Raw genomic sequence first — 144179 nt, forward strand, 5'->3', positions numbered from 1 at the left:
TTATCATAATTAAATTCCTTGAAATCCAAGATAGTGGTTTCATTGCTATTTAAAGTTCTGACCTCTCCAATCCCACTTTTATCAATTTTTGCATCAAGATCTAAAAACTCCGAATCATTGGGACGCCTTCTAACTAAACTTGACTCATCTCCAGTCCCATCATTATCAAGATTCATATTGCAAAACAAAGATTTAATAGGGGACACATCAATAACTTTTAGATCTTCATCATTATTATCATGGAAACTAGAAGAACACGTTTTCACAAAGCAATCTGTCTTAGCACGCATCCTAGCGGTTCTTTCTTTGCACTCATCAATGGAAATTCTCATAGCTTTGAGAGACTCATTGATATCATGCTTAGGTGGAATAGATCTAAGTTTTAAAGAATGAACATCAAGAGAAATTCTAGCCACGTTCCTAGCCAACTCATCAATCTTAAGCAATTTTTCTTCAATCAAAGCATTGGAACTCTTTTGCAAAGTAATAAATTCTTTAATACTAGATTCAAAATCAGATGGCATCTTATTATAATTTTCATAAGAATTGTTGTAGGAATTACCATAATTATTAGAGGAATTACTAGTAAACGGCCTAGAATTAAAATTACCTCTATACGCATTGTTACTAAAATTGTTCCTACCAACAAAATTCACATCCATAGATTCATTATTATTCTCAGTCAAAGTAGACAAAGGCATATCATTGGGATCAGTAGTACTCTTATTAGCAAACAATTTCATAAGTTCATCCATCTTTCCACTCAAAACATTAATCTCTTCAATTGCATTCACCTTTTTACTAGTAGATCTTTCCGTGTGCCATTGAGAATAATTAACCATAATATTATCTAGGAGTTTGGTAGCTTATCCTAAAGTGATTTCCATAAAAGTGCCTCCCGCGGCCAAATCTAAAAGATTTCTAGAAGCAAAATTCAATCCGGCATAAAATTTTGTATAATCATCCATAAATTCAAACCATGTGTAGGGCAATTACGTATCATTAATTTCATCCTCCCCCAAGATTGTGCAACATGCTCATGATCAAGTTTCTTAAAATTCATAATATCGTTTCTAAGAGAGATAATCTTAGCGGGAGGAAAATACTTAGAGATAAAAGCATCTTTGCACTTATTCCATGAATCAATACTATTTTTAGGCAAAGACGAAAACCAAGCTTTAGCACGATCTCTAAGCGAAAACGGAAATAGCTTAAGTTTAACAATATCATTATCCACATCTTTCTTCTCTTGCATATCACACAAATCAACAAAGTTGTTTAGATGGGTAGCGGCATCTTCACTAGGAAGGCCAGAAAATGGATCTTTCATGACAAGATTCAGCATAGCAGTATTAATCTCACAAGATTCAGCATCGGTAAGAGGAGCAATCGGAGTGCTAATAAAATAATTATTGTTGGTATTGGCAAAGTCACACAATTTAGTATTATCTTGAGCCATCGTGACAAGCAAGCAATCCAACACACAAGCAAACAAGCAAGGAAAAAGCGAACAGAAAAAGAGGGCGAATAAAACGACAAGGGTGAAGTGGGGGAGAGGAAAATGAGAGGCAAATGGCAAATAATGTAGTGCGAAGGATAAGAGTTGTGATGGGTACTTGGTATGTCTTGACTTGGCGTAGATCTCCCCGACAATGGCGCCAGAAATCCTTCTTGCTACCTCTTGAGCATGCGTTGGTTTTCCCTTGAAGAGGAAAGGGTGATGCAGCAAAGCAGCGTAAGTATTTCCCTCAGTTTTTGAGAACCAAGGTATCAATCCAGTAGGAGACCACGCGCGAGTCACCTCGTACCTACACAAACAAATAAGAACCTTGCAACCAACACGATAAAGGGGTTGTCAATCCCTTCTCGGCCACTTGCAAGGGTGAGATCTGATAGAGATAATAATAATAAGATAAATATTTTTGGTATTTTTATGATATAGATTGAAAGTAAAGATTGAAAAATAAAATAGATTGGAAACTTGTATGATGGAAAATAGACCCGGGGGCCATAGGTTTCACTAGTGGCTTCTCTTAAGATAGCATAAGTATTACGGTGGTTGAACAAATTATCGTCGAGAAATTGATAGAAAAGCGAATAATTATGAGAATATCTAGGTATGATCATGTATATAGGCATCACGTCCATGACAAGTAGACCGGCTCCTGCCTGCACCTACTACTATTACTCCACACATCAACCGCTATCCAGCATGCATCTAGAGTATGAAGTTCATAAGAATGGAGTAAGACTTTAAGCAAGATGACATGATGTAGAGGGATAAACTCATGCAATATGATATAAACCCCATCTTTTTATCCTCGATGGAAACAATACAATACGTGTTGTTTCCCCTACTGTCACTGGGATCAAGCACCACAAGGTTGAACCCAAAGCTAAGCACTTCTCCCATTGTAAGAAAGATCAATCTAGTAGGCCAAACCAAACTGATAATTCGAAGAGACTTGCAAATATAACCAATCATACATAAAAGAATTCAGAGAAAATTCAAATATTGTTCATAGATAATCTTGATCATAAACCCACAATTCATCAGATCTCGACAAACACACCGCAAAAGAAGATTACATTGAATAGATCTCCAATAGAATCGAGGAGAACTTTGTATTGAGATCCAAAGAGAGAGAAGAAGCCATCTAGCTAATAACCATGGACCCGAAGGTCTGAGGTAAACTACTCACACATCATCGGAGGGGCCATGGAGTTGATGTAGAGGCCCTCCATGATCAATGCCCCCTCCGGCAGAGCTCCAGAAAAGGCCCCAAGATGGGATCTCTTGGGTACAGAAGGTTGCGGCGGTGGAAGTAGGGTTTCGTGGTGCTCCTGGATGTTTTCAGGGTACGTAGGTATATATAGGAGGAAGAAATAGGTCAGTGGAGCCACGAGGGGCCCACGAAGGTGGAGGGCGCGCCCCCTGCCTCATGGCCTCCTCTTTGGTTGCTTGACATTCACTCCAAGTCCTTTGGATCACGTTTGTTCCAAAAATCACGCTCCCGAAGGTTTCATTCCATTTGGACTCCGTTTGATATTCCTTTTCTGCGAAACACTGAAATAGGCAAAAAACAACAATTTGGGTTGGGCCTCCGGTTAATAGGTTAGTCCCAAAAATAATATAAAAGTGTAAAATAAAGCCCATTAAACATCCAAAACAGAATATATAATAGCATGGAACAATCAAAAATTATAGATACGTTGGAGACGTATCAATGCATAGTACCTCGATATATATTATTCGTATTGACATTACTCCCCTTGTCCTGGAAGGTTTTCTAATTTCTTGTCTCTAGTGCTGCATAAAAATATATGGTGAGTACCCAGCAGAAAATTGTGATACATGTTGATATAGCCATAATTGGTGAAATTAATTCAACATATTGGTGAAAGCACATCAAAACATGTTGTACAATACTGCAGGACACAATTTTTATTCAAAAGTTACATCTCCATAAGTGGTACTACAAAAGATTGTGATGGGAAGGGAGAGTCCATGGAGACGATGGTCATCTGTCATAACCTGGACTTCACGTTGGTAGTGGTAACGATACTTTGCATGGGCACGTAGTTGCTGCAGCCATGAGTAACACCCTGCCAGTATAGAAGGAATGTGTGAACCCGCCTATTCTCCATTGGTCACGCCTCCTGGTGCGTCGCCTGCTTCCTCCAGCGCCTCGCCGCCGTCGGGGATGGTTTATTCTTGGGCGCGACCACTAGTGGTGATTGGCGAGTTGGGGTGTGATATACAATCTGATGTTGAGTAATTTTATTACGGAACAGAACATCATAGACACCAATCGCAAGAGTCACTGAAAGGAATTAAGATTCAAGATTCACCTGTTAAACTGGAACTCCGTCCTAAAGGCAAAAAAACAAAAATACAAATCTAACCTCCCACCTTTTGGAGCTCGGGGCACCTCCCATCTTCCACGCGAGCAATGGAGAGGGGACGACATCGACTTCTCCGGGCAAGGCGTGGCCGCGTGCACAGAATCCGCTCTGCAGCCGTAGGTGGGTAGCATGACGCAGCGGTAGATCATAGGAAACCACTAACCCGACAGCAAGGCACACATGGACAATATGAGGTGAGGGCGGAGTCATATTGCGCCACATGGTAGCCGCCAGCAAGATCAGAAGAGATGAAGATGGAGGGACCAAGAGATGAGTGGGGAATGAAGACAGTTCAGGAAGTGTTGGTGTACTTTTATGGCTCGCCGTGGTGAGGGGCAATGGGCTCAGGCTGGTGCTAGTGGATCTTTATGGCTCGCGAGTGCTAATAACATATGTCTTCAGTGGAAGGCGGAAGGAAGCGACATCTCGCTTCGGTGACCAGTGGATGGCTACTCATGAAAGAGAGAAAATTTGCATTAATTTTTTTTGCATCAATGATTCATTTACTTGTGAGTGGATTACTAACGTGGATAAATTGCCTAGGTGGATAGGATATATGAAGCTTAGTGGGACACTGAGGTGGACACCTTGCATGTTGAGAGAATTGGGACCAACTTCTTAAGAATGTAAGATAGATCTTGTCTACATCATGTCATCGTTCTTATATCATTACTCAGTTTCCCCATGAACTTAATACACTAGATGCATGCTGGATAGCGGTCGATGTGTGGAGTAATAGTAGTAGATGCAGGCAGGAGTCGATCTACTAATCTTGGATGTGATACCTATATAATGATCATTGCCTGGATATCGTCATGATTATTTGAAGTTCTATCAATTGCCAACAGTAATTCGTTTACCCCACCGTTTTCTATTTTCCCCGAGAGAACCCACTAGTGAAACCTACGGCTCTCGGGTCTCTTTCTCATATTATTTGCCTTTGCGATCTATTTTATTTGCCTTTTATTTTCAGATCTATTAAACCCAAAAATACCTTGCTACAATTTATTCTTATTTATTTTATTTGGCATTTGATCTATCAATCTACTACAATTTATTCACGGTCGTTTGCCAATTTCTGGCGCCGCTACCCGAAAGGGATTGACAACCCCTTTAATATGTCGGGTTGTGAGTATTTGTTATTTGTGTGCATGTGTCGTTTACGTGTTGTTTCTTTGTTCTCCTACTGGTTTGATAACCTTGGTTTCATCACTTAGGGAAATACCTACCGTTGTTGTGCTGCATCATCCCTTCCTCTTTGGGGAGATACCGATGTGGCTTCAAGCCGCATCAATGACCCACACCTTTATAAAGAAGGAGTAGATGGTGTTATTAGACATTGTGTACCTGAGCATGAACAGGAACAGATCCTACACAAGTGCCACTCTGAGTCTTACGGAGGACACCACGCTGGAGATAGAACCGCACATAAGGTATTGCAATCCGGTTTCTATTGGCCTACTCTCTTCAAGGATGCTTGTAAGTTTGTTTTGTCTTGTGATCAATGTCAGATAATTGGTAATATTAGTAGACGACAGGAAATGCCTATGAACTATTCACTTGTTATTGAACCATTTGATGTTTGGGGCTTTGATTATATGGGACATTTTCCTTCCTCTAATGGGTATACACATATTTTAGTTGTTGTTGATTATGTTACTAAGTGGGTAGAAGCCATTCCAACTAGTAGTGCTGATCATAACTGTAACGCCCCGTGACCGATGTGCCAGGTGTCGTGCAGTTATTCGCTGTTGTTGCCTTGTCATTGCTTGCGTGTCATGCATTGCATATCATGTCATCATGTGCATTTCATTTGCATACATGTTCGTCTCATGCATCCGAGCATTTTTCCCGTTGTCCGTTTTGCAATCCGGCGCTCCGTTCTCCTCCGGTAGTCATTTCTACCTTTCTTTCGTGTGTGGGGATTAAACATTTCCGGATTGGACCGAGACTTGCCAAGCGGCCTTGGTTTACTACCGGTAGACCGCCTGTCAAGTTTCGTATCATTTGGACTTCGTTTGATACTCCAACGGTTAACCGAGGGACCGAAAAGGCCTCGTGTGTGTTGCAGCCCAACACCCTTTCAATTTGGCCCAAAACCCATCTAAACCTCTTCCATCATCTCGATCGTTCGATCACGATCGCGTGGCCGCAAACCGCACCTCATTTGGACTCTCCTAGCTCCCTCCACCTATATATATGTGTTCCACTCCTAAATTCGCAGTGCAAACCCTAAAAATCCTTCCCCTCGCGCCGCCGGACGCGTCCACGCCGCCCGGACATGTCCGCCGCCCCGCCGCCACGTCGCTCCGTCCAATCAGGACGCGACACGTCACCCCGCCGCCGATCTCCACCAACCATTCGCCGCCACCTCATCGCGCCGGCCCTCCCCTCTCTCCTCCCCGCCGCCAGGCCCGCGGCCGGCCCACGCCCCGCCGCTCCGGGCCGCGCGCTTCCCTCCGCCGCCTCCCGCTCGCGGCCGAGCCTCCCGCCGCCCGGCTGCCATTCACCGGTGCAGCCGCCCGCCGGGAATGCAGGCCGCCGGCGCCCTGCTCCTCTACCGCCGTGGGCCGCCATCTCCGATCTCCGCCGCGTGCTTCACCGCCGAAAGCCGTCCCCGCCACCCGCATCCCGCCGCTCCGGTCGCCGGCCGCCGCCGCTGTCGCCGGAGCTCGCTGGAGAAGACTCTGACCGGATCCACCCGGTGTGGACCAGATCCACTTGCTCGCTCAACCAAACGCCTCCCCTCGTCCCGATCCGCTCCGTCCGGGATATCTTCGTCCCGGTTTGACTTTTTCCGGATGTATATTTTCACTAAGTCCCGAAAATCCCAGATCCAAGTTCCTCTGTTTGTGGCCCCGTAACTTTGCAACTGTAGCTCCGATTCATGCATATAGCATATCAAAATGTTCATCTCAGAGAGTACATCATTTCGTTCCATTGCATCATTTTCATTTGAGTTCATCTTGATGCCCGAAATGCTGTTAGAAGAGGGCTACTTGAGTTAATTGTCAGATCTGCTACTCCGTTTAGGTTTTTGTCATTTTTGCCATGATTAATGTGTGCATGCTATGCCCATGAGTTCTACATGTGTTTTGTTAAGGGTTTTGTCATCTTCCCAGAGGTGCAACCCATGTATTTTTGTGATGTGCGTGATGACTTGTGCAAGCTTGCAAAGTGGTGCACTTGCTAATTCTGTTTTCAGGGACTTAGTAATTTCACTAAGTCCTACAGCTGTTTACCTCATGTTGCCATATGTTCATGTTGTTTCCTAGTGATCCGTGCCTCTTTTGAGGATGATCAGTAAGGATGTTTTGTTAATTTTGTAGTGCTATTTCCATCCATGTCTTTGTTTGCAATTATGGAGCACCCTAGCTTGAGTCAATCGAGCTCTACTTTTGCTACTTTGTGAATCTGGGCAGATCGTCAACTTGTTTGCAATTTTGCCGGTGATGTTGTAGTTGATCCATGCATGCTATGCTATTGTTCTTGCCATGTCTAGATTGCATTTTTGTGCCTTCCTGATGGGTGTATGCTTGTCTTGCCATGACTTGCACCGTAGTGAGTGCATCGAGCTCGTAAACATGCTTACTTGAGTTATATTTCAGCATGTGCCAGTTTTCACTAAGTCTGAAAACTGATTATGTTTTTGCTATGTTCACATGCTTGCAATTGTATTTTCTGATCCCTTTTGGCTCAAGGTCACTAAGGGACTTTTGTTAAGCTCTTTGAGTAGCTCCATGCCATGCTTTACTTTGCCATGTTCAGGTCCTGTAGCATGTAGTTTTGTGGCTCCGAAGAGGGCTACCTGATCTGAAATTCCAGACAAGTGTTGATTTCACTAAGTCTGAGATCTGTTTGCCATATGCATTTTTGCCATGCTTGTTTGAACCTGTTAATGGACGAATTGGCCGTAGCTCAGTGCTAGACTTTTGTTAAGCATATTGTGTGTATCCCTGCCATGTATTTTGTTGTCATGTTTGGGTGCTGTAGCATGTTCATTTCGTTTCATTTAGATGCCTACTTGCTGTAAATCGCAGACCGGTGTCATTTTTGAATCGCTTGCCATTTCCAAACCGTAACTCCGATTCCGGCGTTCTTTATATCGTTTTCAAGCGATTTCATCTCATCTTTCCAGTGGCACACCTGGATTTCCAATTTGAGTCCAGGTTCATGTTTTCCTTGTCAATTCTTGCATATGCATCGCATCTCGCATATCATATCATGTTCATGTGTTGGTTGTTTACTATGTCGTGTGCTTCTTTTCCGGTGTTTGCCTCTTCGGGTTGGTTCCGGTAACGTCGCGTTTGTGAGGACCCGTTCGTCTATGTGCGTTTGTCTTCTTCATGGACTCGTTCTTCTTCCTTGCGGGACTTCAGGCAAGATGATCATACCCTCGAAATCACTTCTATCTATGCTTGCTAGATGCTCGCTCTTTTGCTATGCCTATGCTGCGATACCTACCACTTGCTTATCATGCCTCCTATATTGTTGAACCAAGCCTCTAACCCACCTTGTCCTAGCAAACCATTGATTGGCTATGTTACCGCTTTGCTCAGCCCCTCTTATAGCATTGTTAGTTGCAGGTGAAGATTGAAGTTGTTCCTTGTTGGAACATGGAGATGTTGTTCCTTGTTTGGAACCTGTTTTACTTGTTGGGATATCACTATATATCTTATTTAATTAATGCATCTATATACTTGGTAAAGGGTGGAAGGCTCGGCCTTATGCCTGGTGTTTTGTTCCACTCTTGCCGCCCTAGTTTCCGTCGTATCGGTGTTATGTTCCCGGATTTTGCGTTCCTTACGCGGTTGGGCTATAATGGGAACCCCTTGACAGTTCGCCTTAAGTAAAGCTCTTCCAGCAATGCCCAACATTGGTTTTACCATTTGCACTAACAACCTACCACCTTCCCTTGGGTTCTGCAGACTCAAGGGTCATCTTTATTCTAACCCCCCCCCCCCCCGGGCCAGTGCTCCTCTGAGTTTTGGTCCGAACTAGAGTCCTGTGTAGCGCCCCCTCGGGGAAACTCGAGGTTTGGTTTTAGTTGTATGGAGCGCTCATCTGAGTGTGCCCTGAGAAAGAGATATGTGCAGCTCCTATCAGGATTTGTCGGCACATTCGGGCAGTGTTGCCGGTTTAGTTTTACACCGTCGAAATGTCTTGTTGTACCGGGATACCGAGTCTGATCGGAATGTCTCGGGAGGAGGTCTATTTCTTTGTTGACCGTGAGAGCTTGTGATGGGCTAAGTTGGGACACCCCTGTAGGGATTTGAACTTTCGAAAGCCGTGCCTGCGGTTATGGGCAGATGGGAATTTGTTAATGTCCGGTTGTAGAAAACCTGAACTTGACCTTAATTAAAATGAATCAACAGCGTGTGTAACCGTGATGGTCTCTTTCCGGCAGAGTCCAGGAAGTGAACACGGTTGTTGTAGTTATGCTTGACGTAGGTTAGTTTAGGATCACTTCTTGATCATAGTTTCATCGACCGTGCTTTGCCTTCTCTTATCGCTCTCATTTGCGTATGTTAGCCACCATATATGCTAGTCGCTTGCTGCAGCTCCACCTCATCCCTTTTACCTTACCCATAAGCTTAAATAGTCTTGATCGCGAGGGTGCGAGATTGCTGAGTCCCCGTGGCTCACAGATACTTCCAAAACCAGCTTGCAGGTGCCGATGAGTCCGTGCAGATGACGCAACCAAGCTCAAGAGGAGCTCGTTGATGATCTTGTCCTTTGTGTTGTTCCGTTCTAATTGATCAGTAGTGGAGCCCAGTTGGGGTCGATCGGGGACCTTTGTCGCATTTGGGGTTCTTCTTTTATTTTGGTTCCGTAGTCGGACCTTGAGTGTATTTGGATGATGTAATGCTTTATTCATGTAATTGTGTGAAGTGGCGATTGTAAGCCAACTATGTATCATTTTCCCTTATGTATTACATGGGTTGTGTGAAGATTACCTCTCTTGCGACATTGCTTTCAATGCGGTTATGCCTCTAAGTCGTGCTTCGACACGTGGGAGATATAGCCGCATCGAGGGCGTTACAAGTTGGTAATCAGAGCCTTCCCCGACCTTAGGAGCCCCATTGCTTTATCGTTTTTAGCGGCCGAGTTGTGTCTAGAAAAATGTTTTGAGTCATTTAGGAATTATATATCGGCGAGTTTAGGAATTCTTTTTACTTCCCAGTCTCCTCATCACTCTGGTAAGGCATCCTGACGTAGAGTTTTGACTCTTCTCTTCTCAAATTTCACTAAAAAAATTTAGGATCATGCGGGTATCTTAGAATCGTTCTGATGGTTTTATGATGAGAACATTGTCTTGGTGCCTCCTGTTAGGGGTTTACTGGAATTGTCCCGGGGAGTTGAGCTCTGAGGTATTGTCGTCATAATTTCATCGTTGCAGTTCTAGAATACCTGAGTTTAGTACGCCGACATCAAAAATCTCTTTTATGCAGTTCGTTGGTGAGATAACCTCGACGCCACCCAGTACTGGGGCGGGAGTTCGGGAGTATTGCCATAACTTGTATAACGGAGGCTTTTCGAAGGTTGAGGTAGATGATTTCCGAAGGTTTCTTGGTTATGTGTTGAAGGATGGATACAGCTGGATGTAGGATTTGCTAGTTTTGGGTGAGATATTATGCTTCCCTGTATCCCCAACACCTGATTGCATAACCGGAAAGGTTCGGGAGTTTCATAGGTGGGTTATTCAAGTAGCTCTTAGGATATCTTTCCGACGGATGTATGATATGAAATTGGGGTTCGACGTCTAGTGGTCCGCCTATTCACGGTTGATTTTACAGTGGTCTCGTTGTGTCTTAAAGAGTCCTTGGCTATGCCAACTCGGGGACGCTTCGTATGTCATGTGCACTGCCTTGTACATGATGGTGATGTACGATCGAGCCCGTGTAGGCCCCACCACGAAAACTTCGGACGAAATCTCTATCATATGTTTGTTCCGGCTTATTCCGCAAGCCAATCCTTTGTTTTGTTTTGAGTTGTGGTATTCGAGTTGCTTCAATGTCAAGTGTTGATTCCATACCTTTTATCTAAATGGTGTTCTCATACTCCGATGTGAATACTAATCCTTCTTGATAATCGGGATTGTCATGTCAATCCTTTTTCAACCGGCGTGTTTCTCTTCAAGTGAATCCGTTCGCTTTCAACTTCTGCAAGATCAATTATCAGTTCTTCTCAAACGGTGTTCGTTTCATCCATTCCAAATTGTCTTTGTTTTTCCCGCCCTCCCTCCCTTGTTTTTCTTCAAGGACTCAGATTTCTCAATCAAGTATCATCTCAGTGATGAGAAGTATCTCCATTCTTTTCCGTTAATGTTCTTATCCGGTGATTCTCATGAAGTTTTCTAATGGAGTGTCAAGCTCATCATTCTTTGTTTTTTTCTTCTCTGGTGGATTCAATTCAAACTTTCGGTGTTGATCATATTCTTTTCTGTATTCCAAATGCTTTTATCGTGCCGGTGCACCTCATAATCATTCATTTCTTGCTATTCAATTGTTCCGGAGTGCTAAATATATCCCGAAGATTCGTGCTTACACTCTGCTTTCGTTCAAGCTCTTTCAAGGTTGTTATCTCATTCTAGCTATTTAATTCAACCGGTGCAACCTCTCTTTTAAATCATTTCAACGGTGTTTCTTTTGAGTGGGCCCTAACCCACAGGTCTTTTTCCAGGATCTTACCTGACTCTTCTTATTTTTCCCGGAGCTATCCTAAATTCGTTCCAAAGTTTAACGTAAGAATGAGTTATCATCAGTCAAATTCTTTTCTCCAAGATCTTTCAATTTCTTTCATCGTTGGCTCAACCTTTCCATTCTACATTCTGGAGTGTCTAAATAATTTTTGTTGGTGTTTCTCGTTGTCATTCTCGGATTTTGAAGACGAAGAAGATTTTTCCTCTCAATCTTGGTCCATTCTCTTCAAGATTCGTGATTCTAGCTTGTTGCCATCCTCTCATAATCGTTTTTGGTTGTGAGAATTCTTTTCATCCTATCCGGAGCAATTTAGTATTATGTTCAGTTTGTTCATCCAGAGCCCATCATCTAAAAATTTATTCATTCTCAGCTTTCAGCTCTGTTTCTCTAAATCTTACTGGTGCATCCTTCAAGTGTTCTCTAATCAGTTCGTGATCTCTTCATTCTCTTGTATCTAAATTCCCTCAAGCATCTTCATTCATTTGCTAATTCTTCCCGGTGTTTCTCTATCTTTCCTTTGTTCATTTTTAACTCTTATGGGGGTTCACTCAAAGATCTCTTCCTTGGTTGTCATACTAATTCTTTCGTTGTTTTCTATCCTACCGGTGACTTGTCGAAGAGTTTCTCAAGTTGGCGCTATATCTATCATAATCCTTTCTACGAGAATAAGTAGTATGCCAAATCCGTTGATGGTCATCAATTTAATTGGTGAAGGATAAGCATAATGTAATTCTTATTCTTGTTTCATCGAGTATATTCAATTCCTTATTCCGGAGGCTCATCAAATTCTCGGCTTCAATTGTTTCATCTTCTTTTTTTCCCGGAGTTCCAATCTTTTTCAACTATCTTCAACACAGAGATCCATCTAAATCATTACAAGGTTTAAATTTGTGTTTTCAACTTCTTTTTATTTTCGTTTGATACTCCTTCTCAAAGTGTTCATCGAGATTCTTTTCTAAGGAGCTCAAGCATTCTTCATCTTGCAATCCGGAGTTCAATTCTTTCTACCGTATCATTTGAGGTGGTATTATGTCATTCTTGATGATTTCCCTATGTGGTTCATGATTCACATGTTGTCAAGATTGAGATATCTTAAATCCATCAATCTCGTCATGGGAGTTATCTTGGGTTATATTTCACCTAAAGCCTTCCCTAAGGATTGTTGCTTTAATGGTGCTTATAAATGACCCAAGTTCTTCATTTATCCTCCCGGTGAAATAAGTTTCTCATCTCCTTGTTCATATCAATACAATTCTTTCCCGTGAGTGGCAGGTTGTCACCTCATAATTTGAGATGTATTCCATAAGACCATATCAACCTTATTCTTTTCGTTGGTGTTTTTTTCCAACAACTCCGTTCGACCCTTCTCCTAAAGATGCCTTCTCAAGCTCTTTTGTGGCATAAGATGGCATTTTCTTCTCCATTCTTTTATTTCAATTATCTATCTTCTATTCTTTTCTTCTGGAGGCATTGCGATGTTATTCTTTTCACCTGTCATCTCATTTTGTCAAGATCATGTTCAATTTCTTCCATTTACAGTCGAAATGCTATCCAAATTATATCAGTCTTATCCCTTCTCTATCTTGTTTAACCAGAGTGTCGTGTCCTCTGCTCAAGTTCTTTTCATCGTATCTAGTCTTGCATAACTTCTCAACCAGAGTGCTGCTCGAAGTTGTTCTTCCTTGTCCCCCTTTTCTAACGGAGTGTTTTCAACTTCGTTCATCGCCGTTGTATTCTTTTCTCGAAATGGCTTAACCTTTTCAAGGTTTGTGGTTTCACTCGTTTGTCAAAGAAGCAACTTAGTTTTACCTCTCCTCTTCCTCTTCCGTTTTTCCCTCCGGTGCCATTCTAGATCTCGGGACGAGATCCTCTCGTAGTGATGGAGTGTTGTAACGCCCCGTGACCGATGTGCCAGGTGTCGTGCAGTTATTCGCTGTTGTTGCCTTGTCATTGCTTGCGTGTCATGCATTGCATATCATGTCATCATGTGCATTTCATTTGCATACATGTTCGTCTCATGCATCCGAGCATTTTTCCCGTTGTCCGTTTTGCAATCTGGCGCTCCGTTCTCCTCCGGTGGTCATTTCTACCTTTCTTTCGTGTGTGGGGATTAAACATTTCCGGATTGGACCGAGACTTGCCAAGCGGCCTTGGTTTACTACCGGTAGACCGCCTGTCAAGTTTCGTATCATTTGGACTTCGTTTGATACTCCAACGGTTAACCGAGGGACCGAAAAGGCCTTGTGTGTGTTGCAGCCCAACACCCTTCCAATTTGGCCCAAAACCCACCTAAACCTCCTCCATCATCTTGGTCGTTCCATCACGATCGTGTGGCCGCAAACCGCACCTCATTTGGACTCTCCTAGCTCCCTCCACCTATATATATGTGTTCCACTCCTAAATTCGCGGTGCAAACCCTAAAAATCCTTCCCCTCGCGCCGCCGGACACGTCCACGCCGCCCGGACATGTCCGCCGCCCCACCGCCACGTCGCTCCGTCCAATCAGGACGCGACACGTCACCCCGCCGCCGATCTCCACCAACCATTCGCCGCCACCTCATCACGCCCGCCCTCCCCTCTCTCCTCCCCACCGCCAGGCCCGCGGCCGGCCCACGCCCCGCCGCTCTGGGCCACGCGCTTCCTCCGCCGCCTCCCGCTCGCGGCCGAGCCTCCGCCGCCCGGCTACCATTTGCCGGCGCAGCCGCCCGCCGGGGCTGCAGGCCGCCGGCGCCCTGCTCCTCCACCGCGCGGGCCGCCATCACCGATCTCCGCCGCGTGCTTCACCGCCGGAAGCCGTCCCCGCCACCCGCGCCGCCGCTCCGGTCGCCGGCCGCGCCGCCGTCGCCGGAGCTCCCCGGAGAAGACTCCGGCCGGATCCACCCGGTGTGGACCAGATCCACCCGCTCGCTCAACCAAACGCCTCCCCTCGTCCCGATCCGCTCCGTCCGGGATATCTTCGTCCCGGTTTGACTTTTTCCGGAGGTATATTTTCACTAAGTCCCGAAAATCCCAAATCCAAGTGCCTCTGTTCGTGGCCCCGTAACTTTGCAACCGTAGCTCCGATTCATGCATATAGCATATCAAAATGTTCATCTCAGAGAGTATATCATTTCATTCCATTGTGTCATTTTCATTTGAGTTCATCTTGATGCCCGAAATGCTATTAGAAGAGGGCTACTTGAGTTAATTGTCAGATCTGCTACTCCGTTTAGGTTTTTGTCATTTTTGCCATGATTAATGTGTGCATGCTATGCCCATGAGTTCTACATGTGTTTTGTTAAGGGTTTTGTCATCTTCCCAGAGGTGCAACCCATGTATTTTTGCGATGTGCGTGGTGACTTGTGCAAGCTTGAAAAGTGGTGCACTTGCTAATTCTGTTTTCAGGGACTTAGTAATTTCACTAAGTCCTGCAGCTGTTTACCTCATGTTGCCATATGTTCATGTTGTTTCCTAGTGATCCGTGCCTCTTTTGAGGATGATCAGTAAGGATGTTTTGTTAATTTTGTAGTGTTATTTCCATCCATGTCTTTGTTTGCAATTATGGAGCACCCTAGCTTGAGTCAATCGAGCTCTACTTTTGCTACTTTGTGAATCTGGGCAGATTGTCAACTTGTTTGCAATTTTGCCGGTGATGTTGTAGTTGATCCATGCATGCTATGCTATTGTTCTTGCCATGTCTAGATTGAATTTTTGTGCCTTATTGATGGGTGTATGCTTGTCTTGCCATGACTTGCACCGTAGTGAGTGCATCGAGCTCGTAAACATGCTTACTTGAGTTATATTTCAGCATGTGCCAGTTTTCACTAAGTCTGAAAACTGATTATGTTTTTGCTATGTTCACATGCTTGCAATTGTATTTTCTGATCCCTTTTGGCTCAAGGTCACTAAGGGACTTTTGTTAAGCTCTTTGAGTAGCTCCATGCCATGCTTTACTTTGCCATGTTCAGGTCCTGTAGCATGTAGTTTTGTGGCTTCGAAGAGGGCTACCTGATCTGAAATTCCAAACAAGTGTTGATTTCACTAAGTCTGAGATCTGTTTGCCATATGCATTTTTGCCATGCTTGTTTGAACCTGTTAATGGACGAATTGGCCGTAGCTCAGTGCTAGACTTTTGTTAAGCATATTGTGTGCATCCCTGCCATGTATTTTGTTGTCATGTTTGGGTGCTGTAGCATGTTCATTTCGTTGCATTTAGATGCCTACTTGCTGTAAATCGCAGACCGGTGTCATTTTTGAATCGCTTGCCATTTCCAAACCGTAACTCCGATTCCGGCGTTCTTTATATCGTTTTCAAGCGATTTCATCTCATCTTTCCAGTAGCACACCTGGATTTCCAAGTTGAGGCCAGGTTCATGCTTTCCTTGTCAATTCTTGCATATGCATCGCATCCCGCATCTCGCATATCATATCATGTTCATGTGTTGGTTGTTTACTATGTCGTGTGCTTCTTTTCTGGTGTTTGCTTCTTCGGGTTGGTTCTGGTAACGTGCGTTTGTGAGGACCCGTTCGTCTACGTGCATTTGTCTTCTTCATGGACTCGTTCTTCTTCCTTGCGGGACTTCAGGCAAGATGATCATACCCTCGAAATCACTTCTATCTATGCTTGCTAGATGCTCGCTCTTTTGCTATGCCTATGCTGCGATACCTACCACTTGCTTATCATGCCTCCTATATTGTTGAACCAAGCCTCTAACCCACCTTGTCCTAGCAAACCATTGATTGGCTATGTTACCGCTTTGCTCAGCCCCTCTTATAGCGTTGTTAGTTGCAGGTGAAGATTGAAGTTGTTCCTTGTTGGAACATGGAGATGTTGTTCCTTGTTTGGAACCTGTTTTACTTGTTGGGATATCACTATATATCTTATTTAATTAATGCATCTATATACTTGGTAAAGGGTGGAAGGCTCGGCCTTATGCCTGGTGTTTTGTTCCACTCTTGCCGCCCTAGTTTCCGTCATATCGGTGTTATGTTCCCGGATTTTGCGTTCCTTACGTGGTTGGGCTATAATGGGAACCCCTTGACAGTTCGCCTTAAGTAAAGCTCTTCCAGCAATGCCCAACATTGGTTTTACCATTTGCACTAACAACCTACCACCTTCCCTTGGGTTCTGCAGACTCAAGGGTCATCTTTATTCTAACCCCCCCCCCCGGGCCAGTGCTCCTCTGAGTGTTGGTCCGAACTAGAGTCCTGTGTAGCACCCCCTCGGGGAAACTCGAGGTTTGGTTTTAGTTGTATGGAGCGCTCATCTGAGTGTGCCCTGAGAAAGAGATATGTGCAGCTCCTATCGGGATTTGTCGGCACATTCGGGCGGTGTTGCTGGTTTAGTTTTACACTGTCGAAATGTCTTGTTGTACCGGGATACCGAGTCTGATCGGAATGTCTCGGGAGGAGGTCTATTCCTTCGTTGACCGTGAGAGCTTGTGATGGGCTAAGTTGGGACACCCCTGCAGGGATTTGAACTTTCGAAAGCCGTGCCCGCGGTTATGGGCAGATGGGAATTTGTTATTGTCCGGTTGTAGAAAACCTGAACTTGACCTTAATTAAAATGAATCAACAGCGTGTGTAACCGTGATGGTCTCTTTCCGGCAGAGTCCGGGAAGTGAACATGGTTGTTGGAGTTATGCTTGACGTAGGTTGGTTTAGTTTCACTTCTTGATCATAGTTTCATCGATCGTGCTTTGCCTTCTCTTATCGCTCTCATTTGCGTATGTTAGCCACCATATATGCTAGTCGCTTGCTGCAGCTCCACCTCATCCCTTTAACTTGCCCATAAGCTTAAATAGTCTTGATCGCGAGGGTGCGAGATTGCTGAGTCCCCGTGGCTCACAGATACTTCCAAAACCAGCTTGCAGGTGCCGATGAGTCCGTGCAGATGACGCAACCAAGCTCAGGAGGAGCTCGTTGATGATCTTGTCCTTTGTGTTGTTCCGTTCTAGTTGATCAGTAGTGGAGCCCAGTTGGGGTCGATCGGGGACCTTTGTCGCATTTGGGGTTCTTCTTTTATTTTGGTTCCGTAGTCGGACCTTGAGTGTATTTGGATGATGTAATGCTTTATTCATGTAATTGTGTGAAGTGGCAATTGTAAGCCAACTATGTATCCTTTTCCCTTATGTATTACATGGGTTGTGTGAAGATTACCTCTCTTGCGACATTGCTTTCAATGCAGTTATGCCTCTAAGTCACGCTTCGACACGTGGGAGATATAGCCGCATCGAGGGTGTTACAATAACACTTCTATTAAGATGCTTAAAGAAGTCATTTTTTGAGGTTTGGAGTCCCTACATATTTAATGACTGATGGTGGTTCACATTTTCTTCATGGTGCTTTCCGTAAAATGCTTGCTAAGTATGATGTTAATCATAGAATTGCATCTCCATACCATCCTTAGTCTAGTGGTCAAGTAGAATTGATCAATAGAGAGATCAAATTAATTTTGCAAAAGACTGTTAATAGATCTAGAAAGAATTGGTCTAAAAAACGTGATGATGCATTGTGGGCTTATAGAACTGCTATAAGAATCCCATGGGTATGTCTCCGTATAAAATGGTTTATGGAAAAGCATGTCACTTGCCTCTTGAGCTAGAACATAAGGCATATTGGGCTATTAAAGAGCTCAGTTATGATTTCAAACTTGCCAGTGAGAAGAGGTTATTTGACATTAGCTCACTTGATGAATGGAGAACCCAAGCATATGAGAATGCCAAGTTATTTAAAGAAAAAGTTAAAAGATGGCATGATAAAAGGATACAAAAGCGTGAGTTTAATGTAGGTGATCATGTTTTGCTATACAAATCTCATTTGAGATTTTTTGCAGGAAAGCTTCTCTCTAAATGGGAAGGTCCTTATATTATCGAGGAGGTCTATTGTTCCGATGCCATAAAAATCAACAACGCCTAAGGCACAAATCCGAAGGTGGTAAACGGTCAAAGAATCAAACATTACATCTCAGGTACTCCCATAAATGTTGAGACTAATATAATTAAAATCGTAACACCGGAGGAGTACATAAGGGACATGTAGGATCGAAAGTATGTCTAGAGGGGGGGTGATTAGACTACTTGACCAAATAAAAACTTAACCTTTTCCCAATTTTAGTTCTTGGCAGATTTTAGCTATTGTAGGACAAGTCAAGCAATCATCACACAATTCAAGCAAGCATGCAAAGAGTATATTGGCAGTGGAAAGTAAAGCATGCAACTTGCAAGAATGTAAAGGGAAGGGTTTGGAGAATTCAAACGCAATTGGAGACACGGATGTTTTTCCGTGGTTTGGATAGGTGGTGCTATCCTACATCCACGTTGATGGAGACTTCAACCCACGAAGGGTAACGGTTGCACGAGTCCACGGAGGGCTCCACCCACAAAGGGTAACGGTTGCGTGAGTCCACGGAGGGCTCCACCCACGAAGGGTCCACGAAGAAGCAACCACCCACAAAGGGTCCACGAAGTAGCAACCTTGTCTATCCCACCATGGCCATCGCCCACGAAGGACTTGCCTCACTAGCGGTAGATTTTCACGAAGTAGGCGATCTCCTTGCCCTTACAAACTCCTTGGTTCAACTCCACAATCTTGTTGGAGGCTCCCAAGTGACACCTAGCCAATCTAGGAGACACCACTCTCCAAGAAGTAACAAATGGTGTGTAGGTAATGAACTCCTTGCTCTTGTGCTTCAAATGATAGTCTCCCCAACACTCAACTCTCTCTCGTAGGATTTGGATTTTGTGGAAATAAGATTTGAGTGGAAAGCAACTTGGGGAAGGCTAGAGATCAGGATTCATATGGTAGGAATGGAATATCTTGGTCTCAACACATGAGTAGGTGGTTCTCTCTCAGAACATATGAGTTGGAATTGTGTATGTGTTCTGATAGCTCTCTCCATGAACGAAGAGGAGGTGGAGGGGTATATATAGCCTCCACACAAAATCCAACCGTTACACACAGTTTTCCAATCTCGATGGGACCGAATCAACAAACTCGGTCGGACCGAAAAGGTAAACCTAGTGACCATTAGAGATTTTCGGTGGGACTGACATGCAACTCGGTAGGACCGATATGGTTATGGTTTGGGCATAACGTAATCTCGGTGAGACCGATTTTGGTAATTAGCTAACCAGAGAGTTGGTCAGGCAAACTCGGTGGGACCGATTTGCTCTTTCAGTGAGACCGAAAAGTTACAAAAAGGAAACACTGAATTTACATTGCAATCTCGGTGGGACCGATTCGCTCTTTCGGTGAGACCGAAAAGTTATGAAAGGGAAATAGAGAGTTTGCAATCCCATCTCGGTGAGACCGAGATCCCTATCGGTAGAACCGATTTGCTAGGGTTTGGCAGTGGCTTATGACAAGTGAAACTCGGTGGCGCCAGAGAGAAAGAATCGGTAAGACCGAGTTTGTCTTAGGGTTTAGGTCATATGTGGATATGGGAAAGTAGTTGAGGGTTTTGGAGCATATCACTAAGCACATGAAGCAAGAGGCTCATTAAGCAACACCTCATCCCTCCTTGATAGTATTGGCTTTTCCTAAAGACTCAATGTGATCTTGGATCACTAAAATATAAAATGAAGAGTCTTGAGCTTTTGAGCTTGAGCCAATCCTTTGTCCTTAGCATTTTGAGGGTTCCACTTTCACATCCATGCCATGCCAATCATTGAGCTTTCCTGAAATAGTCATCTTGGAATAGCATTAGCTCAATGAGCTATATGTTGTTATGAATTACCAAAAACACCTAGCGATAGTTGCACTTTCAATCTCCCCCTTTTTGGTAATTGATGACAACATATAGATCAAAGCTTTGACAAATGATAATAAGCATGAAATATATCGTTGATTTGAGAAGTATGTGACAAGTAAGAGCTCCCCCTAAATTTGTGCATATTTAAAATTTGCTTTGGACTGCAAATGCACAAGGAGTTAGAGTCACGGGTTACTCTTCCATGTCACATACATCTTGGTGGAGCGCTTAAAAAAGATAAGAATGAAATACATGCACTCATCACCAAGAATAGTGAATGATCACATAAGATAGATAAGATAATAGCATTCACCAAGCATTAAGTGTAGCTTATGATCAAACACATGATCATCAATGTCTCACAAGCAATGACATAGTATCTCAAGCACTCAAAAGCAAACAAAGTTCGAAAAACCACCAAATAAAGCAAGAGAGAAAAAAGCAACACTCTCTCTCTCGAAGCCTATGATCTATACATTTTTCTTCCCCTTTGGCAACAAGTTACCAAAAAGTTCCTAGAAAATGCATAGTGCTAGATCGACGCTCAGGCTTGATCTTCTGGTGGTGGTGGAGTCCGGAGCACTCCAAGGACGAAGCCTTCTGTAGACGTGGTTGGAGTTGAGGCTGAAGTAGATGCTGGAGCTGGTGGAACTGAGGCTGTAGCTGGTGCAGAAGTGGTGGCTCTGGTGTTAGCAACTGGCACTGCATGTGATCTCTGAGCTCTTGGCACTCTGGCAAATGCATCAGTTGTAGTCTTGCCTCTCCTCTCCTGCATGTCATCCTGAAGTTGTTCCACTGCAGACTGAATCTCTGTTACTTTGACATCCAAGTCGTAGAACTTTTGTTCCATGATCCTCTCTAAGCTCTGCTGATTCTGAGTGAGGGTGGCCAGTCCTTGCTCAATCCTCAGTGTGGATGCAATCAAGTAACCAAGCTGCTCTTGTTTGGTTTTTAAGAAATACTCAGATCCCTCCTCTTGAGTTGGCATCTTGGCAGCTTTCTCCTTCCTTGCCTTCTCCTTCTTTGCTTGTGCTTGTGCAGATGATGGTTCATTCTCATTCATGACAACTTGATTATCTTCAAAATCTGGATGGATGGGCAGGTGTTCCTTGTCCAATAAGTATATGCATGTGCCCATCTTTGAGTTGATGAGCTCCTGAATCTGTGGGGCATATCCACAACTCCTCTTCTAATCAGCTGATGTCCTCTTAATGGTCTCTACCATGAGGCTCATCACCTTGAACTTCTGTGGCACATCAAATATATGAAGCAAATTTATCACATGGCCTCTGATCATCTTGTGATCACATGACTTGGGCAAGAGAGTGTGCCTCAAAATCCAATTAATAGTTGGCAGCCTTGACAGAAGATAATGCACTGAGCCAAATTTGAATGTTTCATGAGCTTCATTTGGAATTTCCTTGTATATATTGGACATAGAGTTGTGGTCCATCTTCTTCTTGGCATAGATATCCACTACATCCTCATGCTCCTCTGGGGCATTGATGAGTTGTGCCCATTCAGCAACTGTAGACTGGTACCTCGTACCCTCTGACATCCATACAATCCTGCCATCTGGATAAAAATGTGTTGTGGATTAGAACTGCATGATAAGCTCCTCATTCCACTTTGTGAGCTTCTGCCCAACAAAGTCTGCTACTCCACATGCATTGAAGCTGTCATACACTCCAGGGTAGTGTTCTTCATTGTCTTTGATGTATTCCCAGTCGACCCATCTCATATCACAGACTAGTGGCTTCTTACCAAGCAGCACTGTCTCATAGAAGTCCTGGTGTTCCTTGGTGTGAAACCTGTAATCCACAGCAGTTCTTCTCCTTGAAGCATACGGGTCTGCTTCTCTCCACTTCCTGAGCCCTGAGTCTCTCCTGAGCTTCATGTCCTCAACCACAGGATGAGCATCGTTGTGGTCTGGGATCTTGGGCTTGAGCTTTCTCAGAACATGCTCTTCATCATCTTCTTCAACAACAGTCTCAGGCACTGGGGCCTTGTTCTTCTCAGTTGCAGGTATGCTCCTTGTATTTCTCTTTGGTGAAGACTTGGGCTTGGAGGCAGCTTTGGGTGCTTCTTTGGGCTTGGATGCAGCAACCCCTGATCTTATAGCATCACCCATAAGCTTAGGTGCCTTAGGTGCTGGTGCAGCAACCTCTTCTTCTTCCTCTTCTTCCATGATGGAAGCCTTTCCAAGCACTTTGGCTACGGTCTTCTTGACTCTTTCCTTCCTTTTCTTTCCTTCAGCAGCAACTGGCTCTTTGGGTGCAGGCTTTTTAGGAATCTGAGTTGAGGCTCTGGCCTTTGGCATAGGCTGCCTACCTGCTGGCCTTTTGATTTTCAATCCTGGCTTTGTGCCCTGTGCTGGCTCAACTCTCTTTGATGTGGCTTCCTCTTCCTCTGCCACATAATCTTCATCCTCAGAATCTGAAGTTCTCTTCTTTCTCTATCTGGTGGCAGCTTTAGGCAGATTGCTAGGAGTACTTCTGCTGCCATCATCTGAAGAACTTGAGGGACTAGTGCCCTCGCTCATCTGCACTTGCTGTTCTGACATGTTCTAGCTGTCACTCTGATCTGACATGATGAACAAGCTGTCTGCTGACCCTGTGAATAGTTTATAGATGAGGTAGAATAGATGAGCATCACAAAATGCAGAGATTTTTGCAAAAGAATGATCCAAAAACTTAGTTTTAGTTTCCCACTGAAATCATCTCGGATCTACCGATTTTTAAACTTGGTGATACCGAAGCAGTTTTGGAACCTAAACTAGTGAACTCGGTCAGACCGAGTCACAGTTCGGTGGCACCGAGACTGCTAGGGTTTCACAAAGTTCCAAAATTGGTCACACCGGTAAGTAATTCTCGGTCAGACCGAGTCTCACTTGTGCAATGGCATAGGCCAAATCGGTGGGACCGAGTTTTTAAACTCGGTGGGTCTGAGATGGTTTCGGCGGAAACCTAACCCTAAAATTTTCGAATCAAAACTAATCTACGAATGCATTGACTGGATAGGAGTGTTTCAATCATGGCAAGAATCATGATGATCACAATGTGCTAAGAATCGGATTGGGGAATAGCACAAAGATCGAGTCCATACCCTAGTTCAGCGGAGACTCGCTACGGCGGCAACGGCAAGGTTGAATTCCATTGACGGCGATGGAGACTAGCGACTGGAGGCGGCTGGCGGCGAGAAGACGATCCGGAGACCATGTTGGCAGAGCAGGCTATCGCGCGGGCGAAGGGGTTCGGAGAAATTTCCAAATTTTGCCCGTGACTATATATAGCCCGACCCTGTTGGTGTGACCGAGTGGAACAACTCGGTGGCACCGAGATGCAAAACTGTAGACAGTTATTGCAACTCGGTGTGACCGAATGGTTCAAATCGGTTGCACCGAGATCGAAAACCTAGATCAACTTAATGATCTCGGTAGGACTGAAAGTAGGGTATCGGTCAGACCGAGAATCATAAAGAGGTTTTGGAAGTTTAAGTCTATGACGAATCGGGGACTCCGAGCGCTCCTCACACAGAGTGGTTCAAATCTGACTTGATCAAATTTTGTGATGTAGCATGAATAGAGTTTGAGATGAGAAAAGCATATATAGCTAGAGGAGGTTCTTAGGCATTCTTGTCCATCCACTTGGCAAAATAAAATAAAACCAAACAATCAAAACAACAAGTGGATGTCCTCGAATGAGTAAAATATGCAACCAGCATGCTCACACAATAAGATGGCAAATGAAATATGTGACAAGGCATGCACAACCAATTCTAGCATCTATCAAGCAATTTGCGATGACAAGGTCATCTATATATGAGTATATTGACTTAGGAGTCAAGTGAGAACACTTGATCATAGGTCATACTCATCGTTTAAGCTCAAGTGGGGTTACCACTTTTACATAAAGCATTGTTGTGTTCACATCTTTAGAGTTGCTTTAGCTCAAGTCTTAGAGTAAAGCTCCCCCTAGATGTGATATCCCCCCTTAGAGGGATGAACTAACCTCGGGTTTTGTCGATGATGACTTCATGTAGATGTTGAAGATGTGGATGCTCAATGTTGATGTAGATCACTTGGAGCTATCCATTTGAGTGAATTGCACTTTCAATACCTACATGGGTTAGTCCCACAAGGAACAAACAAGGATATCCATAGACATAGAGTGATGCACACACAAGATGATGTCCATGAAAACTTTTAGGTTACCTTGTCCCTTGTCTTACCAACAAGAGGGTTTGTGACTCCTTGAACTAGTGCAAGATGTGGAAGTTGATTGCACTTGTTCTTGCCAAAATGATAAGAGTGAAGTATGTTGGCGGAGTCACCCTCAAGAACTCTCTAGTTCTTCTTCTTTTGGATCCACACCATCTTGATGGGAATCCTTGGAGTTGTAGTCGTACTTGATGAAGTGGAACTTGAAGTAGTCTTGGGAATCCACTTGACTAAGGTCTTAGGAGCTTCTTCAAATGCATCAATTTCCTCTTGAAGCTTGTCCTTGCCTTTTTGCTTGTAGTCTTGTGGTGGAAGATCATCTTGAGCTTGTGTCCCCTTGAAAGAAGTATCATACTTCTCTTGTTGAGGAACAAACTTTGTCTTGGGGTATTGATCTTCTTCCCACTCAACTCCATTGGCATTGAACTTTCGTTCAAAACCAACACCTTGATTCTTCCGGTGCATTCCTTGCTTGCGCACAATTTCCTCGAATTGCTTACTCCCGGCAAGGCTTTTGTACACTCCTTTCTCTATAATTCCCTTCAATAAGCTATTTTCTTGCTCAAGTGTAACTTGGCTAAGAGAATCATTAGTGGAATCAAGAGAACTACTAGAAGCAACAATATTGGATTTAGCATGATCATTGTTACTGCTAGAGGAAGAATCTTTCTTGTTCTTGTTACTAGACTTGACTTGAGGCATGTAAGTGGATAAGAGTAAACGCTTGGCAATGTAAGAAGAACTTTTCTTGCGGAGATCATCATTGATTGCTTTTAAGAACTCATGCTCTTGCTCAAGATTGAGCTTTTCAAAGCGTAATTTCTCATGAGCTCTTAAAAGTTCTCGATGATCTTCGAAGATAGTTTCATGAGCTAACTTAAGAGTGTTTAGTTCTTTAGTTAGAGCCTCAATCTTCTCCTTATCATTGTCATTCGTTTTATCTTGATTAGCATGATTAATTGACGTTTCATCATAGTATTCATCACTAGAGTTGTCAACAAGCAAATCATCACCTAACAAGTCATCTTCATCACTATTGAAATCAACATACTCGGGGTGTGTTACCTTAGGACCTTTGGCCATGAAGCATCTTCCAATTCCTTCATTTGGTGAGTCAAATATGTCGTAGGAGTTGGTTGACACAAGTGCTAGACCGGCAACACCTTCATCTTGAGTATCTTCGGAGTCGGAGTGATAACTTCTCTCGGAGTGGCTGTCGGAGTCGGAGCCGGATACCCATTCACCAACATGAGCTTGATGTCTTCGTTTTGTGTAGCTCCTTGATGATTTTTCCTTCCTTTCCGAATCCTTGCTTCTCCGTGAGTATCTTCGTTCATAACGATCATCTCTACTCCTTCTCTCTCTTGGTGGTGATTCTTTGCTTCTTCTTTTTGGAGAATCTTCTCTTCTCTTGTAGGGAGCCGTACACTCATTGGAATAGTGTCCGGGTCTTCCACAACTGTAGCAGTTTCGCTCTCGACTAGAAGATCTTTTGTCATTGTAGGACCTTGACTTGAAGCTTCTATCTTTGCTTCTACTCTTGTAGAACTTGTTGAAGTTCTTCACCATTAAGCTCAATTCTTCATTGAAGTTTTGTTTCTCACTTGATGATGTAGGGGCTTCACATGAGGCTTTGTAGGCACCACTTGATTTGTTGTGAAGTTCCTCTTTATCCTTAAGTGACATCTCATGAGCAACAATTCTTCCAATCACCTCCGTTGGCTTGAGATCTTTGTAATTGGGCATCATTTGGATCAATGTGCACACGGTATCATATTTTCCATCCAAGGCTCTTAGAATCTTCTTGATGATGAATCTATCGGTCATCTCTTCACTTCCTAAGCCGGCAATCTCATTTGTGATGAGAGCAAGCCTAGAGTACATTTCAGCGACACCTTCACCATCCTTCATTTTGAACTTGTCAAGTTGACTTTGAAGCACATCCAACTTGGATTCCTTGACGGAGTCGGTACCTTCGTGCATATCAATCAAAGTGTCCCAAATTTCCTTTGCATTCTCAAGACGGCTGATTTTGTTGAATTCTTCGGGGCACAATCCGTTGAAGAGAATATCACAAGCTTGAGCATTGTATTGCAACATCTTCAACTCATCCGCGGTAGCTTCACGGTTTGGTTCTTTCCCATCAAAGAAGTCACCTTGCAAACCAACACACACAATAGCCCAAACAGCGGGGTTATGTCCAAGAATATGCATTTTCATTTTATGCTTCCAACTAGCAAAATTAGTACCATCAAAGTAAGGACCTCTACGGTGATAATTTCCCTCGCTAGACGCCATACTCTCCTAGGTTGTGAAACCAAGGCTATGACCACCAAAAGCTATGGAGATCAAAGCAAATGGAGACCAAAGCTCTGATACCACTTGTAGGATCGAAAGTATGTCTAGAGGGGGGGTGATTAGACTACTTGACCAAATAAAAACTTAACCTTTTCCCAATTTTAGTTCTTGGCAGATTTTAGCTATTGTAGGACAAGTCAAGCAATCATCACACAATTCAAGCAAGCATGCAAAGAGTATATTGGCAGCGGAAAGTAAAGCATGCAACTTGCAAGAATGTAAAGGGAAGGGTTTGGAGAATTCAAACGCAATTGGAGACACGGATGTTTTTCCCGTGGTTCGGATAGGTGGTGCTATCCTACATCCACGTTGATGGAGACTTCAACCCACGAAGGGTAACGGTTGCGCGAGTCCACGGAGGGCTCCACCCACAAAGGGTAACGGTTGCGCGAGTCCACGGAGGGCTCCACCCACGAAGGGTCCACGAAGAAGCAACCACCCACAAAGGGTCCACGAAGTAGCAACCTTGTCTATCCCACCATGGCCATCGCCCACGAAGGACTTGCCTCACTAGCGGTAGATCTTCACGAAGTAGGCGATCTCCTTGCCCTTACAAACTCCTTGGTTCAACTCCACAATCTTGTCGGAGGCTCCCAAGTGACACCTAGCCAATCTAGGAGACACCACTCTCCAAGAAGTAACAAATGGTGTGTAGGTAATGAACTCCTTGCTCTTGTGCTTCAAATGATAGTCTCCCCAACACTCAACTCTCTCTCATAGGATTTGGATTTTGTGGAAAGAAGATTTGAGTGGAAAGCAACTTGGGGAAGGCTAGAGATCAAGATTCATATGGTAGGAATGGAATATCTTGGTCTCAACACATGAGTAGGTGGTTCTCTCTCAGAACATATGAGTTGGAATTGTGTATGTGTTCTGATGGCTCTCTCCACGAATGAAGAGGAGGTGGAGGGGTATATATAGCCTCCACACAAAATCCAACCGTTACACACAGTTTTCCAATCTCGGTGGGACCGAATCAACAAACTCGGTCGGACCGAAAAGGTAAACCTAGTGACCGTTAGAGATTTTCGGTGGGACTGACATGCAACTCGGTAGGACCGATATGGTTAGGGTTTGGGCATAACGTAATCTCGGTGAGACCGATTACACAAACTCGGTGAGACCGATTTTGGTAATTAGCTAACCAGAGAGTTGGTCAGGCAAACTCGGTGGGACCGATTTGCTCTTTCGGTGAGACCGAAAAGTTACAAAAAGGAAACACTGAATTTACATTGCAATCTCGGTGGGACCGATTCGCTCTTTCGGTGAGACCGAAAAGTTACGAAAGGGAAACAGAGAGTTTGCAATCCCATCTCGGTGAGACCGAGATCCCTATCGGTAGAACCGAATTTGCTAGGGTTTGGCAGTGGCTTATGACAAGTGAAACTCGGTGGCGCCGGATAGAAAGAATCGGTAAGACCGAGTTTGGCTTAGGGTTTAGGTCATATGTGGATATGGGAAAGTAGTTGAGGGTTTTGGAGCATATCACTAAGCACATGAAGCAAGAGGCTCATTAAGCAACACCTCATCCCTCCTTGATAGTATTGGCTTTTCCTAAAGACTCAATGTGATCTTGGATCACTAAAATATAAAATGAAGAGTCTTGAGCTTTTGAGCTTGAGCCAATCCTTTGTCCTTAGCATTTTGAGGGTTCCACTTTCACATCCATGCCATGCCAATCATTGAGCTTTCCTGAAATAGTCATCTTGGAATAGCATTAACCCAATGAGCTATATGTTGTTATGAATTACCAAAACCACCTAGGGATAGTTGCACTTTCAGGACACCTCCCAGAATGTTTCAGGCTACGAAAAGGAATAGGTATGTGGTATGGTAAGTAAACCGACTCCAAAATGTTTCCAATGATAAATTTTCTCCGTTTTGTAATATTTAAAAAAATTAGGAAATTTAAAAATAGTCCGAAAGAGAAACGATGCCACCACAAGGTTGGAGGGCACGCCCCCCGTCCTTGTGGCCACCTCATTTGCCCTCTGGACTCTGTTTTCTTGCGTGATACTTCTTATGATCGGTAAAAATTCATTATATAATCTCCCGAAGTTTCTGACCACCGTACCACGCAAATATCTCCTGGTCTTGTTTTGAGCTATTTTTTTGACAGATCTAGATCACCATGACGTCTCCAAGCGCCCCCAATGACAAGTTTTCCGAGAAGGTCATCAACCCCTACCTTGCGGAGGTGTTGTGACACCCTCAAGCCATTGAGATGCGTGAGGGGGTGCTGCACATCCGCAATGTTGAGGGGTCGAAGAAGACCGGAAGCGTGGAGACAAGACTCGAAGCAATGGAGGAGCAAGTTTTCAAGTGTCAAGGGATGGTGGAGCGTGGACTTAACGCCAATCACATGATGATCACGGAGTTTACCAACAATCACAAGCTGGATGCCAAGAACATTGGGGAGACCATCGTCAAGCTTCACAAGAAAATCGAGCATCTCCAAGCTCAGTTCTATGACCTGCAAAACCAAAACTGTGAGAATGAATACATATTTAATAGGATGAGTTTGGCTGTAGATTTGACGATCCCGGAGACTCTTTCATCTTTCTATGATGGTGAGCCTATGCCTTGGAAGATGGATGACAAGCCTACTTCATCAACAACTCCTTCATCACCACCCCCGAAGAAAGAGATCTAAATACATGGGTATGGGCACTCCCCTTGGCAATTGCCAAGCTTGGGGGAGTGCCCCGGTATCGTGTCACCATCACACCTCTATCTTTATCGTTTTTCTTAGTTCAATCCTTCTGGTTACATCTTGATCTAGTAGAATAAAGTTTTAGTATGATCTAGCTTTGAGTTTTGCTTTATGTTCCCTCTATGTAATCGAGTCCGTGATATATATAATAAAGAGTAGTTTTGAGTTAAGGCCTTTGATTTCTTGCTATGATCTTGAGGGAGTTAAATAAAAGGAATAAATAAAAAGATCATATATTGATCTTATGGAGAGTAATGACTTCACATATAAAGATTATGATGAATAAAAGTTGTTGAGAGTTGACAAACATAGTTTTGGTCATTGTTGCAATTAATAGGAAGTAATAAAGAAAGAGAGGTTTCACATATAAATATACTATCTTGGACATCTTTTGTAATTGTAAGCACTCATTAACATATGACATGCTAAAAAGTTGATGTTGGACAAGGAAGACAATATAATGGGTTACATTTTCTTATATCCGAATAGAAGTTATATTGTCATGGATCATCCAACATGTTGAGCTTTGTCGGGGAAACTGATCCACGAACACCTATGGGGCCGGCGGACCGGGCCCCTTTCGGTTCGGCGGGGGGCGGAGATCACACGAAGAGCAGATCGAGGCGAAGCACACGAGCAGTTTACCCAGCTTCGGAGCTCTCCGGAGAGATAACACTCCTACTGCTGCTTGTTTGATTATCTTGTGTTCTTGCTCCAGAGAGAGAGCGTAGTGTTTTTCTGGGTTACGAATGAGTCGAACCTCGCGAACCCCCCCCCCCCCGAACCTCCTCTACGTTGCGCATGGGCCTCCTTTTATACGCTAAAGGGGTCACCGATAGGTGGCAACGCAAAGAAGGGTACAAATGTAAAAAGTGAGGTGGTTGGTATAGTTACTTGTATAGTGCACCCTACCTAACCCTGACGGCAGGGGACAAGGGCATTAAATGCCCGTCTGAGTCACCCAAACAGTGCAGAAAAGGACCGTTAGGGGCGCCACCGTTCGCCATGATGGCGATCTTGTCAGCTTCGCATGCCATTGCGCACCGCTGGCTGCACAGCCCCCCGCCACGCGCTCCTGGAGAGGCCCCCAGAGCGACACGTTGGTGAATGCACTGGAGCGTGGGCACAGAGTGGCCGCCTGCCACGGCAAGCGCCTTGCCGCTGCTGTTATCTTGTCGGGTCCGGAAGCTTGCCGCTCACCGGGCCTCGAGGTACCTTGGTTGGTCTTCCCGGCAAGATCCTCTTGCCGGGGCCTTGTTGCCTTGCAGGAGCGCGTGGCGCGTCGCGGCAAGTTCCTTGGAGTGCCTTGGTTGGCCTTCCCGGCAAGCTCCTCTTGCTGGGGCCTTGTCTCCTGAGCTTAAATACATTGTTCTTGAATGGCTCCAAGGGAACCACGGAGGATCTTGGCGTTCGCCCGGCAAGCCTTGCCGCGGGGTGCTGCAACTGCCTGTGCACAAGTTCGGGGTACTAGGGTACCCCTATTCTAGTACACCGACAGGAGCCCCCGGGCCTGGGCCAGACACGGTGTCGAGCGCTGTTGGGCCAGGCCCAAGGCAGGGCACGGGCACACGCGGACTGGGCCACGCCGAATCTCGCTCCGTATCCACCGCCCTCTCTCCTAACGGCACGCGTTGAATGCGGCGTCGTGGGAGAGATCGTGGGTGGTTCTTTATTCGGAAGGGCGAAACGTCCGCCCCGTCCCTCTTTATAAGCAGAGGAAACAGGGGCAGTTCGTTCCCCCCGCTGGTTGCTACTACTCCATCTTCACGAACCTCCGCCGCTCCCCCCCTTCTTCTCGAAGTCGAGAGAGCAGCGCTCCGCCCCCCATTGCCACCAGCATCACCAACGCCGTCGACCTCCCCCACAACCTCCGCCATGGCTCCGAAAGCCGACAAGGGAAAGGGCGTGAAGTGGGCCGAGGCGCAGCGGCTCGCGGTGCTGCGGAAGGAGCGGGCGATCTTCTCCCCTCAGCTCGGTGCGAAGGAGTTGAGGGAGTACTTCTACCTCTTTTGGGCGACGGAGACGCGTGCGCATCCGCGCACGAGGGTACTCTCGGCCGCTGCTTCGGGACTGGCTCCAAACGGGTACCCATTCTTCGCGTTGTTCTTCTATTGCGGGCTCTGCCCGCCCTTCTCGGAGTTCTTCTGCGATATCATGAATACCCTCGGCTTCCGCCTCCTTGATTTCACCCCCAACGCCGTTCTGACCATGGCAGTTTTCACACATTTGTACGAAAACTTTGTCGGAGTCCACCCCAATGTTGCCCTTTTCCGCCACTTCTTCATACCTCGGGTAGAGAGAGGAGAGCCGCTTGCCGGAGGGATCGCCTGGATCTCGAGAGTCGGCAAGAAGGAGGCGTACTTGGAGGGTGAGCTCCGCAGCAAGTGGGAGGAGTGGAGAGCGGAGTGGTGCTGGATCGTCGAGGAGAATCCGCAGCCCTTCACCGCCGTGCGCCAAGCTCCAATAGTGCACGGCAATGACTGGAGCAACGTGGCCCCGAAAGACGAGAGGCTGAAGATCGCCATTACTAGGATCCTTCGGCTCAGGCTTGCCGGGCTCATTGTAGGCGTTGTAGGCGCAGATTTCCTCCGCCACCGCATCGCCCCCCTGCAGGAGAGGGAGGCCCGCCTGGGAATTCAAGAACTCGGCGGACATCATGAGGCTGCGGCCGGGCCTCAACTACAACTTCACCGTCATGGAGCTGGATGCAATGCTCCTAGAGTTGTTCAAACGCGATCCCCAGCAACCATTCACGCTAGCGAGGGGCGTTGTTCCATTGTGCAATAATTCTTCGCTTGACCGGACCCGCGCCATGATGCCGTTATGCGATTCACACGGAATCGTTCCAACTTGGCAAGAGACTGCGGATGACGTCGTGCAAGCGTTCTTCGACAACTTGGAAGAAGTGCCGGTCCGCGCTGACGAGCAGAAGAGCCTCACCCGTGACACCACCGATGAGGAGCTGCAGCGCATCGCCACTAGGGCGGAAGAGGTTGAGGCCGCAGCCGCCGCGGGCGCGTTCGGGTTCACTGTGGAGGAGGCGGAGGCGGCAGAGGCGGCAAACCTCGCCGAGCGCGCGGAGTTTATTGGCGAGGAAGAGCCTGCCGGCTCTGAAGCTGAGCCGAGCCAGGCCGGCGAGGAAGAGCCCGAGCCTTCAGAAAGATTGCCGCAGGCGGAGCCCCCGGCCCCGCCAAGAAGGTGTCTTCACAGGGCCGCGGACGTAGCGGGGCGGCAGCCGGGTCAACAGCCGCCGAGCCGTGCGACACGCTCTACCGCGGCAAGCAATGTTGCCACGGGAGTGCCTCACGCAGCAGCGGCAACTGGAGCGGGATCTTCCCGGGCCACCGCCACCGCCCCCGCCAAGCGGGCAAGGGATCCTACTCCTCCGCCTCGCCGCACCGGAGGGGAGCCGGACTTCGATCTTTCCACGCTCAGCTCCGACGAGGAGGAAGAAGAGTAAGTTTCTTTGGTGCTCTTGTAGTTCTTCAATCTTGTTGTTTTTATCTTGTATCTGACTTGCTTCAATCTGGACTCTTTTCTTTTCAGGACGCTGGCCCAGAGAGCGGCGAAGAGGGCCAAGGCCGCGGTGATTGTCATCGAAGATGACCTCACCGTGTCAGCAGGGGGTGGGTCCAAGACCACCTTGACGGACCCGGCAACCACTCCTCAAAGCAGCCCCCAGCGCAGCCCCCAGCGTAAGTTCATAGTTAGCTTTCTGCTGTCAGGCGCGCATGAGTGCTTTTTCCTTTGTTGATATCTTGCTTGTTGATTTGTGTAGGAGCAGAGCAGCCATATCAGGAGCGCCCGGAAGCTGGTCCCAAAGTGCCATCTGCTTCGACTACGCCGCCAAGGGAGGAGTTCCCGGTAAGGGAGCGCTCTCCTGCAAGGGGCAGCACCGTCGATCCTGCGGCGGCCGAAACCGCAACTGCAGATCTTGGCACAGGTAATTCACTTGTCCAAAAACTTTCCCTTGGGTTCTTCTTCTTCTGATTTTCTTCTCTTGGATTTTTGATTGATTTTTCTCCCTTCTTCGTTCTTCAGACCCATCTGCTGCTGAGCCAATGGAGACAGAGGGCGCCGGCGAGGAAGGGGCCGATGCTGATGAGACCGCCGGCGAGGAGGCCGCCAAGGCTGCCACCGCAGAAGCCGGCGAGGGGTCGGGCGATCGCATTGATGACCCTGAGGCCGCAGGAGCGCCAGGTGCTGCACCGACCGCCGATCCCTCTGCCGCTTCTGCGGAGCCGGGCTCCGAGGAGCCCCAGCCCGGCGCCTACTTGAAGGCCGGTGACGATATCTTCATCAAGCTACCCTGGGCGTCGAGCTCCAGGGCGCCGGTCGAGGGGGAAACTTTTGATGAGGAGGTGCTCGCCACTGCTAGACTGTCGTTGGTCGACGCGCCCAGCAGCAGCAGTGGCGAGCCTAAGGAGGAGGAGCTGCTGTCACTTTATCGTGCACGACAAGCCAAGCTGGCTTCCCGAGAAGCACTTGTCGTGAAGGCGGGAGTTGACATGGAGAAGCGCGAGGAGGAGCTCCGGGGCCACAATCAAGAAGCTCTCCGGTCCCTAGCACAGGAGCGGGAGCGACTCGACGAGGAGCGCACGGCCTTCCTTCTCGAGAAGGCCGAAGCTGAGGAGGAACAAAGGCTGGCCGCCGAGAAGCAGTCCGCGCGAGAAGGCGAATTGGTGCAGCAGAAGGCCAAGCTCGACAACTACGAGGAGGAGCTCGCCGAGCGCGAGCAAGCACTTGGCGGGGCGCTCAAGGAGGCAAAGGACGCTGCCGCAATCGCAGAGGCTGCCAAGAAAGAGCTGGAGGAGAAGGTGGCGCAGCTGGAGGCCAACATCGGGAAGAGCGGCGAGGAGCTTGCTGCGCTCAAGCGTGAGCGTGAGAAGGATGCTGCCGCCCACGGTGAGCTGCAAGATCTTCTCGCTGAGAGGGGCAAGGAGCTCAGCGCCGCCAAGGATTCCAATGCAGACCTGAAGTTGAAGCTGGCCACGCTGACGCAGACGCTAGACAACACCAAGGAGCGGGAGAAGACCTTGTCGGAGAAGGTCAAGGCTGACAAGGCGCTGCTGGAGAGCATCGCAGTTACCCAGAACTCATTCGGAGATACTGTGGAGCACTGGACCGAGGGTCTGGTGAATATTGCCGCAGTCATCAACGAGGAGCTGGCGCAGCTGGGAATGGAGGACTTTGGGTATCCCTCCGACGAGAATCTCCAACCCAGCGCCAAGCTCAGCCTGTTCTTCAAGGGCGTGGTGACGGCACTCCAGTGGCTCCGGGAGAGGATCCCAAAGCAGCTGGCCGATGAGTCGCGCAGAATCTGCGCCGGGGTTCTCCAGAAGGTGCTGATGAAGGTGGCCTTCTGCAATCCAGGCCTCAGCTTCACCAACGTCCTCAAGTCCTTGCCGCCAGACGCCGATCGGGATGCACTCAAGGCCCTTGTCGCACCCATTGTGGACAAGGTGAGTGAGATCAAGAGGGTCGAGGGCGATCGCGTAGACTAGGCCGCTCATTTCTTCTTTTCCCTTGTCGCTGCTAATCACATTATGAAAACAGTCTGTTAGAGCTGCGACAAGTTATCTTGTAATATAACTTTATTTCTGTTATCAATTGCTATGTTATTTCCTCTACTAGATTCCTTCCTTTGTATGTTTTTACCCTACGCTTCTAGGGAACTTGTTGGCGTAGGCACCCGAGCCGCGAGCGCTGAGTGCGGAACGTCAGCAGCCTGCTGGTGGCGCTGCTTCCGACAAGAAACCTTGTCGCGACTAGATGCAGCACACTTAAGTTGTTGAGCGGACTCGAAACAAAGTAAGGGCGCAACTAGCCACGAGTTGGCTCCTCCGCACATAGGTTTTCCATACAAAGCAGGGTCGTTCGAGGAAGATAACTCAAAAATTTAAAAACTGATTGCTCAAACTTTGGCAACTTAGCTTTTCTGTCATTTGCTTCCCGGCAAGGCAAAACTTTGCTTGAACGACGCCTGGTCCATACCACAATCTTCTCCTTCCCCCCCGGCAAACTTGTGTGCGAGGGAACCTTCTTTTCCTTTGTTGAAAAGAAGAAAGAAGAGAAAATAATGATATGGAGCCCTTCGGCTCGTTATTTCTTACCGGATGTAGGTGCTGCACAAAGTGTCAGATAAAGCATGCAAGAAAGAAACTAATGCATGAAATGGACAAGTTGTGCGGAGCACATGGGGTTTTACTTATGCACGGGATCTGCGCCCGGCTTTGTACAAAGGATTATATGCAACAGCGGCAAGACTTGTACAAAAGGTGGTTGCCGAAACGGGTTCCGGCAACTGCGCCCTACGGGAAAAACTTACGAAGATGTTCTATGTTCCAGGAGTTGCTCACCAAAATGCCATCTTCGGTCTCAAGGCGGACAGCGCCGGGCCTTGTGACTCGTTTCACCCGATAAGGGTCTTCCCACTTTGGCGTCAACTTGTTGGAATTCTTGGCAGACTGAACGCGCCGAAGAACAAGGTCGCCTTCCTCGAAGCTTCTGGCCTTAACTTTGCGGCTATGGTAGCGGCGCAAAGCTTGCTGGTATCGAGAAGCTCGTACAGCAGCCTGAAGACGATCTTCCTCAAGGAGCAGCGCGTCGTCTTGTCGCAGCTGTTCTTGCTCAAGCTCATCATAAGCGAGCACTCGAGGCGATTCGTATACGAGTTCCGTGGGGAGAACTACCTCTGCTCCATAGACTAGAGCGAAAGGCGTCTGGCCAGTGGCTCGATTTGGCGTCGTTCTGATCGACCAAAGAACCACCGGCAGCTCCTCGATCCAGTTTCTTCCGCACTTGCGCAGCCTGTTGAAAGTTCTGGTCTTGAGCCCGCGCAGCACTTCAGCATTTGCCCTCTCTGCTTGACCGTTGCTTCTTGGATGAGCAACAGAAGCGAAGCAGACCTTGGCGCCAAGGTCTTGGACGTACTGCATGAATGTGCGGCTCGTGAATTGTGTGCCGTTGTCGGTGATGATCCTGTTAGGGATCCCGAAATGGCAAACAACTGACCTAAAGAACTTGACTGCTGACTGTGCTGTCACCTTCCTCACTGGCTGCACTTCCGGCCACTTTGTGAACTTGTCGATTGCGACGTACAAGTACTCAAAGCCCCCGACAGCTCGGGGGAAAGGGCCGAGGATATCGAGCCCCCAGACCGAAAATGGCCAGGATAAAGGGATCGTCTGGAGAGCTTGAGCTGGCTGGTGTATCTGTTTGGAGTGGAACTGGCACGCTTCACACTTGGTTACTTGTGCAGTTGCATCCTGGAGGGCTGTCGGCCAAAAGAAACCTTGCAGGAAAGCTTTGCCGGCAAGTGCTCTTGCGCCAATGTGGTGGCCACATATGCCTCCATGTATCTCTGCCAACAGCTTTTGTCCATCTTCCCGGCAAATACACTTCAATTTCACACTGTTGAGTCTTCTTCTGTACAGTATGCTATCGACAAACTGGTACATACTTGACTGCCGGGCTACTTTTTCCGCTTCTTATTGCTCTTCGGGAAGTTCTCCTGTCTGAAGGAAATGGACAATCTGTTGTGCCCATGCTGGAGCTTGTGGCTCGACAACAAGGACTAAAGGCACATCTGTTGCTGCGGGAACATCCGCTTCTACGGCAAGGACTTGCGGCCCTGCCGGAGCTTGATGTTCCCCGGCAAGCTTGCCGGAGCAAAACTTGTTGGGAGCGTCTGCTTCAACGGAACAAACCATAAGGCTTGCCGGAGCAGACTGCCCCTCAGCATCCTTGGTGTTGATCTTGGGGACTTTCTTAGTGGCGGCTTCGGGGAGCTCTGCTGGAAAGTAGTCACCAGAAACCAACTTCCTCTTCTTGCTTTGTCCAGTTGATGGTGTTACGGATGGTTGAGTCAACTTGAGCACAAAGATCCCTGGTTCCACAGGTAACTTTAGTGCGGCGCACTTTGACAGGCCATCAGCAATGTCATTCTAAGCTCTTGGGATATGCTCCATCTGTAGGCCGTCAAAGTGCTCTTCTAGCTTCCTCACTTCATCAACATATGCTTCCATCAATGGACTCTGGTAATTCTTGTTCACTTGGCGGACGACAAGCTGTGAGTCACCCCTGACAATGAGCTTCTTGATCCCAAGGTCTGCTGCGATTCTGAGACCGGCAAGCAATCCTTCATACTCTGCAGTATTGTTGGTTGCTTGCTCTTTGGGAAAGTGCATCTGGACTACGTACTTGAGGTGCTCTCCGGTGGGCGTGACAAGCAGCACGCCCGCACTGGCGCCTTGCAGCGAGAAGGCACCATCAAAGTATATCAGCCACTCTTTGCTTGCCTCTTTGACGGGGATGCTCGTCTCTGGAATTTCTTCATCTGGTGTTGGCATCCATTCTGCTATGAACTCTGCCAATGCCCTGCTTTGGATAGTTGAAGTGCTCTCAAACTTGAGGCCAAAGCTTGACAGTTCCAGCGCCCACTCGACAATCCCGCCTGTCGCTTCTGGATTTTGCAGTATCCTCTTCAGCGGAAAACGAGTGACGACTGTGATCTCATGTGCTTGGAAGTAATGGCGCAGCTTTCTTGAGGCCATGAGGAGGCCGAAAAGCAACTTCTGCACACCAGAGTACCTTGATCTAGCCCCCTGTAGAAGGGAACTGACAAAGTAAACTGGACGCTGCACCATTCTCTTCTGCATCTTATCATGCTCCTGCGCAGATCCATCTCTGTCGGGACCAGAGCTTGTCGGCGAAGCCCCCTGCTTGTCGCTGGATGCATCTGCCGTGGTTGCTGGCTCATCATCTGCCTCCCTCTCCGCCACTAACGCAGCACTAACCACTTGATTGGTTGCCGCTATATACAGCAGCAACTTCTCTTGCGGCTTAGGTGCGACAAGTGTTGGAGTGGAGGACAGGTATCTCTTCAAGTCCTGCAGCGCAGCCTCCGCCTCCGGAGTCCATTTTATTGGACCTGCCGTTTTCAAAATTTTGAAAAATGGCAGGGCGCACTCAGCAGATCTAGAGATAAACCTGCTGAGAGCAGCCACGCAACCGGCAAGCCTTCGTACATTCTTGACGCGCTTTGGTGCTTCGATCTGCTCAATGGCCTTGATCTTGTCGGGATTGGCTTCAATTCCCCACTGAGACACGAAGAACCCGAGAAGCTTGCCGGAAGGGACTCCAAACATGCACTTCTCGGGGTTAAGCTTGAGGTTGATCTTGCGCAGATTTGCAAATGTCTCGTCTAAATCTTGAATCAGGGTTGCCCTGTTCTTGCTTTTGACCACTATGTCATCCATGTAGGCTTCCACATTTCTGTGCATCTGCGGCTCAAAAGCGTGGTGGACTACCCTTGCGAATGTTGAACCAGCATTCTTCAAACCGAAAGGCATCCGTACGAAGCAGTACGTGCCACACGGGGTGATAAATGCGGTTTTCTCTTCATCCTCTTCTGCCATGAAGATCTGATGGTATCCTGAGTATGCATCAAGAAATGAAAGCAAATCACATTCGGCTGTGGAGTCAACAATCTGGTCAATGCGCGGCAAGGGAAATGGGTCTTTGGGACAAGCTTTATTAACATCAGTGAAGTCAATACAAAGCCTCCATTTCCTGTTAGCCTTGCGCACGACAACAGGATTGGCCAACCACGTGGGACGGAGCACTCCTCTGACAAGGCCTGCTGCTTCCAACTTCTTGATTTCTTCTGCGATGAATTCTTGGCGCTCCACTGCCTGTTTCCTGACTTTCTGCTTGACGGGCCGCGCATGAGGACAGACGGCAAGGTGGTGCTCAATTACTTTCCTGGGAACACCGGGGATATCAGACGGTTGCCACGCAAACACGTCGACATTCGCCCGCAGGAAAGCAACGAGCGCGCTTTCCTATTTGGGGTCAAGAGTGGCGCTGATGGTGAAGGTACCACCAGTGCCGTCCTCCTTGGTGGACACCTTCTTGGTCTCAGGTGGAGCTGTCATTGCCTTCTTACACTTGCCGGTGGAGCTCGATGGTGCGTCCTCGACGGTAGCGCGGCACTCCGAAGAGGTGCGCTTGCCTGGAGTGGGCATCAGAGCTCTTGCCGGACTTGGTCTTATTCTTCCCCCCGGGAGCTTCAGCGGCAAGTGTCTTGCGTTCTGCTGCGGCTGCTGCTTCCCGGTAGATCTTGTTGGCACAGATAAGAGCATCCTTCTTGTCGCCAGGGACAGAGATGACACTTATCGGGCCTGGCATTTTCAGTACGTTGTACGCATAGTGAGAGGCTGCCATGAACTTGGTGAGTGCCGGACGGCCAAGGATTCCATTGTAAGGTAATGGAAAGTCAGCAACATCAAATGTGACCTTCTCAGTCCTGAAGTTCAGCTCGCTGCCAAATGTTACCGGCAACGTGATCTTTCCCTTCGGCTTGCTTCTTCCCGGGTTGATTCCTTGAAATGTACCGGTCTCTTCGAGCTCGCTGTCAGGGATCTGGAGTTTCTGGAGCACCGCGGAGGAGATCAGGTTCAAGTCGGCCCCGCCGTCAACTAGCATCTTAGTGACCTTGAGGTTGCGGATTGTTGGAGACACCAACATCGGCAAGCACCCGACCGCAGTTATGCGATCAGGGTGGTCCTCAATATCAAAGATGATAGGCGTGCTGGACCATTTAAGAGGCTTGCGTGACTCGACGGGTGGTTCTGCTGCATTAACTTCCCGCACCCATTGCTTGAGCTGACGGTGTGAGGTATGCAGAGAAGCACCACCGTCAACGCACAGGACCTCTGTGGCTTTCTGGAACTCCTGCTCATCAGTCTCCTCATCATCCATGTCTTCATCGTCGTCGTCATCTTCATCCTTGTCGCGGCCGCGAGGAGGTCTGTCTCCTTGCCGCTGCTTGGCCTTGCCGCGGCATCCTCCTCAGCCGGAACGTTTCTTGCTGGATCCCCCAGCACCTTCCTGGGCCTTCTCCCTGTCGTGCCGCTCGTATTCAGCTTTCTGCTGCTCAACAAGCTGCTCGACTTTTCTGCAGCTCTGGAGATCATGGCCCTTGGTGCGGTGGATCTTACAATACTGCTTGTTGGTGCCGTCCTGCTTGTCGGCGACCGCCACCTCCGCGGCAACCTCCTTGCCGGAGTCACCAGCTTTGGCTTTCTTGGTGCCACCACCGTTGCCGGACTGCTCAACAACTAGCACCTCTTTGCCTTTCTTCTTCCTGTTGTTCCGCCGCCGGTTTTTCCTTGCCGGGGAAGCATCTTCACTGTCAGATCCTCCCGCTCCTACATTCTCTCCGGGGAGTCTCCTCCCTTCCTCAGCACGTGCACACTTGTCGGCCAGTGCATATAACTCACTGACGTCCCTGATCTTGCACATCGCCATTTCCTCCCGCATCCTGCGGTTTCGCACGTTCTGATGGAATGCGCTGATCACCGCGACAGGGTGGACGTCTGGGATGTTGTGCTGCACACTGCTGAATCTCTGAATGTACTTGCGCAGGGGCTCTCCTTCCTTCTGGGCTAGCAGATGGAGATCACTCTCCTGGCCATGAGGCTTGTGTCCTCCTGTGATGGCGCCGACAAACTGATGGCACAGATCAGCCCAAGAGGATATGGAGTTGTCCGGCAAGTGCATGAGCCAGGATCTGACGTTGGGCTTGAGCACCAGCGGGAAGTAGTTGGCAAGGATCTTGTGATCCCGTCCCCCGGCAGCCTGCACCGCAATGGTGTAGATGCTGAGGAACTCCGACGGATGCGTCTTGCCGTCGTACTTCTCCGGTACGTCTGGCTTGAAGTTCTTCGTGCTAGGCCACTGGACTTGCCGCAGCTCACGAGTGAACGCAGCGCAACCTACCGCGTACGGCAGATCGTCTGGTTCCCCTGGCGCATGCATGTCAACAGAGGGCCCAGCGCGCTTGTCGGATTGACGTCGCGCTTCTCTTTGGCGCTCGATGCGAGTTCGAGCGTCTTCTTGTTGTCGATCATGAAGAACTTGGCGTTGATCGCGACGAGCTCGTGGATCCGACGATGCGGTGGAGTCGCTGTCGATGTGGACCCGGTGAGTCGGCGATCTTGGCCTTCGGGGTGGTGATTGCATGGTAGTTGCACCTCCACCCGTTTCGTCGCCACCGGCTCGCGCCCGGCAACCCTGCCGCAGTGGCGACGCGCTCGGCCGCCGTGGAGTGTCGCCGTTGGCGTAGCCGATGAGACTCTGAATGGTTGCCCTCCATTCGTCGATCTTGTCCAACGTCGGAGGGTAATCTAGGAGCAGTTGAGCTCGCGCCAAAGCTTCTGCTGGAGTGGTGGGTGGCAGTGGCGGACGGCGCGAGGAGCGGGACGTGCTCGGACTTCTAACTATGTTAGAAGGAGCAGTATCCCGTCCAGGCGACCGTGCCCCGCTCGTGCCAGCACGCTGGCGTGCATGCTGGTCTTGAGCGCCCTGAGATCCACCAGCTTGGTCTTGGCCTATCATGTGCATGGCACTGCGAGTGCCATGACGCTGTTGGTCTTGCGCCTCCTGAGAGTGGCGCGGAACATGTACAGTCGCCGAGGTTTGTGCAGCCTTGTCCTTGGACCTGGCAGCATCATAAGCTTCCTCGTCGACGTCCATTCTTCCGCTGGCGTCCATTCCACCACCCGCTTGCTCCAACGGTGGCGGAAGTGACGCGGACGGGGCGGCCGCCGCCGAAGTCTTCTTCTTCGGTGGCATGTTGATGAAGGGAATGAAGATCTAGCTCGTGTGAACGCCGGATCAGGTTCACACAATCTCGACGCCCCCTACCTGGCGTGCCAAAGATGTCGGGGAAACTGATCCACGAACACCTATGGGGCCAGCGGACCGGGCCCCTTTCGGTTCAGCGGGGGGCGGAGATCACACGAAGAGCAGATCAAGGCGAAGCACACGAGCAGTTTACCCAGCTTCGGAGCTCTCCGGAGAGATAACACTCCTACTGCTGCTTGTTTGATTATCTTGTGTTCTTGCTCCAGAGAGAGAGCGTAGTGTTTTTCTGGGTTACGAATGAGTCGAACCTCGCGACCCCCCCCCCCGAACCTCCTCTACGTTGCGCATGGGCCTCCTTTTATACGCTAAAGGGGTCACCGACAGGTGGCAATGCAGAGAAGGGTACAAATGTAAAAAGTGAGGTGGTTGGTATAGTTACTTGTACAGTGCACCATACCTAACCCTGACGGCAGGGGACAAGGGCATTAAATGCCCATCTGAGTCGCCCAAACAGTGCAGAAAAGGACCGTTAGGGGCGCCACCGTTCGCCACGATGGCGATCTTGTCAGCTTCGCATGCCACTGCGCACTGCTGGCTGCACAGCCCCCCACCATGCGCTCCTAGAGAGGCCTCCAGAGCGACACGTTGGTGGATGCGCTAGAGCGTGGGCACAGAGTGGCCGCCTGCCGCGGCAAGCGCCTTGCCGCTGTTGTTATCTTGTCGGGTCCGGAAGCTTGCCGCTCACCGGGCCTCGAGGTACCTTGGTTGGTCTTCCCGGCAAGCTCCTCTTGCCGGGGCCTTGTTGCCTTGCCGGAGCGCGTGGCGCGTCGCGGCAAGTTCCTTGGAGTGCCTTGGTTGGCCTTCCCGGCAAGCTCCTCTTGCCGGGGCCTTGTCTCCTGAGCTTAAATACTTTGTTCTTGAATGGCTCCAAGGGAACCACGGAGGATCTTGGCGTTCGCCCGGCAAGCCTTGCCGCGGGGTGCTGCAACTGCCCGTGCACAAGTTCGGGGTACTAGGGTACCCCTATTCTAGTACACCGACAAGCTTGCTTTTCCATCTCATGCTAGCCAAATTCTTTGCACCAAGTAGAGATACTACTTGTGCTTACAAACATCCCTAAACCAAGTTTTCCCATGAGAGTCCACCATACCTATCTATGGAATGAGTAAGATCCTTCAAGAAAGTTGTCATCGGTGCAAGCAATAAAAATTGCTCCTATAAATATGCATGATCTATTAGCATGAAGAAAATAAGCTTTATACAAACTTGTGATATGGAAGAAATTGATACGTCTCCAACGTATCTATAATTTTTTATTGTTCCATGCTGTTATATTATCAATCTTGGATGTTTTATAATCATTTTATAGTCATTTTATATCATTTTTTGGTACTAACCTATTGACATAGTGCCTAACGAATGTTGTTGTTTTCTGCATGTTTTTTACATCGCAGGAAATTAATACTAAACGGAATCCAAATACAATGAAACTTTACGGAGATTTTTTATGGACCAAAAGACACCCAATGGGGCAAGGCAGTGCCTGGGGGTGCTCTAAGGGGAGCACAACCCACCAGGGCGTGCCAGGAGGCCCAAGCGCGCCCTGGTTGGTTATGCCCACCTAGGGTGATGTAGGATCGAAAGTATGTCTAGATGGGGGGTGATTAGACTACTTGACCAAATAAAATCTAGCCTTTCCCACTTTTAAGTCTTGGTAGATTTTAACAACTTAGCACAAGTCAAGCAATCAACCTACACACGCAAGTCTAAGAGTATAGCAGCGGAATGTAAAACATTTGCATATGAAGGTAAAGCGAGGAGTTTGGAGGGAGCAAACGCAATGTAGACACGGAGATTTTTGGCGTGGTTCCGATAGGTGAAGCTATCGTACATCCACGTTGATGGTGACTTCAACCCACGAAGGGTAATAGTTGCGCGAGTCCACGGAGGGCTCCACCCACGAAGGGTCCACGAAGAAGCAACCTTGTCTATCCCACCATGGCCATCGCCCATGAAGGACTTGCCTCACTAGGGTAGATCTTCACGAAGTAGGATATCTCCTTGACCATACAAACGCCTTGGTTCAACTCCACAATCTTGTCAGAGGCTCCCAAGTGACACCTAACCAATCTAGGAGACACCACTCTCCAAAAGGTAATAGATGGTGTGTTGATGATGAACTCCTTGCTCTTGTGCTTCAAATTATAGTCTCCCCAACACTCAACTCTCTCTCACGGATTTGGATTTGGTGGAAAGATGATTTGAGTGGAAAGCAACTTGGGGAAGGCTAGAGATCAAGATTCATATGGTTGGAATGGAATATCTTGCTCTCAACACATGAGTAGGTGGTTCTCTCTTAGAAAATGTATGTTGGAAGTGTAGGCACGTTCTGATGGCTCTCCTTACTAATGAAGGAAGGGTGGAGGGGTATATATAGCCTCCACACAAAATCTAACCATTACACACAAATCACCAAACTCGATGGGACCGAATCATGAAACTCGGTCAGACCGATTTAGTTCAAAATGTGAATGTTAGGCTTTTCGGTGGGATCGACATGTCAACTCGGTGGGACCGATTTCATTAGGGTTAGAGCATAAGGTAATCTCGGTGAGACCGATTACACAAACTCGGTGGGACCGATTTTTGGTAATAAGCTAACCAGAGAATTGGTCAGGAAAACTCGTTGGGACCAAATCACTCATTTTGGTGAGACCGAAATGTTACGAAGGGGAAGCAGAGAGTTTGCATGGCGAACTTGGTGGGATCGATCGCTCATCTCGGTTGGACCGAAACGTTACGAAGGGAAACAGAGAGTTTGCAATCCCATCTCGGTGAGACCGAGATCCGTATCGGTGAGACCGAAGTGACTAGGGTTTCTGGCAGTGGCTATGTAAAGTAAACTCGGTGGCGTCGGATAGATCAAATCAGTAGGGCCGAGTTTGACTTTTGGTTTGGGACATATGTGGATATGAGAAAGTGGTTGAGGGCTTTTGGAGCATATCACTAAGAATTTTGAGAAAGCAAGCCATTAAGCAACACCTCATCCCCTTTTAATAGTATTGGCTTTCCTATGGACTCAATGTGATCTTGGATCCCTGAAACGAAAATGCAGAGTCTTAAGCTTGAGCCAATATGTGTCCTTAGCATTTTGAGGGGTCCACATTCATAATCCATGCCATGCCAATCATTGAACTTTCCGAAATGATCATCTTTAAATAGCATTAGTTCAATGAGCTATATGTTGTTAGTAATTACCAAAACCACCCAGGGATAGTTGCACTTTCAATCTCCCCCTTTTTGGTAATTGATGGCAACATATAGATCAAAGCTTCGACAAATGATAATAAGATTGAAATACATCATCGTTTTGAGAAGGATGTGACAAGCAATAGCTCCCCCTAAATTTGTGCATTATTTGAGATTTGCGTTTGAATGCAAACGCACAATCGATTAGGATCATGGGTTACTCTTCCATGTCACATACATCTTGGTGGAGCGCTCAAGATGATAGGAATTAAAACATGCACTCATCACCAAGCAAAGTGAATGATCATATATGAGATAGCAAAGATAATATCATCCAAGCAAGCATTAAAGTTGAATATGATCAAGCACGTGATCATACAAGTATCTCACACACAGACAGACATAAAGAGTATCAAACGAGCACACACAAAAGTATCAAACCAAATAGCAAGAGAGAGAAATAAGCACAACACTCTCTCTCGAAGCCTATGATCTATACATTTCTCCCCCTTTGGCAACAAGTTACCAAAAAGTTTGAAAATGCATAGTGCTATGCGTCTCTCTAGGCTTGATCTTTGAGAGGTGGTGTAGAGAGGACTCCAAGGATGAAGGCATCAGTAGACGTTGTTGGAGCTGGTGGAGTGGCAACTGGAGGTGGAACTGAAGCTGTTGCTGCTGGTGCTGAAGTAGTTGCTCTAGTGTCAGGCACTGGCACTGCAGCAAATCTCTGACCTCTGGGCACTCTCCGAAAAGCATCTGTAGTAGCCTACCCTTTCCTCTCCTCTGCTTCCTCTTGGAGCTGCTCAACAGCTGACTACATCTTAGTTACCTTAAGATCAAGATCATAAAATTTGGTCTCTATGATCCTCTCCAAGCTCTCCTGATTCTTGTTCAGGGTGGCCAAGCCCTTCTCAATCCTCAAAGTTGCTTGAATTAGATATGCAAGTTGATCTTGCTTTGACTTCAGAAAAACTTGAGAGGCCTCCTCGACACTTGGCATTTTGCAGCCTTCTCAGCCTTTGCTTTTGCTCTCTTCTCTTGTGCTTGCACTGATGTGGGATCATCCTCATTCATCACAACTGTGTTATCCTCAAATTATGGTCTCAAGGGTAAGTGCTCCTTGTCCAACAAGTAAGTGCCTGTGCCTATCTTGGAGTTGATGAGCACCTGAATGTGTGGAGCATACCCACAAGATCTCTTTTGATCAGCACCTGTCATTTTGATTGTTTCAACAATCAGACTCATGACCTTGAATTTCTGAGGCACATCAAATATCTGCAGCAAGTTGATTGAATGGCCTCTGATCGTCTTGTGATCTCAAGATTTGGGAAACAATGTATCCCTCAATATAGTGTTGATTGTTGCTAGACCAGACAACAAGTAATGTACAGATCCAAGCTTGTGTGTTTCCAAATCTTTGTTTGGGTTCTCTTTGTACATGTTGGCCATAGACTTGTGGTCTTTCTTCTTGTTGGCATACACATCCAAATCATCCTCATGCTCTTTAGGGGCATTTATCAGCTTGGCCCACTCATCAATAGTTGACTGGTACCTTGTACCCTCGGACATCCACACAATCCTACCATCTGGATAAAAATGAGGAGTGGAGTAGAATTGCATGATGAGTTCATCATTCCATTTTGTCAGCTCTTGACCCACAAATTTGTCAACACCACATGATTTGAAGCTCTCATGTACACCGGGAAAATAGTCTTCATTCTCATCAATGAATTCCCAATCAACCCATTTCATATCACACACTATAGGCTTCTTGTCAAGCATAATAGTCTCATAGAAATCTTGTTGTTCTTTGGTGTGGAGCCTATAGTCCACTACGGCCCTCCTTCTCACAGCATAGGGATCAGACTGTCTCCAAAATCTCAGACCTGCATCCTTCCTAATGTTCATATCCTCTGCCACTGGACGAGTGTCATTGTGATCTGGAATCTTTGATTTAAGCTTTCTGAGCACTTGGGCTTCATCATCTTCTTCTTCCATCTCAGGCACTGGGGCCTTGTTTTTCTATTCAGCCAGAATGTTCCTGGTGGTTCTCTTGGGCTTAGAAGTCTTTTGAGCTTGAGCAGCAGCTTTGGGGGCAGTTTTGGGCTTTGAAGTGGCAGCCCCTGACTTAATGGCATCCCCCATAAGCTTCTGGGACTTGGATGCTGGTGCGGCATCCTCTTACTCTTCATCTTCTTCAGCTGGATATCTCATTATAGAGGATCTACCAATGACTCTAGCAGTGGTCTTCTTGACCCTCTCTTTCCTTTTCTTACTCTCTCCAGAAGCCTCTTCAGTTGGCTTAGAGGTTTCAGGAGTTGAGACCCTGGCCTTTGACATAGGAATCCTCTTGGCAGGTGCCTTCTTGTGCATTCCAGGTTTTGTTGCAGCATCAGTACCATATTCCTTCTTTAGTACTTTCTTTTTGGAGCTTACTTCTTCCTCAACAGCCACATAGTCCTCATCCTCAGAACCCGAGGTTTTCTTCTTCCTTGATCTGGTGGCTGCCTTGGGCAAATTGCTTGGAGTGCTCCTACTGCCCTCATCATAGCTGCTTGAGGGACTAGTGCCCTCACTCATGTGCACTTGCTCTTCTGATTTGTTCTGGCTGTCACTCTGGTCAGACATTCTTGTAAGCAAACTGACAATAGACCCTGTGAATAGATATAGATGAGGTAGAGTAGATGAGCATCACAAAGTGCAGAGTTTTTGCAAAACAGATGAGTCAAAACTTAGTTTTAGTTCTCCACAGAAAGCATTTTGGAGCTACCGATTTGTTAAACTCGGTGACACCGAAGCAACTTTTGGAGTCTAAACTAGTGAAATCGATCAGACCGAGTCACGGTTCGGTGGCTCTGAGATTGCTAGGGTTTCATAGAGAGTCGAACTCGGTCGCACAGATTTGCAACTTTCGGTCAGACCGAAAAGTGCAAGTGCAATGGCCTAAGACAAATCGGTGAGACCGATTTCTACAACTGTCAGTCCGAGATGAGTTCGGCGGAAACCTAACCCTAAATTTTCGAATCAAACCTAATCTAAGGAACGTTTTCTTTGGATAGATTGACTTCATATGTGGTAAAGAACATGGCATTGCATTGTGCTAAGAATCGGAGTAAGGAATTAGCACAAAAGATTGAACTCATACCCTAGTTCGGCGATGAGTTCTCTATGGCAGCAACGGTGGGGTTGAATCCCGTTGACAGTGACAGAAACCAGTGGCAGGAGGTCGCTGGAAATGAGGAGATGACCCGGAGACCTGAGATAGCAGAGCAGGACACGCGCGAGATGGAGGGTTTTGAAGAAATTTCTAAAATCTCAACCGTGGGTATATATATCCTGACCCTGTCGGTGTGACCGAGTGGAACAACTCGGTGGCACCGAGATACAGAATCGTAAGCGGTTACTCAACTCTGTGTGACCGAAAAGTACAAATCGGTTGCACCGAGATTGAAAACCTAGATCAACTCAGTGAACTCGGTCAGACCGAAGATGTAACATCCCAAATTTTCAATTTGGAATGTTATACACTAGATCATCATTGCATACCATAATTTTTGCATTTCGGTTGATCCTAGAAATTTCACACAACTCAAGGACCCTCGGAGAGAGTTGGGGATTTCCTTATTTTCATATTTGAGTTGTCTCAAATTTTGAAAATAGGATCATTTGATTTCATTTATTTTATCTTCAAATATTACTATTATAAAAATTATGAGAGAGGGAATAAAAGGACTTTCCCAAAATAAAGAAATGTTGAGGATTTAATAAAAAATCAAATAAGAGTTTATTTGGTTTTATTTGCTATCTTATTTGAATTTAGGAAAAATGCGTGTTTTTCAAAATTGCATTTAGGCCCCCAAATAAATGTTCATCCTATGCGGCTTGATTTTAGAAGCCGGGGAAAATTTATTTCGGGATTTTTGGAGTCGGTTTAGTAGTCCTTATGTCTTTTTCCGGGCGTAAGTATTTAAAAAAAAAGTCCGAACCGACCCTGGGTCGTAACCGGCCAGGACTCCGCCTGGCCGGGGCTTTATAAGCCGCCGCCCCGGGGCCCGAGCCAGCCCAGCCCGCGCCCCAAACCCTAGCCGCGCCCGAGCCGCGCCGCGCCGGCGCCCGCTGCCGCCGCCCGCCGCTGCTGCCGCCGCCGCTGCCGGACCCGCTGACCGAGGTTTACCTCGATCCCGTCCCTGTTTTTATTAGAAAAACCGTTTGGTTTTTCCGTCGGTTTTTTTAGTTTCGTCTTTCTTAGATCGGTTTTTCCCGGTTTAGGCTAATTAGCGAGCGTTCGCTCGTTCGTTCGTTTTAACGAACACGTTCTTCGTTTATATTTAGTTAACGAACGTTCGTTCGTTAAACTGTTCATCGTTTTTCTTTTTCTCGGATTAAATCCGCAATTTTTCTGATCACGATTTCTGATCCGATTTTCGTTTTAGTCTAACTTTTCGCTCGTTTATCGGAATGAGGCGATTCAAGCGCCTAGAGTTTCGTCTCGAAACCCTCTTTCCGTTTAACCAACTCAAACAAATTTTCGCTACTGTAAAATTTGACCTAGTTTCAGATTAGTAAACGAAGCTTCTTTCTTTCGCCGTTTGAGTTTCGTTGCTCTGATTGTTTTGATTCTTTTTGCGAATCGGAGTTCTTAATTTGAACTTTCTGGTCAACCTCTCTTATTTGAGTTTTACTTGTGCATTGTTGCTTGTTACTTATGTATGTTATTGTTTGCTTGCGATAGAATTCCAGGAGTGCGAAGCGTGTTACTACGAGTCTCTAGGATTCGCGGATCGTCAGCAAGGCAAGTAACACTTTGATCATATCCCATTATTACCAAGTTTTTATGCATTAGTTCCAATCCTCAAACATTGCATGATTAGGATGTCATTAACTTGTGGGTTGGGAAGTAGTTGCTGAGGTAGAACCTATTGGCCTGTTACATTCAAACCCTTGGGAGTTACTTCTACGTATTGCTTATTGCTATGCTATGCTCATACACGTGGTTTGGGTTTGAGTGAAATTCATGTCAGATGTGAGATTGTTAATTAATGGTTCAACTTAAGGTGGCAACTTAATCAAACAACTGGGTGGATTGAGGCACCTGGGGAACCCAGTGTTGTCTGTTTTTTTGGAAATCCTGGGGTAACCGTGTGATCTTCTTATGGACCGCCACCCAGGCTCAAAGGGAACTGAGATGATTCATGCTAGAAACTTCCGTGTGCAGCCACAAGCTATTATAGGCTCTAGCGTAGTTGAGTAAGTTACGTGAAGCTCTTGAAGAGGTAGATCAGCAGGTAGTGGGTTTTGTAGGTTTGGTATGGTCTACCCGGAGTAGAGAGTTAACGTTTCTGAAAGACTGTGTCTCGGTCATCCGTTTCTCAAACACCATGTAGTGCGAGGAAATCCAACGGAGGCGATCGAGTCTTGTGGGGAAAAGTGTGCAAACCTCTGCAGAGTGTACAATCTAATCATGGTTAGTCGTGTCCCCGGTTATGGACAATTCTTGAGTATCTAGTACTTGGGTTATCACATGTATCTCACCATGCTTAATTAATACTATTGGGATGTTAATTCACTTTAATTGGGATTGAGTTGGGGATACCTTCTCAATGATGTTTCAACCACCATGATAGTAAATTAAAATCTATTCCGCTGTTGTAGGGAAAAATTGGCTTTACGCAAAACTGTAACCATAGAGCTTTCCACCAGCCAAATATGCATATAGAATAGCTGTTTCATTCCATTACTCTCTATGTGTTACATTGCCAGCATATTCCATGTGCTGACCCGTTTCGGGCTGCAACGTTAATGTTGCAGACTTTTCAGACGATGATTAAGGAGTTTTAGGTCGTGGTTCTATACCCAGTGATGCCGTTGGAGTTGATGGACTCACTTATCTTCCAAGCCTTCTGTTGTTATCGTTATTAGATGGCCTTAAGTCATATTTATTGTAATAAGTTCTCTTTTGAGACACTCAATGTAATAAGTGTGTGATTGCTACTCTGCTATAAATCCTTCAAGTACTGTGTGGTGTCAGCATTACTGATCTAGGGATGACACCAGAGCACAGAGATTGGACCGTTTGAGGTCTGGTCGCTACAAGATGGTATCAGAGCACACGCTGACTGTAGGACACGACCACTAAGCTAAAGACCTAGATCACTACTCACTCTCTTCTCTTCGGACCTCTCATCTTTCTACTCATTTAGGATGGCGGATGCAAGGAACAAGTTCACTCAACTAGATGAAGATACACCCTTTGGACGTCACTTGAAGGAAGTCACTAGATACCTGAACATAGGAGTACCAAGCTTCACCAGAACCTACAACGCCACTCTACCTGAAGAAGAGCGATGGATGATTCAAGTTCAAGTTCCAGGAAGGACGTTCATGCCAGTCACTGAGCCCATAGAGTTTTCTTTCGATGCACCAACTTGGAATCTAGGAAAGAGCATGGTAGCTCACATCGCCATGGGACGAATTGGAGAAGTCTACCGCAATGATCTCAAGGATACTATCTACCAGATTTGTGGGCGCCGAGATGAGCACTGGAAGATGATCAGCACCAGAAAGGATAGATCCATTGTAGCTTTTATCCAAGAGTTAAACCAGCACATTCGACGTCAGGAGAACCAGATGTGTGCCGACATGATAGATCTGAAGAAGGCAAAGACAAGAATCAAGGAACTGGAGGAAGAACTCAAGGCTACACGTGAAGATTTTGAAGAAGAAATTGAAGTACTAGTGGAAAAGAATGATGATCTGATCAAGAAGATTGGAATATTTATGGGAGGCCCTACACCAGTAGAAGAAGACAAAGAACCCAAGGAGATTTGCCCGGAAGACTACATCATCATCGACGACACCGACTCGGATCCAGATGATAGCGATGATGACTATGTTGATGAAGCTGGAGCAGATATCATGGAGTCTGCAACCGAAGAATATTTCTAGTAGACCACCGCAACAGTAGTAGTAGTCCACCATGTAAATATAGTAGTCTGAGCACTTTTGCGATAGTTAGATCGATTGTATGCCCTTGTTTGATTGATTGAATGAAGTGAATTGTTTGCTTTTGCCTCATGTGCATATGGGTAGTGTTTTCTCTTTAGACCCCCCCCCTCTATTCTTAAATCTCATCTTTTCTAAACCCTCAGATGCCTCCTAGACGAGACCCCGGATTTACCTTTCCACCGGAGCTCACCCAGTTGATCAGCAGCAGAAAACATTGATGCAGTTACTAGTCCAGAATCAGAACCAAGGGAACAATAACAACAACAACAACCCACCACCACCACCACTTGTTGATCACTTAGCCTGTTTTCTTAGGCTGAATCCGCCGGTGTTTTCCAGTAGCACCGAGCCGATAGTAGCAGATGATTGGCTCCGCAAGACAGCTAGAGAGTTGACCGCAGCAGGATGCACGGATGCGGAGAAGGTGAAGTTTGCCGCACATCAGCTTGAAGGACCCGTAGCCTCATGGTGGGAAAATTTCACAGCCACTTTCCCTGTCGATACTATCACATGGGAGCAGTTTCAGCAGGCTTTTCGTACTGCCCATGTCTCAGCAGGAGCTATGGCCATGAAGAAGCGAGAGTTTCGCAACTTGCGCCAAGGAGGACGGAAAGTTGGCCAGTATGTGGAGGACTTTAGTAGATTAGCACGTTATGCCCCAGATGACGTTGCTACGGATGCAGCAGAGCAGGAGAAGTTTCTGGAAGGACTGAATGATGAGTTGAGCATGCAGTTGATGGTAGAAACCTTCAACAACTACCAGGAGTTGGTAGATCGTGCTCTTATGATTGAAGGGAAACATCAGGAAATTGAGAATCGCAGGAGGAAGTATGCACAAGGAAAGTACAATTCAGGAGCTCAGCAGAAGCCACGATTTACCCCTAGGCTGGGAGGACACTTTTAGCATACCCATGGAGGAGGAAGCTTGCACAATCACAATGGCCCCAAGAATGGTAATGGGAATGGAGGAAGCAACAGCCAGAACCGCACCAACCCATCAACCCTAGCCAAGAAAGACCTGAGCCAAGTCACTTGTTTTAAGTGCCAGAAGACCGGACATTATGCCAATGAATGTCCTGAATCCCAGAATGGAAATGGAAATGGAAGCTCTGGGAAGAAGTCGAACCATTTCAACAGGGGACAGGTGAACCACGTTAACGTGGAGGAGGTTGAAGAGCAGCCGGATGTAGTAATCAGTAAGTTTTTGGTTAAGTCATTTACTGCACTCGTTCTTTTCGATACTGGTGCATCACATTCATACATATCAAGGGGATTCGTGGATAAGTTTAAACTACCAACCCAAACCCTTAGGACCCCTCTTTTAGTGAGTTCACCCGGAGAAGAGTATATGGCTAGCCGATGGTGTGACCAGATACCCTTAACCATTGGTACACATGTTTTTCCGTCCGACCTAATTATCTTGGAGTCACAAGGATTGGATGTGATATTGGGTATGGACTGGATGTCAAAGTTTGGAGGAAGCATTGACTGTGCTAGTAAGTCGATTTATCTCACCACCCCGGAAGGAAAAAGGATTAAGTATGTATCTAAGCATGTGCCTAGGAGGAGTCAAGTGAATGCCCTTACGGGAGTTGTTCAGGAGGAAATGCCTGTAGTGAATGATTACCCGGATGTTTTCCCAGAGGAGTTACCAGGCATGCCACCGGACAGAGATATTGAGTTTTTGATAGAGCTGTTACCAGGAATAGGACCAATATCCAAGAGACCCTATCGGATGCCTGCAAATGATCTGGAAGAAATTAAGAAACAGATCAAGGAGTTACTGGAGAAAGGATATATCCGAAGAAGTTCATCACCTTGGGGAGCCCCAGTACTTTTGGTTGAGAAGAAGGATAAATCCCTGAGGATGGTTGTTGATTATCGAGCATTGAATGAAGTGACGATTAAGAACAAGTACCCATTGCTGATGATCAACGGTCTATTTGATCAGTTGCAAGGAGCTAAAGTGTTTTCGAAGATCGATTTGCGATCGGGGTATCATCAGTTGAAGATATGAGAGAAGGACATACCAAAGACGGTGTTCACAATGCGATATGGATTATACGAGTACACGGTCATGTCGTTTGGACTGACTAACGCCCCTGAATATTTCATGAGAATGATGAACAAGGTGTTCATGGAGTATTTGGACAAGTTTGTTGTGGTATTAATTGATGATATCATGGTATACTCGAAGAATGAGGAGGAGCACAAAGAGCATTTGTGTTTAGTTCTCGAGAAGCTCAAGGAACACCAGTTGTATGCTAAGTTTAGCAAATGCAAGTTTTCGCTGAACGAAGTCGGATTCCTTGGACATGTTATATCAGGAGAAGGTATAGCAGTAGGCCCCAGCAAGGTTCAGTCAGTCACTGAATGGTTGGCACCCACCTCAGTTAGCGAGATCCGCAGTTTTCTTGGACTCGCAGGATACTACCGGAGATTCATTGAGAATTTTTCCAAGATTGCAAAACCAACGACTGAACTATTGAAGAAGGATACCAAGTTTAAATGGAAAGAAGATTGTGAAGCAAGTTTTCAGGAGTTGAAGAAACGTTTGACTACAGCCCCAGTGCTAGTACTACCAGATATACATAAGGAGTTCCAAGTGTATTGCGACGCCTCTCGCTTAGGACTTGGATGTGTGCTTATGCAGGACGGAAGAGTTGTTTCGTATGCCTCACGACAACTAAAACCTCATGAGTTGAATTATGCAACGCATGATTTGGAGCTAGTAGCCGTAGTGCATGCGTTGAAGACTTGGAGACATTACCTTATTGGAAACCATTGTGATGTGTACACGGATCACAAGAGTTTGAAGTACATCTTCACCCAGAAGGAGCTGAACCTTAGGCAGAGGAGATGGTTGGAGCTTATAAAGGATTATGACATGAAGCTACACTATCATCCAGGTAAGGCCAATGTCGTAGCAGACGCATTGAGTTGGAAGAGTTATGCTAATATCCTTGAAAGTAAAGGACTGCCGAAGGAATTAACAAAGGACATCATGGAACTTCGGTTAGAGATTGTACCTAGAAGGTTCATTGCCACAATGGAGGTTCAGTCGACATTGCTGGACAAGATTCGGGAAGCTCAGAAAGATGATAAAGAGATTGCCGAGATAAAGGAGAAGATGGGCAAAGGAAAGGCCAAAGGTTTTCGTGAGGATGAACACGATACCCTATGGTTTGAGGACTGAGTTTATGTGCCCAACAACCAGGAGATCAGGAAGTTAATACTTCAAGAGGCCCATGACTCACCATACTCGATACACCCCGGAAACACCAAGATGTATTTGGATTTGAAGGAACGTTTCTGGTGGACTGGTATGAAGAAGGATATTGCCGAGTATGTAGCCATATGTGATGTATGTCAGAGAGTTAAGGCAGAACATCAGAAGCCAGCAGGACTGTTACAGCCTATGCCGATACCCGAATGGAAGTGGGATAAACTTGGCATGGACTTTATCACCGGATTACCCAGGACTAAAGTAGGATATGATTCCATATGGGTAGTAGTTGATCGTTTGACCAAAGTAGCTCACTTCATCCCAGTGAAAACCACCTATACAAGTGCAAAGTTGGCCAAGATCTATATGTCCAGGATTGTATGTCTACATGGAGTTCCGAGGACCATCGTATCGGATCGAGGAACACAGTTTACTTAAAAGTTTTGGCATCAGTTACACCAGACTTTGGGAACGAGATTGGAGTTTAGTACAACATTTCACCTGCAGACAGATGGACAGACTGAGAGAGTCAATCAAATTTTGGAGGACATGTTGAGAGCCTATGCGCTAGATTATGGATCCAGTTGGGATGACAATTTGCCGTATGCAGAGTTCTCATACAATAATAGCTACCAAGCCAGCTTGAAGATGGCACCGTTTGAAGCCCTGTATGGACGCACGTGCAGAACACCGTTGATGTGGGATGAGGTAGGAGACTGACAGTTGTTTGGACCAGACTTGATTAAAGAATCTGAGGATAAGGTAAAACTGATCCGAGACCGATTGAAGATTGCTTAGTCCAGGCAGAAGAGTTATGCAGACTCAAAACGCCAGGAGGTAACCTACGAAATTGGAGACAGAGCATATCTGCGAGTATCGCCCTTGCGAGGAGTGAAACATTTTAGAGTTAAAGGAAAGTTAGCCCCGAGATTTGTAGGACCGTATCGCATTTTGGAACGGATGGGAGAAGTCGCCTACAAGTTGGAGTTACCTGAGGGATTGTCAGGAGTCCATGATGTGTTCCACGTTTCACAGCTGAAGAAGTGTCATGCTGAGATGGCGGAAATACCATTAAGAGATACAGTCCCCTTGGAGGCGATTTAGTTGGACAGTGATTTGACTTATGAGGAGAAGCCGGTTAAGATTCTAGAATATGCCAGTCAAGTCACCCGCAGCAAGGTTATCAAGTTTTGCAAGGTTCAGTGGAGCCACCACACGGAGGATGAAGCCACCTGGGAACGAGAGGAAGATTTGCTAAAAGACCACCCTCACCTATTTTCTAGCCAACCCGAATCTCGAGGGCGAGATTCATCTTAAGGGGGGTAGGTTTGTAACATCCCAAATTTTCAATTTGGAATGTTATACACTAAATCATCATTGCATACCATAATTTTTGCATTTCTGTTGATCCTAGAAATTTCACACAACTCAAGGACCCTCAGAGAGAGTTGGGGATTTCATTATTTTCATATTTGAGTTGTCTCAAATTTTGAAAATAGGATCATTTGATTTTATTTATTATATCTTCAATTATTTCTATTATAAAAATTATGAGAGAGGGAATAAAATGACTTTCCCAAAATAAAGAAATATTGGGGATTTAATAAAAAAATCAAATAAGAGTTTATTTGGTTTTATTTGCTATCATATTTGAAGAAGCCGGGGAAAATTTATTTCGGGATTTTTGGAGTCCGTTTAGTAGTCCTTTTGTTTTTTTCCGAGCGTAAGTATTTAAAAAAAGTCCGAACCGACCCTGGGTCGTAACCGGCCAGGATTCCGCCTGGCCGGGGCTTTATAAGCCGCCACCCCGGGGCCCGAGCCATCCCAACCCGCGCCCCAAACCCTAGCCGCGCCCGATCCGCGCCGCCGCCGCCCGATCCGCACCGCGCCGCCACCCGCGCCGCCGCCCGCTGCCGCCGCCGGACCCGCCGCCCGAGGTTTACCTCGATCCCGCCATCGTTTTTATTAGAAAAACCATTCGGTTTTTCCATCGATTTTTTTTAGTTTCATTTTTTTAGATCGGTTTTTTTTCCGGTTTAGGCTAATTAGCGAGCGTTCGCTCGTTCCTTTGTTTTAACGAACGCGTTCTTCATTTAGATTCAGTTAACGAACGTTCGTTCGTTAAACTGTTCGTCGTATTTCTTTTTCTCGGATTAAATCCACGATTTTTCTGATCGCGATTTCTGATCCGATTTTCGTTTTAGTCTAACTTTTCGCTCGTTTATCGGAATCAGGCGATTCAAGCGCCTGGAGTTTCATCTCGAAACCCTCTTTCCGTTAACCAACTCAAACAAGTTTTTGCTACTGTAAAATTTGACCTAGTTTCAGATTAGTAAACGAAGCTTCTTTCTTTCGCCGTTTGAGTTTCATTGCTCCGTTTGTTTTGATTCTTTTTGCGAACCGGAGTTCTTAATTTGAACTTTCTGGTCAACCTCTCTTATTTGAGTTTTGTTTGTGCATCGTTGCTTGTTACTTATGTATGTTATTGTTTGTTTGTGATAGAATTCTCGGAGTGTGAAGTGTGTTACTACGAGTCTCTAGGATTCGTGGATCGTCAGCAAGGCAAGTAACACTTTGATCATATCCCATTATTACCAAGTTTTTATGCATTAGTTCCAATCCTCAAACATTGCATGATTAGGATGTCATTAACTTGTGGGTTGGGAAGTAGTTGCTGAGGTAGAACCTATTGCCATGTTACATTCAAACCCTTGGGAGTTACTTCTACGTATTGCTTATTGCTATGCTACGTGGTTTGGGTTTGAGTGAAATTCATGTCAGATGTGAGATTGTTAATTAATGGTTCAACTTAAGGTGGTAACTTAATCAAACAACTGGGTGGATTGAGGCACCTGGGGAACCCAGTGTTGTCTGTTTTTTTTGGAAATCCCGGGGTAACCGTGTGATCTTCCTATGGACCGCCACCCAGGCTCAAAGGGAACTGAGATGATTCATGCTAGAAACTTCCGTGTGCAGCCACAAGCTATTATGGGCTCTAGCGTAGTTGAGTAAGTTACGTGAAGCTCTTGAAGAGGTAGATCAGTAGGTAGTGGGTTTTGTAGGTTTGGTATGGTCTACCCGGAGTAGAGAGTTAACGTTTCTGAAAGACTGTGTCTCGGTCATCCGTTTCTCAAACACCATGTAGTGCGAGGAAATCCAACGGAGGCGATCGAGTCTTGTGGGGAAAAGTGTGCAAACCTCTGCAGAGTGTACAATCTAATCATGGTTAGTCGTGTCCCTGGTTATGGACAATTCTTGAGTATCTAGTACTTGGGTTATCACATGTATCTCACCATGCTTAATTAATACTGTTGGGATGTTAATTCACTTTAATTGGGATTGAGTTGGGGATACCTTCTCAATGATGTTTCAACCACCATGATAGTAAATTAAAATCTATTTCGTTGTTGTAGGGGAAAATTGGCTTTACGCAAAACTGTAACCATAGAGCTTTCCACCAGCCAAATATGCATATATAATAGCGGTTTCATTCCATTACTCTCTATGTGTTACATTGCCAGCATATTCCATGTGCCGACCCGTTTCGGGATGAAACGTTAATGTTGCAGACTTTTCAGATGATGATTAAGGAGTTTTAGGTCGTGGTTCTATACTCAGTGATGTCGTTGGAGTTGATGGACTCACTTATCTTCCAAGCCTTCTGTTGTTATCGTTATTAGATGGCCTTAAGTCATATTTATTGTAATAAGTTCTCTTTTGAGACACTCAATGTAATAAGTGTGTGATTGCTACTCTACTATAAATCCTTCAAGTACTGTGTGGTGTAAGCATTACTGATCCAGGGATGACACCGGAGCACAGAGATTGGACCGTTTGAGGTCTAGTCGCTACAGAAGAGGATGGATCAGTCAGACCGAAATGCACAAAGAGGTTTTGGAAGTTTAAGTCTATGACAAATCGGGGACTCCGAGTGCTCCTCACACAGAGTTGTTCGAATCTGACTTGATCAAACTTTGTGATGTAGCATGAATAGAGTTTGAGACGAGAAAAGCATAGATAGCTAGAGGAAGTTCTTAGGCATTCTTGTCCATCTAGTTGGCAAAAGAGAAAGAGCCAAACAATCAAAACAACAAGTGGATGTCCTCGAATGAGTAAAATATGCAATCAACATGCTCACACAATAAAATGGCAAATGAAATATGTGGCAAAGCATCCACAAACACTCTAGGATCCATCAAGAAATTTGCGATGACTACGTCATCTATATATGAGTATATTGACTGAAGAGTCAAATGAAAACATTTGATCGTAGGTCATACTCATCGTTTAAGCACAAGTGGGGTTACCACTTTTACATAAAGCATTGTTGTGTTCACACCATTAGAGTTGCTTTAGCTCAATTGATTAGAGTAAAGCTCCCCCTAGATGTGATATCCCCCCTAAGAGGGATGAACTAACCTTGGGTTTTGTCGATGACGACTTCATGTAGATGTTGAAGATGTGGATGCTCAATGTTGATGTAAATCATTTGGAGCAATCCATTGGAGTGAGTACACTTTCAATACCTACACGGGTTAGTCCCACAAGGAACACACAAGAATATCCATAGACATAGAGTGATGTACACATAGATGATGTCCACGAAAGCATTAGGTGACCTTGTCTCTTGTCTTACCAACAAGAGGGTTTGTGACTCCTTGAACTAGTGCAAGATGTGGAAGTTGTTTGCACTTGTCCTTGCCAAGATGATATGAGTGTAGTATGTTGGCGGAGTCACCCTCAAGAACTCTCTAGTTCTTCTTCTTCGGGATCCACATCATCTTGATGGGAATCCTTGGAGTTGTAGTCGTACTTGATGAAGTAGAACTTGATGTAGTCTTGGTAACCCACTTGACCAAGGCCTTAGGAGCTTCTTCAACTGCATCAATCTCCTCTTGAAGCTTGTCCTTGCCCTTTTGCTTTTGGTCTTGTGGTGGAAGATCATCTTGAGCCTGTGTCCCTTGGAAAGAAGTAGGATCATACTTCTCTTGTTGAGGAACAAACTTCGTCTTGGGGTATTAATCTTCATCCCACTCAACTCCATTGGCATTGAACTTTCGTTCGAAACCAACACCTTGATTCTTCCGGTGTCTTCCTTGCTTGCGTACAATTTCCTCAAATTGCTTACTCCCAGCAAGGCTCTTGTAAACACCTTTCTCTATAATTCCCTTCAATAAGCTATTTTCTTTCTCAAGTGTAACTTGGCTATGAGAACCATTAGTGGAATCAAGAGAACTACTAGAAGCAACAACATTGGATTTGACATGATTATTTTTACTACGAGAAGAAGAATCTTTCTTACTATTGTTGCTAGATTTTACTTGTGGCATGTAAGTAGACAAGAGTAAACGCTTGGCAATGTAAGAAGAACTTTTCTTGCGAAGATCATCATTGATTGATTTTAAGAACCAATGCTCTTGCTCAAGGTTGAGCTTTTCAAAATGTAACTTCTCATGAGTCTTTAAAAGCTCTCGATGATTTTCCAAGGTAGTTTAATGATCTAACTTAAGAGTGTTTAGTTCTTTAGTTAGACGCACAATCTCCTTCTTATCACCATCATAGTTTTCATCACTAGAGTTGTCAACAAGTAAATCATCATCACCTAGCAAATCATCTTCATCACTATTGAAATCAACATACTCGGGGTGTGATACCTTTGGGCCTTTAGCCATGAAGCATCTTCCAATTCCTTCATTTGGTGAGTCAAATATGTCGTAGGAGTTGGTTGACACAAGTGCTAGACCGGTAACACCTTCATCTTGAGTATATTCGGAGTCGGAGTGATAACTTCTGTCGAAGTGGTTGTCGGAGTCGGAGCCGGATACCCATTCACCAACATGAGCTTGATGTCTTTGTTTTGTGTAGCTCCTTGATGACTTGCCCCTCCTTTCCGAATCCTTACTTCTCTGTGATGTTCTTCGTTCATAACGATCATCTCTACTCCTTCTTTCTCTTGGTGGTGAGTCTTCTCTTCTACTTCTCTTTTTGGGTGAATCTTATCTTCGTTTGTAGGGAGTCATACACTCATTGGAGTAGTGTCCAGGTCTTCCACAATTGTAGCAATTACTTTCACAACTCGAAGATCTTTTATCATTGCAGGACCTTGACTTGGAACTTCTTTCCTTGCTTCTATTTCTTGTAGAACTTGTTGAAGTTCTTCACCATTAGGCTCAATTCTTCATTGAAGGCTTGCTTCTCACTTGATGATATAGGAGCATCACATGAGGCTTTGTAAGCACCACTAGACTTGTTGTGAAGCTCTTCCTTATCCTTTAGTGACATCTCATGAGCAACAATTCTTCCAATGACTTTTGTTGGCTTGAGATCTTTGTAATTGGGCATCATTAATTTGGATCAATGTGCACATGGTATCATATTTTCCATCCAAGGCTCTTAGGATCTTCTTGATGATGAATCTATCGGTCATCTCCTCACTTCCTAAGCCAACAATCTCATTTGCGATGAGAGCAAGCCTAGAGTATATTTCAGCGACACCTTCACCATCCTTCATTTTGAACTTGTCAAGTTGACTTTAAAGCACATCCAATTTGGATTCCTTGACGGAGTCGGTACCCTCGTGCATATCAATCAAAGCATCCCAAATTTCCTTTGCATTCTCAAGACGGCTAATTTTGTTGAATTCTTCGGGGCACAATCTATTGAAGAGAATATCGCAAGCTTGAGCATTGTATTGCAGCATCTTCAACTCTTCCGCGCTAGCTTCACGGTTCGGTACTCTCCCATCAAAGAATTCACCTTGCAAGCCAATACACACAATAGCCCAAACAGCGGGGTTATGTCCAAGAATATGCATTTTCATCTTATGCTTCCATATAGCAAAATTAGTACCATCAAAGTAAGGACCTCTACGATGGTAATTTCCCTTGCTAGATGCCATACTCTCCTAGGTTCTGAAACCAAGGCTATGATCACCAAAAGCTATGGAAATCAAGGCAAGTGGAGACCAAAGCTCTGATACCACTTGTAGGATCGAAAGTATGTCTAGGGGGTGATTAGACTACTTGACCAAATAAAATCTATCCTTTTCCCAATTTTAAGTCTTGGCAGATTTTAACAACTTAGCACAAGTCAAGCAATCAACCTACACATGCAAGTCTAAGAGTATAGCAGCGGAATGTAAAACATTTGCATATGAAGGTAAAGGGGGAGTTTGGAGGGAGCAAACGCAATGTAGACACGGAGATTTTTTGGCATGGTTCCGATAGGTGGTGCTATCGTACATCCACATTGATAAGACTTCAAGCCACGAAGGGTAACGGTTGTGCGAGTCCACGGAGGGCTCCACCCATGAAGGGTCCACGGAGAAGTTACCTAGTCTATCCTACCATGGCCATCGCCCACGAAGGACTTGCCTCACTAGGGTAGATCTTCATGAAGTAGGCAATCTCCTTGCCCGTACAAACTCCTTGGTTCAACTCCACAATCTTGTCGGAGGCTCCCAAGTGACACCTAACCAATCTAGGAGACACCACTCTCCAAAAGGTAATAGATGGTGTGTTGATGATGAACTCCTTGCTCTTGTGCTTCAAATGATAGTCTCCCCAACACTCAATTCTCTCTCATGGATATGGATTTGGTGGAAAGATGATTTGAGTGGAAAGCAACTTGGGGAAGGCTAGAGATCAAGATTCATATGGTTGGAATGGAATATCTTGCTCTCAACACATGAGTAGGTGGTTCTCTCTCAGAAAATGTATGTTGGAAGTGTAGGCACGTTCTGATGGCTCTCCTTACTAATGAAGGAAGGGTGGAGGGGTATATATAGCCTCCACACAAAATCTAACCGTTACACACAAATCACCAAACTTGATGGGACCGAATCATGAAACTCGGTTAGACCGATTTAGTTCAAAATGTGAACGTTAGGCTTTTCGGTGGGACCGATTTCATTAGGGTTAGGGCATAGCGTAATCTCAGTGAGACTGGTTACACAAACTCGGCAGGACCGATTTTGGTAACAAGCTAACCAGAGAGTTGATCAGGCAAACTCGGTGGGACCGAATCGCTCATTTCGGTGAGACCGAAACGTTATGAAGGGGAAACAGAGAGTTTGCATTGCGAACTCGGTGGGACCGATCGCTCATCTTTATTGGACCAAAACATTACGAAGGGAAACAGAGAGTTTGCAATCCCATCTTGGTGAGACCGAGATCCCTATCGGTGAGACCGAAGTGAGTAGGGTTTCTGGAAGTGGCTATGTCAAGTGAACTCGGTGGTGTCGGATAGATCAAATCGGTAGGGACGAGTTTGACTTTTGGTTTGGGACATATGTGGATATGAGAAAGTGGTTGGGGGCTTTTGGAGCATATCACTAAGCATTTTGAGCAAGCAAGCCATTAAGCAACACCTCATCCCCTTTTAATAGTATTGGCTTTCCTATGGACTCAATGCGATCTTGGATCACTGAAACAAAAATGCAAAATCTTGAGCTTGAGCCAATATGTGTCCTTAGCATTTTGAGGGGTCCACATTCCTAATCCATGCCATGCCAATCATTGAACTTTCTGAAATGATCATCTTGAAATAGCATTAGTTCAATGAGCTACATGTTGTTAGTAATTACCAAAACCACCCAGGGATAGTTGCATTTTCAGGTGCCCCCCGGACCGCCACTTTGCTCTATAAATACCCCTATATTCCAGAAATCCTAGGGGAGCCGACAAAAATCAATTACAGCCATCGTAGAGTCCAGAACCACCAGATCCAATCTAGACACCATCACGGAGGGGTTCACCACTTCCATTGGTGCCTCTTCGATGATGTGTGAGTAGTTCTTTGCAGGCCTTCGGGTCCGTAGTTGGTAGCTAGATGGCTTCCTCTCTCTCATTTGATTCTCAACACAATGGTCTCTTGGAGATCCATATGATGTAACTCTTTTGTGGTGTGTTTGTTGGGATCCGATGAACTTTGAGTTTATGATCAGATCTATCTCCTTTTAACCATGGAAGTTATTTGAGTTTCTTTGATCTCTTATATGCATGATTGCTTATAGCCTCGTATTTCTTCTCCAATATTTGGGTTTTGTTTGGCCAACTTGATATATTTATCTTGCAATGGGAAGAGGTGCTTTGTAGTGGGTTCGATCTTACGGTGCTTGATCCGAGTGACAGAAGGGGAACCGACATGTATGTATCATTGCTACTAAGGATAAAATGACGGGGTCTATCTCTACATATATAGATCTTGTCTACATCATGTCTTCGTTCTTATTGCATTACTCCATTTCCCCATGAACTTAATACACTAGATGCATGCTGGATAGCGGTCGATGTGTGGAGTAATAGTAGTAGATGCAGGCAGGAGTCGGTCTAGTAATCTTGGACTCGATGCCTATGTAATGATCATTGCCAGGATATCATAATGATTATTTGAAGTTCTAACAATTTCCCAACAGTAATTTGTTTACCCACCGTTTGCTATTTTTCTCGAGAGAAGCCACTAGTGAAACCTACGGCCCCGGGTGTCTTTCTCATATTATTTGCCTTTACAATCTGTTTTATTTGCCTTTTATCTTCAGATCTATTAAATCAAAAATACTTTGCTGCATTTTATTCTTATTTATTTTATTTGGTGTTCGATCTATCAATCTACTACAATTTATTTCATGTTTGTTTGCCTATCTTGGGGTGCCGCTACCCGAAAGGGATTGATAACCCCTTTTACACGCCGGGTTGCGAGTATTTCTTATTTGTGTGCAGGGGTTGTTTACATTGTGTTGCTTGGTCATCCTACTAGTTCTATAACATTGGTTTCATATCTGAGGGAAATACCTACCACTGATGTGCTGAATCATCCCTTCCTCTTTGGGGAAATACTGGCGTTGCTTCAAGCCGCATCAAAAGGAATTTCTAGCACCGTTACCGGGGAGGATCTTCAACACATACCAGGTTCCTAATCACAAATCTCATCTCCTCGCAATTTACATTATTTTCCATTTTCCTCTCATTTTCCTCTCCCCCACTTCACAAAAATTTGCCGTTTTCATTCGCCCTCCTTTTCATTCGCCGTCTTCTTGCCGGATCTATTTTTGAGTGCAATCTTGTTGCATAGTCATCATGACTCAAGAGAACACCAAGTTGTGTGATTTCTCAAATACCAACAACAATGATTTTATTGGAACTCCGATTTCTCCTCCTGCCACTAGTGTGGAGTCTTGTGATATTAATACTGCTTTGCTGAATCTTCTTATGAAAGATCAATTCTACGGTACTCCTAATGATGATGTCGCGTCCCATCTTAATACCTTCGTGGAATTATGCGATATGCAAAATAAAAAATATGTGGACAATGATGTTGTGAAGATGAAATTATTTCCGTTTTTTGCGTGATTATGAAAAAAAATTGGTTTTCTTCTTTGCCTCGCAATAGTATCGATTCTTCGAATAAGTGCAAAGATGCTTTTATCACTAAGTATTTTCCGCCCGCAAAAATTATTTCCCTTAGAACCCAGATCATGAATTTCAAGCAACTTGAATATGAGCATGTTGCACAATCTTGGGAAAGGATGAAAATGATGCTAAGGAATTGCCCAACTCATGGGTTAAATCTTTGGATGCGCATACAAATTTTTATGCGGGATTGAATTTTGTTTCTCATAACCTTTTCGATTCCGCCACGGGTGGTACTTTTATGGAAATTACTTTGGGTGAAGCCACCAAATTTCATGATAATATCATGGCAAATTATGCATAATGGCATACCGAAAGAGCTCCCACTAGATAAACAAGTTAATTCGGTTGAAGAAATTTCTTCTTTGAGTGAAAATGTTGATGCTCTTAAATTGGTTGCTAGTAAAAGTGCTCCTATTGATTTTAATGGTATGCCTTTGTCTACTTTAATTGAGCAAACTAGTGATGTCTTAGATGTGAATTTTATCTCTCGAAATAATTTCAGCAACAATGCTTATAGAGGTAATTTTAATCATAGGCCTTTTCCTAGTAATTCCTCTAATAATTATGGTAATTCCTATGGAAATCCTTCTTATAATAATAATAGTAACACCTCTGATCTTGAGAATAATATTAAAGAATTTATCAACACGCAAAAACTTTTCAACACTACCATAGAAGAAAAGTTGAATAAGATTGATGATTTGTCTAGAAGTGTTGATAGAATTGCTCATGATGTAGAAAATATCAAAATGAAATTTTTTGTTCCTAAATTTTAGGAATCTATTAAAGCTCTCTATGTTTCTATGGATGAAAATAAAAAAAGAACAGCTATACTTAGAGCTAAAAGAGAATTTTCAGAAAAGGCATTTTCTAGTGATTACTTTCGCAAAAGTGATGAAGAGCTTAAAATGATTGGTGTTTCTTTTATTGATTCCTTGTTTAGTAAAATTAAGATTGATGAAAAAGGGACTGGAGAAGATTCAACTTTAGTTAGAAGGCATCCCTATAATTTGGAGGGTGAAAATCTTGTTGAGAAAATTGATAAAAGTGGGTTTGAAGAGGTCAAAACTTTTAACTAGTGATGTGCCCACTCTTTTGGATTACAAAGACTTCAATTATGATAGTTGCTCTTTGATTGATTGTATTTCTTCGTTGCAATCCATGATAAATTCACCCCATGCTTATGAACAAAATAAAGCTTTTACTAAACATATTGTGTGATGCTATGATGATAGCTTTAGAAGAAAAGTTGGAATGAGAAGTTTCAATTCCTAGAAAATTGCATGATGAATGGGAACCTACTATCAAAGTCAATATTAAAAGTTATGTGTGTTTTGCTTTGTGTGACTTGGGTGCTAGTGTTTCTACAATTCCGAAATCTTTATGTGATGTGCTTGGTCTTATCGATATTAAAGAATGCTCTTTAAATTTGCACTTGGCGGATTCTACTATTAAAAGCCTACGGGAAGAATTAATTATGTTCTTATTCTTGCAAATAGGAATTATGTTCCCATAGATTTTATTGTTCTTGATATTGATTGCAATCCGTCTTGTCCAATTATTCTTGGTAGACCATTTTTACGCACTATCGGTGTCGTGATTGATATGAAAGAAGGCAATATTAAGTTCCAATTTCCTTTGAGGAAGGGTACGGAACACTTCCCTAGAACAAGAATTAGGCCACCATATGAATCAATCATGAGGGCATCTTATGGATCTCGAAACAAAGATGGCAAAACTAAGATCCTTGCTTTATGCCTAGCTAAGGGCGTAAAACTATAGCGCTTGTTGGGAGACAACCCAATGAATAAAATTTATTTTTGCCTTTTGCTTTCTGTTCTTGAGTGTTAGCACAATTATGCTACTGTTATGATTGTGTTTTTTGTGTTTTAATTAGTGTTTGTGCCAAGTAAAGCCTTTAGGATCTTCTTGGGTGATAGTTGTTTGATCTTGCTGAAAAACAGAAACTTATGCACTCACAAAAATAATTTTCATTTTTAACCAGAGAACGATAAAATAAAAATTCCTTTTGCAGTAGATTAATATACAAATTTCCCAGGTCGTAATAATTTTTCAAAGTTTTTGGAGTTACATAAGTATTCGAAATATCCATATTGCTACAGACTGTTCTGTTTTTTGACAGATTCTGTTTTCTTTGCGTTGTGTGCTTGTTTTGATGGCTCTATGGTTTTATTTCATGAGTTTTTGCCATAGAAAAGTTGGAATATAGTATATATAATGCAAGAACAAAATATGAATTGCTTTGCTATAGTACTTATAGTAGTGATATGTTTTCTTATACTAACGGATCTCACGAAGGCTTTTGTTGAGTTTTGTGTGATTGAAGTTTTCAAGTTTTGGGTTATCTTACGATGGATGAAGGAATAAGGAGTAAGAAGAAACTAATCTTGGGGATGCCCCGACATGCCAAGCTATTATCCAAAAGAGAGCAAGCAACTAAGCTTGGGGATGCCCCCGAGTGGCATCCCCTATTTCTTCTAACGACCATCGGTATTTTACTCGAAGCTATATTTTTATTCGTCACATACTATGTGTTTTTCTTGGAGCGTCTTGTATGATATGAGTCTTTTATTGTTTTATTTTGTGTTTTAAGTCTTGATCCCTTGCTGGACACACCTATTTGAGAGAGCCAAAATTATGCCATGACTTTTTAGAATTCCTCTCTATGCTTCACTTAAATTTTTATGAGCTATGGATTTGCTCTAGTGCTTCACTTATATCTTTTTGAGCACGGCGTGCTTTAGTATTTTTGAAGAAATGCTCTCTTGCTTCACTTAGATTTATTTGAGAGTTAGTAAAATTTTCAAGAAATTCTCTCTTGCTTCACTTAAATTAATTCGAGAGAAGAAATATTATGCTCATGATCTTCACTTATATTTGTTTGAGCTTATCAAAAGCAACACATGAAAATTAGTCCCAAAGTGATAGATATCCAAGAATGATATAATAAAAACTTGCATGAAGATCATTGGACAAAATAAACTTGTTTCTTAGTAATAGTTTTGAGATATGATGATGTGATATGTGAGTCGTCTTGATGAGTAATTATGCTTTAGTAAGAATATTGCTGTTAAGGTTTGTGATTCCCTATGCAAGTACGAAAGTCAATAGTCATGCAATGAAATTATGTCCTACTTGTGGTGCATTATTCGGTGTTAATTATGCTTAATGCTTGCTTATGAGATTATTCGTTTCTTGGTTGGTCGCTTCTCAATCTTTTGCTAGTCTTCATTTTGCACTAAGTATGATCACTACTTGTGCATCCAAAAACCTTTAAACCAGTTTTGCCACATGAGTCCACTACACCTACCTATATGCGGTATTCTTTTACCGTTCTAAGCAAATTTGTATGTGCCATCTCTAATATTCAAAATAAATTTTTCTTTTGTGTGCTCGTACCGCTAACAAGGCGGTGAGGGGTGGCTAATACTTTCCATGCTAGATGTGTTATTCGCACGATGAGTGTTTATTCACTTGCCATTGCACGAGAGTAAGGCAAAGGTATTAGGGATGCCTAGTCCTGAAATGAAAAATGAATTTACTTTATGTTGTCAAATAATAAATTCCTTGGAAAGTGTTGGTATGGAAGTCACCCGTGGATACGGTTAGCCATGGAAAACAAAAGTATGGTGGAAAAAGGAATAAACTTTAATTTCTATTTGGGAACCGCCTGTGATATATCTAGCATGGAAAGTGTTGGGAACTCTAAGTCGTTTTCGTTGGTGGGAAAGGCACACCTCCCAAAATGTTTTTACCTCGAAGTTTTTCGCTTTGAGCTCTGGCACCTCTACAAATCCCTACTTCCCTCTGCGAAGAGCCTTTCTTTTACTTTATGCAATTTTCATTTTTGAATTTGAGTCTCCATCTTCTCTTATAAAGAACCAACTAGGAGGCACTATGACCGTACTTGAGTATTGGGTGTAGTTAATATGCGAGTGTGTTTCATGAATGGATCAATGATTGAGAATAATGGGCTAGGGATAGCTTGTTTTAGCGTTGATATTTTGAAAGACATGGTTGCTTATTGATATGCTTGAGAGCTTTGAACAATATAAAAGTCCAAATGTCTATGCTATAAAGAAAAGAATATGATATGACATGTTAGGCAGCATTCCACATCAAAAATTCTATTTTTATCACTCACCTACTCGAGGACGAGCAGGAGTTAAGCTTGGGGATGCTGATACGTCTCCAACGTATCTATAATTTTTTATTGTTCCATGTTGTTATATTATCAATCTTGGATGTTTTATAATCATTTTATAGTCGTTTTATATCATTTTTTGGTACTAACCTATCGACATAGTGCCAAGTGCCAGTTGTTGTTCTCTGCATGTTTTTCTACATCGCACGAAATCAATACCAAATGGAGTCCAAATACAATGAAACTTTACGGAGATTTATTATGGACCAGAAGATACCCAACGGGCCAAGCCAGCGCCTAGAAGGTGCTCCGAGGGGACCACAACCCACCAGGGCATGCCAGGAGGCCCAGGCATGCCCTGGTGGGTTGTGCCCACCTCAGGTGCCCCCCGGACCGCCTCTTTTCTCTATAAATACCCCAATATTCTAGAAACCCTAGGGGAGTCAACGAAAATCAATTCCAGCCGCCACAGAGTCTAGAACCACTAGATCCAATCTAGACACCATCACGAAGGGGTTCACCACTTCCATTGGTGCCTCTCCGATGATGCGTGAGTAGTTCTTTGTAGACCTTCGGGTCCATAGTTAGTAGCTATATGGCTTTCTCTCTCTCGTTTGATTCTTAAAACAATGGTCTCGTGGAGATCCATATGATGTAACTCTTTTGCGGTGTGTTTGTTGGGATCCGATGAACTTTGAGTTTATGATCAGATCTATCTCTTTTTATCCATGAAAGTTATTTGAGTTTCTTTGATCTCTTATATGCATGATTGCTTATAGCCTCATATTTATTCTTCGATATTTGGATTTTGTTTGGCCAACTTGGTCTATTTATCTTGCAATGGGAAGAGGTGCTTTGTAGCGAGTTTGATCTTACGGTGCTTGATCCTAGTGACAGAAGGGGAACCGACACGTATGTATCGTTGCTACTAAGGATAAAACGATGGGGTCTATCTCTACATAGATAGATCTTGTCTACATCATGTCTTCATTCTTATTGCATTACTCTGTTTCCCCGTGAACTTAATACACTAGATGCATGCTGGATAGCGATTGATGTGTGGAGTAATAGTAGTAGATGCAGGCAGGAGTCGGTCTACTAATCTTGGACGTGATGCAAATGTAATGATCATTTTATGGATATCGTCATGATTATTTGAAGTTCTATCAACTGCCCAACAGTAATTTGTTTACCCCACTGTTTGCTATTTTTCTCGAGAGAAGCCACTAGTGAAACCTACGTCCCCCAGGTCTCTTTCTCATATTATTTGCCTTTGTGATCTATTTTATTTGCCTTTTATCTTCAGATATATTAAACCAAAAATACAAAAATATTTTGCTGCGTTTTATTCTTATTTATTTTATTTGGCATTCGATATATCAATCTACTACAATTTATTTCATGCATGTTTGCCTATCTTGGGTCGCCGCTACCCGAAAGGGATTGACAACCCCTTTTACACATTGGGTTGCGAGTATTTGTTATTTACGTGCATGGTCTGTTTATGTTGTGTTGCTTGGTCCTACTACTGGTTCGATAACCTTGGTTTCATATCTGAGGGAAATACCTACCGCTGATGTGCTGCATCATCCCTTCCTCTTTGGGGAAATATCAACGTAGCTTCAAGCCGGATCAGCAATAAAGCGACGGACTGCACAATAAAGGTTTTTATCACAAGCGGCAATATAAAGTGACGTTCTTTCACATTAGGATTTTGTGCATCCAACCATAAAAGTGCATGACAACCTCTGCTTTCTTCTGCGAAGGTCCTATCTTTTACTTTTATCTCCTACCCTTTGTAACGCCCTCGATGCGGCTATATCTCCCACGTGTCGAAGCACGACTTAGAGGCATAACCGCATTGAAAGCAATGTCGCAAGTGAGGTAATCTTCACACAACCCAAGTAATACAATAGGGGAAAAAGATACATAGTTGGCTTACAATCGCCACTTCACACAATTACATGAATAAAACATTACATCATCCAAATACACTCATGGTCCGACTACGGAACCAAAATAAAAGAAGAACCCCAAAATCGACAAAGGTCCCCGATCGACCCCAACTGGGATCCACTACTGATCAACTAGAACGAAACATCACAAAGGACAAGATCTTCATCGAGCTCCTCCTTGAGCTTGGTTGCGTCACCTGCTCTGTAACATCGGCACCTGCAAACTGGTTTTGGAAGTATCTGTGAGCCACAGGGACTCAGCAATCTCGCACCCTCGCGATCAAGACTATTTAAGCTTATGGGTAAGGTAAAAGGTATGAGGTGGAGCTGCAGCAAGCGACTAGCATATATGGTGGCTAACATACGTAAAAGAGAGCGAGAAGAGAAGGCAAGGCACGATCGATAAACTATGATCAAGAAGTGATCCTATAACAACCTACGTCAAGCATAACTCCAACACCGTGTTCACTTCCCGGACTCCGCCGGAAAGAGACCATCACGGTAACACACGCGGTTGATGTATTTTAATTAAGGTCAACTTCAGGTTTTCTACAACCGGACATTAACAAATTCCCATCTGCCCATAACCGCGGGCACGGCTTTTGAAAGTTCAAATCCCTGCAGGGGTGTCCCAACTTAGCCCATCACAAGCTCTCACGGTCAACGAAGGAGTAGACCTCCTCCCGAGACATTCCGATCAGACTCGGTATCCCGGTTCTACAAGGCATTTCGACAGGGTAAAACTAAACCCACAACACCGCCCGAATGTGCCGACAAATCCCGATAGGAGCTGCACATATCTCTTTCTCAGGGCACACTCAGATTGTCCTAGGTACGGGTAGGCCAGCCCAGAGTTGCCCCTGGTGGTCACCGGCAGCTGACAGGTTGGACCAACACTCAGAGGAGCACTGGCCCGGGGGGTTAAAATAATGATGACCCTCAGGAGCGCGACTCCCAAGGGAAAAGAAAAGGCTAGGTGGAAAATGGTAAAATCAATGTTGGGCATTGCTGGAGGAGTTTTACTCAAGGCGAACTGTCAAGGGGTTCCCATAATAGCCCAACCGCGTAAGGAACGCAAAATCCGGGAACATAACACCGATATGACGGAAACTAGGGCGGCAAGAGTGGAACAAAACACCAGGCATAAGGCCGAGCCTTCCACCCTTTACCAAGTATATAGATGCATTAATTAAAATAAGATATATTGTGATATCCCAACAAGTAAACATGTTCCAACAAGGAACAACATCTCCATGTTCCAACAAGGAACAAACTTCAATCTTCACCTGCAACTAACAACGCTATAAGAGGGGCTGAGCAAAGCGGTAACATAGCCAATCAACAGTTTGCTAGGACATGGTGGGTTAGAGGTTTGACATGGCAATTTGGGAGGCTTGAAAGCAAGTGGTAGGCATCGTAGCATAGGCATAGCAAAATAGCGAGCATCTAGCAAAGCAAAGATAGTAGTGATTTCGAGGGTATGATCATCTTGCCTGCAAAGTTGTCAGAGTTGACTGGATCCTCGAAAGCAAACTCAACGGGCTCCTCGTTAGCGAACTCATCTCCCGGCTCTACCCAAAAAAGACAAACAAGCAAACGGAACACAATCAACCACGTGCAAAGCTCAAACAATATGATGCAAAGATGATATGCTATGCGGGATGCGATGCGGGATGCATATGCAAGATGTGACGAGGAATGCATGAACCTGGCCTCAACTTGGAAAACCAAGTGTGCCACTGGAAAGATGAGATGAAATCGCTTGAAAACGATATAAAGAACGCCAGAATCGGAGTTACGGTTTGGAAATGGCAAGCAATTCAAATATGACACTGGTCTGCGATTTACAGCAAGTAGCCATCTAAATGCAAAGAGATGAACAAGCTACAGCACCCAAACATGACAACAAAATACATAGCAGGGATGGATTCATGATGCTTAACAAAAGTCTAGCACTGAGCTATGGCCAATTCTTCCATTAACAGGTTCAAACAAGCATGGCAAAAATGCATATGGTAAACAGATTTCAGACTTAGTGAAATTAACACTTGTCTGGAATCTCAGATCAGGTAGCACTCTTCGGAGCATGAAAACTATATGCTACAGGACCTGAACATGCCAAAGTAAAGCATGGCATGGAGCTACTCAAAGCGATTAACAAAAGTCCCTTAGTGACCTTGAGTCAAAAGGGATCAGAAAACACAATTGCAAGCATGTGAACATAGCAAAAACATAATCAGTTCTCAGACTTAGTGAAAACTGGAGCATGCTGAAAACAGATATCAAGTAGGCATGTTTACGAGCTTGATGCACTCACTACGGAGCAAGTCATGACAATATAAGCATACACCCATCAAGAATACACAAAATGCAAGCTATACATGGCAAGAACAATAGCATAGCATGCACGGATCAACTACAACATCATCGGCAAAATCGCTAACAAGTAGACAATCTGCCCAGATTCACGAAATGACAAAAGTAGAGCTCGATTGACTCAAGCTAGGGTGCTCCATAATTACAACAAAGACATGGATGGATAGACCACTACAAGATTAACAAAACATACTTACTGATCATCCTCAAAAGAGGCACGGATCACTAGGAAACAACATGAACATATGGCCATATGAGATAGACAGCTCAAGGACTTAGTGGAAATGCTAAGTCCCTGAAATCAGCATTACCAAGTGCCTCACTTTGCAAGCTTGTGCTAGTCACCACACACATCACAAAAATACATGGGTTGCACCTCTGGAAAGATGGCAAAACCCTTAACAAAACATATGTAGAGCTCATGGGCATATCATGCACACAATAATCATGGCAAAAATGACAAATATCTAAATGGAGCAACAGATCTGACAATTATCTCAAGTAGCACTCTTCTAACAGCATTTCGGGCATCAAGATGAACTCAAATGAAAATGATGCAATGAGATGAAATGATGTACTCTCTGAGACGAACATTTTGATATGCTATATGCTCAAATCAGAGTTACGGATGGTGAGTTATGGCATGATGAACAGGAGCATCTGAATCAGGAAATTTGGGACTTGGTGGAAATATCACCTCCAGATCTAGATCTAGGGTTCCGAGGTCGACGATGATGCCGGTGGCCTCTCCGGCGATGGGGCGGCGGGACGGCGCCGGAGGATGGCCGGGCGCTCGGGGACGGCCGGATCCGGTCCGGCCTGACCGGATCCGCGGCAAGGGCGGCGGTGGCGCGCGCTCCGGCGAGGCGCGCGGGGCCGGTGAGGCGAGGCGAGGCGACGTGGCGCGGGGTGGTCCGGCGACCGAGGCGGCGGGTCAGGACGCCAGCGAGCATGGCGGCGGCGGTGAGGCATACAACGACGAGCAGCGGCGTCGGGCGCGGCCCGGCGATGAGGACCGGCGCGGCCTGGGCGCGCAAGAGCGGCAGCGGGCGCCTCCGGGCCCGGGCGGGCCTGACTCGGGCTCCACGGGCCGCGACAGAGGAGAGAGAGAGGCACGGGCGAGGTGGCGGTGGCGGCGGTGACGTGGCGGCTCCCCATTGGTCGGAGTGAGGTGGCCGGGCAGGGTGGACATGTCCGGCCACCGGGCGGACGTGTCCGGCGTCGCAAGGAGGACGAAGGTTAGGGTTTGTACCGCGAATATTTCGGAGGGGATCACATATTTATAGGTAGAGGGAGCTAGGAGAGTCCAAATGGGGTGCGGTTTTCGGCCACGCGATCGTGATCGAACGACCAAGATGATGGAGAAGGTTTAGGTGGGGTTTGGGCCACTTTGGAGGGGTGTTGGGCTGCAACACACACGAGGCCTTTTCGGTCCCTCGGTTAACCGTTGGAGTATCAAACGAAGTCCAAATGGTACGAAACTTGACAGGCGGTCTACCGGTAGTACACCAAGGCCGCTTGGCAAGTCTCGGTCCAATACGGAAATGTTTAATCCCCACACATGAGAAGAAGGTAGAAATGACCACCGGAGGAGAACGGAGCGCCGGAATGCAAAACGGACAACGGGGAAAAGGCTCGGGTGCATGAGACGAACATGTATGCAAATGAAATGCACATGATGACATGATATGCAATGCATGACACGCGAGCAATGACAAGGCACAATAGCGAATAACTGGAGGACACCTGGCACATCGGTCTCGGGGCGTTACAACACTCCACCACTACGAGAGGATCTCGTCCCGAGATCTAGAATGGCACCGGAGGGACAACGGAAGAGAAAAAGAAGAGGTGAAACTAAGTTGCTTCTTTGACAAACGAATGAAACCAAAGAACCTTGAGAGGTTGAACAAATTGAAAGAAAGAATACAACAAAGATGAACGAGGTTGAAAACACTCCATTAGAAAAGAGGAACGAGGAAGAACAACTTCGGGCAGCACTCCGATTAAAAGAAAGGAATTGAATGAGAACTTGATAAGGTGATAGAACTTGAAAAGAGGGCACAACACTCCGGTTAAATGGATAATCATGAAAAGAACCTAACCTTTGACGAATGGGATGATGGGTTGAGAAGAGCAACATCACCAAGCTTCCGGAACGAAAGAAATAGAAGATAGATAATTGAAATAGGAGAATGGAGAAGAAAATGCCAACATCTACCACAAAAGAGCTTGAAAAGGCATCTTTAGGAGAAGGGTCGAGCGGAGTTGTTGGAAAACCAACAATGAAAGGAAAAGCTTGATATGGACTTATAGAAGACATCTCAAAATTATGAGGTGACAACTCGCCACTAACGGGAACAAGATTGAATAAGAACAAAGAGAGGAGAAACTATTTCACCGGGAGGATAAAGAAGAACTTGGGTCCTTTATAAGCACCATAATTAGCAACAATCCTTAGGGTAGGCTTTAGGTTAAAAATAACCCAAGATACCTCCGATGAAGAGGTTGATGGATTTAAAATATCTCATTCTTAACAACATTTGAATCATGAAACCAAAACTCAAATTATCAAGAATGACATAACACCACCTCGAATGATACGGTTGAAAGAATTGCAGTTTAAAATGCAAGATAAAGCATACTTGAGCTCCTTTGAAAAGAATCTCAATGAACACTTGAAGAAAGGAATTATTTCCTTGATGAACCATCATGTAGCACCTTGATGAAGTACTCCGGTAAACAAAAGGATAACGAAAAGAAAGAGAAGTTGGAAACACAATGTGAAACCTTGTAATGATTTATATGGATCTCCGGATAACAAACTGAGAAGACTCTTGAATTGCTCCGGATAGGTGAAAATAATTTACACAATCAAAACAATTAAGAGAGGATGGCCTCGAACTAGAACCACAAATCTCTGAGAGAACGGATAAGATATGGAGGTAAAATTCTTATTCGGTCTTCAAACGCAGAGAATGACGATGAGAAACACCACCATGAATTGTTTAGACACTCCGGAAGAATCAAAACAAAGAGGTTGAGCCAATGATGAAAAGAATTTGGAAGATCTAGGAGAAAGACATTTGACTGATGATAACTCATTCGTACGTCAAACTTGGAAAAGAATTTGAGAGTAACGCCGGGAAAAGAAGAAGAGTCACGTAAGATACTCGGAAAAGACCTGTGGGTTATGGGCCCACTCAAAAGATACACCATAGAACAATTTAAAAGAGAGAATGCACCGTTTGAATTAAATGGCTAGAATGAGATAACAACCTTGAAATAGGTTAAATGGACCTTGAATGACAAGACGAGCCTTTTGAGAAAGCTTGAACACGCCGGAATAGATAAATAGTGAGAAGTGAATTATTATGAGGTGCACCGGTATGAGAAGGCATTGAAACAAGGAGAAAGATATGATCAATAACGCTTGAATTTAAACCATCGGAGAAGAAAAATGAGTGAAGGTTGACGAACTTGAAGCTCCGTTAGTATCTTCATGAGCATCACCGGATAAGAAGATTGACGGAAAAGAATGGAGAGACTTCCCATCAATAACATGATAGTTGAATAAGAAATCTGAATCCTTGAAGAAAAAAGGGTGGGTGGGAGGGAAAAACAAAGGCAACTTGGAGACGGATGAAACAAACACCGTTGAGAAAGCTGAGATTGGATCTTGCGGATGTTGAAATGTTCGGATCCACTAGAAGAGAAGCACACCGGTTGAAAAGAATTGACATGACAAACTTGATGATCGAGAAGGACTAGTATTCACATAGGAATATGAGAACACCATTTGGGGAAGGTATGGAATCAACACTTGACATTGAAGCAACTCGAATACCACAACTCAACACAAAAACAAAGGGTTGGCTTGCAGAATAAGCCAGAACAAACATATGATAGAGATTTTGTCCGAAGTTTTCGTGGTGGGGCCTACACGGGCTCGATCGTACAGCACCATAATGTACAAGGCAGTGCACATGACATATGAAGCGTCCCCGAGTCGACATAGCCAAGGACTCTTTAAGACACAACGAGAGCACTGTAAAACTGACCGTGAATAGGCGGACCACTAGACATCGAACCCCAATTTCAAATCATACATCTGTCGGAAAGATATCCTAAGATCTACTTGAATTCCCACTTATAAACTCACAAAATTTTCAGGTTATGCAATCAGGTGTCGGGGATACAGGGGAAGCATAATATCTCACCCAAATCTAGCCAATCCTACATCCAGCTGTATCCATCCTTCAACACATAACCAAGAAACCTTCGGAAATCATCTACCTCAACCTTCGAAAAGCATATGTTATACAAGTTATGGCGATACTCCCGAACTCCCGCCCCAGTACTGGGTGGCGTCGAGGTTATCTCACCAACGAACTGCATAAAAGAGATTTTCGATGTCGGCGTACTAAACTCAGGTATTCCAAAACTACAACGATAAAATTATGACGACAACACCTCAGAGCTCAACTCCCCGGGAGACTTCCACAAAACCCCTGATAGGAGGCACCAAGACAATGTTCTCGTCATAAAACCATCGGAATGATTCCAAGATACCCGCGTGATCCTAAATTTTTTTTAGTGAAATTTGAGAAGAGAAGAGTCAAAACTCTACGTCAGGATGCCTTACCAGAGCGATGAGGAGAGTGGGAAGTAAAAAGAATTCCTAAACTCTCCGATATATAATTCCTAAAAGACTCAAAACATTTCTCTAGACACAACTCGGCCGCTAATAACGATCAAGCAATGGGGCTCCTAAGGTCGGGGAGGGCTCTGATTACCAACTTGTAACGCCCTCGATGCGGCTATATCTCCCACGTGTTGAAGCACGACTTAGAGGCATAACCGCATTGAAAGCAATGTCGCAAGTGAGGTAATCTTCACACAACCCAAGTAATACAATAGGGGAAAAAGATACATAGTTGGCTTACAATCGCCACTTCACACAATTACATGAATAAAACATTACATCATCCAAATACACTCATGGTCCGACTACGGAACCAAAATAAAAGAAGAACCCCAAAAGCGACAAAGGTCCCTGATCGACACCAACTGGGCTCCACTACTGATCAACTAGAACGAAACATCACAAAGGACAAGATCTTCATAGAGCTCCTCCTTGAGCTTGGTTGCGTCACCTGCTCTGTAACATCGGCACCTGCAAACTGGTTTTGGAAGTATCTGTGAGCCACAGGGACTCAGCAATCTCGCACCCTCGCGATCAAGACTATTTAAGCTTATGGGTAAGGTAAAAGGTATGAGGTGGAGCTGCAGCAAGCGACTAGCATATATGGTGGCTAACATACGTAAAAGAGAGCGAGAAGAGAAGGCAAGGCACGATCGATAAACTATGATCAAGAAGTGATCCTAGAACAACCTACGTCAAGCATAACTCCAACACCGTGTTCACTTCCCGGACTCCGCCGGAAAGAGACCATCACAGTAACACACGCGGTTGATGTATTTTAATTAAGGTCAACTTCAGGTTTTCTACAACCGGACATTAACAAATTCCCATCTGCCCATAACTGCGGGCACGGCTTTCGAAAGTTCAAATCCCTGCAGGGGTGTCCCAACTTAGCCCATCACAAGCTCTCACGGTCAACTAATGAGTAGACCTCCTCCCGAGACATTCCGATCAGACTCGGTATCCCAGTTCTACAAGGCATTTCGACAGGGTAAAACTAAACCCACAACACCGCACGAATGTGCCGACAAATCCCGATAGGAGCTGCACATATCTCTTTCTCAGGGCACACTCAGATTGTCCTAGGTACGGGTAGGCCAGCCCAGAGTTGCCCCTGGTGGTCACCGGCAGCTGACAGGTTGGACCAACACTCAGAGGAGCACTGGCCCCGGGGGTTAAAATAATGATGACCCTCAGGAGCGCGACTCCCAAGGGAAAAGAAAAGGCTAGGTGGAAAATGGTAAAATCAATGTTGGGCATTGCTGGAGGAGTTTTACTCAAGGCGAACTGTCAAGGGGTTCCCATAATAGCCCAACCGCATAAGGAACGCAAAATCCGGGAACATAACACCGATATGACGGAAACTAGGGCGGCAAGAGTGGAACAAAACACCAGGCATAAGGCCGAGCCTTCCACCCTTTACCAAGTATATAGATGCATTAATTAAAATAAGATATATTGTGATATCCCAACAAATAAACATGTTCCAACAAGGAACAACATATCCATGTTCCAACAAGGAACAAACTTCAATCTTCACCTGCAACTAACAACGCTATAAGAGGGGCTGAGCAAAGCGGTAACATAGCCAATCAACAGTTTGCTAGGACATGGTGGGTTAGAGGTTTGACATGGCAATTTGGGAGGCTTGAAAGCAAGTGGTAGGCATCGTAGCATAGGCATAGCAAAATAGCGAGCATCTAGCAAAGCAAAGATAGTAGTGATTTCGAGGGTATGATCATCTTGCCTGCAAAGTTGTCAGAGTTGACTGGATCCTCGAAAGCAAACTCAACGGGCTCCTCGTTAGCGAACTCATCTCCTGGCTCTACCCAAAAAAGACAAACAAGCAAACGGAACACAATCAACCACGTGCAAAGCTCAAACAATATGGTGCAAAGATGATATGCTATGCGGGATGCGATGCGGGATGCATATGCAAGATGTGACGAGGAATGCATGAACCTGGCCTCAACTTGGAAAACCAAGTGTGCCACTAGAAAGATGAGATGAAATCGCTTGAAAACGATATAAAGAACGCCAGAATCGGAGTTGCGGTTTGGAAATGGCAAGCAATTCAAATATGACACCGGTCTGCGATTTACAGCAAGTAGCCATCTAAATGCAAAGAGATGAACAAGCTACAACACCCAAACATGACAAAAAAATACATGGCAGGGATGCATTCATGATGCTTAACAAAAGTCTAGCACGGAGTTACGGCCAATTCATCCATTAACAGGTTCAAACAAGCATGGCAAAAATGCATATGGTAAACAAATTTCAGACTCAGTGAAATTAACACTTGTCTGGAATCTCAGATCAGGTAGCACTCTTCGGAGCATGAAAACTATATGCTACAGGACCTGAACATGGCAAAGTAAAGCATGGCATGGAGCTACTCAAAGAGCTTAACAAAAGTCCCTTAGTGACCTTGAGTCAAAAGGGATCAGAAAACACAATTGCAAGCATGTGAACATAGCAAAAACATAATTAGTTCTCAGACTTAGTGAAAACTGGAGCATGCTGAAAACAGATATCAAGTAGGCATGTTTACGAGCTCGATGCACTCACTACGGAGCAAGTCATGACAATATAATCATACACCCATCAAGAATACACAAAATGCAAGCTAGACATGGCAAGAACGATAGCATAGCATGCACGGATCAACTACAACATCATCGGCAAAATCGCTAACAAGTAGACAATCTGCCCAGATTCACGAAATGACAAAAGTAGAGCTTGATTGACTCAAGCTAGGGTGCTCCATAATTACAAACAAAGACATGGATGGATAGACCACTACAAGATTAACAAAACATCCTTACTGATCATCCTTAAAAGAGGCACGGATCACTAGGAAACAACATGAACATATGGCCATATGAGATAGACAGCTCAAGGACTTAGTGGAAATGCTAAGTCCCTGAAATCAGCATTACCAAGTGCCTCACTTTGCAAGCTTGTGCTATTCACCACACACATCACAAAAATACACGGGTTGCACCTCTGGAAAGACGGCAAAACCCTTAACAAAACATATGTAGAGCTCATGGGCATATCATGCACACAATAATCATGGCAAAAATGACAAATATCTGAATGGAGCAACAAATCTGACAATTATCTCAAGTAGCACTCTTCTAACAGTATTTCGGGCATCAAGATGAACTCAAATAAAAATGATGCAATGAGATGAAATGATGTACTCTCTGAGGCGAACATTTTGATATGCTATATGCTCAAATCGGAGTTACGGATGATGAGTTATGGGATGATGAAAAAAAGCATCTAAATCAGGAAATTTGGGACTTGGTGGAAATATCACCTCCACATCTAGATCTAGGGTTCCGAGGTCAACGACGATGCCGGTGGCCTCTCCGGCGATGGGGCGGCGGGACGGCGCCGGAGGATGGCCGGGGCGCTCGGGGACGGCCGGATCCGGTCCGGCCCGACCGGATCCGCGGCAAGGGCGGCGGTGGCGCGCGCTCCGTCGAGGCGCGAGGGGCCGGCGAGGCGAGGCGAGGCGACGTGGCGCGGGGTGGTCCGGCGACCGAGGCGGCGGGGTAGGACGCCGGCAAGCATGGCGGCGGCGGCGAGGCATACAGCGGCGAGCAGCGGCGTCAGGCGTGGCCCGGCGATGAGGTCCGGCACGGCCTGGGCGCGCAAGAGCGGCGGCGGGCGCCTCTGGGCCCGGGCGGGCCTGACTCGGGCCCCACGGGCCGCGACGGAGGAGAGAGAGGCGCGGGCGAGGTGGCGGCGTCCGATTGGGTGAGGGCGGTGGCGGCGGTGATGTGGCGGCTCCCCATTGGTCGGAGTGAGGTGGCCGGGCGGGGTGGACATGTCCGGCCGCCGGACGGACGTGTCCGGCGGCGCAAGGAGGACGAAGGTTAGGGTTTGTACCGCGAATATTTCGGAGTGGATCACATATTTATAGGTAGAGGGAGCTAGGAGAGTCCAAATGGGGTGCGGTTTTCTGCCACGCGATCATGACCGAATGACCGAGATGATGGAGAAGGTTTAGGTAGGTTTTGGGCCACTTTGGAGGGGTGTTGGGCTGCAACACACACGAGGCCTTTTCGGTCCCTCGGTTAACCGTTGGAGTATCAAACGAAGTCCAAATGGTACAAAACTTGACAGCCGGTCTACCGGTAGTACACCAAGGCCGCTTGGCAAGTCTCGGTCCAATCCGGAAATGTTTAATCCCCACACACGAGAAGAAGGTAGAAATGACCACCGGAGGAGAACGGAGCGCCGGAATGCAAAACAGACAACGGGGAAAAGGCTCGGATGCATGAGACGAACATGTATGCAAATGAAATGCACATGATGACATGATATGCAATGCATGACACGCAAGCAATGACAAGGCACAATAGCGAATAACTGGAGGACACCTGGCACATCGGTCTCAGGGCGTTACACCCTTATACAAGAGTCATGGTGATCATCACCTTTCCTTTTTACACTTTTTCCTTTGGCAAGCTCTATGTGTTGGAGAGATCCGGATATATATTTTTCAAAACGGATTTGAACAAAATGGTTTTTTTAAAACTACTCTTAAACCATGATGATTTTGCAAAAAAAGTTCTATATTATTGTAATCTTGATGTCAAGAGCTTTCCAATTATATATTACACGCCCTGTTCTGACAAAAAAAATCGAGGAGGACAAGTTCGACGCCTCAATTTTCATCAGTACAGCCACCTGAAACTGTCAGTTCAAGTTGCGAAACAGAATAATATTCTGTTACGTGAAACAAAATAATATATATACACTTGGATGTAAGTTTTCATAAAGTATTATTGTTGACATTACCCTTGAGGTAAAAGGTTGGAGGCAAAACTATAAGCCCCTATCTTTCTCTGTGTCCGATTGAAACTTTGAACCTATAAGTATCGCATGAGTGTAAGCAATTGTGAAACATTATATGATACTTGAGTATGTGGACTTGCTGAAAAGATCTTTAATTAACTCTATCCGATGTTATGATAAATTGCAATTGCTTCAATGACTGAGATCATAGTTTGTATGTTTTCAATAAAGTTTCTGATTCATACTTTGCTTTGTAAACGAATTGCTACTTTAACATAAGGAATTATATGCAATATATATGTTGCTATTCTAAAGATGATCATGATGCCCTCATGTCCGTATTTTATTTTATCGACACCTCTATCTCTAAACATGTGGACATATTTATCAATGTCAGCTTTCGCTTGAGGACAAGCGAGGTCTAAGCTTGGGGGAGTTGATACGTCCATTTTGCATCATGCTTTTATATTGATATTTATTGCATTATGGGATGTTATTACACATTATATCACAATACTTATGCCTATTCTCTCCTATTTTATAAGGTTTACCTGAAGTGGGAGAATGCCAGCAGCTGGAATTCTGGACTGGAAAAGGAGCAAATATTAGAGACCTATTCTGCACAACTCCAAAAGTCCTGAAACTTCACGGAGCTTATTTTTGGAATATATAAAAAATATTGGCGAAGAAAATACCAGAGGGGGGCCACCAGCCAGCCACAAGGGTGGAGGGCGCGCCCCCGACCTTGTGGGTCCCCTAGCAGGCCTCTGGGGCCCATCTTTGGCTATATGGTGTGTTTTGCCCTAGAAAAAATCAGAGGGAAGCTTTCGGGATGAAGCGTCACCGTCTCAAGGCGGAACCTGGGCATTACCAATCTAGGGCTCCGACGAAGCTGTTCGGCCGGGGAAACATCCCCGGGGAGGGGGAAATCATCTCCATCGTCATCACCATCGATCCTCTCATTGAGAGGGGGTCAATATCCATCAACATCTTCACCAGCACCATCTCCTCTCAAACCCTACTTCATCTCTTGTATTCGATCTTGGTCCCAAAACCTCCGATTGGTACCTATGGGTTGCTAGTAGTGTTGGTTACTCCTTATAGTTGATGCTAGTTGGTTTATCCGGTGGAAGATTATATTTTCAGATCCTTAATGATAATTAATACTCCTCTGATCTTGATTATGAATATGCTTTGTGAGTAGTTACATTTGTTACTGAGGACATGGGAGAAGTCATGTTATAAGTAATCATGTGAATTTGGTATTCGTTCGATATTTTGATGAGATGTATGTTGTCTCTCCTCTAGTGGTGTTATGTGAACGTAGACTACATGAGACTTCACCATTATTTGGGCCTAGGGGAAGGCATTGGGAAGTAATAAGTAGATGATGGGTTGCTAGAGTGACAGAAGCTTAAACCCTAGTTTATGCGTTGCTTCGCAAGGGGCTGATTTGGATCCATATGTTTCATGATATGGTTAGGTTTACCATAATTCTTCTTTCGTAGTTGCAGATGCTTGCGAGAGGGGTTAATCATAAGTGGGAGGCTTGTCCAAGGAAGGGCAACACCCAAGCACCGGTCCACCCACATATCAAATTATCAAAGTAACGAACGCGAATCATATGAGCACGATGAAAACTAACTTGACAATAATTACCATGTGTCCTCGGGAGCGCTTTGCTTTATATAAGAGTTCGTCCAGGCTTGTCCTTTGCTACGAAAAGGATTGGGCCACCTTGCTACACCTTAGTTACTTTATTTACTTGTTACCCGTTATGAATTATCTTATCACAAAACTATCTGTTACCGATAATTTCAATGCTTGCAGAGAATACCTTGCTGAAAACCACTTATCATTTCCTTCTGCTCCTCGTTGGGTTCGACACTCTTACTTATCAAAAGGACTATTATAGATCCCCTATACTTGTGGGCCATCACACACGCGTAGATCGAGCGACCCAGTCACACCGACAACTGTGTTCGTCAACGGAGGGGAGCCATCGGAGGAGGAAGGCGGCGGAAGAACTCTCCTGGCGGCGTGGCTAGGTTTCTTGTCACATGTGCCCGAGAGAAAAATGACTCGCCTTGTGTCCTGTGCGTCTCACAGCGGCGCAACTACATTTCTAGTCGCCTATATCCGATAGAAAAATGACTCGCTTCGTGTCCTATGTGTCTCACAGTGGTGCATCTAGGTTTCTAGTTGCATGTGCCTGAGAAAAAATGACTCACCTCATGTCTTGTGCGTCTCATAGTGACGTACGTCTCATGTCTTTTTTAGCCACTCTCTCTATTGCGGTTTTCAATGCTAGAGCATGACCCGAGATTGATCCCTAAACCTCGGCCACTGCCTAGCAATGTGATCATTGTCGATCAAAGCCGCAACCATAAGCCCCTCATCATCCGACGAGGAATCGTCTGATGAACAAATGAAATTATTGAAAAAATACTCATCCCGACTATCCATTGTATCTTGCGGGAAAAGCCTCGAACACCTTGCGGTCTTGACAGAGATGCGGACGGTGAAGAGTCATCGGAGTGCGAGGCGGCATGCAGTAGGCAAGGCAAAGTGGAGACGAGGACGGCAGGCGACCGTGGAGCGTGAGGCTGGTGGTACTGCAGGAGATGGGCGGTTTCGACGTCCATGGTTTCCTCGTGGACTGGCGACGGCGAGAAGAGGCCATGAATGACAATAATAATTGCCTTAGACGCGGTAAGGTGGGGGAGTGTGTGGTTGCGGGCGGCGGCCTGGGGCGGTGCCAAAGCGACCAGAAATTGGGTGGCGGCGGTGAGGGCAGCTAGGGACGGAGAGGTGTCGAGCATGGAGGGGGAGGAGAATAGCCCACGAGGGACCAATGGGCGAACCAGGGGGATACGGAGAGCGTCGCGTGAGCCCAATCTGTGTTCGCGTGGATGCATACCGTGCCCAAATTTGGGCCTGAAATAGGTCGCGGCGGGACAAAAAATGGACGCCCGACTGTTTAGGTCATCGCGTTGGGCCATGATTTTTGTCTGTCTCGACCCAAACAAACACGCTGAACCAGATAGGGTCATGTGTTGGAGTTACCCTTAGTCCATGTCCTTAGTTCAAAGCACCATTGAACATAAACTCTCTCGAATTTAGCTCATCGGTTGAGCTGATCTCACATGTTTGCAACAATGAGGAAAAAACTGGGTTGTCGCATTTATCAGTTGGAGCTATGAGACATAAAAGCAACTTGTAATGTTCTAAAGTATCATGCAAATTACAAACTTCTACACCAAGTGAGCTTGCCAAAACATGCTTTGGGATGAAAGAATATAGAATAACTAAACCAGTAAACGCATACTTTCTCTGCCCCAAAATAAGTGTCGCTAATTTAGTACATGTACGTGACACAGCTCAAGAGAGATCACTCGCACATGGTAACGCCCAACTGACACATAGGTTGGGCATCTCTTCACAGTGTTTCGGGAGGCCCTGGAGGCCCAGGAAGCATCCTAGTGATCCCCCGGGGGGTCCAGTGACATGCCCATGACATGTCACCATGGTAACATGCCGTTGGATCAGAAACCAAGAACCTAGAGATCTTCTACTGTAGCAGAAAACATTATAGAAGTGCACTGTTGGCATGTACTGTTCTTTGGTCCTTGTAGACAAATACTATAGCATGTGTACTATTCATATTAATCCATCCGTTGATTCTTGATCTAATAGTGCAGAGAGGGGTGAATGCTACCGTTACTATCCATTGGTAACATGCTCTAGGCATGTAACATGATCTCAATATTGTCCCTAGAGTGTCCATGATATAGAAACTTGGTAATGCCCGCTCACCTGATCGTCCTCTTTGATCCTACCAATAAGAATGGCCAACATATCTGCCACTACGTTGAACAATATAGGAGATATCGGGTCCCCTTGTCTTAGGCCCTTTTGCATCTGGAAAAGTGACATGTCTTATCAATTACCTTGATCCAACGCTGCCTTTTTGGATGAAGAATTCGACCCGCTTCCTACAGGAATCATCAAAACCCTCCATACGTAAGGTCTATTGTAGGTGAAGGAAATATGCCCTAGATGCAATAATAAAATTGTTATTTATATCTCCTTATATCATGATAAATGCTTATTATTCGTGCTAGAATTGTATCAACCGGAAACTTAGTAAATGTGTGAATACATAGACAAATAGAGTGCCCCTAGTATGCCTCTAGTTGACTAGCTCGTTAGTCAAAGATGGTTAAGTTTCCTAACCATAGACATGTATTGTCATTTGATGAACGGGATCACATCATTAGAGAATGATGTGATGGACAAGACCCATCCTTAGCTTAGCATAATGATCGTTTAGTTTTATTGCTATTGCTTTCATCATGACTTATACATGTTCCTCTGAATATGAGATTATGCAACTCCTGAATACCGAGGAACACCTTGTGTGCTATCAAACGTCACAACATAATTGTGTGATTAGAAAGATGCTCTACAGGTGTCTCTGATGGTGTTTGTTGAGTTGGCATAGATCAAGAATAGGATTTGTCACTCCGTATATCGGAGAGGTATCTTTGGGCCCTCTCAGTAATGCACATCACTATGAGCCTTGCAAGCAATGTGACTAATGAGTTAGTTGCGGGATGTTGCATTACGGAACGAGTAAAGAGACTTGCCGGTGACGAGATTGAACTAGGTATGATGGTACCAACGATCGAATCTCGGGCAAGTAACATACCGATGACAAAGGGAATGACTTATGTTGTTATGCGGTTTGACCGATAAAGATCTTCGTAGAATATGTCGGAGCCAATATGAGCATCCAGGTTTTGCTATTGGTTATTGACCGGAGATTTGTCTCGGTCATGTAGCGCCCAAGATGTGATTCTATCCCAATCACGTGATGAATTCATGATCGGGGCATAATCGCATTTCGAGCGCATAGCAAGGTGGATATCATTACAACATACCATGTATTGAATAGATGAGAATACAAGATAATGGCTTACTCTTGCCACAAGTTACAACATCAATACAAAAGTTCATCAATACATAGCAATAATCATACAGAATAGTAGGATCCGACTACGGATGAAATAAAACGAAAAAGAAGAACGACATCCACCCTGCTAATCCCAGGCTCCCCGACCTAGAACCTATCCCTCGATCGAAGAAGAAGAACTCCAAAAGCAAGCAAGCATCGCTCTCATATCATGATCATCACATTACCTGTACCTGCAGCTGTTGTTGTAGTAAACTGTGAGCCATGAGGACTCAGCAATCCCATTACCATGGGTATCAAGACTAGCGAAGCTTAATGGGTATGGAATGGATAAGTGGCGAGGTTGCAGCAAGCGACTAAGCATTCTATGGTGGCTAACTTACGAGTAAAAGAATAAGATGAGAAACTACACAACGGTCGCAAACTAGTAGTGATCAAGAAGTGATCCTGAGCTACTTACGTTCAAACATAACCCAACCGTTTTCTCTTCTCGAACGCACCCGAAAAGAGACAGTCATGGTTACGCACACGGTTGGTGTATTTTAGTTGACTTTAGTTCAAGTCCACTACAACCATATATTAACAAATTCCCATCTGCCACATAACCGCGGGCACAGCTCTTGAAAGTTTAAACCCTGCAGGGGTGTCCCAACTTATCCCATGACAAGCTCACGATCCGCGGAGACAATCCTGCATCTCGGGACATCCGACCAGACTCGTGATCCCAGTGCACAAGACATTTCGACAATGGTAAAACAAACCAGCAAGACCTCCTGATGCACCGACCTAGTTTGATAGGAGTCGCACGTATCTTGTTCTCAGGGTACACCGGATGGGCCAAGTGTCGGGTTGGCTGAAACCCTGGTTGCCCAGGGGGCGTCGGACATTGCCAGGTTTGGACCAACACTCATGAGAAGCATTGGCCCGGGGGTTGATTAAGAGTCCTCGGGGGCCGGCAGGTCCCTATGCAAGTTTTAGTTGTTATTAGGAAAATGGTAAAACAAATGTTGGGTCTTGCTGGAAGAGTTTTATTCAAAGTGAACTGTCAAGAGGGGCCCATAAACCCTCATCGTGTTAGGGACGCAAAATCAAGGAACATAACACCGGTATGACAGAAACTAAGGCAACAAGAGTGGAACAAAACACCGGGCAAAAGGCCAAGCCTTCCACCCTTTACCAAGTGTATAGATGCATTAATTAAATAAGAGATATTGTGATACCCCAAGATATCCATGATATCGATGTCCCAACATGGAACAACCTGCAACTGCACCTGCAACTAGAAATGCTATAAGAGGGGCTGAGCAAAGCGGTAACATAGCCAAACAACGGTTTGCTGGGATGATGTAAAATGTTAGAGGTTGTTCCATGACATATTGGGAGGCTTGATAAACAACTGGTGGGTAGCGCGACATAGCGATAGCATCGAGACAACTAGCATAACAAAGATAGTAGTGATATCCAAGGTGACGGTCATCTTGCCTAACATCCTGTTAGGAAGAAGACTGAATCCATGAAGAAGACGAACGAACATAGTCGAACGAATCCTCACAATCGCAATGTAACCGGAACTATCAAGGCGAAGCGCAACCAGAAAGAAGCAAACGACATGGTAAACAACCATCATATAAACATGGCATGATGCGCAACCAAGTATGATGCATGTCCAGTTTAATGATTCATGGCATGGTAAAGTGCAACAAACAATACTACAAATTAAGTGGATCTCAATATGCAATGAGTTGCATATTGACGAAACACCACATTCAATTACTTAGTTCACTCTTGTTTATTTACCCAACAATATTAAATGTTGGTTAACATGGCAAGAGGCGAAGCATAATAAAACTACCTATCTAGGCAAGTTTAAATGAGGCCGGAAACAACAAACAACAATTTCGAAAAATCCTCATATGCATATTGCAAATTTGGTACTGTTCTGCATAAAACCATATTTTAGAGTTGTTAAATAGCAAAAGTAAGTGCACCATGTTAAGCTATGCATTTTTCTACCCCATTTACATATAAATTTTATTTAACTAGTAAGCATGTACGTGTAACTCACGTCTCGACTATGAAACATAAATATTTCTATCATAATTCAAATTTAAATAGATGCAAAGTGCGTAGAATTCATAATTCTGAGTCATAAAGACGTGTTGATTGTTTCATGAACCAATGTGCCCCTTATCCAAATAGGGTGATCGTAGTCAGCGATCGGAATGTGCACGCCATTGGATTTACCTGACTACCCTTGCTTCGGTACTCCACAACACCACTTGTTGTGCCACTCCACATGTTGTCACCAGTCCTAATTCCTACACTCACATAATCACTTGTTATTCAGGGCATAAAGTTGTCATTGTATCCACGCTTGAATTAAATTTGAGGTATAATATTTCCATTCAAGAAAATACATCTTCAATCTTATTGTCAATGGGCACCGAAAATGTTAACACTGTTGTACCCTGCAGTACATAGCTTCATGTAGCAAGACGTAAAATGTTGACATTATTCTCGATGGATTTGCTAATAAAATTTAACATTCAAGTAGGTATAAGCGTGTAAGCCACGTGGAACCATTCTTTGAGGCAATCAACATTGCTTCAAAGCAAAAGAAATTGACAAATGAAAGAACACATCAATGTAGAACCATGACAGGTTACCTCTGCATAATAATACTGACAAACTTCGTAAACACGTAAGAAAAAAGTACAGTCATGAACCATGGTGCATATATATAGCAATGTCTGAATTAAGATGATGAGCATTACAATAGGGGGAGATCATTGACCTTAAATCTCTTACATATGAACATGTCTTCTCTAAATGTAGGCCATGGTTGAGAAGCAAGCCGGATCCGGATATTCAGTAACTAAAGCCAGAAACTTATCCACCTCTTCATATTTAAACAACATATTTCTTCCAAATGTAGGCCATGGCTGAGAAGCAAGCCGGATCTGGATATTCAGTAACTAAACCCAGAAACTTATCCACCTCTTCATATTTAAACAACATATTCCTATAAGATTATATGAAAGAAATTGATGAGAACAATAGTGCATTTCCTCTTACTGCAAATCAACACCCAACCAATATACAACAGCACATGCACATATAAGAGATCCAAATCTTGATGATAGGTTCATGCATAAAGCAAGAAAATTTGTAGAATATAGCAGAATCTTATCAAGTGATCCTAATTCCATGTGAAGTTGCCTAGGAAAAACATCAGCAAAGGATCAAGGTATACAACAAACAACAGTAATATATATAGTGCTTGATGGTAAAAATAATAAATGAATCCTAGTGGGTACAAGTATTTTGAATAATGAAGAATATTAAGAACTAACCATACACATGGTATGAAAGAAATTGATGAGAACAATAGTACATTTCCTCTTACTACAAATCAACACCAACAAATCTACAGCAGCAAAGGCACATATAAGAGATCCAAATCTTGATGATAGGTTCATGCATAAAGCAAGAAAATTTGAGAATATACCAGAATCTTATTAACTGATCCTAATTCCATGTGAAGTTGCATAGGAAAAATATCAGCGAAGGATCAAGGTGGACAACAAACAACAGTAATATATACTGCTTGAAGGTAAATAATAAAAAATGAAATCCTAGTGGGTACACATGTTTGGAATAATGAAGAAAATTAAGAACTAACCATATAAGAAATGTACAGCGACACCATAGTAATCATATTCGTAACACAGGGAAGAACTACCCTCCTAAAAACATGAAAGCACTGCGGTGTATCATACGACGAAAGCCGTTCAGGTTTAGCTCAAAATATAGTACACATGGTAGAAACTGCTTAAGTCTGTAGCTTCAGTAAAAATAGTTATTTTGGATCCCATGGCAACATCACACAGTTATCCTGAGAACGGCGGATACAGAATTGAAACCGATAGATAAAGGAAACAAAATCAATATTTATCAAAAAAACACCTGCACAACTGGACTGGTTGAGAGTAGAGGCTTGAGAAGCTAGAACATAGGAGTATTTTGCAGAGGAGTGGAAGAAAGTAATACTAAAAAAATCAAAATATTGAGGCCAAATCAAGCTGCATCTTAGCAATGTAGTGGCACTTGTTTTGTGGACATTATCCTGTTTGTGCATAATTATTGTCTGTCAATCTAGGTGATATAGTCATTTCGTAAATTGCTCTAAGGATGGAGCTGACAATAATACTATCAATTAGAAGCACAAATTAAAATACCATTATCCCCAGGATTACTCTTACTCTTTGTTCCCCTGTAAGTGGAATAGGGGGAGTAAAATAACAGCAAAACTTTACCAGGATAACAAAGGCGAGGGTCTTCCTGGACCTTGTCTTGGACACGTGAGGGACATCACACCCTCAGAGCGCGTGGGGGCAGGGCAGCACACTGAATCTTGCTTATCTTCGTGTACGTCTTGGTTATCTACGACAGCGGCAACTCGTTGAACCGCGTGGATGCACCGCAGCTCTTGCGCTTACCCGTACGTCAGTGGCGGAGGACTCCGAGTGGGGAGGGGACTTGGTTATGGAAGGGGCTCTCCAGGATCGATCCAGGGAACTTTTTCCTCTTCAACTTGAAAGGAAGCGAAATGTCCTCCGAGGGCGCTAAAGGGATCATAGGGATGAACACTCTCTTTCCAGCATGTTGTCCACTAATGAAACCATGAAGTGTGTTAGAAGATAAGGCCGAAATATGCTACAATCAACAACACTTGGAATGAACTGGCCATATGTTATTTTACTAAATCATGTAACTGAAGAAAACAAATTGCTTCAGAACACAAGTTATAAAGAACTGAAAAATTGATGATCGTAAATTTAGCTGCATGTTCCTACTCCATTTTGTAGAAGTATACATATTTATGAAATCACACTGGTCGACTATGCTGGTTTGTAGATTACATACCTGCTTTGTTTGGTGGCAACACAAAAAGTTAACAAGTCTATTTTTGATGTCAATTTCAGTTCCATGCCCTCAACAACATTTTATAGGAAAATCACAACAACTTAAAGCCTAGGTGTATATGCACCACACTGAGACCAACAAGATTATCAACTAGAACAAAGGAAGATATTTTTAAACACTAACAACATGAACAAAGATCATCCAGATCAAAAGGGAAGAACTGAGAGGGGGCGAGAAGAGGCTCACCACCAAGTTACGTCACTGGCAGAGGCAGCGAGGATAGCGGGAACAACTTGTCAGTGAAGCGTGCTTCTCCTCCGCGCACACGAGCCTCCGCGCACACAAGCTGCACGCCAGCCTCCACCTCTGAAATTGTCTAACTCCCAAGAATCAAAACACTAACGTAGAAGAAAAATAATACTTCAGAAGCAGAATACTCTTAATGATAGCCACAGCCATGTATTCATAGGACACACCGTATTGTGTAAATATCAACAACTTGTGCACGAAACTTAACAAAATGCATCCATGATAATACATAAAACAATATCTTATCTAGAAACAATATTGTAGTTAAAATTGAATGGCAAACATGAAAAATATAGTCATGTCAACCAGATGCACACATGGACAATTACCAGTGTAGTTACTTGTGAGGGAAGAGGAATTTGAGTCACTTTTGCAGCTCGTATTTTGGTATTCTACTCCTTGACTCTATAGGTTGTTTGCGCTTGGAATAGTAAGAAGAAAAAGAGATAATTTAGCACTTCAGCCACATACAATGGGAGGCTTGAATTTCAGAATTTAACACCATTATAACATTACGTAGTATGTACAACAACATTAGCAACAACAACTACATAAATCAGTACAAAGGCCGTTGGATGTCTTCAGAAAACTTAGAATATAAGACAGAAGAAAGCAGTCTAACCATATGAGTATTATACAGCTGAATACATTTTAGTTTGTCTAATTCACATCTAGATGTTTTTAAGGATGTCACATCTAAGCTCCCACAAGTATATAATGTAGCAACAAGAAACAAAAAAATTAGGACAAAAAATAGATCACAAACAGAGTGGACATCAGCTTAGATGTGACATAACTATGTCACATCCAGATGTGTCCTAGACAGACCCAGCTCTTCTGGAAAAAGAGAAGTGCTACCAACTTACTTTCTCCTAACATTTCATTTGATAATGGAGCTGGATTTGGCCGAAGCAAACAGCCACGCCTTACTTTACCAGTTACAGCTAATGAAAATCATGGTCATTCAAGAAAAAGAAACACAGTGGTCATAGTCGCCTGAGTTTCAGCATCGATAAGAAACATCATGGGAACTATAGGGATTGAACCGGAGAGAGACGACATGGTCGCTACTTACCGATGGATGGAGCAGAACATTGCCGCGGAGATAGGGCGGAGGACGGAGCTGGTAGCAGGAAGGACGATGACGACACGGAGGGGACCGGTCGTGATCTCGAACCGGAAGGGAACTGGCGGCGGAGGGCTCTGCGCCGCCGCGCCGCAGGCTCAGGCGCGGCCTCGTACGCCGGTTGTTGGCCCACGCGCGTCCACGTCCCTGGCGGCGGCGGCTCCTGCGTGCCTCTCGCCGCCGAGGGTGAGGGGTGGCGAAGGGCGCGGCAGGGCGGCTGGGAAGGCTCCCGGCGACCCGCGGCCGCTTCCCGTGGCTCCGGTGGCGCGAGGAGGCGGTGAAGGGCGCGGCTGCGGGAGGCGAACGGCGCGGGAGGAGGAGGAGGTCATGCGGGAGAAGGAGGAGGTCGTGCGGGCGGGCGGTTTTCTTTATTTTTTACTGCGGGGCAGATTAGCTGTCGATCGACTGTGGCTTATGGCGTGGTTGGTAGCGTTAAATACATAATGATTAAAGGCCATTAGATTTTAATGATGGATGGATGTAATTGTTTGGATCTGCCCCTCTCTTTCTTGTTAAAATTTATATGTAAATGGGGTAGAAATTCGGAGCTACAATGATTTAGTTATGAAATAAAGCATTTTAACAAGTCATTTAGCAAATTAAATGCAAACAACATTTTAGACATTTTGAACCTGGATTAAAGCAGCATATTATGAAACTAGATGAAATTCTAAGCATTTTACATATATAAAACATTTTAATCCGATGTACGGTTTGTGAGATACTAAATGCATGAAGTATGAGGGTTTTTCTGCAAATCTGTAAAACCCTGGATAATGTCCAAATTCGCAAGAGAGAAAAAAAGACACGGGCCGAATCTTCACAGACTGGGCCAACAGAGAGGAGGGGCTACGGGGAGCTCACCCATGGGCCAAGGCCCGATAGGTGAAGGCGACTAGGGAGTCAACGGGGGCTTGACCCGTTGCGTTGGCGCTGGTCTCACTCGATGCAGAGGAAGCAGACAGAGGAGGCGAGACACGGGGCGGCCTTCAGGCGGTGCAGGGAAGCGGCGGCACGCACAGGAGGTTGGGGATGGACGGGTTCATGGCGGAGGCGGCGAGATCCAGCGGCCCCTGGTTGGATCTGGCGCGGAACGACGGCTAGGACCTGCGTGGGAGCTCCACAGAGGCACTGGCAACTGATGTTACCTGCAAAAAGGAGGGAGAGAGAGATTTAGAGAGGGAACAAGGGAAGGAAGCAGAGAGAGATGGCATAATAGGGGCTTCCTACCGGCATCATGGAGGAACACCGGTGAGGCTTGACGTGCTGCGGGTACTGCTCACCGGCAGAGGGGACGGAGAGGACGGATTAAGGCGGCGGCAGAGCATCTGGACGCAGGAACGCGACCCCTCTCAACGGCCATGGCAGAGAGCTCCTGAAGAGATCATCCATGGTTTGTTACGGTATATCTCTCTCAAGGTAGTTTTGGTGATTGATGACAACATGTTTGCGGACTAATTTTGTGCGTGGAATTATTCACAGATTCTCCCCTGGCACAAGACGTTTTCTTCCCCTCGGAGTGTATTTCAAGATGGTGTAGCTCTTTCGTTTCTTTCTCGGTGGACTAGTTGCGTAGAGGGCACCGTACTATCAAGAGGGGGTCCGCTGGGGTTTTGCATGGGTGGAATCATCACATACACATCAGCTTCTCACCCTCCGAGCTTTTCCTGTCCATTGAAGAGATCTCTCCTTTCCTTCTTGTTCTGTCTGGGTCTATGCGGCAGTACCGCGTACCCAGCGGTAGTACCGCTTAGAAGCCACAAGCGGCAGTACCGCTTCACAGCGGTAGTACCGTTGTGGCTCCACAACAATAGTACCGCTGGGGGCCTGGCACATCCACCTTGTCCTCAGCATTTTTGAGAGATCCCTTCTCTCTCGCGCGTGCCCTAGCGGTAGTACCGCACTGCCTGCGGTACTACGGCCGAAGGGTCACAAGCGGCAGTACCGCTCCACAGCGGTACTATCGCCCTTGACCCCACTGCCGTAGTACCGCTGGGTAGTCTGGCTCCTACCGCCTCGATTCGAGAGGTCTTTTTCTCGTGTCTGGTTTTGCGGCACTAGTCATAGTTGTAGTGGCGGTAGTACCGTTCCAGGAGAGATCACATTAGGCGAGGAGAGATCGAGCTCAACTATGTCAACACTCATGACAACCTTGCAGATATCTTCACAAAGCCCTTGGATGAAGCAAGATTTCACGAGTTAAGGCATGAGCTAAATATCATTGATTCGAGCAATGTTGCTTGAACCCGCGCACACCCTATCACGCTCAACTTGTTGTCTAGTTTAGGTGTAGGCATGGACATAGGGGGAGTGTTGTTCTGTCAATGAACTCTCCCTCCCCCATTATGCATAAATTGATCAAGTCTTTCACTTTAGCCATTGTTGATGGCACTTGTGCTTAAAACACGAGTTTTGGTCATGGGCCCAAGGTTAAAATCTTCGCGGTGCCATACCTTTTGACTCAAACATAGGTGGCCTCGGCCACCGCCCTCTTGTGAAGAGGTGTGACTTGGTCGTTTGCTGGTGTGTTTGCCGTTTTTTGTTGTCGTTTCGTCGAGCTAAAGTCGTGTCTGTTTAGTTGTCGTGGCGTGCTGGGCGGTACTACCACTGGTGGTGCGCGGTACTACCGCTTATAAGCGGTACTACCGCCCCCCAGAGTGGTACTACCACTGAGGCACGGGACCAGGGGGTTAAGTCGGGGCAGGGGGATGTTTCTTCTCCCTCATACCCATTCACTTCGCCCCTCTTGTCTCTTCCTCTCTCCAGCCTCCTCTCGCCGCGGGAGGGCTCCAGCGGATCTCCTTCTCCGGGGCATCCCTCTCCATTTCCCTTGGTGGAGTCGATCCCCACCTCGTCCTCTTGCCATGGATGCCGGTATTGCCCCCGTTATTTCTTTCATTTTGTTTCCTTTTTAGTTCTTGTTTCTTAGGGGCAATGGTGGTTGCATCTCTAGATTTTTGGCTAAATCTAGGCTTGAGTTGGTTGGATAAAGCAACTAGACTATCTCAATTAGAGTTTGGTAGGATTATTTTTGAATTTGGTAGGCCGGTAGTGCCGGATCTGACCACGGTAGTAGGAACCCGCTGTTTCACTGCTTCGTGCTAAGAAACTGCTGTTTCTCCGCCTCAAGCGGTGCTACCACTCTCTTGGAGCGGTACTACCGCTTGACCTAGAGCGGTACTACTGCTCCCTCTGGGGCGGTACTACCGCTTTGGGCGGTACTACCGCGGGCAGGTCACGGTACTACCGCTGCCTGCCAATTTCCATCATTTTCCTGCCTTACCTTGATCTTTTGTTGAGTTTGTTGGCTTATGCTTGTTCTTTCTGGTTGTTTCGCGTTGTTCTTGTGTTTGGCTCCAGGTGATGACCGTTCCGAGCAGCAAGGTCGCCGTATCAACCCCGGGCGTGCCACATCAAAACGCTACCGCACCTCAGAGCCTGCCGGTGGTTCCCCGAGCACCCAACCGCCTCCAGCAAGTGCTTCTGCCAGTGGTCCTCCACCTCCTCAGCAATCAAAGCGAGCCGCCAACAAGCCAAAAGGGAAGACTGTGATTGAGATGACCAACAAGGAGTTTTGGGAGAAGCGTCGCCGCAACCCCTATGCGGTGGACCAAGAACCCACTTTGGTCAACCGCCCGTTCTGGAACCGTTTTCAGGTTGCCATCTACTTTGATGTGATCAACGACAAGAAGAATCTCTTTGTTGATGTTCGCTCCATTGACACTGATGCTATGGAGAAGGATCCGAAGTACTTTGGCGAAGCTCTTCAGATGTGCACTCAGCTAAACATTCTCAGGATCATGCAATTCAATAAGGATTTCGATGCGGATTTGGTGGCTCAATTCTATGCCACCGTCCACCTTGGGACGGATGTCGACAGGACTCTGACATGGATGACCAATGGCAAGCTGCTTTCTGTCAAGTGGAAGGCTTTCATGGAGTTACTTGATGTGGTGGATACTGGGCTTGAGACTCCTGTCGGTTTTCGTCCTCACCGCAATGCTACATCCACCCACAAGCAAGCCCTTTGGCCCTACTGCACTGTGAAGATTCACCTAGTAACTGAGAAGAAGACCTATGAGTTGTCTCTGTATCTGGACATTCTTCATCGCATATTCCGTGAGACTCTCTTCCCTCGGATCGGGAATCTGGATATGGTCCACTCTTACCTCGTGGACATGCTCCTTTTCTGTCAGCATGAGAAGGAAGCAAGCACTGGAGAGAGCCTGGATATCTCTCATGTCATGTGGTTTGAACTTCTATCTACCGTGTCTGAGCGCAAGTGTCCTATCTATGGTCCATTCATCATGAGGCTCATTGAGAGGGCTTGGGCACAGACTTATCCCAGAGTGCTGCTAGAGACTGGAGACTTGGTGTCTCACGAGATCAAGCGTCTGAGGAAGAAGGACAACTGGACAGCGCCTCACACAGGGGGTCCATCTGCTACTGCTACCACAGGGGGTCCGTCTACTGATGTTGCTGCTGCTGCCATGGGGACCGAGGGTGAGGCTGCTACTGATGATCATGAGGAGAACTTTGGCCCCTCTAGTGCAGAACCGTCATGGACACAGAAGCTTAAGCGCAAGATGAAGAAGCTTTTCTGCATGGAGTCTCATGGTCAGTACATGACTCATGTGGCGGAGAAGCATGTCAGGACATGCCACAAGGAGCTCATGCATCAGATGGGAGCAACTGTTGTCAGTGGGTCTGAGGGTCAGATCACTGAAGAGGAGGACTGGATTCATCAGAATTGCCACTGGACCGACTCCGATGCCGAGCAGTTTTCGACCCATGATGAAGATGCAGAGATGTGATGTTCGACCTCTTCCTCCTCCCATCACCTGGAGTCGTAGTGTCACTCTATGCCCTTTTTGGTGTCTTGCTGCCAAAGGGGGAGAGAGTGTAGGGATTTGCTTCTTGTGTCGTGCTTTGAGTCGTCTTGTGTGTTCCTTCTTTGGTTTGGTTTGGTGTGAGACCTAAGTCCTAGTCATATGGTGCAAGACATATGCTCCCTATCGCTACCTTATTACTTATGTCATTTCAGAGTACTGTAGTTTATTGTGAGATGCATGCTTGTCATGTTTACTCTCTTCTCTCATATATTTTGTGCTTAGTATTGTTGGACTATAAAATATAGGGGGAGTGTCGATCCGAATGTGTGTGTCGTGCCTTCTCTAGGTGCACACATTCTAGGGGAGCCCGTCTATATTTTGTAGTTCTTAGTTTTCTTCGTTTCATCTCTTTTCCTTGCGCAAATCCCTAGTTGTCATCAATCCACCAAAAAGGGGGAGATTGTTATGGCATATATCTCTCAAGGTAGTTTTGGTGATTGATGACAACATGTTTGCGGACTAATCTTGTGCGTTAAATTATTCACAGATTCTCCCCTGGCACGAGACGCTTTCTTCCCCTCGGAGTGTATTTCAAGACGGTGTAGCTCTTTCGTTTCTTTCTCGGTGGACTAGTTGCGTAGAGGCACCGTACTATCAAGAGGGGGCCCGCTGGGGTTTTGCCTGGGTGGAATCATCACGTACACATCAGCTTCTCACCCTCTGAGCTTTTCCTGTCCATTGAAGAGATCTCTCCTCTCCTTCTTGTTCTGTCTGGGTCTATGCGGTAGTACCGCGTACCCAGCGGTAGTACCGCTGAGAAGCCACAAGCGGCAGTACCGCTGTGGCTCCACAACAGTAGTACCGCTGGGGGCCTGGCACATCCGCCGTGTCCTCAACATTTTTGAGAGATCCCTTCTCTCTCGCGCGTGCCCCAGCGGTAGTACCGCACTGCCTGTGGTACTACGGCCGAAGGGTCACAAGCGGCAGTACCGCTCCACAGCGGTACTACCGCCCTTGACCCCACTGCCGTAGTACCGCTGGGTAGTCTGGCTCCTACCGCCTCGATTCGAGAGGTCTTTTTCTCGTGTCGGGTTTTGCGGCACTAGTCACGGTTGTAGTGGCGGTAGTACCGTTCCAGGAGCGGTAGTACCGCCCTACCACCGCGGTAGTACCACATTTGGGTCCGTTCCCTACTAAGTCTCCTCAGCGCGGCAGTACCGCTGGTTGGCGTGGCAGTACCGTCGCCTGGCGGTAGTACCGCCCACCGCCCCCTCTCAACGGTAGTACCGCCCTGTGCGGGGCTGGTTGGTGGGGGGCAACGGGATTGTTGCCCCCACTATAAAAGGGAGTCCCCTTCTTCCTTCTCACTTACCTCTTCCTCCCCCAAGCTCCATTTATTGCTCAAGCTCCATTAAATACTCCAAGCTTCATTTCCGCCCGATCTATCTCTCTAGCCAATCAAATTTGTTGATTTGCTCGGGAGTGATTGAGAAGGCCCCGATCTACACTTCCACCAAGGGATTTTCGATTCCCCCACTCATCCCTAGCGGATCTTGTTACTCTTGGGTGTTTGAGCACCCTAGACGGTTGAGGTCACCTCGGAGCCATATTCCATTGTGGTGAAGCTTCGTGGTCTTGTTGGGAGCCTCCGATTAAGTTGTGGAGATTGCCCCAACCTTGTTTGTAAAGGTTCGGTCGCCGCCTTCAAGGGCACCAATAGTGGAATCACGGCATCTCGCATTGTGTGAGGGCGTGAGGAGAATATGGTGGCCCTAGTGGCCTCTTGGGGAGCATTGTGCCTCCACACCGCTCCAACGGAGACGTACTTCCCCTCAAAAGGAAGGAACTTCGGTAACACATCCTCGTCTCCACCGGATCCTCTCTTGGTTATCTCTTACCTTTACTTGTGCAAGCTCTTTATTGTTTCTACCCTTGCTTGCTTGTACGCTTGTTGTTATTGCATCATAGAGGTTGCTCACCTAGTTGCACATCTAGACAACCTACTTTGATGCAAAGTTTAATTTGGTAAAGAAAAGCTAAAAATTGGTAGTTGCCTATTCACCCCCCTCTAGTCAACCATATCGATCCTTTTAGTGGGGCTGGTATAGGAGCAGCCACGTAAAACTTGCAACAACAAAGTAGAGGATGTCTAACTTGTTTTTGCAGGGCATGTTGTGATGTGATATGGTCAAGACCTGATGAGATATAAATTGTTGTATGAGATGATCATGTTTTGTAAAAGTTATCGGCCACTGGCAGGAGCCTTATGGTTGTCGCTTTATTTTATGAAATGCAATCACCATGTAATTGCTTTACTTTATCACTAAGTGGTAGCGATAGTCGTAGAAGAAATAGTTGGCGAGACGACAACGATGCTACGATGGAGATCAAGGTTGATAACCCACAAGTATAGGGGATCGCAACAGTTTTCGAGGGTAGAGTATTCAACCCAAATTTATTGATTCGACACAAGGGGAGCCAAAGAATATTCTCAAGTATTAGCAGTTGAGTTTTCAATTCAACCACACCTGGAAACTTAATATCCACAGCAAAGTGTTTAGTAGCAAAGTAATATGATAGTAGTGGTAACGGTGGCAAAAGTAACAATAGCAAAAGTAATTTTTTTGGGTTTTGTAGTGATTGTGACAGTAGCAATGGAAAAGTAAATAAGCGAAAAACAATATATGAAAAGCTCGTAGGCATTGGATCGGTGATGGAGAATTATGACGGATGCGATTATTCATGCAACAGTTATAACATAGGGTGACACAGAACTAGCTCCAATTCATCAATGTAATGTAGGCAAGTATTTCCGAATATAGTCATACATGCTTATGGAAAAGAACTTGCATGACATCTTTTTTCCTACCCTCCCGTGGCAGCGGGGTCCTATTGGAAACTAAGGGATATTAAGGTCCCCTTTTAATAGAGTATCAGACCAAAGCATTAACACATAGTGAATACATGAACTCCTCAAACTACGGTCATCACCGGGAGTGGCCAGATTATTGTTACTTTGGGGTTGCCGGATCATAACACATAGTAGGTGACTATAGACTTGCAAGATAGGTTCAAGAACTCACATATATTCATGAAAACATAATAGGTTCAGATCTGAAATCATGGCACTCGGGCCCTAGTGACAAGCATTAAGCATAGCAAAGTCATAGCAACATCAATCTGAGAACATAGTGGATACTAGGGATCAAACCCTAACAAAACTAACTCGATTACATGATAAATCTCATCCAACCCATCACCGTCCAGCAAGCCTACGATGGAATTACTCACGCACAGCGGTGAGCATCATGAAATTGGTGATGGAGGAAGGTTGATGATGACGATGGCGACGGATTCCCCTCTCCGGAGCCCCGAACGGACTCCAGATCAGCCCTCCCAAGAGAGTTTAGGGCTTGGTGGCAGCTCCGTATCGTAAAATGCGATGAATCCTTCTCCCTGATTTTTTTCTCACCGAAAGTGAATATATGGAGTCAAGGTTGAGGTCGATGGAGCGTCAAGGGGCCCATGAGGCAGGGGGGCGCCCAGGGGGGTAGGGCACGCCCCCACCCTCATGGACAGGGTGTGGGCCCCCTGACGTGGATCTTTCTTCCAGTATTTTTTGTATATTCCAAAATAATTCTCCGTTGATTTTTAGGTCATTCCGAAAACTTTTATTTCTGCACAAAAATAACACCATGGCAATTCTGCTAAAAACATCGTCAGTCCGGGTTAGTTCCATTCAAATCATGCAAGTTAGAGTCCAAAACAAGGGCAAAAGTGTTTGGAAAAGTAGATACAACGGAGACGTATCAACTCCCCCAAGCTTAAACCTTTGCTTGTCCTCAAGCAATTTAGTTGATAAACTGAAAGTGATAAAGAAAAACTTTTACAAACTCTGTTTGCTCTTGTTATTGTAAATATGTAAAGCCCGCATTCAGGTTTTCAGCAAAGATTATGAACTAACCATATTCACAATAACACTTAGGTCTCATGTTTACTCATATCAATGACATAATCAACTAGCGAGCAATAATAATAAATCTTGGATGACAACACTTTCTCAAAACAATCACGATATGATATGACAAGATGGTATCTCGCTATCCCTTTCCGAGACCGCAAAACATAAATGCAGAGCACCTTTAAAGATCAAGGAGTGACTAGACATTGTAATTCATGGTAAAAGAGACCCAGTCAAGTCATACTCAATGGAAACTAACAATAATGGATGCAAATGACAGCGGTGCTCTCCAACTGGTGCTTTTTAATAAGAGGATGATGACTCAACATAAAAGTAAATGGATAGGCCCTTCACAGAGGGAAGCAGGGATTTGTAGAGGTGCCAGAGCTCGATTTTGAAATGGATATGAATATATTTTGAGTGGTATACTTTCATTGTCAACATAACAACCGAGAGATCTCGATATCTTCCATGCTACACACATTATAGGCGGTTCCCAAATAGAATGCTAAAGTTTATACTCCCCCACCACCAACAAGCATCAATCCATGGTTGCCCGAAACAATGGGTGCCTCCAACTAACAACAATCCTGGGGGAGTTTTGTTTGCAATTATTTTGATTTGATTTGCTTAAAGCATGGGACTGGGAAACCTAGTGACCAGCCATTTTCTCGTGAGTGAGGAGCGGAGTACACTCCTCTTGAGAATAACCCGCCTAGCATGGAGGATACAGACAGCCCTAGTTGATACATGAGCTATTCGAGCATACAAAACAAAATGTTTATTTGAAGGTTTAGAGTTTGGCACATACAAATTTACTTGGAATGGCAGGTAGATACCGTATATAGGTAGGTATGGTGGACTCATATGGAACAACTTTGGGGTTTATGGAGTTGGATGCACAAGCAGTATTCCCGCTTAGTACAAGTGAAGGCTAGAAAAAGACTGGGAAGCGACCAGCCAGAGAGCGACAATAGTCATGAACATGCATTAAAATTAATCAACACCAAATGCAAGCATGAGTAGGATATAATGCACCATGAACATAAATAGCGTAGAGGCTATGTTGATTTTGTTTCAACTACATGCGTGAACATGAGCCAAGTCAAGCCACTCGAATCGTTCAAAGGAGTATACCACCCTATCATACCACATCACAATCATTTTAATAGCATGTTGGCACACAAGGTAAACCATTATAAACTCCTAGATAATTAAGCATGGCATAAGCAACTACAATCTCTAATTGTCATTGCAAATATGTTTCTTTCATAATAGGCTGAATCAGGAATGATGAACTAATCATATTTACAAAAACAAGAGAGGTCGAGTTCATACCAGCTTTCCTCATCTCAATAAGTTCATCACATAATCATCATTATTGCCTTTCACTTGCACGACCGAATAATGTGGATAATAATAATAGTACACATGCATTGGACTAAGCTATAATCTGCAAGCATTCAATTCAAGAGAGAAGACAAGGTAATATGGGCTCTTTGTTAGATCAACAATAATGCATATGAGAGCCACTCAATATTTTCATTATGGTCTTATCCTGTCGACCCCCAAAGAAAAGAAACAAAACTATTTACACGGGAAATCTCCCAACAAGCAAAAGAAGAACGAGAAATCTTTTTGGGTTTTCTTTTTAATTACTACTACTACAGACATGGAAAGTAAACTAGCTAAAAGCTACAACTAATTTTTTTGGTTTTCCTTAAGGTTTATTAAGGCACACAAGAAGAAAGCTAAAAAGGGAATAAAGTATCTTGGATGATACGGTGAAAAAGTATGAGCTCTGACAACTAGCATGAGTGTGTGAACATGAATGTAATGTCGGTGAGAAATACATACTCCCCCAAGCTTAGGCTTTTGGCCTAAGTTGGTCTATGCCCATGGATGGCCTGGTGGATATCCGAAGTTGAAGCTGGGGTCATACTAAGATGCATCAGCTATTGCCTGACGAGCCGCAGCTTGGAGGCGAGCTGCCTCCGTCCTCCTGTCGTACTCGGTCGCCTCCTCCATGGTTATAACATATCTCCCTTTTGCCTTCTCACAAAGGAATCGGTGAGGTAGTGGTACTGACGGCACTTATCTGCCACGAAGCTCTCAAGACCGGCGTTACGCACATATGCGTCAAATTCCTCCTTGATTCCTTCTTGGACCATGAAATCTTATGACGGCCATTCACAAGGCCGCACTTGCGCGTCCCTCGGTGGTTCATCGTCCAGCTCACGCATTGCGGGCCTGGGTCCTTGCTTCTTGAAGAACCACCTTGGTACATTTTCCTAAACATATCTTCCTCTGAAAAATTTCTGAAATTTTTAGTAACTTAAAATAAAAGTGAGCCAAACTCAACAAAATTGATAGCAACTACTCCTACAAGTGCCTAGAGGCCACATCATGCATTAAAACTATTTTTGACCACATAAATTTGACATGCAAGCTCAAGAACAGGGTCACCTAAGCAGCAAAAATTTGCAATGAATAAAGCACTAGAACAAAAACTAATTGGACCATTGGAGGAGTGACATACCAAAGAAAAATCCCCCAAAGCAGTTTTGTGAATGGAGCTTTGAGCTAGGACATCAAAAATGGCAGGAAGATGAGCTAGAACTCGTGCTTGAGCTGGTTGGTGATTTTTTTGGGAGGAAGAAGGAGTGTGTGGTGTCTGGAATAAGTGGAGGGGGCCACCAGGGGCCCATGAGGCAGGGGGCGCGCCCTGGACCCTCGTGGCCAGGTGTTGGCTCCCCCTGATGTGTTCTCAGTGCCAGATATTCTCAAATATTCCAGAAAAAATCATATTCAAATTTCAGGGCATTTGGAGAACTTTTTTTCTGGGTATTTTTTATTGCATAGATAATTCGGAAAACTGACAGAAATTGCTATTTTTGCTTTATTTAATATAAATAACAGAAAGTTAAAAGAGGGTACAGAGAGTTGCGTTTTCTAAATTCACCCATCTCATGCTCATCAAAAGGAATCCACTAACAAGGTTGATCAGGTCTTGTTAACAAACTCATTCCGAATAACATGAAACCGAAGAATTTTCGAATAACACTAGGTTACCTCAACGGGGATATGCATGTCCCTAACAAGAAGAATATCATATTTCTTCTTGACAGTAGGAAGAGGGAATTCAAAACCTCCAATAGTGATTGTTGAAAATTTTCCAATAGAATTGATACTGTGGACTTGAGGTTGTTTCCTCGGAAAGTGTACCGTATGCTCATTACCATTAACATGAAAAGTGACATTGCCTTTGGTGCAATCAATAACAGCCCCTGTAGTATTCAAAAAGGGTCTTCCAAGAATAATAAACATACTATCGTCCTCGGGAATATCAAGAAAAACAAAGTCCGTAAAAATAGTAATGTTTGCAACCACAACAAGCACATCCTCACAAATACCGACAGGTATAGCAGTTGATTTATCAGCCATTTGCAAAGATATTTCAGTAGGTGTCAACTTATTCAAATCAAGTCTACGGTATAAAGAGAGAGGCATAACACTAACACCGGCTCCAAGATCACATAAAGTAGTTTTAACATAATTTCTTTTAATGGAGCATGGTATAGTTTGTACTCCTGGATCTCCAAGTTTCTTTGGTATTCCACCCTTAAAATTATAATTAGCAAGCATGGTGGAAATTTCAGCCTCCGGTATCTTTCTCTTATTTGTAACAATATCTTTCATATACTTAGCATAATGATTCATTTTTCAGCATATCAGTCAAACGCATACACAAAAAGATAGGTCTAATCATTTCAGCAAAGCGCTCAAAATCCTCATCATCCTTTTTCTTGGATGGTTTAGGAGGAAAAGGCATGGGTTTCTGAACCCATGGTTCTCTTTCTTTACCGTGCTTCCTAGAAAAAAAGTCTCTCTTATCATAATGTTGATTCTTTGATTGTGGGTCATCAAGATCAACAGCAGGTTCAATTTCTACATCATTATTATTGCTAGGTTGAGCATCAACATGAACATCATCATTAACATTATCACTAGGTTCATGTTCATTACCAGAATGTGTTTGAGCATCAGAGATAGAAATATCATTAGGATTCTCAGGTGTGTCTACAACAGGTTCACTAGAAGCATGCAAAGTCCTATCATTTTTCTTTTTCTTCCTCTTAGAAGGACTAGGTGCATCAATGTTATTTCTCTGAGAATCCTGCTCAATTCTCTTAGGGTGGCCCTCAGGATACAAAGGTTCCTGAGTTACTTTACCTCCTCTAGTTGCAACTCTAACAACAAAGTCATTATTCTTACTATTCAATTCATTGAGCAAATCATTCTGAGCTTTAAGTACTTGTTCTACTTGAGTGGTAACCATAGAAGCATGTTTACTAACAAGTTTAAGTTCACCTTTAACTCTAGACATATAATCACCCAAGTGTTCAATCATATAAGCATTGTGTTTCAGTTGTCTACCAAAATAAGCATTAAAATCTTCTTGCTTAACCATAAAGTTATCAAATTCATCCAAACATTGGCTAGCAAACTTAGCAGGAGGGATTTCAGCTTTATCATATCTATATAGAGAGTTTACCTTTACTACCTGTGTCGGGTTATCGAGATCATGTGTTTCTTCAATAGGTGATGAATTAAGACCATATATTTCTTCAACAGGAGGTAAATTCTTAACATCTTCAGCTTTTATACTTTTTTCTTTCATAGATTTCTTTGCCTCTTGCATATCTTCAGGACTGAGAAATAGAATACCCCTTTTCTTCAGAGTTGGCTTAGGAGTTGGTTCAGGAAGTGTCCAATTATTTTCATTGGTCAACATATTATTCAATAGAATTTCAGCTTGATCAACTGTTCTTTCCCTGAAAACACAACCAGCACAACTATCCAGGTGGTCTCTGGAAGCATCGGTTAGTCCATTATAAATGATATCAAGTATTTCATTTTTCTTGAAAGGATGATCAGGCAAAGCATTAAGTAATTGGAGAAGCCTCCCCCAAGCTTGTGGGAGACTCTCTTCTTCAATTTGCACAAAATTATATATTTCCCTTAAAGCAGCTTGTTTCTTATGAGCGGGGAAATATTTAGCAGAGAAGTAGTAAATCATATCCTGGGACTACGCACACAACCAGGATCAAGAGAATTAAACCATATCTTAGCATCACCCTTTAATGAGAACGGAAATAATTTAAGGATATAATAGTAGCGAGTTTTCTCATCATTAGTGAACAGGGTAGCTATATCATTTAATTTAGTAAGATGTGCCACAACAGTTTCAGATTAATAGCCATAGAAAGGATCAGATTCAACCAAAGTAATTATATCAGGATCAACTGAGAAATCATAATCCTTATCAGTAATAAACATAGGTGAAGTAGCATAAGCAGGATCATATTTCATTCTAGCATTCAGAGATTTTTCTTTCAGCTTAGCTAATAGTTTCTTAAGATCACTTCTATCATTGCAGGCAAGAAAGTCTCTAGCAGTTTCTTCATCCATAACATAACCCTCGGGAACAACAAGAAATTCATATCTAGGGGGAGAATCTTCATCATCACTTTCATCAATATTATCAGTTTCATTCTCTCTAGCCCTAGCAAGTTGTTCATCAAGAAATTCACCAAGTGGCACAGTAGTATTAAGCATAGAAGTATTTTCATCATAAGTATCATGCAAAGCAGAAGTGGCATCATTAATAACATGCGACCTATCAGAATCAATAACATGTGTAGGTGTCGCAAGTTTACTCATAACAGAAGGTGAATCAAGTGCAGAGCTAGATGGTAGTTCCTTACCTCCCCTCGTAGTTGAGGGAAAAATCTTGGTTCTTTGATCTTTATAGTTCTTCCTAATGATAAGCAGACATAAATCCCAAGTGACTTAAAGAATAGAGCTATGCTCCCCGGTAACGGCGCCAGAAAATGTTCTTGATAACCCACAAGTATAGGGGATCACAACAGTTTTCGAGGGTAGAGTATTCAACCCAAATTTATTGATTCGACACAAGGGGAGCCAAAGAATATTCTCAAGTATTAGCAGTTGAGTTGTCAATTCAACCACACCTGGATAACTTAATATCTGCAACAAAGTATTTAGTAGCAAAATAATATGATAGTAGTGGTAACGGTAGCAAAAGTAACGATAGCAAACGTGATATTTTTGGTGTTTTATAGTGGTGATAACAATAGCAACGGAAAAGTAAATAAGCGAAGAACAATATATGAAAAGCTCATAGGCATTAGATCGGTGATGGAGAATTATGCCGGATGCGATTATTCATGCAATAGTTATAACATAGGGTGACATAGAACTAGCTCCAATTCATTAATGTAATGTAGGCATGTATTCCGAATATAGTCATACGTGCTTATGGAAAAGAACTTGCATGACATCTTTTATCCTATCCTCCCGTGGCAGCGGGGTCCTATTGGAAACTAAGGGATATTAAGGCCTCCTTTTAATAGAGTACCGGACCAAAGCATTAACACATAGTGAATACATGAACTCCTCAAACTACAGTCATCACCGGGAGTGGTCCCGATTATTGTCACTTCGGGGTTGCCGGATCATAACAAATAGTAGGTGACTATAGACTTGCAAGATAGGATCAAGAACTCACATATATTCATGAAAACATAATAGGTTCAGATCTGAAATCATGGCACTCGGGCCCTAGTGACAAGCATTAAGCATAGCAAAGTCATAGCAACATCAATCTCAGAACATAGTGGATACTAGGGATCAAACCCTAACAAAACTAACTCGATTACATGATAAATCTCATCCAACCCATCACCATCCAGCAAGCCTACGATGGAATTACTCACGCACGGCGGTGAGCACCATGAAATTGGTGATGGAGGAAGGTTGATGATGACGATGGCGACGGATTCCCCTCTCCGGAGCCCCGAACGGACTCAAGATCAGCGCTCCTGAGAGAGTTTAGGGCTTGGCGGCGGCTTCGTATTGTAAACGCGATGAATCCTTCTCTCTGATTTTTTTCTCCCCGAACACAAATATATGGAGTTGGAGTTGAGGTCAGTGGAGCGTCAGCGGGCCCACGAGGCATGGGGGCGCGCCCCCTACCCTCGTGGGTAGGGTGTGGGCCCCCTGGCGTGGGTTCTTCTTCCAATATTTTTTATATATTCCAAAAATAATCTCCATTGATTTTCAGGTCATTCCGAGAACTTTTATTTCTGTACAAAAATAACACATGGCAATTCTGCTGAAAACAGCGTTAGTCCGGGTTAGTTCCATTCAAATCATGCAAGTTAGAGTCCAAAACAAGGGCAAAAGTGTTTGGAAAAGTAGATACGACGGAGACGTATCAAAGGTGTCAAGCCGGTGATGATGGAGATCATGATGGTGCTTTGGAGATGGAGATCAAAGGCACAACATGATGATGGCCATATCATGTCACATATTTTGATTGCATGTGATGTTTATCCTTTATGCATCTTATTTTGCTTAGTATTGCGGTAGCATTATAAGATGATCCCTCACTAAATTTCAAGGTACAAGTGTTCTCCCTGAGTGAAGTGGAAAATCATCGTAACAAGAAAATAAAGTTTCTATGATCTGATCATGGAGGTGAATATTTGAGTTATGAGTTTGGTCTTCATATGAAACAATGTGGAATAGTTTCGCAACTCACGCCACCTGGAACACCATAGCGTAATGGTGTGTTCGAACGTCGTAACCGTACTTTATTAGATATGGTGCAATCTATGACGTCTCTTACTGATATACCGCTATCGTTTTGGGGTTATGCTTTAGAGACGGCTGCATTCACGTTAAATAGGGAACCATCTAAATCCGTTGAGACGACACCATATGAACTATGGTCTGGAAAGAAACCAAAGCTGTCATTTCTTAAAGTTTGGGGCTGCGATGCTTATGTGAAAAATCTTCAACCTGATAAGCTCGAACCCAAATCGGAGAAATGTGTCTTCATAGGATACCAAAGGAGACTGTTGGGTACACCTTCTATCACAGATCCGAAGGCAAGATATTTGTTGCTAAGAATGGATCCTTTCTAGAGAAGGAGTTTCTCTCGAAAGAAGTGAGTGGGAGGAAAGTAGAACTTGATGAGGTAAGTGTACCTTCTAAATTTGAAAGTAGTTCACCACAGAAATTAGTTCCAGTGATTCCTACACCGATCAATGAGGAAGCTAATGATGATGATCATGAAACTTCAGATCAAGTTACTACCGAACCTCGTAGGTCAACCAAAGTACGATCCGCACCAGAGTGGTACGGTAATCTTGTTCTGGAGGTCATGTTACTTGACCATGACGAACCTATGAACTATGAGGAAGCGATGATGAGCCCAGATTCCGCAAAATGGCTTGAGGCCATGAAATCTAAGATGGGATCCATTTATGAAAACAAAGTATGGACTTTGGTTGACTTGCCCGATGATCAGCAAGCAATAGAGAATAAATGGATCTTCAAGAAGAAGACTGGCGCTGTCGGATTTCAGGTTCGGCAAAACCCTTGAGGTTCGAACACTGGGGTGCACACGAAGATCTCCCCCCTCTCTAGCTCGCACGCTCAACAATCTCACGACCTAGCTTGACGGACCCAAAGAATACGAGACACAAGATTTATACTGGTTCGGGCCACCGTTGTGGTGTAATACCCTACTCCAGTGTGGTGTGGTGGATTGCCTCTTAGGCTGAGGAAGAATAGTTACACTGGAAGAACAGCCTCCTGAGGCGAGGTGTTCTTGTGCTTGGTCAACTTGTGTGGTTCGGGGTCCTCCCTCTAGCTATGGTGGTGGCTAATCCTATTTATAGAGGCCCTGGTCCTCTTCCCAAATATTGAGCAGGAAGGGATCCCACAACGGCCAATTTTGAAGGGGGCATCTAGTACAAGCTATCCTGACAAAAGTAGTCTTCGCCTGTCAAAGGCTCTCGTGGTGACGCTGTCTTGGGCTCCATGGTGATCTCCGTCCTACCGTCCTGCTGGTCTTGGTCTTGTTGCACCGATATGGAAGCCTTTGCCTGATGCCTTGGAACTCCTTCATGCGCTTGCCTCCTTAACACCAAAGAGGGAACGAGGACATTGTGCTCGCTGGCGCCCTCCTGGCGCCCGCCTGGTCTTGATCTTCATGGCTAACGTCATTAGAACCTCGCGAGGTTCGCCTTGCCTTGATCTCTCCGCCCCTCGCGAGCCAGCCTGGTGAGGCCGCCCCTGAGGAGGTCTTGCGTCATCCGCCTCGCGAGGCTTGGACCCTCCCGAGGGTCTTGAATGTTAGCTGGTGAAGATGGGCCGTACGGGGCCGCTGGAGGAGCCACGCTGCGGGCCACTGGCAGGCAAGTCTGGGGACCCCCATTTCCAGAACGCCGATAGTAGCCCCCGGGCCCAAGGCGCTCTCGGGCTTGGCTTCAAGGGGAAGCCAAAGGGCAAGTGCGGAGCACCGCAGGCTCCAACAGCCTGCGGCCTTGGGCAACATGTGGCGACGGATTGGACGTGGGCGTCTCCGCTTCCCCATGTTGCCTCGACAACTGCCCGCCTGACAAAAGGCTGGCGCGGGCTATGCTCGCCTTCATTGCTTTCCCCCGCCTTGCTCCAGATCCCCTTTCTCGCCCCTTGCTTCCGAAACCTCCAGATATGCTCCGATCTCCTTCCAAGCTTCCGTCCAATGGCACCCCGAAAGACCAAGGTTGACTCGCCGCCCGCCTGGTACGAGTCGGGCCTGGAGGCGCCCAATATCTCGGCGAAAAACCTTGCCGTCACGTAGCTGCTGATGGTGGTGGAGAACAACGAGAAGGGGGAGACTGCGCTCCGGGCTGGCTCCGCCATGCCTGAAGCTCCGAAGAGCTCCTTCTACCCCTTCTTCATGAGAAGCATCGCTGCCGGCCTCGTTCCCCCTTCTCTGACTTCTTCTGCGCGGTCTCTGGCACTATGGGTTACAAGCCCTTCATCTCCATCCCAACTCCGTTCTTCTCTTGTCCATCTTCGCCTTCTACTGCGAGGCGTACATCAGGGTGATGCCGTCCGTGGCCTTGGTGCGCCACCTCTTCTACCTCTGGATCAACGAAGGCCACACCATGGGGTGCGTCAACTTCATTGCAGTCGGCAAGGCCAACACGATTTCGAAGACCGGGAAGAAGGCTGATGGCTTCAGGAGCAAGTGGGTTATGATGGATGCCAAGTGTGTCCATCCACGGCTGAAGCTGCCGACGGGGATGCCCCGGCCTGATGAGGGGTGGTCCTGCGCGAAGCATACTGACGAGCGGGCTAAGCTGGTGTTGGAGAAGATGAACGCTGACCTGAGTCCGGGCAGCGCGAAGGCGGGGGCCATGCTCCTGAAGGAATTCTTGGAGAAGCGGGTGGCTCCTCTCCAGGCGCGCACGCGCCCCTTGTGGACGCTTGTGGATGGGGAAGACAAGCTCCGCCTGAGCTCGAAGGCCTTGTCCGACGAGGAGCTGGCCGTGGCCCTCCGTCTCCTGGTCGGAGACAACCAAGAGTATCCGCTGAATCCCCACGCTCCCTTGTTCCTCCGGAAGGACGGGGCGCAGGTCGTGGCCGCCATGCCCACCTTTGACGGGCACGGCCTGGTGCCGCCGGCGCCTCCTGAGGTCCCTATGGCGACGGCGATGGTGGACGTATCTTTTGGTGAATCCCGCAGGGACGGAGAGGAGGAGAGGGGAGGACGAGGAGTGTGACCTAGAGGTAGCCCCCGAGGAGATGGGGGAGACCTCCCCTTTGCGCAAGGCCGACATCCTCTGCCTCCTGCCCGACGACGATGGCGAGGACGATAACCTCTCGGAGAAGGGGGATCCGCCCATGGTTTCGACGAAGAACAGGTCGGCGCTGATCTCGCGAGATGCTGCTGTTGTTCCAGCACCACCTAGAGCCACGTCCGGCCCATCTGCTACTCCTTCTTCTACTCTCGGAGCCCGTGCGCCCACGCCCCAAGCTGTGAGGCTCTCGGGCTTCTAGCTTACCAAGAGGAAGGTGGACTATGCCGTGATGGACCAGTAAGTGTTCATGCTCCATCTTGTTTTCGATTATGCTATTGATCTTTGACGTTCGTCGTTGGTTGGCTAGGCCGCCGTCTATGGCAAAGAAGAGGAAGGAGGACACGGTGACACCGCCCGGGGCCGATCCGCCCGTGGCGGCCACAGCTCCCTCCACAGGGAAGGGGAGCGATGGTGCTCGCGCCTCCCCAGCCCGGTCATCTCCATGAGGCCCGGAAGGGTGTCCTCGTGAGGAGTCAGCCCCCGTGACCCTGCTAGCTCCGGAGGCGCTGATGTCCGGCGCGGCTGCTGAGGTCCCCAGAGTTCAGGAGCCTCCGGCCTCTCAGGCCATGGTGACGTTGCCGCCTCTTCCTCCTCCAGTTGTGTAGCTGGTTCCAGGTTCTTCCGCCACCCCTGATGTCTTGGAGCATGCCCTTTCTGAGATGACCCGGTTGTGAGAAGATCTTCAGGGGGTCAAACCCCTCCTGTCGGCTGGCACCTAGAGTTGGTGTCTGGCTAGCTTCATTCTGACGTGTCCGTTCAGGCGACGCTGAGCCGGGCTGCAGTGACCTCCGAGGGGGAGAAGCGAGCCGCTGCTCGGGCAGCAGTTGCTCGCGAGGCGGCGCTAAAAGACGTCGAGGCTGCCCAAGGTCGCTGTCGGGTGCTGGAGGCCGAGCTGAAGACCCTGCGTGAAGAGCATGCAGAAGATGCTCGTGGCCATAAGGCGGAGGAAGAGAGGATGAAGGCCCTGGAGGATGCCATCAAGGGTCGCGACGCCGAGCTGGAGCAATTGGCGCAGGCGCAGGCCGCTGAACATGGCCGACTGGTGGAGCTGGAGCGAAAGGTGCAGGCAGAGAAAGCCGAACTTGACGCCAAGGCGAAGGTTCTGGCCGAGGACCGCACGTCCTTCGCGCTCCTCAAGAAGACGTCTCACGAGGCTCTAAAGACACTTTATGAGAAGGGCCTGGAGAAGCCGCTAGCCAACGATGAGGACGGCCCCACCCAGTTGCTTCCCTACTTGGTCGAGGCGCTTGAGGAAGTCGTGAGCGGCATCGGCCCCATGGTAGAGGAAGAGGCTCTGGTCCTTTCTTCAGCCGTGCTAACGCACGTCTTCAGCCACCTACATCTTCGCGATCCTGCTGCCCGCCTTGACGAGCTGCTGGAGCCTGTGGACGACGAGCGCTACGCAGTTGCCGCCGCAGCCGTGAAGGGTCAAGTGGAGGCCCTGATGCAGAAGTTCCGCGCCTTCGGCCGGCGGTACAGGTGAAGGCGACGCCACCAAGGAGGGGGTGCCTCTTGTGGGTGCCGGCAGTGTCCAGGGATGACTGGCTTGCGGCTCCTTTCCTGTTCAAACTCCTGCAACATGTAGCATGCCTTGTGGAGGCGTTTAAACTTGTGTTTGATACTCGAAGAACAATATGTCTTGTAATATTTGCTTTGAGATTTCGCGATTTCCTTCCCATTTGCTTTACGTTCTACGTCGGCAGAGCCCGACCCCGCGCATTCCTCAGCCGCCGTTGGGCCGACCGGATCACCAGGACGGACCAAGGAGTGAGGGGCCACGTGGTCAGTTAGGCTCCTGAGTCGCGATGCTCAGGAGTCCCCCTTGACGCACAAACATCTTGTGGAAAGGAGATGCAAGGGTAGGTCTAGTGTTCTACGTCGGCAGGGCCCGACCCCGCGCATACCTCAGCCGCCATTGGGCCGACCGGATCACCGAGACGGACCAAGGAGTGAGGGGCTACATGGTCAGTTAGGCTCCTGAGTCGCGATGCTCAGGAGTCCTCCTTGACATTCAAGCGACCTTCGTACCATAGCTCCGCTTGGGAGGGTGCGCAACGACCAGGTCCGGGGGACCTGGCGGGGTGGCGTACTCTTGGGTGTGACCCTCGCGCAGCCCCCATGCCCAGCTGTAACGCCCCGAGACCGATGTGCCAGGTGTCGTCCAGTTATTCACTATTGTTGCCTTGTCTTTGCTTGTGTGTCATGCATTGCATATCATGTCATCATGTGCATTTATTTTGCATACATGTTCATCTCAGAGAGTACATCATTTCATCTCATTGCATCATTTTCATTTGAGCTCATCTTAATGCCCGAAATGCTGTTGGAAGAGAGCTATTTGAGATATTTGTCAGATCTGCTGCACCAAATAGCTATTTGTCATTTTTGCCATAATTAATGTGTGCATGATATGCTCCTGAGCTCTACATGAGTTTTGTTATATGCCATGCCATCTTTCCTGAGGTGCTATCCATGTATTTTTGTGATGTGTGTGGTGACTAGCACAAGCTTGCAAAGTAGTGCATTCGTTAATGCTGATTTCAGGGACTTAGTAATTTCACTAAGTCCTTGATCTGTTTTTATCATTATGCCATATGTTCATGTTGTTTCCTAGTGATCCGTGCCTCTTTTGAGGATGATCAGTAAGGATGTTTTGTTTATATTATGGTGCTCTATCCATCCATGTCCTTGTTTGCATTTGTGGAGCACCATAGCTTGAGTCAATCGAGCTTTACTTTCGCTATTTCGTAATTCCTGGCAGATTGTCTACTTGTTAGCGATTTTGCCGAGGATGTTGTTGTTGATCTGTGCATGCTATGTTGTTGTTCTTGCCATGTCTAGCTTATATAACATGTATTCTTGATGGATGTATACTTAGATTGTCATGCCTTGCTCTGTAGTGAGTGCATCGACCTCGCAAACATGACTACTAGTTAACAGATTTGCATGCTCCAGTTTTTCACTAAGTCTGTGATCTGATTATGTTTTTGCCATGTTCACATGCTTGCAATTGTATTTTCTGATCCCTTTTGGCTCAAGGTAACTAAGGGACTTTTGTTAAGCTCTTTGAGTAGCTCCATGCCATGCTTTACTTTGCCATGTTCAGGCACTGTAGCATATAGTTTTCATGCTCCAAAGTGTGCTACCTGATCTGAAATTCCAGACAAGTGTTAATTTCACTAAGTCTGAAATCTGTTTATCAATTTGCACTTTTGCCATGCTTGTTTGAACCTGTTAATGGATGAATTGGTCGTAGCTCAGTGTTCATCCTTTGTTAAGCATCATGAATGGATCCCTGCCATGTATTTTGTTGCCATGTTTGAGTGCTGTAGCATGTTTGTCTTGTTGCATTTAGATGGCTACTTGTTGTATATCGCAGACCGTTGTCATTTGAATTGCTTGCCATTTCCAAACCGTGCATCCGATTCCGGAGTTCTTTATATCTATTTCAACAAAATCACCTCACCTTTCCAGTGGCACACTTGGATTTCCAAGTTGAGGCCAGGTTCATTCATTCCTTGCCAAACCTTGCATATGCATCACATTTCGCATCCCGCATAGCATACCATGTTTGCATCATGTTGTCGAGTTTTGCACGTGGTTGATTGTGTTCCTCTTGCTTGTTTGTCTTGTTTGGGTAGAGCCGGGAGACGAGTTCGCTAATGAGGATCCCGTTGAGTTTGCCTTCGAGGATCCAGTCAACTCTGACAACTTTGCAGGCAAGATGATCATACCCTCGAAATCACTTCTATCTTTGCTTTGCTAGATGCTCGCTCTTTTGCTATGCCTATGCTACGATGCCTACCACTTGCTTATCATGCCTCCCAAATTGCCATGTCAAACCTCTAACCCACCATGTCCTAGCAAACCGTTGATTGGCTATGTTACCGCTTTGCTCAGCCCCTCTTATAGCGTTGCTAGTTGCAGGTGAAGATTGGAGACCGTTCCTTGTTGGAACATTATTTACTTGTTGGGATATCACTATATTATCTTGTTATCTTAATGCATCTATATACTTGGTAAAGGGTGGAAGGCTCAGCCTTCTAGCCTAGTGTTTTTTCCACTCTTGCCGCCCTAGTTTCCGTCATATCGGTGTTATGTTCCCGGATTTTGCGTTCCTTACGCGGTTGGGTGATAATGGGAACCCCTTGACAGTTCGCCTTGAATAAAGCTCTTCCAGCAATGCCCAACCTTGGTTTTACCATTTGCCACCTAGCCTCTTTTTCCCTTGGGTTTCCGGAGCCCAAGGGTCATCTTATTTAAACCCCCCCGGGCCAGTGCTCCTCTGAGTGTTGGTCCAACCTAGAGCCCCTTGCAGCGCCACCTCAGGGAAACTCGAGGGCTGGTTTTAGTTGTACGGATTGCTTATCCGAGTGTGCCCTGAGAACGAGATATGTGCATCTTCTATCAGGATTTGTTGGCACATTCGGGTGGTGTTGCTGGATTTGTTTTAACTTGTCGAAGTGTCTTGTAGAACCGGATACCGAGTCTGATCGGAATGTCTCGGGAGAAGGTATATCCTTCATTGACCGTGAGATCTTTTCATGGGCTAAGTTGGGACTCCCCTGCAGGGATTTAAACATTCGAAAGCCATGCCCACGGTTATGGGCAGATGGGAATTTGTTAATGTCCGGTTGTAGATAACTTGAACCTTAACTTAATTAAAATGAATCAACTGAGCGTGTTACCGTGATGGTCTCTTCTCGGCGGAGTCCGGGAAGTGAACACGGTGTTGGAGTAATGTTTGCGCTGGTTGTTCTCTAGTTATTCGTTCGTGCATTGCCTTCTCTTCTCGCTCTTATTTGCGAACAGGTTAGCCACCATACATGCTAGTCGCTTGCTGCAGCTCCACATATTTACCTTGCCTTACCTATAAGCTTAAATAGTCTTGATCGCGAGGGTGTGAGATTGCTGAGTCCCCGTGACTCACAGATACTTCCTAAACCAGCTTGCAGGTGCCGTTGAACCATGCAGATGACGCAACCAAGCTCGAGGAGGAGCTCGATGAAGATCTTGTCCTTTGTGTTGTTTCGTTATAGTTGATCAGTAGTGGAGCCCAGTTGGGGTCGATCGAGGACCGTGTCGCTTTTGGGGTAGTCTTCTTTTATTTTGGCTCCATAGTCGGGCCCTGATTGTATTTGGATGATGTAATGCTTTATTCATGTATTGTGTGAAGTGGCGATTGTAAGCCAACTATGTATCTCTTTCCCTTATGTATTACATGGGTTGTGTGAAGATTACCTCACTTGTGACATTGCTTTCAATGCGGTTATGCCTCTAAGTCGTGCTTCGACACGTGGGAGATATAGCCGCATCGAGGGCGTTATAAGTTGGTAATCAGAGCCTTCCCCGACCTTAGGAGCCCCCACTGCTTGATCGTTTTTAGCAGCCGAGTTGAGTTTAGAAAAAAAATGTTTTGAGTCATTTAGGAATTATATATCGGAGAGTTTAGGAATTCTTTTTACTCCCCAGTCCCTTCATCGCTCTGGTAAGGCATCCTGACGTAGAGTTTTGACTCTTCTCTTCTCAAATTTCACTAAAAAAATTTAGGATCACACGGGTATCTTGGAATCGTTCCGATGGATTTGTGACGAGAACATTGTTCTTGGTGCCTCCTATCATTTAGGGGTTGTGGCAGTGTCTCGGGGAGTTGAGCTCCGAGGTGTTGTCGTCACAATTTTATCGTTGCAGTTCTGGGATACCCGAGTTTAGTTTCGCCAACATCGAAAATCTCTTTTATGCAGTTGTTGGTGAGATAACCTCGACGCCACCCAGTACTGGGGCGGGAGTTCGGGAGTATTGCCATAATTCATATAACGGATGCTTTTCGAAGGTTGAGGTAGATGATTTTCGAAGGTTTCTTGGTTATGTGTTGAAGGATGGATACAGCTGGATGTAGGATGTGCTAGTTTTGGGTGAGATATTATGCTTCCCCTGTATCCCCAACACCTGATTGCATAACTGGGAAAATTTCGGGAGTTTATAAGTGGGAATTCAAGTAGCTCTTAGGATATCTTTCCGACAGATGTATGATATGAAATTGGGGTTCGACGTCTAGTGGTCCGCCTATTGACGGTTGGTTTTACAGTGGTCTCGTTGTGTCTTAAAGAGTCATTGGCTATGCCGACTCGGGGACGCTTCGTATGTCATGTGCACTGCCTTGTACATGATGGTGCTGTACGATCGAGCCCGTGTAGGCCCCACCACGAAAACTTCGGACGAAATCTCTATCATATGTTTGTTCCGGCTTACTCTGGAAGCCAATCCTTTGTTTTGTTTTGAGTTGTGATATTCGAGTTGCTTCAAAGTCAAATGTTGATTCCATACCTTGTCTAAACAGTGTTCTCATACTCCGACGTGAATACCAATCCTTCATGATAATCGAGATTGTCATGTTAATTCTTTTCAACCGGCGTGTTTTCTCTTCAAGTGGATCCGAATATTTCAACATCCGAAAGATAAAGTATCAGTTCTTCTCAACGGTGTTTGTTTCATCCGTTCCAAGTTGTCTTTGTTTTCCTGCCCACCCACCCTTTTTCTTCGACGACTCAGATTTCTTAATCTAGTATCATCTTATTGATGAGAAGCCTCTCCATTCTTTTTCCGTCAATGTTCTTATCCGGCTATTCTCATGAAGATTCTAATGGAGCTTCAAGTTCGTCATTCTTCATTCTTTTCTTCTCCGGTGGATTCAATTCAAGCTTTGTCAATCATATCTTTTCCTCGTTTCAATGCTTTTCTTATGCCGGTGCACCTCATAATAATTCACTTCTCGCTATTCATTTGTTCCGGAGTGCTAAAGATATCTCGAAGATTCGTGTATCCACTCTTCTTTCATTCAAGCTATTTAGAGGATGTTATATCATTCAAGCCTTTTATTCAACCGGTGCATTCTCCTTTTCAAGTAATCTTTTCAATGGTGTTTCTTTTGAGTGGGCCCTAACCCACATGTCTTTTCCCAGGATCTTACCTGACTCTTCTTATTTTCCCGGAGCTATCCTCAAATTTCTTTTCGAAGTTTGACGTAAGAATGAATTATCATCAGTCTCATGTTTTTCTCCAAGACCTGTCGAATTCTTTTCATTGTTGGTTCAACCTTTCTATTATCATTTCGGAGTATCTCAACAATTCACGGTGGTGTTTCTCGTCGTCATTCTCAGATTTTGAAGACTGAAGAAGAGTTTTTCCTCCATATCTTATCCGTTCTCTCAAAGATTCGTCATTCTAGCTTGTTGCCATCCTCTCATAGTTGTTTTTGGATTGTGAGAAATTTTATTCACCTATCCAGAGCAATTCAAGATTCTTTTCAATTTGTTTATTCGGAGTCCATCATTTCAGAAGAATTATTCATTCTCAGCTTTCAGCTCTCGTTCTCCAATCTTACTGGTGCTTCGTTCAAGTGATCTCTAATCAGTTCGTGATCCCTTCGTTCTCATGTATCTAGTTTTCTCTCAAGCATCTTCATTCATTTGCAAATTCTTCCCGGTGATTTGTTATCTTTTATTCGTTCTTTTTTTCAATTCTTACGGTGGTTCTTCCAAGATTCTTCTTCCTTCATTTATCATATCAATGTATTCGTTGTTTCCTATCCTACCGGTGAATTGTTGAAGACTTTCTCAAGTTGGTGCGACATCTATCTTAATCTTTTCTACAAGAATAAGTAGTGGACCAAATCCGTTGCTTGTCATCAATTTAAATTGGTGAAGATTACGCATAATGTAATTCTTATTCTTGTTTCATTGAATGAATTCAATCCTTTATTCCGGAGGTTCATCAAATTCCTGATTTCAATTGTTTCATCTTCTATTTTTCCCGGAGTTCCAACCTATTTCAATTATATCACCATGGAGATTCATCTAGATCGTTACAAGGATTCACTTTGTGTTTTCAACTTCTCTTTCTTTTCGTTATTCTTTTGTTACCGGAGTTCTTCATGGAGGTTCTATATGATGGTTCATCAAGGATTTAATTCCTTCTCGAGGTGTTCATCGAGATTTTTGCAGAGGAGCTCAAGCATTCTTCATCTTGCATCTCAAAGTCCAATTCGCTCTATCTTATCTTTTGAGGTGGTATTATGTCATTTTTGACAATTTCCGTGTGTTTCATGATTCACATGTTGTCAAGAATGAGATATTTTAAATCTACCAATCTCTTCGTTGGAGTTATCTTGTATCATGTTTCTCCTAAAGCCTTCTCTAAGGATTGTTGCTATTTATGGTGCTTATAAGTGACCCAAGTTCTTCATTTATCCTCCCGGCGAAATAGTCTCGTCTCTTTGTTTATATCAATCTAATCTATTGTTTCTAGTAGTGGCAGAATTTCACCTCATAATTTCGAGATGTTTCCATAAGTCCACTACAACCTTGTTCTTTTCGTTGTTGATAATCCAACAACTCCATTTTAGCCTTTGTTGTAAGCGTGCTCAGCCAAGATCTTGTTTTCTACTTCGTTCATTCCATTCCATTCTCTCTTTTCTTCCGGAGGCATTATGATGTTGCTCTCTTCTACCCTTCTTCTCGTTCTTGTCAGGACCTTGTCCTTTTCATGCTTATCCATTTAACCGGAGTGGTGTACCCTTTTGCTCAAGTTCTTTTCATCTTATCAAGTCTTGCTTAACTTCTTAACAGGAGTGGTTTCAATATATATCTTGCCCTTCAACCTCAAGGTTTTTTGCAATGTTCTTTGTTCCTCTTTTCTAACAGAGTGTTTTCGACTTTGTTCACCTTCATTGTATTCTTTTCTCGAAATGGCTTAACCTTTTCAAGGTTCTTTGGTTTCACTCGTTTGTCAAAGGAGCAACTTAGCTTTACCTCTTCTCTTTCTCTTCCGTTTTTTCCTCCGGTGCCATTCTAGATCTCGGGACGAGATCCTCTCATAGTGGTGGAGTATTGTGACGCCCCGAGGCCGATGTGCCAGGTGTTGTCCAGTTATTCGCTGTTGTTGCCTTGTCTTTGCTTGCGTGTCATGCATTGCATATCATGTCATCATGTGCATTTCTTTTGCATACATGTTCGTCTCAGAGAGTACATCATTTCATCTCATTGCATCATTTTCATTTGAGCTCATCTTAATGCCCGAAATGCTGTTGGAAGAGAGCTATTTGAGATATTTGTCAGATCTGCTGCACCAAATAGCTATTTGTCATTTTTGCCATAATTAATGTGTGCATGATATGCTCCTAAGCTCTACATGAGTTTTGTTATATGCCATGCCATATTTCCAGAGGTGCTATCCATGTATTTTTGTGATGTGTGTGGTGACTAGCACAAGCTTGCAAAATAGTGCATTCGTTAATGCTGATTTCAGGGACTTAGTAATTTCACCAAGTCCTTGATCTGTTTTTATCATTATGCCATATGTTCATGTTGTTTCCTAGTGATCCGTGCCTCTTTTGAGGATGATCAGTAAGGATGTTTTGTTTATATTGTGGTGCTCTATCCACCCATGTCCTTGTTTGCATTTGTGGAGCAACCTAGCTTGAGTCAATCGAGCTCTACTTTCGCTATTTCGTAATTCCTGGCAGATTGTCTACTTGTTAGCGATTTTGCCAAGGATGTTGGTGTTGATCCGTGCATGCTATGTTGTTGTTCTTGCCATGTCTAGCTTATATAACATGTATTCTTGATGGATGTATGCTTAGATTGTCATGCCTTGCTCTGTAGTGAGTGCATCGAGCTCGCAAACATGCCTACTAGTTAACAGATTTGCATGCTCCAGTTTTTCACTAAGTCTGTGATCTGATTATGTTTTTGCCATGTTCACATGCTTGCAATTGTATTTTCTGATCCCTTTTGGCTCAAGGTAACTAAGGGACTTTTGTTAAGATCTTTGAGTAGCTCCATGCCATGCTTTACTTTGCCATGTTCAGGCCTTGTAGCATATAGTTTTCATGCTCCATAGTGTGCTACATGATCTGAAATTCCAGACAAGTGTTAATTTCACCAAGTCTGAAATCTGTTTACCAATTTGCACTTTTGCCATGCTTGTTTGAACCTGTTAATGGATGAATTGGCCGTAGCTCAGTGTTCATATTTTGTTAAGCATCATGAATAGATCCCTGCCATGTATTTTGTTGCCATGTTTGAGTGTTGTAGCATGTTTGTCTTGTTGCATTTAGATGGCTACTTGCTGTATATCGCAGACCGTTGTCACATTTGAATTGCTTGCCATTTCCAAACCATGCATCCGATTCCGGAGTTCTTTATATCGATTTCAACCGAAATCACCTCACCTTTCCAGTGGCACACTTGGATTTCCATGTTGAGGCCAGGTTCATCCATTCCTTTCCAAACCTTGCATATGCATCACATTTCGCATCCCGCATAGCATGCCATGTTTGCATCATGTTGTCGAGTTTTGCACGTGGTTGATTGTGTTCCTCTTGCTTGTTTGTCTTGTTTGGGTAGAGCCGGGAGACGAGTTCGCTAACGAGGAGCCCGTTGAGTTTGCTTTCGAGGATCCAGTCAACTCTGACAACTTTGCAGGCAAGATGATCATACCCTTGAAATCACTTCTATCTTTGCTTTGCTAGATACTCGCTCTTTTGCTATGCCTATGCTACGATGCCTACCACTTGCTTATCATGCCTCCCAAATTGCCATGTCAAACCTCTAACCCACCATGTCCTAGCAAACCGTTGATTGACTATGTTACCGCTTTGCTCAGCCCCTCTTATAGCGTTGCTAGTTGCAGGTGAAGATTGGAGACCGTTCCTTGTTAGAACATTATTTACTTGTTGGGATATCACTATATTATCTTGTTATCTTAATGCATCTATATACTTGGTAAAGGGTGGAAGGCTCGGCCTTCTAGCCTAGTGTTTTTTTCCACTCTTGCCGCCCTAGTTTCCGTCATATCGGTGTTATGTTCCCGGATTTTGTGTTCCTTACGCGGTTGGGTGACAATGGGAACCCCTTGACAGTTCGCCTTGAATAAAGCTCTTCCAGCAATGCCCAACCTTGGTTTTACCATTTGCCACCTAGCCTCTTTTTCCCTTGGGTTTCTGGAGCCCAAGGGTCATCTTATTTAACCCCCCCCCCCGGGCCAGTGCTCCTCTGAGTGTTGGTCCAACCTAGAGCCCCTTGCAGTGCCACCTCGGGGAAACTCGAGGGCTGGTTTTAGTTGTACGGATTGCTTATCCGAGTGTGCCCTGAGAACGAGATATGTGCAGCTCCTATCAGGATTTGTCGGCACATTCAGGCGGTGTTGCTGCATTTGTCTTAACTTGTCGAAGTGTCTTGTAGAACCGGGATACCGAGTCTGATCGAAATGTCTCGGGAGAAGGTATGTCCTTCGTTGACCGTGAGAGCTTATCGTGGGCTAAGTTGGGACTCCCCTGCAGGGATTTGAACATTTGAAAGCCGTGCCCACGGTTATGGGCGGATGGGAATTTGTTAATGTCTGGTTGTAGATAACTTGAACCTTAACTTAATTAAAATGAATCAACTGAGTGTGTTACCGTGATGGTCTCTTCTCGGCGGAGTCTGGGAAGTGAACACGGTGTTGGAGTAATGTTTGTGCAGGTTGTTCTCTAGTTATTCGTTCGTGCATTGCCTTCTCTTCTCGCTCTTATTCGCGAACAGGTTAGCCACCATACATGCTAGTCGCTTGCTGCAGCTCCACATATTTACCTTGCCTTACCTATAAGCTTAAATAGTCTTGATCGCGAGGGTGTGAGATTGCTGAGTCCCCGTGACTCACAGATACTTCCTAAACCAGCTTGCAGGTGCCGTTGAACCGTGCAGATGATGCAACCAAGCTCAAGGAGGAGCTCGATGAAGATCTTGTCTTTTGTGTTGTTTCGTTATAGTTGATCAGTAGTGGAGCCTAGTTGGGGTCGATCAGGGACCGTGTCGCTTTTGGGGTAGTCTTCTTTTATCTTGGCTCTGTAGTCGGGCCCTGATTGTATTTGGATGATGTAATGCTTTATTGATGTATTGTGTGAAGTGGCGATTGTAAGCCAACTATGTATCTCTTTCCCTTATGTATTACATGGGTTGTGTGAAGATTACCTCACTTGCGACATTGCTTTCAATGCGGTTATGCCTCTAAGTCGTGCTTCCACACGTGGGAGATATAGCCGCATCGAGGGTGTTATACCAGCCCCCTCGCGCGACTCTCCCGAGGGTAGGTGTTGCGATGAGGCCAGACACCGAGCCCGGAGGCTCCCTGAGGTTGGTACGGCCGTGAGGCCGCCCTCAGTTGTTTATCACGAGGACGAACCATAGCGCTTCGGCACTTGCACGGGCATAGCTGCTCCTCGGCAGTGTCGACTGCCAGCGCGGAGCATGGTGCTTCCACTGGTATGTGGTAGGGGACCCTACTGCGGAGAGCCCCCGGGGCGTGTACAGCCCCGCCCTGACACGTGGCTTGCACGATAGGGCTTGAGGAGGTGTATCTGGGCACTCATGAGCCAGCGCGGGACTCACGAGGCCCTACCTCAAGGCGTGTTGCGCCTGGTCTTGGTTCTTGATAGCTGTGGCGGTCCTGCGAGATGGTTAGACAACCCGCGCCGAGTGGATTTCCTGAGGCTATCACACGAGAAGTCCAAGCACCAACAACCCCAGGAGGTAACATGAACGGGGTCGGCCCGCCAGACAGAGCTCAACCATTGGATTTATCGATGCTGCAGGGACGGGCCCGAGCACAGACGTCGTGCCTAGCCTTCTAATGCAAAGGATCCTGAAGAAATACAATTGGCGTGCGGCTCCCATGGTAGGTGACAATAAAGAAGGTGATAACCATAGATAGATTATGCATGAGAAGCAAACTGGCTCAGATAAATGCAAGAACGATACATGCCACTGGGTCGGACCCGAGCAGCCTGGGAATGATGTTGCCCGAGGGGCGCTCCCAGCTGAGTGAAGTGAAGATGCAAGCAGACACATGCCGCAGGGACGGACCCACGCGGCCTGCGAATGATGCATCCTAGGGGGCGCTCCTAGCTAAATGAACTTGGAAACATGTCACCTGGTTTGGTTGCCGAAGGGGTGTTGGGGTAGCTGAAGACGCGTAGCGAAGGAGTCGCCCCTCACGAGCCGCCAGGGCCCTGAGCCTCGGGAGACTCTGGAGGCTCGGGCGGCCTCTGGAGGACCGTCTCCATCTCCGCCAGGACTGCGTGATGCCTGTCCTCCTGACCTGTCATGACGCTCTGCAGGTTGCGCTAGAAGGCAGCAGCCACGCTCGTTAGGCTGAACGACATGCGAACGTAGCTGTGAGGTGGACCCTCGTAGCGTCCAACACGCGAAGGCCAGAAGCGCTCCCAAGATGCGGCCCGGTTGAGCCCTGGGATGTCGATGCAGACGCGCAGCTCACCCCCCTCGCCTGGGTGGGGAGCAACGCCGGATGGGCGGTGGTCACCGCGTATTGCCCTTTCTTCCTGAAGCTCCTAAGATGCCTTGTCGACGAACTCCTGAGCGCTAGGCGCTCTTCGCCTGGCGCCCTCCTGAGGGAAACGTGCCGCGAAGCACGCCTCCACATGGTGCCCGAGCGCCTCCCTCGCGATGCTAGCCAGGTCTGAGGCCCTCCAGAAGAGAGCCCCCGAGCCCTACCCAAGGATGGCACCGGGCGCGCCTCCCTATGCGAGGGAGAGAGGCGCCCCGGGCGCGAGCGTAGATCCTGAAGTGGTGCTGCCGGAGGTGCCGCTCCCTTGAGGCCCAGTGTGGAGCAGCTGCTTCTTCTTCTTGGGGTTGGCCTCAGGAGGATACTGCGATGCGTTGCTGTTGGGGTCTTCGAGTGATGTAGCTTAGAAGGCGTGCTCGAGGGAGCACACCGCGTCTCTTTCTTCGCAGGTGATGGTGATGATTCCGCCGCTTCCGGGCATCTTGAGGACGTTGTAGCCATGGTGGGCGACTGCCATGAATTTGACCAGTGCTGGGTACCCGAGGATGGCATTGTACAGTAGACGGATGTGGGCGACGTCGAAGTCGATGAGCTTGGTGTGGTAGTTGTCGCATTGACCGAAGGTGACAGGGAAATGAACTTGCCCTATCAAGGTGGTAGAGCTGTCGGTCACAGCTGATCGTATGGCACTTGAAGGCTGCCGAAGGTCTCGACGAACAGGACATTGAGCCCTGCGCCGCCATCCATGAGGGTCTTGGTGACTTGGACATTGCTGATGACGGGTGAACAGAGCATCGGGAGAACACCGACCGTTGTCGCGCACTTGAGCTGGTCCGCCGAGCTAAAGGTGATGACGTACTTAGACCATCTGAGCGGGCGTGTGGCCTCGAGCCAGGGGAGGACTGCATTCACCTCACGAGCAAACTACTTGAAGACTCGTTGAGAGGCTGGGGTTTGAGCTCCGCCCAGATGCAGGCGACAGCTCGCGGCTCTTGGAAGCCCCCAGCCCCCTCGTCCTATTGATGGTCGTCATTCCTTCTTGGCGGAGGCAGCGGAGGGAGACCAGGGTTTCCCTGAGGACGGTCCTCACGAGGCTGGTCCCTCTAGGCACCCTCACGAGGATGGTCTTGCCAACGGTCCTCGCGAGGTTGGTCGCGCCACTCTTGGCGGGGCCCACGGTCGTCCCAGCGTCCTCCACCATGTCCACCTCCTCGGCCGTAGCCCCGGTCATTGCGCTTGGGGCGTTGACCGAAGCATCCATCTCGAATGTCCCTGAGCTCTTGGCAGTCATTAGTGTTGTGTGTGCGCATGTTGTGGAAGGCGCAGGACGTGCGATTGCCTTTGGACGACTTGGGAAGATCTCGGTCGCGCTTGGTGTCTGGTTCCGCCGTGAGCATGGCCACTCCTTTGCGCTTCACATCCTTGGCCTTCTTCTCCTCTGGATCCGCAGTAGGGAGCTCGAGGAGGAAGAGACGCCCCTCCTCATCTCTTGCACACTTGGTCGCAATGTTGAACAGCTCCAAGGTCATGCACAACTCTTCATGGATGGCGAGCTCCTCCTTCATCTTGATGTCGCGGACGCTGTCGGAGAACGCTGAGATGATGGCCTCGTCTGTTACCTTAGGGATTTTGATTCACGCGCTATTGAAGCACTGGATGTACTTCTGCAGGGTTTCTCCTGGTCGTTGCTTGATGCGGTGTAGGTCACCCGCGACTGGGGGGCGGTCGCGAGTGCCCTGGAAGTTGGTGATGAAGCGGCTGCGCATCTTGTCCCAGGAGGAAATCGAGCATGGGGGCAGGTTCAGGAGCCATGAGCGGGCGTCGTCCTTGAGAGCCATGGGAAACTAGTTCACCATGACCTTTTCATCGCCATTGGTCGCTTCAATGCTTAGCTCGTAGAGCTGCAGAAACTCCGCAGGATCGGGGGTGCCGTCGTAGCAAAGAGGCAGATCTGGCTTGAACTTGCCCGGCCAGACGACGCTGCGCAACTCAGGAGTGAAGGCGCGACAGCCCGCCGTGGGCACCGGGGCCCTTCTTGAAGGCAGAGCTTGGTCATGGTGCCCCTGCGCCGCCACGGCACGTGGCGCATGGCCCTGTCGCAGCAAGCAATCCTGGTACAGCGGAGCTGGGAGTGGCGGAGTGTTTCCTTGTGGACAGGGAATCTCTTGGCAGCTTCTTTCTTCGTGCGTGGGCATGTGGCGCGGTGGGTCGCGTCGCCGGGCCGCACACCTTGGAGCAAGGGCCCCATCCTGTCGTGGGGGAGGCGGAGGCGCTCCATGAGACACATCGCCCGTAGCTGGGGGGACGAGGCAGCGAGAGGGATGGTGCAGGAGAGACTCCCTTGGTGCTGACGAGCTCGACGATGCGGTCCAGCCAGTCCTCCTAGAGGTCGTCGACTGGACGGTAGCGCAGGAGCTCGCGTGCCATGAGTAGCGTAGCCTGCGCATCCATGGGTGCGCGGAGAGCGTGAGATGACGAGCCGGTTGGAGTCAACGATGGAGTAGTGGTGTGGCCGTCACGGCGCTCGGAGAGATGCAGTGAAGAGGTTTGCTGCTTGTTTGCCACTGGACCGGTGGCGGCGTTGGCGGCGGGTGACGGAGAGCGAAGGGGAGGCCCACCTACCGGGGTCGTCTGAGCGACACGGGCGGCGAGAGCAGCCCAGCGCTCCGCGCGAGTCCGGCGAGCGTCAGCCATGAGCTTGGTGGACGAAGCGTGGATCGACGAAGAAGAAAGCTTCGGCGCACCCCTACCTGGCGCGCCAAATGTCGGATTTTGGGTTCCGGCAAAAGCCTTGAGGTTCGAACACTGGGGTGCGCACGAAGATCTCCCCCCTCTCTAGCTCGCACGCTCAACAATCTCACGGCCTAGCTTGATGGACCCAAAGAACATGAGACACAAGATTTATACTGGTTCAGGCCACCGTTGTGGTGTAATACCCTACTCCAGTGTGGTGTGGTGGATTGCCTCTTGGGCTGAGGATGAACAGTTACAATGGAAGAACAGCCTCCTGAGGCGAGGTGTTCTTGTGCTTGGTCAACTTGTGTGGTTCGGGGTCCTCCCTCTAGCTATGGTGGTGGCTAATCCTATTTATAGAGGCCCTGGTCCTCTTCCCAAATATTGAGCGGGAAGGGATCCCACAACGGCCAATTTTGAAGGGAGACAACTAGCACAAGTTATCCTGACAAAAGTAGTCTTCGCCAGCCAAAGGCTCTGGTGGTGACGTCGTCTTGGGCTCCATGGTGACCTCCGTCCTGCTGTCGTGCTGGTCTTGGTCTTGTTGCACCGATATGGAAACCTTTGCCTGATGCCTTGGAACTCCTCGCCTGCGCTTGGCTCCTTAACACCAAAGAGGGAACGAGGACATTGTGCTCGTTGGCGCCCGCCTGGCACCCACCTAGTCTTGATCGTCATGGCTTACGTCATTGGAACCTCGTGAGGTTCGCCTTGCCTTGATCTCTCCGCCCCTCGCGAGCCAGCCTGGTGAGGCTGCCCCTAAGGAGGTCTTGCGGCATCCGCCTCGTGAGGCTTGGCCCCTCGCGAGGGTCTTGAATGTTTGCTGGTGAAGATGGGCCGTACGGGGCCGCTGAAGGAGCCATGTTGCGGGCCACACGCAGGCAAGTATGGGGACCCCCATTTCCAGAACACTGACAGACGCTGACGGTAATGTTACTATCTACAAAGCTCGACTTGTTGCGGAAGGTTTTCGACAAGTTCAAGGAGTTGACTACGGTGAGACCTCATCTGTAGCGATGCTTAAGTCTGTCTGAATCATGTTAGCAATTGCCACATTTTATGATTATGAAATTTGGCAAATGGATGTCAAAACTGCATTCCTTAATGGATATCTTAAAGAAGAGTTGTATATGATGCAACCAGAAGGTTTTGTCGATTCAAAAGGTGCTAACAAAGTGTGCAAACTCTAGCGATCCATTTATGGACTAGTGCAAGCCTCTCGGAGTTGGAATATACGCTTTGATAGTGTGATCAAAGCATATGGTTTTATAAAAACTTTTGGGGAAGCCTGTATTTACAAGAAAGTGAGTGGGAGCTCTGTAGCATTTCTAATATTATATGTGGATGACATATTGTTAATTGGAAATAATACAGAATTTCTGGATAGCATAAAAGGATACTTGGATAAGAATTTTTCAATGAAAGACCTCGGTGAAGTTGCTTATATATTGGGCATCAAGATCTATAGAGATAGGTCAAGACGCTTAATTGGACTTTCACAAAGCACATGCCTTGATAAAGTTTTGAAGAAGTTCAAAATGGATCAGTCAAAGAAAGGGTTCTTGCCTATGTTACAAGGTGTGAAGTTGACTAAGACTCAATGCCCGACCACTGCAGAAGATAGAGAGAAAATGAAAGTCATTCCCTATGCCTTAGCCATAGGTTCTATCATGTATGCAATGATGTGTACCAGACCTGATGTGTGCCTTGCTATAAGTTTAGCAGGGAGGTACCAAAGTAATCCAGGAGTGGATCACTGGACAACGGTCAAGAGCATCCTAAAATACCTGAAAAGGACTAAGGATATGTTTCTCGTTTATGGGGGTGACAAAGAGCTTGTCGTAAATGGTTACGTCGATGCAAGCTTTGACACTGATCCAGATGACTCTAAGTCACAAACGGGTACGTATTTATATTGAATGGTGGAGCTGTCAGTTGGTGCAGTTCCAAGCAGAGTGTCGTGGCGGGATCTACGTGTGAAGCGGAGTACATAGCTGCTTCGGAAGCAGCAAATGAAGGAGTCTGGATAAACGAGTTCATACCGATCTAGGTGTAATACCTAGTGCATCGGGTCCAATGAAAATATTTTGTGACAATACTGGAGCGATTGCCTTGGCGAAGGAATCCGGATTTCACAAGAGAACCAAACACATCAAGAGACGCTTCAATTCCATCCAAGATCAAGTCGAGGAGGGAGACATAGAGATTTGCAAGATACATACGGATCTGAATGTTGCAGACCCGTTGACTAAGCCTCTCTCACGAGCAAAACATGATGAGCACCAAGACTCCATGGTTGTTAGAATCATTACTATGCAATCTAGATTATTGACTCTAGTGCAAGTGGGAGACTAAAGAAAATATGCCCTAGAGGCAATAATAAAGTTGTTATTTATATTTCCTTATATCATGATAAATGTTTATTATTCATGCTAGAATTGTATTAACCGGAAACTTAGTACATGTGTGAATACCTAGACAAATAGAGTGTCCCTAGTATGCCTCTACTTGACTAGCTCGTTAATCAAAGATGGTTAAGTTTCCTAACCATATACATGTGTTGTCATTTGATGAACGGGATCACATCATTAGAGAATGATGTGATGGACAAGACCCATCCGTTAGCTTAGCATAATGATCGTTTAGTTTTATTGCTATTGCTTTCATCATGACTTATACATGTTCTCTGACTATGAGATTATGCAACTCCTGAATACCGGAGGAACACCTTGTGTGCTATCAAACGTCACAACGTAACTGGGTGATTATAGAGATGCTCTACAGGTGTCTCTGATGGTGTTTGTTGAGTTGACATAGATCAAGATTACGATTTGTCACTCCGTATATCGGAGAGGTATCTCTGGGCCCTCTCGTAATGCACGTCACTATGAGCCTTGCAAGCAATGTGACTAATGAGTTAGTTGTGGGATGTTGCATTATGGAATGAGTAAAGAGACTTTCCGATTATGAGATTGAACTAGGTATGATGATACCGACGATCTAATCTCGGGCAAGTAACATGTCGATGACAAAGAGAATGACATATGTTGTTATGCGGTTTGACCGATAAAGATCTTCGTAGAATATGTAGGAGCCAATATGAGCATCTAGGTTCCGCTATTGGTTATTAACCAAAGATGTGTTTCAGTCATGTCTACATAGTTCTCAAACCCGTAGGGTCCGCACGCTTAACGCTCGATGACGATTTGTATTATGAGTTATGTGATTTGATGACCGAAGTTTGTTTGGAGTCCCGGATTAGACCACGGACATGACGAGGAGTCTCGAAATGGTCGAGACGTAAAGATCAATATATTGGAAGGTTATATTCGGACGCCGGAATGGTTCCGAAGTGATTCGGGTATTTTTCAGAGTACTGGGAGGTTACCGGAACCCCCCCCCCCACCCCGGGGGAAGTAATGGGCCTTAATGGGCTTTAGTGGAAAGGAGAGAAGGGCCACAAGGGGTGCCCCCCCATGGCAAGTCTGAATTGGACTTGGGAGGGGGCGGCGCCCCCCTCTTTCCTTCTCCCTCTCTTCCTCCTTCCCTCTCTCCCCCTCTTGGAAAAGGAAGGGGACTCCAACTAGAATTGGGAATCCTAGTTGGACTCCCCTATGCCCCCCTTGGCCGGCCTCCTCCTCCCCCTCCTTTATATACGTGGGCAGGGGCACCCCAAAGCACAACAGACAATCTCTTAGCCGTGTGCGGTGCCCCCCTCCACAGTTCAACACCTCAGTCGTATAGTCGTAGTGCTTAGGTGAAGCCCTACGCCGGTAACTTCATCATCACCGTTGTCACGCCGTCGTGCTGACGGAACTCTCCCTTGTCCTCAACTGGATCAAGAGCTCGAGGGACTTCATCATGCTGAACGTGTGCTGAACACGGAGGTGCCGTACGTTTGGTACTTGGATCGGTTGGATCGTGAAGACATTCGACTACATCAACCGCGTTACTAAACGCTTCCACTTTCGGTCTACGAGGGTACATGGACACACTCTCCCCGTCTCGTTTCTATGCATCTTCTAGATAGATCTTGCATGTTTGTAGGAATTTTTTTGAAATACCGCATTCCCCAACAGTAGGAACGACCATTTAACCTTATCATACGCCTTCTCGAAGTCCACTTTGAAGACCACTCCATCCAGTTTCTTCAAGTGGATTTCATGTAAGGTTTCATGTAGGACAACCACACCCTCTAGTATGTGCTGAGTCGGTTATACCACACTGTGTGTAATCCACATCAGACGATTCATATCAACTTCTGTAGAAAAATGAATCTCACATTAAGCAGACAAATCGGTCTAAACTGGTCAATACGAACCGCCTCCTCCTTTGGCAACAACGTTATCGTTCCAAAGTTTAGGTGGATAAGTAAAGTTGTCCATTAAACAGATCATGGAATATGGGCATAAGGTCTCCCTTTATAATATTCCATCATCTTTTATAAAACTCCGTTGGGAAACCATTCGGTCCCGGTGGCCTCTTATTCTTCATTTATGTTATCGCCTCAAACACCTCTTTCTGTGTGAAGAGCATGGACAGAATCTCATTCTCGTCAGTCTCAAGTTGAGGTAGATCCCCGACCACATGCTCATCGATCGACACAAAATTCTCCTCTGACACTCCAAAAAGGTTTTCATAGATGTTAGATATATACAATTTTAGGTTCTCGTGTCCTACAATTTTACCCTCATCATGTTCGAACTGAATAATTTTCTTCTTTCTGTCTTTTTCATTCGCAATCATATGGAAAAACTGTGTGTTGTTATCACCCTCAACTACCTGCCGCACTTTAGCTCTAAGTGTCCATTTCATCTCTTCTTCTTGAGAAGGATTCATAGCTTCTCCTCGGCTTCTGTCTTAGAAGCCCAACCATTTGCATCTATTAAGTTAGATTCGGCCTTCAAGTCTAACTCATTTATAAGTTGGAGAAGCCTTTCTTTTTTCATTTTATAATTCCCGCTTCCATTTTTTGCCCAACCCCTAGAAACTGATGTAAATGTCTAATCTTGTATTGCCATGTTTATATGTTCGAATGTCCTCTGGTCTACTTAACCCATTCTCGAACTAAAGGGTCTATGAAGCTCTCTCTCTCTCTCTCTCACCATGATAGTTAAAAAGAGAAGATATTCTTGTTGCCTACACTACTAGGGAAAACCCTGTACACAGAATCTTAGCAGTAGTGCGGCTCAAAAAGGAGCGCTGCTGCTAATTAGCAGTAGCGCGGGTGTGGAAAACCCGCTACTGACAAGTGCTTAGCAGTAGCGCGCTCGGCGTAACCCGCGCTGCTACAAATATGGACCGACAGTGCCCACCCAACTCCATTTAGCAGCAGCGTGGTGCCGCGAGCCGCGCTACTGCTATAGCTGTAGCAGTAGCGCGGTTTTTTTTGAGGTTGCTGCTGCTAATTTTCAAATCGGGCACACTATTGGTCCCGGTTAGCAGTAGCGCTTGTACCGAAAGCACGCTGCTGCTACGATCTTAGTAGCAGTGCATTTTACGTCCCGCGCTACTGCTAATCCGCACCCACCACCTTTCCCCACCCGCCCTCCCCCTCCCCCTCCTCTCCCTTTCCCTACCTCTCCCACTCTCACTCTTCTTCTTCCTCAATACTTCTCCCCCATTACTCTCCCTCTTTGCCTATCTTTCTCTCTCTTCATTACTCCTACCTAACTACACCACCTCCATTAATGCATCTCCTTTCTCTTTTTCCTTCTCCCTCCACTAGTTGAAGTTGTCTCCTCCCAAATTAGGTAGCTAGGTAGATGTAGTATTTAGTTAAGTGACCTATTTGCCCCCAAACTAGATCTATCTTTGTCAAGAAGAGCTTTGTGCACTTTTGATCTCCCTACATCATCATCTCCACCGTGTGCTCGATCTCGAGATATAGGTGATTAAAATTTCATGCTTTTGCAAAATGGAAATATGTTTATGTGTGTGTGATATGTTTATGGAAATTGTGTGTGTGGCATGAGTTGATGCCAAATTGTGGTTTTGAGTTGCCTATGTTTTGCCGAAATGTCGATTTATTTCTGTTTCGGCGAATTCCGGGCAAACTCTAGATCTATATATGTCCTATTTTTAAGGAAGGTCATACCGAATTTTTGTATGACTTTGATGCATGCACGCATTTTTATAATCAATTTGTTTATTATTACCGTGCAGAGTTGACGATGGTCAGTGGAACGATGGTGGACAGGTGGTTGCGGTCAGCGGTGCAGGACATGAAAGAAAATAACCGGACAGAGGTTTTATGTCGTGTCAAAAATGCAAAGGAATAGTTTGGCTTGACCCCCATGACGATGGTCGTGTCGAAGCGCACCTGCTCATGACTGGTTTCATGGATGGCTATACTTGGTGGATAATTGAAGATGAGGATGACGATGTTGAGGATGCTGACGGGGCAGGCAATGATGACACGGGGCAAGACGAAGAGATGATCGATAATGGCGGTGGGGAAGAGGCCGGACATGGCGGCGGAGAAGGGGCCGGACATGACATGGCGGTGGAGAAGGGGCCGGACATGGTGACAGAGAGAACGACATGGACTCCACGCAGCAGAGTTCGTCGGTACTAAGTTCAATCGTGCGGGACCCTCATGTTCAAGCATTGCTTCGCAAGGAGACGAGTACTAAGAGAGCTGCTTCTAGAGAGGAGGCTAAGCTGGAGCAACTGGTGGTAGACTCGAACACTCCATTGTATGATGGTTGCAATCCTAAGGTGACCCGCTTGAGTTTCACACTCCAACTCCTGAAGACGAAGGCTAAAAACAAATGGACCAACACTAGCCTCGATGAGCATCTCAAGTACCTAAAGGATGTTCTTCCCGCGGGTAATCTATGTCCTAGTAGTGTTGATGAGGCCAAGAAGATCGTGTGCCCTCTTGATCTGCCACACGTTAGATACCATGCATGCATCAACGATTGCATAATTTATCGGAAGGAGCACGCGGAAAAAACAAGTTGTCCGGTGTGCAATGCTTCTCGATACAAGAAGGCCGGGAAGAAATGTCCCCAGAAAGTGGTATGGTACTTACCGATCACTCCCCGTCTCCAGAGGTATTTTGTAGATCCCAAGGAAGCAAAGCTAATGCGCTGGCACGCGGAGAGGAAGAAGCTCGACGATGGAGATGATCTGAAGCTGAGACACATCAAGGATGGAAGCCAGTGGAGAGCGTTGAACAACTTCTATCGGTATTTTGAATGTGATGCAAGGAACATCGTGCTCGGTGCGTGTACCGATGGCATGAACCCGTTTGGCAACCAGAACACCAACCATAGCACATGGCCCGTGTTTGTATGGATGTACAACCTCCCCCTGGTTGTGCATGAAATCAAAGTACATTCACATGAGCATGCTTATACAAGGGCCGAAACAACCAGGGAATAATATTAATTTGTATCTGGGGCTACTTCAAGAGGAGTTAGACACGTTATGGAAAACACCGGCCAAGACATGGGACGCCAGCAAAGGCGAGTATTTCAACATGAGAGTCGCGCTGATCACGACAGTGCAGGACTATCTCGGTTACGGATATGTGGCAGGCTAGGTGTGCCATGGATATTGCGGATGCACGCGGTGCATGGATGATACGACGTCTCAGCAGCTAACGTCAAGGAAAGATGGCGGGTGTCGGAAAATCATGTACATGGGGCATCGAAGATGGCTCGAACAAGACGACCCATGGAGAAACCGTGGAGATCTATTCAATGGTCACGTTGAGCATCGAGGACCTCCATGTAAGCGGAGCGGTGCCGAAATCGATGAGCTGTTGAAAAACTGGAAGGAGTGCCCCGCGCTGGGAAAGACAATGAGAAAGGCGCCGGGGCCGCTGCTGAAGGTATGGAAGACGAGGTCTGTGTTCTGCAACTTGGAGTACTGGCACTAACTCGATACACCTCATTGCCTTGATCAAATGCATATCTGTAAGAATGTCCTTGAGAGCTTGCTCGCAACACTGATGAACATGCCGGATAAGACCAAGGATGGGCCGAAGGCAAGAAAAGACTTGCAAGATTTGAAAATCAGGGAAGATCTGCACATGCCGCCCGTAAAATGTCAGACGAGACAGAGACGGAGACAGAGGCACGGGAGAAGAAGGGCAAGAAAATAAAGAAATAGGATTATTGCCCCCCTTCTTGCTTCACCTTAAGTCAGGCTGAGATCGATCAATTCTTTAAGTGCCTTACCAGAGTCAAAGTTAGTTCCGGTTATTGTGGCAAGATAAACAGATATCTAGACATGGACAAGAAAAGGTTCAGCAGGATGAAGTCCCATGACTGTCATGTGATGATGATGCAGATACTACCTGTTGCCCTTAGAGGGATAATGGACAAGCACGTCCGTGACACGCTTATTGGTCTCTGCAACTTTTTCGACGTCATCTCTCGAAAGTCGATCAGTGTGAAGCAGCTCCGAAGGCTACAGGAAGAGATCGTTGTGATACTGAATGAGCTTGAGATGTACTTCCCGCCCGCGTTCTTTGACGTGATGGTGCATCTGTGTGTCCATATTGTGGATGACATAATAGACCCGGGGCCGTCATTCCTGCACAACATGATGCCATTTGAGAGGATGAATGGGATCATCAAAGGATTCGTTCGTAACACGTCTCGTCCGGATGGAAGCATCGTCCAGGGCTATGTGACACAAGAGTGCATCTCTTTCTGTGAGAATTTTCTATATGGCGCAGACCAGCCGCCTGGTGTTAGTGTTGGTTTGCCCGTTAACAAGCACGATGGGAGGCTCGAAGGAGAAGGTCACTGCAACGGTCGCAGGGAACTGCACGTGGCATACTCAGATCGACGCAGCGACTTTGACAGAGCAAACTTGGTAGTGCTACAACACCTAGACGAGGTAGATCCTTTCATGGCACTGCACAAAGAAATTATCAAAAAGAAGTATCGTGACCGGGGGGTATGCAGGATGGACGCCAAAGTTACTAGAGAGCACAACTCCACTTTCCTGCATTGGTTCAAAGAGCATATTATTGCTAATCCCCCATAGGAGGGCTCTAAGGATGGATTGCTCATATACGCCTTAGCACATGGCCCCTCGCCCAACCTCGTAACCTATCAGGCATATGATATCAACGGATACACGTTCTACACGGAGGCCAAAGATATGGACAGTGATGATCAAAACTTAGGGTGACGATGGAATGCATGACTGGCAGTGACAACGGCGCAACTGAACGATTTTATGGAAGGGTCGAGGAGATCTGGGAGCTTGACTACTCTGGACTACACAACACGACGATGTTCCGTGTCAGATGGGCTACAGCTAGTGAAGGTAGTAGCAGCGCGTTTTATCTAAACCGCTACAGCTAGTAAAGGTAGTAGCAGCGCGTTTTGTCTAAACGCGCTACTGCTATGTCCACTTAACCCAAAATTCTCACTCTCCCTGCTTCATCCCGCCTCTTTCCCCCCCAAATCCCCACTCTCTCTTCCCCCATCGCACCGCCGCGCCCCGGCGCTCGCCCCCGACCCCGGCGCACTCACCCCCGACCCGTCGGCCCTCACCTCCCTCCTCTGCTTCCTCCCCTCCCAACCTCGGCCGTCGTCGGGCCTGCCTCCTCGCCCCTGCACCCTCTGTAAACCCCCCCCCCATCTCTCTCTGCTAGCTACGGTTCTTCGGTTAATTTGCTTAGGTTTTAGTTAGGGAGTAGGTTAATTAGGTTATCTATTTAGTTATGAATTTAGCTAGGTTTTAAAATAGGACAGAAATTTAGGGTTAAGCAATTGTAGTTAAAAGAAAAGGCAGCATTTAAGCAATTGTCCAAATCAACATCCCTTGTTAAATCAAATTTAGGTAGGGTAAATTTATATGCAAATTTGAACTGGACATGTGATATGTGGATATGTCATGTTTTGGACATGTCATGTTTGGAATTTGAACATGTCATTTGGACATGTGATGTTTTAGTTTAATTTTGGTAAATGATCCGAGTGGCCTATGTTACGCCGGAATGTTGATTCATTTCTGTTCCGGTGAATTTCAAGCGCTCGATATGTCCATTTTTTTTAGCAAAGGTCATGCCGAAATTTGTCGTGAATAAAGGCATGATTTGTGCTACATAGTTGGCATATCGAGTGCTGGCACATAGATTTCTTTTTAATGTCATTTCTCATTTATTCATACTTCTAGAAATAAACGAGGACACTTAATCATAGGAAACATGTCGAACAACGAAGAAATTGGGCCTTCTGACCAAGATGCAGACGAGATGAATTATGAGGGTGAACAAGAGTACCTCGACTATTTGACTGCTAAGCAAGGTTTGCAGGTCGGCCTCGATGATGGTACTGACGCCGGCATCGACACCGATGGCGGCGCCGAGACCGGCGGGGAAGGTATCGGTGGGAAAGGTACCGGCGCCGATGCCGCTACCGAAAAGAGGAAGCATAAGAAGCAGAGGATACGAAAACCTAACAAACTAGGGATTGGACGACTTGTGATCACAAAGATGGCACCTGGCAAGTTTGAGCCATTAGAGTCGGAAGAACCTCACTAGTGCTATGGGAACAAATTAGGATGCATCCTACGGGAATGCGCGAGCATCAACGATGATGACTTAAGGAGTAAATAACATTTGACACAGTTGCTCCTAACGAAGTTGCACAAGAGATTCAAGTTCCCCGACCGGGATGATAACATAGAACAACCGTGGGATGATTCGAAGATGAAAAAGATTAACAATCACGCCATGGGCATGTTTAGCAATGATTTGGCCTCCTGGAAAAGGAGGGTGAAACGAGCTATTGAGGCTGATGAACCCCTGTCCAAGATTCTGGAGGAAAATCCGACACTTACGGAAGAGGAGTTCGAAAAGTTCAAGGACACTTGCGCTACCGAGGCAGCCAAGGCTAAGGCTGCGAAATTCAAGAGCCTTCAGCAAAGGAACACGGGGAAGCATCGCCTCGGAAGCCGTGGCTACCTCGGTAAAAGGCCCATATGGGATAAGGAGGACGTGGAACATGAAGCCGCGGGTCTCCCAGACCCCTTCGCGAAGTTCACCAACCCCTTGGAGCGTGACTTCATCAGGGCCCGCTACAAGTGGGACAAGGAGAAAAAGGTTTTTTACACGGACCAAATCACGAGGAAATTGATTAGACTACTGGAGAAGCATCACCAGCTTGCAGCCGAAAGCCCTACTTCTCCGACGAGGCCCAAGTGGGACACCCCTCTCAACCGGGCCTTGAACGAACTTAAGGGACTCCCTTTGGGCCAGCGGCCGCAGTATGGTCGTGTGCACAGCGCTGGAGATGGCGCTGGAGATGGCCGCAATATGAGTGTCAGGCGCAAGTGAATGGGTTCTCGGGCGCCAGCCATAAAGGCTTCAAAAGTAGACAAGAAGGAGAAGCTAGTTACTTGAGGTTCACGCTAGCGCGAGAGAGGACTCGTAACCGCCACCTCATGTACTGCATAGTTCCGCTCTCACTCATAGTGATAGCTCTTCTCGCGTATACCTTTGTTTAGATGGATGATGTTGTAGTTGCAAGTATTCAAGACTTGCATGTATCGCTATTTTCGAGATGATGACAATATACCACTTTGTGTTGGATGATGATTATGATGAGACTATTTGTATGTATATGCTATGATTACATTTGTGGTCTCGCAGGCATTTGTATGTGTATCATGATGACATTTGTATGTGCTAAAGATTCTTCTATAAAGCCTGTTCAAATACAAAACAAATATGACGAAAAAAACAAAAAACTACTAAAATTAGCAGTAGCGAGTGGAGAAAAGTTAGCAGCAGCGTGGTAGTAGCAGTAGCGCGCACAAGAGAAGCGCGCTATAGCTATTAGCAGTAGCGAGCTTCCATTAAGCCCGCTGCTGCTACACTTGTGTAGCAGTAGCGCTGGTGAGCACGCGCTACTACTACGTGTTAGCTGTAGCGCCTTATTAGTAGCGCCGGTCCCCGCACTACTGATACACCTAAAACCCGCGCTGCTGCTAGCCTTTTCCCTAGTAGTGCTACATGGCTCGCATCCCCTGAGTCAACTAGTAATTAAAAGAGTATGGTCCGAAATTCCCATTTGTAACGCTTGCACTATTACCAGAGGAAACTTATGTTCCCACTCTACACTGATGAGAACTCGATCCAACTTCTCGTAAGTTGGATTCTACAAATTGTTCGCCTAGGTGTATTGCCTTCCAGTGAGATCAATCTCCCTCAGGTCAAGATTTTCTATTATAGTGTTAAACATGAATGACCATCTTCTGTCAAAGTTGTCGTTGTTTTTCTCCCCCTCTCCTCCTGGTCATGTTAAAATCGCCTCCTACCAATATAGGTAATCTCTCAACCCAGCAAACCCACACACGGTCCGCCAGAAAATTCGGTTCAAACTCCGGTTGTGTCGACCCATATGTGGCAACTAATGACCATCTGAAACCATCTACTTTCGAGTGCACCCGAAATTTAACGGCAAAGGCCCCAGGTATGACATTTATCACTTTCAGGGTTTCGCACTTGACCCCAAGTAAGATCCCGCTGGATCTTCCCCTTGCTGGGAGACAATGCCAGTCGAAATCTACACCGCTAGACACAGTACTTAGAAACTGCGAAGTAAAGTTGTCCCTACCAGTTTCAAGTAAGGTAATAAAGGACTTAGAATTTCCTCCATATGATTGTAGAATTAAATGAATTGTAGTGAATAGTTTTTTTGCTATAAAAAAGTGAATAGTGTTTTTTAGAAAGCATTGTAAAAAATAACGAAAATACTAACGCCCACACGTGTGGCAATTTTGCAACTCGCCCACACACGTGGATCAGCGTCCAGTCAAGTTTGCACGAATCTTAACACATTGAGGTAGAATTTGCATGCCACGTAGGACGAGGTTGGTGTGTGGGCGTTAGAGAGTTCGCCCACACGCCCCGCAGCATGCGGTTTGCCAGCTGCGTTGTGTGGGCGAACTAGTTTCTGCCCACACAGCCACCACCTAGTCTAAGTGCGTATGGGCGAACTGCTTTTCGCCCACACGACACTTGTGCATTGTTGGATGGCAACTGCAGTTACGCGTACGTGGAAACTAGGTAAATAGACATGGAAACTAT

Source organism: Triticum aestivum, chromosome 7A (assembly GCF_018294505.1).
Source record: "Triticum aestivum cultivar Chinese Spring chromosome 7A, IWGSC CS RefSeq v2.1, whole genome shotgun sequence".
NCBI lineage: Eukaryota > Viridiplantae > Streptophyta > Magnoliopsida > Poales > Poaceae > Triticum > Triticum aestivum.